This window comes from Vipera berus, assembly GCF_964194415.1.
Source record: "Vipera berus genome assembly, chromosome: 2".
Taxonomy (NCBI): Eukaryota; Metazoa; Chordata; class Lepidosauria; order Squamata; family Viperidae; genus Vipera; species Vipera berus.
The window spans coordinates 230,116,565-230,260,743 of record NC_138203.1 but is presented as its reverse complement, the minus strand read 5'-3'; the positions used below and the strand labels follow the sequence as shown (position 1 = coordinate 230,260,743).

The following is a 144,179-nucleotide window of genomic DNA, read 5'->3' as shown; positions in this document are numbered from 1 at the left end:
TCCCTTATGGATAGAAACTTACTAGTTTGAAACCAAGCAGAAAAAGTTTTAATTACTGCTTTTCTTTCCCCAAGTTACCACTTCTCCCTGAACATTTTTTAAAATGTCCACCAGTTACTGTTTCATAATTTCTCCAGTTATTTGTGTCAAAAGGATTTCAATGGATTAAAACCCGTCACCTCAAGTGACTAGAAAATCATGATACGACATGGGACTTACTTACTTAGCTCAAGGAGAGGAAAATAGTAATGAAAGAAACATCAAATCAAACAACAACAAAAATCCCAAAACTCCTAATCTACAAAATGATAGCTATGGGTGATTTTTTTTCTCTTTTGCATATCACTGGTTTGTTCAAGTGTGTGTGTGTGTGTGTGTGTGTGTGTGCACGCGCGTATGTGTACAGATATATATACATAGAGACATTTTATATACTGTAGAGAGAGATAGAACTCCATAAAATTCTCATGGAGCCCTAGAATTTTCCAGAATGCAGCTCTTTAACAGCTGAAGGGATCCCATTTCTAATGCTATAGACGAGGAAAACTAACAATTACTTGTTAGTTTCTTGAAGAAATTCTCTTTTTGGAGCCATAGGACTGCTGTGGGTCACCATGTTGTAAATATTTACCTGGAATAAAATCCCATTGAACCCATTGGGACTTATTCCTGAAGAGCTATGTGTAAGATCACAGCACGGTGTTCATCCACTGTATCAACAACCTAATTGAGTGTGATAGATATTTTCTTTCCTCCTTTTGCAGTTGAAGACTTTAAGATTTGGTTCTGTACAATACTGAATATAGTATGTCAGTTGATTTTCTTCCTGTTAACTATGGATATATAATCTTTTAAAGAATTATTTTATATATTCCTCAATCTAACAGGTTATTCATACCTTGTTTGCTAGGTTGATAATAAATACAAGTAAATTCCTAAGAACTGCCTTGGAAATAAGTTTCACTAAGTTCGGTCTATGAAATCTACCTCAAAGAATGAGGAATGAACAGGTAGCAAAGAGAATAATTCTAAATAACCCTGTAGTTATAGTTCACTGCCTTTTAAATATGCTGTTCAAAATAACATAAGCAGGAAATCTTAAATAATCGAAACAAAGCTCCTAACAACTGTGTACCATGTTAAGATTTTGTTATCTGCTGATCAATCAGAATTGCTACACATGAGTTCAAAACAAACAGGAAAAGAAAGCCACAATGGGAGGGCTAATTCAAGAACTGGGTTTGGTTTTGTCTGTTGCTATTAGAGCTCCATGTAGGGCACACAATTGGTCTGTTTATTTTCAAGAATGTGCACATGGTAAGTTGGACTAAATTAAATAAAGTGTTTGTATTCCACAATGCAAAGCCATCCCCGCTCTAATTGCCACAATTTTATAAATTTTGGAGTTTTAGTGCATCCTACAGATAGTTCTCATACTAAGGTTTGGGGTTTTTTTTCCATCTGTATGGTTGGTTCACTGAATTGCAAAAGCCTAGAAGAGGAAAAAGATCTGATTAAATGCAATTAAAATCACAATATTTTAGTTCCAAATAGTTTTATGTTAAAAATACTGTAGATACAGGCTATGTCTTTTGTAAATTATATACAGTTCACTGTCACATCGGCAGTAATACACACTTGGCTGTCAAACCATATGCAACAAGTCATCCTTAATGGTACCACGTCTACATGGCGGGATGTAAGCAGTGGGGTATCATAAGGTTCCATCTAAGTCATCAATGACTTAGATGAGGGAATAGAATGGGAACGTATCAAATTTGCAAATTATACTAAGCTGGCAGGAATAGCTGACAGGAATAGATGATAGGATCAAGATACAGATGGATCTTGACAGACTTGAACACTGGGCCCTATCTAACAAAATGAAATTCAATGTGGAGAAAAGTAAAGTCTTACATTTAGGCAAGCAAAACTAAATGTACACATATAGATTGAGTGAAACCAGGCTTAATAACAGTAGCTGTGAGAGGGGGGTGAGGTGTTACCCCTCCCATTGATAGGGCTCGCAACTTAGGCGTCCTCCTGGACTCACGGCTCAATTTTGAAGATCATATACGAACCATGACCAGGGGAGCTTTTGCCCAGGTTCGCCTGGTGCACCAGTTGCGACCCTACCTGGACCGAGATGCCCTACGCACAGTCACTCATGCGCTCGTGACCTCCCGTTTAGACTACTGCAATGCTCTCTACATGGGGCTGCACTTGAGGACCATTCGGAGACTACAACTGGTGCAGAATGCGGCCGCGTGAGTTGTGATGGGGGTCTCCCGATACTCCCATGTAACACCTCTACTCTGTGAGCTGCATTGGCTTCCGGTTGCTCTCCGGGTGAGATTCAAAGTGCTGGTGATGACCTATAAAGCCCTAAATGGCTTGGGTCCGGGATATTTGAGGGAACGCCTGCTGCCAGCATCAAGTTCCCTTCGTCCAGTGCGCTCGCAGGGGGAGGGTCTTCTCAGGGTGCCGCCGGTAAAAGATTGCCAGCGGATAACACCCAGGGAGAGGGCCTTTTCTGTGGGTGCGCCTGCCCTCTGGAACCAGCTGTTCTGAACCAGCCCTCTTCTCGCAACCCCTATTCGAAAAGAAGAGACTGGAAAGCGTCCAAGGCTAAAAGGCTTCTGCCAAGATTTAATTACGCAGTTAACAAAAACACTAGAGCTTGTCTTCTCAAGCGGAAAAGTTGCTTTCAGCAACCAGCCCCTCCCCAAACACTCCTTTTATAGAGAGCTCAGGGCGTGGTCTCCCTGAGCCTCCTCCCGAGGAGTCCTGCAGCCTTTCTTTGTTTGTTCCTGCTTGACTGCCTCCTGCGTCGGGCGTCCTTGAACAGGGCCAGCTGTGGGTCATCTTCCTCCGCACTCTCGGGCTCACGCAGCTGAGAAGAGGTCCCCGGCTGAGGACTCTGCAAAGCCTCCAAACCATCATCAGCCGGTTCGTTTCCCTCCTCCAAACCATCATCAGCCGGTTCGTTTCCCTCCTCCCCCTCAGAGTCATCCGATACATCAGAGCCGGCTGTCGGACCCACAGGCTGGCCCTGAGTCACAACACTATCCCGCACCGCAGGGCCCTTCCCCCGGGTCTGCCGATCCGGATGCGGTCGGGATGGAAACTGTTCGTGAAAAGCAGTCACCAATGCAGGGGCATGAACGGCGGTCGCGTCTTCCCATGTGAAGTCCTCCGGCCCGTACCCTTTCCACTCGATCAGGTACTGGAAGCGACCTTTCAGCCAGCGGGAATCCCTGATGCTGGCGACCTCGTACTCGGGGGTGCTGCCTCCATCACGAGTTCCTGATGGTGGAGGTTCCGCCTGGCGAAGTGGACAGGCCGGTCGTTCGGGGACCAGCAAGGACCGATGGAAGACGGGGTGCACGCGCAGGGAACGTGGCAGAGTTAAACGATAGGCGACCGGGTTGATGACGGCCTCGACTGGGAACGGTCCAAGGTAACGGTGGTCCAGCTTCCTCGCCGGCCGAGTGGATGGCAGGTTCCTGGTGGACAGCCAGACCCGATCCCCCACCGATAGTGGAGGCGTATCCCTTCTCGACCGATCGGCGAACCTCTTGTAGTCGGCCTTGGCCTTCTCCAGCTGCCGTCGCACCAACCGATGGATTGCCTGTAACTCCGCCATGAATTCGTTCGCTGCCGGCTCCGGTGAGTCCACGGGAGAAAGGGGGAAAAACCGGGGGTGATAACCCACGTTGGCCAAGAACGGTGTCATCTGCGTGGAGGTGTGCTGCGAGTTGTTAAAGGCAAACTCGGCTATGGCCAAGTAGTCCACCCAATTGTCCTGCTGCAGGTTAACGTAGCAGCGCAGATACTGCTCTAAGATGCCGATGACCTTCTCGGTACCCCCGTCGGTCTGAGGATGATGCGCGGACGAGAGGCAAACCTTAATGTCCAACGCCCGCATCAACTCCTGCCAGAAGCGGGCTGTAAACTGGGCCCCCCTATCGGAGACGACTCTATCGGGAAGGCCGTGCAGCCGGAACACCTGTTGGATGAACATGCGACTAGTGGCGCGAGCTGACGGTAAGCCGCGACAGGGGATGAAGTGCGCCATCTTGGTCAACATGTCCACCACCACAAACACTGTCGTGAAGCCGGAGGATGGGGGTAGATCCGTCAGAAAGTCCATGGACACAGCCCCCCAGGGTCTCTTGGGCGTTGGCAAAGGCTGCAGTAAACCAGGCGGGGCCCCTGTCGCTGACTTGGCCTGCCTGCATGGGACGCAGGAGGTGACATAAGACTGGACATCGTGTCGGACTCGGGGCCACCAGAAGGTACGGGAGACCAGGTTCAGAGTCTTGAACAGGCCAAAATGCCCCGCAGCCGGGTTATCATGACATTGGCTGAGGACGAGTCCCCTGAGTGGCCCTCCTGGAACATAGAGCCGGTCACGATAATACAGGAGTCCATCCGTGACCGACCAAGGCGAATCTGGCCCCACCTCTTCCTTCCGCTGAGCCACCCACGCCTCCTGCTGCTGCGCCTCCCGGATCCGAGCCCGTATATCCACCGGCTCCCGCACCGCAGCAAAAGACTCGACGGGGATCACTGTCCTGGGCAGAAGCTTGTCTTCCACTCGGGTGTACTCGGGCTTCCTGGACAGAGCATCCGCTCTCTGGTTGTGCCCGCTTGGTATGTACCGCACCCGGAAGTCAAACCTCGCAAAGAAGAGGGACCACCGGATCTGGCGTTGGTTCAAATTCCGAGCGGTCTGCAGGCTTTCCAGATTCTTGTGGTCCGTCCGGACCTCGATCTGATGCCGCGCCCCCTCCAGATGATGCCTCCAAGCCTCGAACGCCGCCTTGATGGCCAGCAGCTCCTTCTCCCAGATGGTATAGTTGCGCTCCGAGGGGTTCAATTTCCGAGAGTGATACGCGCAAGGGAAAAGGGTACCGTTGGGCGTCGCTGCCTGGAGTAACACGGCCCCAATGGCAATGTCGGAGGTGTCCGCCTCCACGACAAACGGCCGTTGCGGGTCAGGATGCTTCAAGATGGGCTCCTTCATGAAGGCGTCCTTCAAAGCTTGGAACGCCTGTTGTTCGGGGGCGTTCCACTGGAACCGAGTCTTCTTCTGCAGGAGCCGGGTGAGGGGGGCTGTCAAGGCAGCAAAGCCAGGGATGAATGTCCGATAGTAGTTGGCAAATCCAAGAAGTCGCTGAACATCCTTCACGCGACGCGGGGGTTGCCAACTCTGCAACGACTCAACTTTACTCGGTTCCATGGCGATGCCCTCAGGAGAAATGCGGTGGCCCAAGAAATCAATGGTCACCTGGTAGAACTGGCACTTCTCCAACTTGGCAAACAGCCGATGTTTCCGGAGGCGCTGCAGGACCTGACGGAGATGCTGATGATGCGCTTCACGCGACGGGGAGTAAATCAGGATGTCGTCCAGGTAAATCACAACAAACTGGTCCAACAGATCCCGAAAGATGTCGTTCATAAAATGCTGAAACACAGCGGGGGCGTTGGTCAGGCCAAACGGCATCACCGTGTACTCGAAATGTCCATAGCGAGTACCAAACGCCGTCTTCCACTCATCACCCGGCCGAACCCTGACGAGGTTGTAAGCTCCACGCAGGTCCAGTTTCGTGAAGATCTTAGCCTCCCGGAGTCGGTCCAAGAGCTCGGGGATGAGGGGCAGCGGGTAGCGGTTACGCACCGTGATGGCATTGAGTTTCCGGTAGTCACAGCAAAGTCGTAACTCGCCCGACTTCTTTTTGACGAAGAGCACGGGCGCAGACACTGGCGAGGACGAGGGCCGGATGAAACCACGAGCCAAGTTCTTTGTCAGGAAGTCCCGCAATGCAGCCAACTCGGGCTCCGACATGGAGTACAAACGCCCCACTGGGAGAGGCGCATCAGGGACTAGGTCAATGGAGCAGTCGTAGGGCCTGTGCGGTGGTAATTGGTCCGCCTCTGACTCACTGAACACGTCAGCAAAGTCGGACAGTTCGGGAGGCAAGGAAACCCCTGGGGAACCCTCCACCTGGCCGGCACAGATATGGCGGGTGTGGTCCACGCACTGCAAACTTGGGAAGGTGACCAAGTTCTGAGACCAATAGATCTGTGGATCATGCGCCCGGAGCCACGCCAGTCCCAAGACCACGGGGAAGTGCAGTTCCGAAGTGACGTAGAACTGAATGGCCTCCACATGGGTACTGATGGCCATACACACGGGTTGCGTGGCGGCTGTAATAGGCCCGGACAGGAGCACTCGACCATCGATGGTCTCCACAAGCATGGGCGGATCCACTGGACACTGGGGAACAGCCCATTTGGCCACAAAGGCCGAATCCATAAAGTTAGTGGTAGCCCCAGAGTCAATTAAGGCATGGACCGGAATCCCCTCTGGCTTGCCAGGAAGGATCAGTCGTGCCTCCAAAATCAAATGCCGTGGAGGTTCACAGGCACCGTCGGAACGGCGTCGCTCGGCGTGGCCGTTGTGGTTCGCCCGATCGTTCACACCGTCTAGATCGGGCTCGGGCCGTTTCCCGACAGCAAAGCAGGGGACTTTCTCAGGGCCGGCTTGGTCACTGACGCCCGCTGACGCTTCTTCGGGCAAGAAGCAGCCAAATGTCCAGGGTCCCCACAGTAAAAACACAACCCCTCCGATCGTCGTCTGTCCATTTCCGTCACCGATAGACGGGACCTGGCGGCACCCAGCTCCATTGGCTCCTCCCTCTGGACTGGGGGCTCACGCACAACAGGGGCGGCAGGGGTCTGTGGGGTGGCACGGCGACTCTTACGCTGCTGCAGCCGGGCATCGATCCGCAGACAAAGATGGATCAGCCCATTCAGGTCTGAGGGAATGTCCACGCGGGCCAGCTCATCCAACATCTCCTCTGACAAGCCATCCTGAAAGGCATCCACGAGCGCAGCCTCATTCCAGGCGGAATCCTGGCTAAGCAGCCGGAAATCGCTGATATAGGCCTGTAGAGGGCGCTGACCCTGCCTCAAAGCTTTCAGGCGTCGGGTGGCAGTCTGCGCCTTAATCGGGTCCTCGTACATGAGGCGCATATGGTCACAAAACCCCCCAAAGTTATCCAACAAAGGGCTAGGCTGTGCCAACAGAGGCGTGCCCCAACGAGCTGCATCTCCCGACAGAAGGCTCAACACGAATCCCACCTTATCTCGGTCAGTGGGGAAATCAGCTGCTCTCACGCTGATATAAAGCTGGCATTGTCCCAGGAAGGCAGGAAACAGTTCTGGTTTACCAGCAAATTTATCCGGCATAGCTATCTGACATTTCCTCCTGGGTGGGGGGGCAGCATGTACCTGAGCCTGCAGTTGTGCCACCTGAGTGGCCAGCAAGGTGAGTTGCTGGTTGAGCTGGGCATTCTCGGCAAGAAGCTGCTCCATCGAAGTAATAAGGGGTGGGTGGCTGAAAGCAAACTGTTCTGAACCAGCCCTCTTCTCGCAACCCCTATTCGAAAAGAAGAGACTGGAAAGCGTCCAAGGCTAAAAGGCTTCTGCCAAGATTTAATTACGCAGTTAACAAAAACACTAGAGCTTGTCTTCTCAAGCGGAAAAGTTGCTTTCAGCAACCAGCCCCTCCCCAAACACTCCTTTTATAGAGAGCTCAGGGCGTGGTCTCCCTGAGCCTCCTCCCGAGGAGTCCTGCAGCCTTTCTTTGTTTGTTCCTGCTTGACTGCCTCCTGCGTCGGGCGTCCTTGAACAGGGCCAGCTGTGGGTCATCTTCCTCCGCACTCTCGGGCTCACGCAGCTGAGAAGAGGTCCCCGGCTGAGGACTCTGCAAAGCCTCCAAACCATCATCAGCCGGTTCGTTTCCCTCCTCCAAACCATCATCAGCCGGTTCGTTTCCCTCCTCCCCCTCAGAGTCATCCGATACATCAGAGCCGGCTGTCGGACCCACAGGCTGGCCCTGAGTCACAACACCAGCTGCCCATGGAGCTCAGGACTGCCCCTGACCTACGCTCATTCCACCGGGACCTGAAGACTTGGCTCTTTGAGCTCTCTGACCCAGGCTGAGAATTTTAACTGGGGTTTTATTTTCAGGGATAATTTAATCTTTTAATTCTCTTTTAACTTTGTATTTTATATTGATGTGATTTTAAAATGCCCTGTAAACTGCCCTGAGTCCTTCGGGAAAGGGCGGTATATAAATCTAATAAATCTAAATCTAAATCTTGGAGTCTTAGAAGACAATCAATTAAATATGAGTCAACAGTGTGCAGTGGCAGCCAAAAAAGCCAATGCAATCCTAAATTGCATTAACATCAATCAAGATCACGTGCATCAATCAAGATAATGTGAGGTACAAATACCACTCTATAAAGCCTTAGTAAGACCACAACTAGACTACCACAACCAGTTTCGGTCACCACATTATAAAAAAGATGTTGAGACTCTGGAAAAAGTGCAGAGAAGAGCAACAAAACTGATTAGGGGACTGGAGGCTAAAACATATGAACAACGGTTACAGGAACAGGGCATGGCTAATCTAGTGAAGAGAAGGACCGGGGAGACATGATAGCAATATTCCAATACTTGAGGGTCTGTCACAGAGAGGAGGGGGACAACCAGTGGTGGGATTTAGCCAGTTCGCACCACTTCGGCAGAACTGGTAGCTAATTTTTTGTTGTCCAGGCCCAGAATGGACTTCCAGAACTAGCATCCATAGAGAGAACCAGTTCTTCACATATTTGAATCCCACCACTGGGGACAACCTATTTTCCAAAGCACTTGAAGGGCAGACAAGGAATAACAGATGGAAACTGGTCAAAGAGAGATTCAACCTAGAAATAAGAATTTTTTTGACAGCGAGAACAATCAACAAATGGAACAGATTGCCTTCAGAAGTTGTGGGAGCTTCATCACTGGAAGCTTTCAAGAAGAGACTGGACTGCCATCTGTCAGAAATGGAGTGGAGTCTCATGTTTGGGCAGGGGGGTTGAACTAGATGACCTACAAGATCCCTTCCAACCCTGTTATTCTATTCTAGAACCATACTGAGGTCTTTTGTCAAACATTCACTCTCCGCAACAGACCACGTATCACCCACTACTTTTCTACTAGCAATTGCATATCCTAAATATTCTCTTTTCATTCCCCCACCTTTGGTAAACATTCGACCAAGGTAGCATATGCTGTCAAAGATAAGATAGCATAGGCTATTCTTGCTACCCAGAGGAAGATGAAAATGTATTTTACCTGTAGGGCTTTTTAATTAATTAAGAAGCTATGCACCTCAGTTGTGAAGGAATTTGAAAGTCTGGAATCATTTCACTGTTCCCAAAGATGCATATCCTGTAATACACCCTCAAATGCTATCCCACACTTCTTCCAGACATGAGAATTACATCAAATATATCTTTTGCAGTCCGGACTCTGGCCTGGTTATAGCCCTGAGACACCATTGATTGCACGTGTCAGTTATCTATAGAGGGCTCAGGATGGGGATAGTGCATCCATCCTGACTTTCCTTGATTTCTCAGTGGTTTTTGATTATGGAAACATTCTGGGCTAGCTCAGATATGGATAGCTCCAACCTTTTGCAAGATATTGAAGACCTGACTGTTTCCCCAAGTATATAGATCAGGTGGGTAGATGAGCTCTGTTGTTATCGGTGTGGGTTTTTGAATAAGTGGGTTATCCAAGATGCTGCAACTTGTATGCAGTCGGTTTTCTGTACTTCAGTCTTTGTAAGCTGCCCAAAGCCATTTGTGAAAAATAGGCAGCTTTATAAATTATGAAATGAAATGGGGAAAAAAAGATTCCTGCAGTTTCGTACTTCCTAACAGCTGGATGGTCAAGTTCATGATGGGGCCAAAAGCAGGTCCACATCTACCATTTTTCCATGTCTACATATGTGTGCGAATACAACCCCTTTGCCAAGCCACCAATTGTTGCAGCTCTCATACCTATTTTATAAATCAGTGGTATAACCCATGTGATGTTTTCACTTCCTGCCACTTGGAAAGAACATTTGTAGGCATATACTTTCTCTAAGGGATGCGGTGGCTCAGTGGGTTAGGACGCTGAGCTTGTCGATCAGAAGGTCAGCAGTTTGGCGGGTCGAATCCCGAGTGCTGTGTAGCAGAGTGAGCGCCTGTTACTCATACCAGCTTCTGCCAACCTAGCAGTTCAAAAGCACGTAAAAATGCAAGTAGAAAAATAGGGACCACTATGGTGGGAAGGTAACAGCGTTCCGTGCGCCTTTGGTGTCTAGTCATGCCGGCCACATGACCACGGAGATGTCCTCAGACAAGCGCTGACTCTTCGGCCTTGAAACGGAGATGAGCACCAGCCCCTAGAGTCGGAAACGACTAGCACGCATGTGCGGGGGAACCTTTACCTTTTTACTTTCTCTAACTTCTAGCAAAGCATTTTTATTTGCAGAAATACATCTACAAAATCACATGCTGTTTGACAAGCTTAATGGAAACTTTGATGCATATCTTTTAATCCTGAAAGGCTGGCAAACCGAGAAAAAAAAAGAATCAGTTGGATTTCTGAAAAGATCTTTATTGCTAGTAGGGTAATGTAACAAAATACTGAGGGCTCCCAAAATAATTCTTCCATGCATTTCATATCTTGTGGAACTAAAGTGTGGTTATTCCAAGTTTCTCTTTCCTGAGTTTCTCCTGCCTTGGACTTTTAAATCTCTTCTTTAACAGCCTTCTTTCCTTCCTTAAATGTCCAACTGCTTCCTCTGTGTTCTCAAGATCTTTTAGGCATTCTATGCCAACATATAAGAAATAGGGATATGGTATTATCATATGTCTTCAAACCGCATCTGGGTCCTAATGGATCTGTCTTCATTGGAAGGATGTATAGGAGGAGTCAATGGACAGAACTTTCTTTATATTGCATAATCCGGATAATATTGTCCTGAGATATAGAGATAGCCATCTCCAAAATGGATTTGGAATTTCACTGAGGACAAATTAAAGACAAGCTGTTTTGGTTATGATCCCCACCCCACCCCACCCCCAAATGTCTTTAAAGGAAATTGCTGTGACTGGCTATTGTTACATGGAATGGTGTTCCCATAAAGATACGGTTGGGTCCCATCCTGTTGGTGCTTAAGAAGGTCTTGAAGATCTGGTTCTTTACCCAGCACTTTGGCTAGGCTGATTGAAGCCCTAATTCATGGGGGTATGTCTCTACTTGTTGCCTGGTTTAGTCAAATTTTGTTCCTTTTGTCTTTATTGTCATATTGTTATTTTTTCTGTGTCTTCCCAGCTGCTGGGAACTGGAAAGTGTACAAATTTAATAATTAAATCAAACTAACAATAGAGCAGCTTTCCCACCCTGGTGTCCTCCACAAATGTTGGACCACAACTCTTAGAAAGCCCAGCCAGCATGGACATTTTGAAGCTTAAAGAAATGTCCTATAAGTTTCTCTGGGAAGGCCTGAAACAAAGAACAAGTTGGTGCTGCCATTTCCTTACTTCATCTACAGGAATAAACTGGATTGGTAATAGAATCTTATTTTACCTTCTGTATCTTCAAAGCATGTAGCATGCCCAGATAAATCTCCCATCAACTCAGCAACATTGCTCTGACATCTCTTCCTCAGACAGCTGTCTCACTCACCTAACGGAGCCCAGTTGACTGGTGGAGGAAGCAGAATGGACTAGACAGAATAATATAGCAAAGCAACTTTTACAACACTGACATCTCCTAGGTTTAGCCAGAATCAACGTTGAAGCAGTGCTGGAAAACAATTTTCTTGACTTGATTTGTGAAACTGTGTGAAGTGGAAACAATGAAGTTGTAATTTTGGAGGAAAAATAAACATGTGAAATGTGGATTGGTCATGGAGCTTATTAACCCATTCCAGCCCTGATTCACTTCTAGGGATCAGCCATAATGGCTAAGCGCTGAAAGGTAGAAAGTTATAGATGCAGTTCAGCTGAAGGGCACAGTAACTGTTTTGCATCCTCTTCCTTTTTATATAATAGTTGTCATTAAAATTTACGAATACCAAGATTAAAAAAAACTAATGTAAACTAAAAATACAAAAAAAAACCTGCAGAGAAAAAAATTAAAAGAAAAATAGTAAAGAAAAAAAGAAAACAGATATGTGAAGAAATGACTTTGCCCTTCATTAAATCAAGTACAATTTCAGTGACTTGTCACCATCTCTGATACTACAACAAAAGATCTCTTCTTCCCATATCTCCTCTATTAGCTATAAATAAATTTTAAAGCCTCATCTTTGCATGGAATGGAACACATCACCCAAACCCAAAGATTCTTTTGTTGGAAAATGGGCATTAAAGTTACTTAATCCTATCCCCTGCTTGCCCCAGGATACCAAATTAAAGCATACACCTTAATTTGGGTGGCTGCCCAACCTCTGCTGAAGGGCATCCAAAGACAGAAAGTTCTAAATAACTGGTTCCACTATTGATTTCTTTATTCACATCTAACTGGAAGCTGCTTTCCTGTCACTTACATCCCTTGTTCCATGTTCTGCCCAGTATAGTGGTGTAAGCTTTCAGACCACAAAGGTCACTTTGTCAGATGAATGGAGCTGGAGGTGGGGCAGTCTTTTTTTCCCACTGAAGGACAGATTCTTCTGAAGTACTTATTCACAGCCACAGTTAATCAAGGATTGGGTTACCTTTTCATATCTTTCAGCTACCCGCTTTCCTCTCCCTTCTCTCCTTTTTCCTCCACCTTACAGGCAACAGGGAAAGCTGATGCTAATCGCATGCACACAGAGAATTTTTGTCCAGGTTGTTTGTCCTTGCAAACTTCTCACCAAATTTGGACGAATTTCTAAGCTCAAAGTTTAGGAATAGAATTGTTTAAGGTGCCACAAGAGCCTTGTTATTTAAAAAGAACATCTTGTGTCTAGGCTGGGCAGCCCACTCTCATCTCAGAAGTTAAGGAGGTCATTCCTGATCAACTGATGGAAAACCAGGAAACTCTTGTAGGCCAGGCTAGAAAATTATACAAAAGAAAAGGAAGCAATGACAAAGCCCTCTTGAACTGAATGCCAGGAAAATTGCATAGATGTGGCCATGTGGTCATCAGAAAAAGATGAATTCAATGGCATTTTCACCTTTAAACTGTAACTAGAACATACATATAGGGACGCGGTGGCTCAGTGGGTTAGGACACTGAGCTTGTCGATCAAATGGTCGGCAGTTTGGCGGGTCGAATCCCGAGTGCCGCGTAACAGAGTGAGTGCCTGTTACTTGTCCCAGCTTCTGCCAACCTAGCAGTTCAAAAGCACGTAAAAAATGCAAGTAAAAAAATAGGGACCACTATGGTGGGAAGGTAACAGTGTTCCGTGCGCCTTTGGCGTCTAGTCATGCCAGCCACGGAGACGTCCTCGGACAAGTGCTGGCTCTTCGGCTTTGAAACGGAGATGAGCACCGGCCCCTAGAGTTGGAAACGACTAGCACACATGTGCGGGGGAACCTTTACCTTTACCTTAGAACATACTATATCCATGATTTTTACTAGCACTGTGTTTTGTATTAGAAAAAGGTGCCACATTGAGGATAGGCTACATATTGCACAGTGTTTCAGACCAGGACTAAGGAAAAAAAGTTCTTTCAATCCTTTCATCCTAATGAAAATTGTTACTACCCGCATCTGTTTACTCAGTTTGTTCTGTTTATTTGTTCATTCGTTGTTTTATTTTGACTGTAATACAGAAGCAAAGAAGATCTTCATAAGGAGGAGGTGGGTCACATGTCAAGTGCCAAAAAGCTGCAAGGAAATACTGCTGCTATCCTTGTCACAGTTCTTCAACTCTCTTGTCTCTGTACTCGCTTTTGCAAGCATCAAGACATGGAGGTTCACAAGCAATTCAAAAGACTGCTACAGTTGCAATCTAATTAAATGCATATTCTTTATAAACCATCTGTTAAAAAAAAGCAGAAAAGGAACCAATAAATTAGTTGCATGTAAAAATAAGTAACTACTAAGAAAATATGTGCAGCTCAGGGTTGAACTATGGGATCCTTGGTATTATCTGAGCTTGGTTGTTTGCTTGCAGGCATTTTATTATTTATTTAAAACATTTATATAGCCACCCCTCTTTCAGCCAACTCTGGGCAACTCCCAATCAAAGATTAAAAATCATATAAAATCATGTTAAAAACTATAAAATAGAACAAATTAAAACACAAGACACTAAAAACAACATTACAAAAACATTACCTGAGTAGGTATCATGATCAGTGCTAGGAGGGAGTGGAATTTGTTCTCTATTTATCTGTAGTATCTTGCTTATATCTGATAAATAATTATCAAATCATTTGACTGAATTTATACCATTGTATTTAGAATAAAGCTGAGTGTTTAGTTTGGGAATTATAAATCACATTAAGAACATGGATGTGTGTGTTTTCTAGGCATATAATTATGATTTTCTAGGCGTTATGATAATGTGATACAGAAAGACTTAGAAAATGTATGAATTCTACATATTACAAATTCTGCCAATATTCTGCCATTAAAGATGTTGTTGTTCAATCTCTGAATTTTCTCTGATAGCTCACGGTAGCAAAGATTTGAGCAGTAGATCTGGAAGACTGGGCAGTTGGCTTATAGTCCCTAGTGCCATTAGAGCATAATGGCTACAAAAATCAATTTATCCATTACAATGAAGACTGGTACCATAATGCAAAATAATGCATTTATTCAATAGAACTTGCCAATACAGCTGAAGGGATTTGCTAATTGTCCTGCATGGAGTGACTGGAATTAACCTCTGTCAGTAAAATTGTACTTTAGATCCCTGTGTATAGGATTTCTAAGTAAGATTTACAGTATAAATTACTACTGATTTAAGATCAAGCCTTTGGGAGACTTTTCTTTTAAAAAAAGAAACTATTTGAGCTAATTTGCTCCCTCCTCCTAAAATGTCATTATAGTCTGTAGTTGCACTGACATAATAGCAAATGGGTTTACTCTGTTTTTTCTTAACAATAATTTTTGCTTGGATGATCTATTCTTGGAAAAGCATCAGTAGAAATATGTCAAGTACATCAGGAAATGCTGCAGGAGGCTTGGCTCTCATTTGCTGCAACTTTATTAATCTGTCATTGAATGACTTGCTAAATCAAGAGAAATGTCACTAATCAAAAATAATGTTCCAGCAAACTGATGGTATTGAGGAAAGGCATCCAAAGTCTCTGTAACTTTTTTCTGTTCCTATAATGAGACATGGAATTAGTTCACGCTTAGTTGAGCTATGCCCAGGAATGTGCAAGAATAGCTGCCAGGCACACCCATTCTCACTGAAATAGCTCCCTCCCTCCCTCCCTCCCCCTCTCTCTCCCTCCCTCCCTCTCTCTCTCTCTCCCCCACCCGTGTGTGTGTGTGTGTGTGTGTGTGTGTGTGTGTGTGTGTGAAAGAGAGAGGGGGGGAGGGAGAGAGGAAGGCAGAGAGAGACACACACATACACATGGGAGGCAACTGACTAGATATGCATCATGATGCAAATACCACAACTTAAAGGTAAAGGTAAAGGTTCCCCTGCACATGCGTGCTAGTCGTTTCCAACTCTAGGGGCCGGTGCTCATCTCCGTTTCAAAGCCGAAGAGCCAGCGCCTGTCCGAGGACGTCTCCGTGGTCATGTGGCCGGCATGACTAGACGCCAAAGGCGCACGGAACGCTGTTACCTTCCCACCGTAGTGGTCCCTATTTTTCTACTTGCATTTTTTACGTGCTTTCGAACTGCTAGGTTGGCAGAAGCTGGGACGAGTAACAGGCGCTCACTCTGTTACGCGGCACTCGGGATTCGACCTGCCAAACTGCTGACCATCTGATCAACAAGCTCAGCGTCCTAATCCACTGAGCCACCGTGTCCCTTAACAACCACAACTTACAGACTTGTATATATTTAAACTTTTTTAAAAGCAGGTATCTAAATTTGATTCTGACTCAAATGGGCCTTTTTCTCCCCCTTTCCCCCTGAAACGGTTGGATTAGTCCATTCACAGCATAGTTCCAGTTCCTCTGATTCTTCATGACAGCCAGGACAATTCTGCACAGTAGCCTTAAGCTGCTTGTCTCCTGTGCTGACACTGATTGGAAATAACACCATCTTAGGAAATTTCGATCTGAGATTTCAAGCTTTGGCAATAACTCTGGCTAGGTATTCTTACTAGACAACTGTTGTCCCACCCTCCCAATTGCTGAGTTTCCTTGCTTTGCAATAGCGGCAAGGCTCGAGCGTATAGTACGATGAGGGTGAAGATTCATTCTCCGAATGGGTTGGTTTCTGAACCTTTTGTTACCAGGCTAGGTAACATCTGACCTAATGTAATATCCCAATAACAAGACCCATCACAAGCCTCGCACTGATGACTCGCACTTGATCCATCACAAAACCCTCACTTGACACACCCACACCTGAAACCCTTATAAACAGACCACTGAACTGACGTTCTCTGAAGATGTTACCTAGCCTGGTAATGAAACGCTCGGAAACCAGCCCACAAGCTCAGGGAACAAACCTTCACCACCACGCCTTTCTTTGTTTTTTTACCGTTTCCATCTGGCCAGGAAAAATAAGTGCCAATAGCTTATCTTTCTTTAAGCAAGCAGAAGGATGTGCAGTTTGTGGGTGCAAACTATTACTATTCATGGATCAATCCATCTGGAAGGGACCTTAGAGACAATCTAGTCGGATTCCTCTGCGCCATTACTTGCAGTCAATGAGCACAATACAGATAGTCCTCAATTTATGACCACAATTGGGACCAGAATTTCTGTCACTAAGAAAGGCAGTTCTTCACTGAGTTTCGAGTTTTTACTATCTTTTTTGCCATGGTTAAGTGACTCTCACAGTCATTAAGCAAATTAGCCCATTAACCTGGCTTGTCAGAAGCCAGATGGGAAGGTCACAAGTGGCAATCATATGACACCGTGCCCCCCCCAGGTTGCTGCAACCATTCTAAACACATGCTGGTTGTCAAGCACCTAAATTTTGATCACGTGACTATGGGGGATGCTGCAAAGGTCCTAATTGAGGACTGTTCATAAATAACATTTTTCAATATCATTATAACTTCAAAGGGTCAAATGAATGGTTGTAAGCCAAGTACTCCCTGTACATGCCCACTGGTGGGTAGAGGGGAAAAAGTCCATGCAATTTCAAGAGAAACCTGACAAACCCTGGTTCATCCCCAGCCCTTTAACTCGGTCCAAAGAGAGACTTCTTCCAGCAAGCCTTCTTTGGACAATTTGAACCAGTCAGAATTGTGAATGGATTCTAATTCAGGGGGACAGGGAAGTACATCCATACTGGGAGAGAAAAAGGGGTGTGTGTTTTCCTCTTTTTTGTTGTCAGAAATTAGTTTGGAGGCTGCTTGCTTCTTATTGTACTCACTTGTGCAACCACTTTTTTCTCACACCAGACACATAGAAAATATAAAAAAACTGACGGCAGAAAAAGACCCAATAATCCATAAAGTCTGCCCTTTGAGTTTTTGTCGGTTGGGTGGTTTTTTTAGTTTATTTATTCATTATTTTTGGTTATTTATTTATTGATTGATTGTTTCTTCTTGTGTTCCTCTCCACTGGTTGCCGCTACCTCTTTTCTTGTCACCGTTTCTCTGCTTTGGGGGCATTTCCAGATCTAAAAAGAAAAAAGAATGAAAGAGTAGAAAAGAAAGCTCTGTAGTTTTAACTGCTTCTAAATAGACCAGCATCAGCTTCCCATCGTCCTGTGCGTGCCCACAGGGAGGGCCTCCTTAGGGTTCCGCCAGTTAGAGATTGCCGGCGGGTGATTCCCAGGGGGAGGGCGTTCTCTGTGAGTGCGCCCGCCCTTTGGAACGAACTGCCGATGGAGCTTCAGACTGCCCCCGACCTTCGCTCGTTTCGCCGGGACTTAAAAACCTGGTTGTTTGAATTGTCTGGCCTGGACTGAGAGATTTTAAATTTTAAATTATTTTAATTAAATCAAATCAAATTAAATTAAATTAATTTTAAAATTTTAATTTTTACTGTTATTATTAATTGTGGGCTTGTACTAATTTAATTTCATTTTATTCTCTTTTTTGTACTGTTTTAACTGCCCTGTGAACCGCCCTGAGTCCTTCGGGAATAGGGCGGTATATAAACTCAACTAATAAATAAATAATAAATAAAACACAGAAGGCCAGCAGATTCATTGCTTCACCTGTGGCCTGATTAAAACGAAACCAGAAGCTTCCAACAGGCCAGGACCAAATGGCCACAGAGGAGGGTGACCAGAGGGGAGGGGTGTGGCCTGCTCCAGCACTGTGAGCCAATGGGAGTGGAGGCATTCCCCACAATGATAGGGGGACAACAGATTGTTGGAAAGTGCTGCTTTTGACGCAAAGGAAGAAAGGCAGGTATTTCCTTTTTTTTAAATAAAAATAATGTCACCCTGTGGCTGATGGAATGGAATGGTCACCACTGCTTTTATGCTGCCAAGTTTATTCCTGAAATCTTATATAATGGAACCATTCAACTGCCCATCTCTAGAGAATAAGCACCATAGTACTAAGTGTTGCTTTTAACAATACAGAAGACAATAATGTCAACTCTTTACATGTGAAGTTATAAAAAGTTATATCAGTACCAAACAACCCCCCCCCAGAGACTATTTAAAGCATAGGATTATTATTATTTTTTCATATTACTCTAGAGTAGAAATGCTTCCTGGAATGTTGTGAATCAGATTCCCAGGAAGGAAGGAGGAACGGTACACTCCTGAGGAGACAATGCAGTTCAGATAGTTTTATGAAATTTCGTCAAGTCTGTCCTGATAGCTGCAGTCAGGGATGTGCTAGACATCAAATTATTTAAAAATAATTTGATACAAAGGAACCTTGTGACCATGGAGCGTGGCCAGGCAAGTGCATAGAGAGAGGGGCTTGGTTGCCTCTGTAGTGGTGAAAGGAGAGAGGATTGCCTTGTTCCATCTTAGCCGAAGGGTATTGGGCAGGAGGAATGTTGGAGGAAGGCTAGAGGGTGAGTGGGTGCATGTGCTGTACCTGGTAGCATTAATTGCTCACATCTAATCTCCAGAGACGCCACAGCAAGGAGACAATGAGAGAAATGGGATGCCTATAAAAACTTCTCTCATGCCTTCTTGATGTTGGTGACTAGACATGCCACAGGTGAATGAGTTGGTGTTATGACCATTATACTATCACAAAAAAATAAAACTGCAGATTACATAGGGAGATAAAAATGGCTTTGCAGAGAAGAGAAGGAGGAAAAGACAGGTGATAGGAGTGCAGTTCTATGCCCAGTTGCTTGGAATGAGGTTGAGGAGAGCTTAAGAGCTTATACCCAGGTAAGCGGATATAAGACCTCAATGAAAAACTCAGACTGAAGAGTCAGGTGAAGCTGGGCACATGCAGGGTCAGGGAGAGTGAAAGGATAATTATAACATCAGAGGAAATAAAAGGAAATAAGATGTGCAACCATATGGGAAATTTTGTAATTTGATGCTCAAGTTAGGGAGTAAAGCAGGGGTCTTCAAACTTGGCCCTTTTATGACTTGTGGACTTCAACACCCAGAATTCCTCAGCCAGGCAGTCCACAAATCATAAAAGGGCCAAGTTTGAAGACTCCTGGAGTAAAGAGTGGAATCTTTGACTTCTTTTCCCAACTATGGTTGCAAAGTTCCTGTTAAAAAGATCTACAAGGTGTTATGTTCAATATCAATGTCTATGCAGTCCGTGTCAGCAGCAGTTAAAAAAAGTCCATGCACAGCCCTGGGACTTATCCTGCTGACACTGACTGTTTAGAGACATTGATATTGAACATAACACCTTGTAGATCTTTTTAACATTTATATTTTATTGTGTTTTATTAATCTAGATGAAATGTTAATATATATTCCAAGACCATGTATGATATAACATACACTAAATCAATAAATTATGATGTATGGCAGGTTCCAAGTTTTCATCATAATCCCACCCTCCGTTTCCTGGTTAATCACTGCCAACACATATTCCAAAGGCACTATCTCTTTTTTAGCCCTGGCCTTTTACTTTCATGACACTCTTTCTTCTCTATGAAGAAGATGCTATTAATATTGCATGGTTGGGTTTATTATTTCTTTTGCTGGAATTGGAAGAATTTCAAATACGTGTCCCCTGAGGCTGATGGAGGGGGTGTGGAAATTATGTTTATTTTACAAAGCCTGCAAGGTGATCAAAAGATTCACACTGAAAATGTCCCATGTATACTGGTCCAGAAGGATCTTAATCATAATCATAATAGTAAAGTTGGAAGGGACCTTGGAGGTCATCTAGTCCAACCCCCTGCTCAGGCAGGAAACCCTATATCATTTCAGACAAATGGCTGTCCAGTACTGAAAGTATCTTGACAGTACCGAAAGCCACTGAGAGATCAAGCAGCACTAGGATGAATGTACCACTCCCTACCCACCAAAAACCATTAACAAGTGGGACCCTTGCTGCCTTCGTGTTGTACCCTGACTGAAACTGGACTGGAACAGGTCCAGATAATCTGTTTCCTCCAAGATTCTCTGTAGATGTTGTTCAACCATCTTTTCCACAGCCTGATGTCTCAGAAGAACATTGGAAACTGGCCAATAAAATATCAAAGTAGGGAAGGGTCTAGTGATGACCTCTTGAGGAGAGAGATTATCACTGCCTCTTTCAAGGCTGGTAGGACCATTCCCCTCTCTCAAAGAGGCTGAAACCTCTGCATAAATCTCCCCTGTGGTCACCACCTGGGCTGCCTTAACAGCCAGGAAGGGCCAGGGCCAAACTAATTTCATCTGGCACAATAGAATCAAACTCAGTCCAGAAAAATATCACAAAACTGTGCCTCAGGCAACTTACTTGGGCTTGTCCTATCAGAGTTCAATTCCAAGCAGATCTGAGCAATATTGTCTGCCAGATAGCATGAATATTTCTCGGTGTGGATCTGAAGATGACCCTGTGGCCTAGCCCAATCAATAGACAGCAGGCCACCCTAAATAGGGTTGCTGGATGGCTATTGCCAGACACAATATCCATACAGATATTGTTTTCCAATCATTCATTCACTGGGAAAGATGTGTTGCAAGATATATACTGTTCAGAGGCAGTTAGGTTTGAAAATGGTTTAATAAAAACATGGCTATTTAACAAGTTGTTGCTTATAAAATACTCATTCCATTCTGGCCTTTTATTCACTGAAGTAAGCTCCAGTTCATTGGTATTTATATTGTAATAATTTATTGGTCTTTAAAGTGTCCTCAGACTCTGCTCTTTGTGATGTTATTTTAGATTAACATGAACATGTCGTAAAACAATTTCCTCTTCATTTGTAGCTCATCAGTGTCTGACCTATTCCATTCCATTCTGTTCTTCTGATACACTTTGCTTTTTGTATTTGTTGGTTTTGATTTTCTTCTTTACTTTTATTGTACACTGCCCAGAGTCACATTGTCTTTGGACAGCTATGCAAAAGCTTTAAATAAATAAATCCATCAGTGCAGAAACACTAAATCAGCACCTGTGTTGTCTTGGCCAGCATTACTTATTTTCACAAAATAATGTTAGTTTCAGAAGAGATTGTTTATTTGCCAGACATGTCCTAAATATTTCAGGGCATCTGTTTTAGAGTTTACAGTTTATGAAAATCTGCATATCCCCCACCTCTGATCTTTCTCCCTCTTTAGAGCACTCGAATCGCTTGAACAACTGAAATCAATCAGATGACTATATCACTGTCTAACATAGGGAAATTTACTTGGAAAGTAATCCTGGAGCAGACTGGATAATTATTCTTATAAAACATGAACCTAATGTAGCATGCAAGACAGATACCCTTGCATAAGATTATTTTGATCACTATGAGATATAGTTTGCAATCTTGTCTCAGACTCAAGCAAGATATTGTATGCATTTCAGGCATTCTGTAGGACCATGGCAGGACCACTGGACAAAGCCATTCCGGAAAATTAGTGGAAGTCTAATGGGACAGGATATGAAGGAATTTAGAGCTGACCTTGGGGAAAATATGAATATGGGTATTTGAAAAAGAGATTAACCAGTTCCAAGATGGAGTGAAGTGGGAGAAAGAAACTCAAAATAACCCTGCCTTGTAATTGTTTAGTTGGAACTAAACGTGGATGGGCTTCAATATTGTGTTATTGCACGTTATTACAATAAAGGGCATTCCTGGAATCTTTGCTATGACTGTTTTTTGACTTGGACTATCTTGAAGGTCTGTCTTGCTTGTCTTCCACTAGAACAGAATTATCCATGGATTATTATAACTTCAGTGCAAAAAGCTATGGTAGATTCAAAATGTCTATTATCAAATAAAGACCAGTTATAATCTCATGCTTCACTTAAAGGTTTATTTAAGTGTTTTATAGAACCTTAGTTGGTTTGTGTGCTATGGTGATGCCATGCCATTATAATAGTCTATTAGTTAGGATTATAAGAACAATAACAGTTACTAAGTAGAACAGATAGACAGAATACTAGCAAAGTGCATCCATAAACACCAACTAGCAATCAGGAACATGATGAAAACTCCTTAATCTCACAACACATGGACAAGGACAATCATCATTTCTGAGCATCTCTGAGCATCCTAGACCAATGTAAATCCAAAAACACTAGGAAATTCCTGAAAGTTTGACATTCAGACAAATCAGCCGTTAATAGACACATTGAGATAGATCACATGGACACAATTCAAAAGAAACAATAAAAAAACTTAGAAGGGAACCAAAAAAGTAGAACACATTCTCTTCAGCATCCTGCAGTCAGATAAGCAGGGATTAACACCAAATGATCCAGCAGTAAACAATACCCAGTAAAGGAATTGCCAAGGAAAAAATTAGGCCCTCATCTACATTGACAGGGCAACCAACTATATATAAACAGAAGGCAGACCTCACATTCACTAGCACTGATGATGTTACCTGACTGGGTGATGAAACATCTGCAACCAACCTCAGAGGACACCAAAGACTTTACAGTTCAACCTTGAGTACATATATTCTCTTCTACTGGAAAAAAGATGATTTCAGATATAAATACAACATTAAAATGCTGATGTGTCCTACTGGGAGTCAACATATGTGTTGTTAAGATCACATTTTTTTCCATTTGTAATATATGGCTGTGAACAAATACTGTAGATAGAAATGGAGAGAAAATGTCTGTAAAGCCAGCATCAACCTATTTACAATGTTTGCTACTTGGGTGGTTTACAATGGCATGATAGACTTTCAGAGCAGCGCCCTTGGGTCCGGTTATAAAAACCCGCAAGACGATGAGAAGAGCTTCATAATGCAAACCCTGCCCCTTTTGAATGCGCACTCCTACAAAATGTCCATGGAGATTCTCAGTCATCCAGGTCATGATTGTCCCAAAGATGCTTTTTCAAACAGCAAGTGAACTTTGTTTTTCCTTGAAGCCCTTTTGCTTCTCATCCAAGAAGCTTCTTCAGTTCTGACTGAATGGTGGAGGATGGAAGGATTTGTATTCCTTGAAGTCATCTAGTCATTAGCACTCTTTCTGAGAGTTGTTGAGGCCATTTGGAGGTTTATCTGTGCCCTCAGGGTCACCTGAATAATACAAATTTATTTATTTTTCATTTTAATTCCATTTATATCCCGCCCTTCTCCGAAGACTCAGGGCGGCTTACAAGCTTAGCAGTAGCCTTCATTCTATGTATATGCCTGCTTATTAGGGCTTTCACACACACCCCAAGCGGCATTATTACAAAGTCAGCTTAATTGCCCCCAACAATCTGGGTCCTCATTTTACCTACCTCGGAAGGATGGAAGGCTGAGTCAACCTTGAGCCTGGTGGGACTCGAACCTGCACTAATTGCAGGCAGCTGGTGTTACTTAAGGAGGCATTAGCCCACTGCTCCACCAAGGAACCTATTTGGAATGCCTTCAGGTGACTCTGAGGGCACAGATAAACCTCCAAGTGGCCTCAACAACTCTCAGAAAGAGTGCTAAGAACCAGATAATTGCAAGGAATATAAATCCTTCCCTCCTCCACCATTCAATCAGAACTGAAGAAACATTTTCAATAAGAAGCGAAACATCTTCAAGAAAAAACAAAATCTAGTTGCCTTTTGAAAAAAAAACAACTTTGGGACATTCCCACAAAAGAGCAAGGGTTTTCGCTATGGTGCCCTGCCCATCATCTTGTTGATTTTGACCACAGCCCTAACTCCCCAGCAGATGCTGCTGTTGAGTAATAGTAATAATGGCTTTGCTAGGGAATCAAACTGGTTAGACTGCTCTGCCTTCTTTAATAGGCACGGCTTGCCATGACACCGGCAATAGTGTCAGCTCTTCCAATGAAAGGGAAAAAATATGATCCAGTCAAAACATTTAAAATCTCAATATTTATTCCGCTTAATAAAGAGAAGGAACATTTTGTGATGCAGCAGACCCAACAAGATGAATGCATTCCTTAATTTCATTCTCAGGAAATGAAACAATTGAATTTCAGCAGGAAAGGCTTGAGTAGGGTACGGTTGTGTACATGTGTGACTGTGGTTTGTTGCAGACTTTTGCACTGGTATTAAAACTAGACTTAGAAGAGTTCCTGTGTTAACAGAGAAGACAATGGGAAATATAGCCACATTCTTAATTAGGGTTCAGGCTTTTCCCTATTATTCAAGACAATTCGCAAGGCTATTACTGATCTCAGCTGCAAACATGAAAAAGAACATTAATTAAAGCTGCGTTTGTATCTGTATCTAAATGTTTGCAAGCTACTCATAGGAGCTGCTTTCTTTACAGCATGCTACAGCATGGATTAGCTGACTGATGGTTAATAATCCAACAACAGTTCCTGTTAGGAGGAAATTAAGGTAATTGCCATTTTGTAGATGGTGTCTGGCAATCTATTCTTTTTTTAATCTAATATTTTGAAGCTAGCATGGTTTGGTATACTGATTTATATTAAAGACAGAAAATTACTTTTGGTTTGCTATCATGCTATTACTGAACTGTTGTAATTATAGATCAAAGTTCTGCTTCAGATCTTTCTCCTCTTCCTTTCCTACTGTGTCATAGCAATAGTGAAATATAATCCAGAGGCTCCTGAAGTGCCACCCCACTTTAAATACTGATCACTTCTGAGTTAATCTGCCAAAATTCATAATACTGTAGGCAATTTTTTCTCATGGTGAAGGAATGCTATGCAGCCCTTGCAGTTGACCCAAAGGGCAAAGTTTCCAGAACATAACAACAACAACAACAACAACAACAACAACAACAACAACAACAACAACAACAATAATAATAATAATAATAATAATAATAATAATAATAATAATAATAATAATAATAATGTAGTTGGAAAGGACCTTTGAGGTCATCTAGTCCAACCCCCTGCTCAGGCAGGAAACCCTGTCTAGTCTCTTCTTAAAAACTTCCAGTGTTGGAGCATTCACAGCTTCTGGAGGCAGGTAGTTCCACTGATTACTTGTTTGACATTCTTGTTCTAAGCTTGCAACATTTCCCCTGGTGTGTGTGTGTGTGTGTGTGTATTACATGAATTGAATTCATTGTAGGAAAGCCCTCTTCATTTTTAGATTGAATGTATTTCCAGGCTGGTCACGATGGTCACCAATCTGCTTAAGTTTCACTGTTCTTGCATCTGGCATTGCTTAAAAGAGAGAAAATGGGGAGAGAGAATGAATCAAACAAAAGGAACCTCAGGCTAACAGCTACTGGTACAACATCACAAAACTCGGGGAACATTCACACTCGTGATTCACAACTTCTGAGGTTCTGAATCAAATTGTTGTTACTGGAATTTTGAATACTGTTTAGTGAAAAATGAAGGTGAAGGAAGAAATTGAAACTGAGTTTAGAAGAGAATATATTTTTTTAAGTCTCTGGGGAAAATTGTGAGGATTTTTTTTCATGAGCAAGAAGACAAAGGCAGAAGAAGAATATGGTTGAGTCTAAATCAGTTGGCTAGAGAATTCTTGGGGGTTGCTTAAAACAGCTAAGGTTGAGGAATAGTGGTCTACATGAACACGAAAGCAATTTTACAGCTGTGCATAAATGTCAATTTTTAAAAGTATTTTAGTGAACAATTGAAGTGGATAAAAATAATCCCACATAGGGCTAAAGCAAGACATTACAAAAACCACTTTCAGTCTATGGACAGATCTGAAGCTTTTAGTGAGAGATTAAAGTACACAAAATGCCACAAACACAACCTGCGGACAAGAAGGTTCCTTAAACCCTGGGAGAGATGAATTTTTTTAAAAAAAATGAGATACGTACAAGAAAGAAGTCCTATCAACAGTTAGAAGAACATGGGACAGCAAAATGGAAACTCAGTGAAGAAAGGCAGTCCATGACTGTAGATCAGATATTTGACATGGGAAAAAGAGGAAGAATATGTAACAGCTACCATGTTGGAAAGAGGCACTGGTGAAAAAAGAATGCATCTGATTTTTCTAATGTCCGATATTTAAATTATACTATACTTGGCATAATTTAATTTAATACTATACTTGGCATTTAGAGGGCAAATACGAACCCTGCAACTGGATTACCTGAAAGTTGCAACACTTGTACAGTGATTGCATGTTGGGAGCATGGGTCCGGATTACCTTAGGGAGCACCTGCTGCCAGCATCAGCTTCCTATTGACCTGTGTGCTCCCACAGGGAGGGCCTCCTTAGGGTTCCGCCGGTTAGAGATTGCCGGCGGGTGATTCCCAGGGGAGGGCGTTCTCTGTGGGCGCGCCCGCCCTTTGGAATGAACTGCCGATGGAACTTCGGGCTGCCACCAACCTTTGCTCATTTCGCCGGGACCTAAAAACCTGGTTGTTTGAACTGTCTGGCCTGGACTGAGGAGTTTTAAATTAAATTAATTTTAAATTTAAATTTTAATTTGTCTTAATCCTGTGGGCTAGTATTAATTTAATTCTATTTTATCTTTCCTTTTTGTATTGTTTAACTTGCCCTGTGAACTGCCCTGAGTCCTTCGGGAATAGGGCGGTATATTAAATAAATAAATAAATAAATAAATAAATAAATAAATAAATAAATAAATAAATAAATAAATAAATAAATAAATAAATAAATATGACACTCATTGGGCCAGGCATTTACTTGGCAGTAGTAAAAAAAAAAAAGTAAAAATGGAGACCATGAGTATGCATAGCACATGTAAAAAAATTTGTGGCTTGGACTTTTGTTCTGCTGCCCACCTGCACCCACGGGGAGACCCTATACTGAGCCCTTCTAATATTAGCATCTTGAAAAAGGAAGGAAGTCAGAAGGAGAAGGTAGAAGGAGGACAATTTAAGAAGGCAGCAATGAGTACCGTATACAAATACTAAGGTCAATGACCTGACACTTAGTACTTTCCTATTTTGTCTTGGCATTAGGTAAGCTGGCAATTAAATGAAATAAGTGTTTTTAGGGGAAAAAAAGAATTCCATTGCCAAGTCATCACTTAGATATATTTTTCCTAAAATTCTACAATAATAAATGTCACTGTGGAATAATATCTTATATGTTAGGCTTAAATTTGTCAGATGGTTTCCCGTCAAATTCCTTTTCTGCACATCCATCCGCAAACTAATCATCTCCTGAAATGAAATTTTAGTATACATGACTGCCTTGCTATTTTACTCCTTTTTATTTATTTATTTTCTAAATCTATTACTGGATTATTTTTGGTGAGACATATGTTGTCATAACATATAATACAGCATCATCCAATGATAACAGTCAAAGATAGCAGAAAATGCAATAAATAAGACTCAAGGAACCTTGTATAATAAAATACACGATCCTTATCTAGTTACAGGAGATACCTGAACTTCTTGGGAAGGTGGATGGAGAAAATGATGAAAGCTATAAATTTGCACTGTCTCTCTCTGGCAGCTGAAAATTCTGCTCCTGTCTACTAATCACCATCCAAAAGGGGCAGAAAGAGGATTTCCCAGAGGCAGTTTAGAGAAAGTTGAGGATCTGCAGCATCCTCTGACATCCTAGAAAAATGTTTAGGATTTTCCAAATTTCAGCATTGGCAGACATTCCTCTACTCTCCCCAGTCTGAGCTTAGTGGCGAACCTTTGACATGTGTGTCAAAGTTGACACGCCATGATGTTTTGGAGGACACAACAGCATTCGCCAACAGACAGCAACTATCCTCCGGGGCTGAGTTAACAAAGAAACTGAACAAGCAAAAGTACAAGAAATATGCGATTCTGCACCACCCAGAGCTTAAAATGGACTCTCACCATCTGTATCAGCCTGTAATTCTGTCATCTTCAGAATTGTGATTGGTGGTGACTTGAAAGAGAGACAACTTACAAAATGCAATAGAAATGCAGCAGCCATACAGTTCAGTTGTTTTCCAACCACTGTACAGAACGGAGGTTTGTGTAGCCAAGCTTATATTCAAGGTGCAAGCCCAGAGGATATCTGTGAGTACAATCTCCAAAATCAGCATTTTGCTTCTCATCCAAGAAGCTTCAGTTCAGTTCTGAACTGAAGAAGCTTCTTGGATGAGAGATGAAAAGTTTTCAAGGAAAAGAACCAAGAAAGTCCAGTTGCCTTTTGGAAAAGAATCTTTGGGACAATGATGATCTGGATGATTGAGAATCTCCTTAGAAATATCAGCATTTGTCTGAAATCAGCTTTTGTGTTTGTTATCAATTAGCAATTAGTTAATCTTGAAAAAGTTTGCAACTAATTGTTGATAAGACAGGTCAAAATGAAATCAATAATTTTGAATTTATGAGGCACTTTGCCCATAAATGAGCAAATGGATTACATGACAAATTAAGTTGTCATGCTTAAGTTATTTGGCAATGCACCTGTGGAGGAAAAAAGTTCTTTTAACATTCATCCTCCACATGTTATAGTTATAGCAAAAACAATAGTCCTTGGCCATATAATCTACACCCTTAACTTAATGAAATTAAATTAATAAACTGTACCAGTTTTTGAAGGCAAATGTGATGCTGTTTGCATATAAGAATCATAGCGTATGTTGAGTAATAGGTAATTCCTCTGAAAATGTCACGAATCATAAAACCTCAGGAGAAATAGATTCTGAAATTGTGGGAACTCTTGGAAAATTACAGCAGTTATAAGTTAAACTTATGAAATGTAAATTATTTATTGGTTTCAATTTGACCTTAGCAGCTGGTTATTACAATAAATAATAATCAAATATTCATTTGAAGTTATTATGTAATTATTACTTACATTAAATATTTCTCCTTTTTCTTGAAATTGATAATTTATAAAAAAAATTCATTCCTTTGATGTTCTAGCTCTGTTATGCAGGAAACTCAAATTAAAAAATTCTGACTGAATGATAAAGGATAAAGGAAGTGTCCAGGGCTTTCATGATGCATGACTGAGAAATATGGCATTAATGACAAATCATTGTGCCTATTGCACAATTATACCGAAGCAGAACTGGAATATATAAAGATATTTTGAAACAAATCATCACTGGCCTTTGGGAAAAAAGTGAAGAGGAAAGAAAGGATTATGGTTTTCAAAAACTACACCATGAAGGTAATTAATAACTTCCTTAAATTCTTAAGAAGCCCTAAAAATTTAATGTTAGCATTACGCATTCCATTGTTCAGCAAGAAAAGACCCTCAGTGAAGATTTTATTAAAGCAACTCTTCTAAAATGTGCACTATTTTGTTTCAAGATATGTAAAATAAATATACTATTATTAAGCATATTACTGATTTATCAGTCAGGAGAAATACCATTAAAAATCTCTGACACACAACATTCCATTTAAAATATTATTAAATAATAATTATCATTAAATAATTGTAAATGTTTTTCAAATGTCTTGACAAAATTACTGATGTCACATCATGAGCTTGGTTAGCCTTCATTGCTAGATTTTCCAATGGTCAGAAAATGAGCAGCTGGAAAAGTAGAAACAGTGTCAATGTGATCCGTTGATATGTCTAAAGTTAAGTCTTTGACCACAGATGTAGGCACCCAATATAGTGTGAAAAATGGGTCGGATTTGTGAGACTATTTATGGAAACTATTGGACACCCAGTTGTGCCAGTTCAATGCATAATCTACCAGGAGGTGTTGTGTGCCAAGGTAGGATTCACAGAACCACATGATGTAATGACAGTTGCAAACAAAAATTTAATAGCTGCTTGACCCCTTCACAAGTAAGAATTTTCTGCAGGAAGTTGAACCAATTTACAGTGGACTGTGGATGCACAACAATGTGAGATGGCTGAGCTGAGGAAAAGTCCTCAAAAATTTGTGGAGTGTTACAAAGAAATTAAGTTATACTGTATGTTGAGAATAAAAATTTGGAACAGCTTTCTCAGCTCAGTGATTATATAGTACATGAGTCAGCCCACTGATGTTTTTTTTACAGACCTCTTGGTTCATATAAATGAATGAAACTTAAAAGTTAAAAGGTTTTGGCAAAAGTACTGGCATTATGTTTGGATACAAAAAGCTTTTGAGACCAAAGATCCAATTTTCAAACAAGATATGGAGACAAGAACGTATATTTTCCTTGACTAAAAAATATTTTAAGAAAGTCAGCTGAGATGTGCAAAACAAAATTGAGCCCTTGCATATAAAGTACCAGCACATTTTAAATTCAATAATTGATTGGTTTTCTGGAAGATTTAATCAATTCAGATGTTTAGAGCAGACAATTAAAACAATTAAGTATCCAGATGTATTAGTCAATATTACTATGGAATTAAATGATTTCCAATGGCTACAAATTGAAGGATTAGAGCTGTGGTTAGTAAGCATCTGGACTTACATGTTGGCTGATCCAAGATCTCAACTTGAGGATATGGAAAGAAATTGCCTGCAGAATGAAGAGCGCCATTACAAACAACAAATTTGAAATGCTTGGAACTGAATACTGGAAACTTTTAGCATCCTTAAAAAAATCTAGCAATGGCTTTACTCACACTTTTTTCCTCTACATGCTTTTGCAAGATTTATTTCCGATGTTAAACAATATTAAAATGGACAAAAGAAACCAGCTGCAAGATGAAGTTAGTGTATGCTTGGTTTTAAGTGCACAAAATACATACCTTCAGTTTTAGTCTTATCTATTAAAACTCAGCAACAAAAGACTTATTAATCGATGTTAATCAAGTCAAATGCAATGTGTTCCATATTTTTTTTTACTTCAGTTCAAAATTACTATTAAAAGTAGGGTAATTTTTAATGCATTATTTTAAGCCCAATTATCAGTGACCATATCATTATTTGTATTGAAGTCACTGGATTTTCTTTTACATATTCTCACTGTATATTTTTGCATATTGTGATTATTCTCCTGTTTGATTAATAATAATAAATAATAAACCTTTATTGTCAAAGTACAACATGTGTACATTGAGATTAGCTGAGCCTCCCCCCATGCTCTCTCCCCCCAACACACAGTGACAACAAACCCTCCATCCTACCACACCATGTGAACCAACTACACCACACACTGGCCTCCCAATATGCTGTATGAAGCTGATTTTAATAATGAAACTGGTTTGATAATGAAACTACTTTTTTCATTATTATTTTACACGTGTCTGAATCTGTTTTTCAGTTTTGTAATTATTTGACATTTCTTTACATAACACATAACACTGTACATGGTTAGATTTTATTTTTATTTTATTTTTTAAATACTATGTAAAGAATTGAAGGGACGCGGTGGCTCAGTGGGTTTAGGACGCTGAGCTTGTCGATCAGAAGGTCGGCAGTTTGGCAGGTCGAATCCCAAGTGCTGCGTAACAGAGTGAGTGCCTGTTACTCGTCCCAACCTAGCAGTTCGAAAGCACGTTAAAAATGCAAGCAGAAAAATAGGGACCACTACGGTGGGAAGGTAACAGCGTTCCGTGTGCCTTTGGCATCTAGTCATGCCAGCCACATGACCACGGAGACGTCCTCAGACAAGCGCTGGCTCTTCAGCTTTGAAACGGAGATGAGCACTGGCCGCTAGAGTTGGAAACGACTAGCACGCATGTGCAGGGGAACCTTTACCTTTACCTTTATGTAAAGAAATGTTTTGTTCGGCTGTGTATATGACACATCTGCTGTTGTGTACATAGTTATGGGAGTGGTTTCCCTTCGGCGGGAAACCTGAGTGCAATCATTGGTTGCTACTTCCCGGCGGGAGATTCTAAGCCGGGGATTGGTTATGTTTGAATGGAGCCTGGTATTTAAGGTAGGGTTCAACGGCTGCTAGCCAGTTGACTCATGTGAGTTCTAATAAACGTTCCTTGTTTGACATCGCTGTCTCCGCTCGTCATTCCGGACTTAACAGTGGCGACGAAGGTGGGATTGACGGCAGAACAGCAAAAGAACCGCGGAAAGCCGACAGAGCGAAAAGCGGGAAAATTTGAATCACAGTCAACCGAGCAGCAAGCAAATTGAACCAACAGAATGGCGCAAGTCGGTTCCCTGAAGGAGTTTGACCCTAACTACCCTGAAGACTGGGAAGAATATGTCGGACAAGTCGAGGGATACATGCTGGTCAACGGGATCACGGAGGACAGGAAGAAGGCGGCAGCGCTACTAACCATCAGCGGCACGCCGGTTTACCGGGTGGCCGTCGGACTGTGCCAACCCCTGCCGGTCTCCAGCGTATCGTACGCCAACCTGTTGGCTAAGCTGAGGGTCCACTTCACCCCTAAACGGTCGGAACTGTTCTGGCGAAGGATATTTGAAAAGCGGAACCAGCGGCCGGGCGAGTCAATACAACAATTTGTGGCGGCAGTCCGAGAAGCAGCCCTGCGCTGTAAATATGACAATCTCGAGATTCGCATCAGGGACCGAGTGGTTTTGGGGCTGCGAGATGAACACTTGCAAAACCGAATCATCTCTAAGCCCACCGGCAACCTCCAAGAAGTCTTAGATGAGCTACTCACGTACGAGTCTACAGGCAGACGCGACCCCCCCTACAACAGCATGGCAGCCTCAGCCGAAATTAACCTGGAGAGCCATGTGGACGGTGGGGAGGTGGACTACCAGTGGGAAGCCGAGATTGCCGAAGTAGCCAGAAGGTTCGGGAAGATGGCGCCGAGACCACAACGAGCCGAAGGCCCAGACCAGAACAGAAGACAACAACCCTCCAGCGCTACAACGACCCCAGCGGGACAACCCAGCCAGACCTCGAGACCCAGAGACCCGGTGCGGAAGCTGCGGCGGGAATCACCAACGATCGACTTGCCAATTCCGAAACGCCAAATGCCGAGGGTGCGGAAAAACGGGCCACATCCAGGCCATCTGCAGAAGCCGACCGCGAGACAACCGCCTCCATGAGCTCGACGCTTGGGCCTCAGGTGAGGTAACCCCCGAACGGAGTGGCGGAGAGACCCATAGGCCTAAGGCACGCACTTCCAACCCGGGGGCTGGGGTGGGGGTCAACCACGTGGGAATCCCTAGACAAAAACACACCCCTAGAATCAACCACATTTTGAGGCCTAAATTAAGAATCGAAGTCCAACTGCAAGGTGTCCCTTGCAAAATGGAAGTGGACTCCGGGGCCTCAGTATCTATAATTTCGAGGGACACCCTTAAATACATAGAAACCAGAAGCGGCAAAAAAATTCCCCTTAAACCCACCAAATTACAATTAGCCGACTTCCAGAAATCACCCATAGAACTAGTGGGAGAGGCGACCCTCAAAGTTAAATATAAGGGGTTTAGTGGAGTATTAACTATTTTAGACACTGAGGGCCAGAGAACTAGCCTTGTAGGCCTTAATTGGTTCTCGGCCCTAGGCATCTGGGTGGGGGGAATTAACACCATTCAGAAGAAAACCCTAAAATCCGTCTGCGATAACTTCGCAGACGTATTCAACGGGTCGTTAGGGAGGTACAAGGGACCCCCCATTAATTTTAATTTAGACCCCGAGGTCAGGCCCATTAGGCTTAAGGCCCGGAGGGTGCCTTTCACCCTCAAACAGAAAATCGAGGCCGAACTAGATAAGCTAGTAGGCCAGGGCGTCTTAGAACCTGTAGAAGGGGGCCTGTGGGAGACACCGATCGTCACACCCCTGAAACCAAACGGGGATGTGAGGATCTGTGCCGACTATAAGGCCACCCTGAACCTCGCAATGAAAAAGCATGCTTACCCGGTCCCGACGGTGAAGCATGTCCTCGCGACGATCCAGGACGGCGCCATTTTCGCCAAGCTCGACTTGGCGCAGGCGTACTTGCAACTTACTGTATCTAAGGAAGCCGCCGAGGCTCAAACGATAGTTACCCACAAGGGGGCGTTCCACGTTCACAGACTTCAGTTCGGGATAGCTGCAGCTCCAGGCATCTTCCAGGAGGTGATGGAGAGAACCTTGAAGGGCATTCCAGGTGTATGCCCTTACTTTGACGATGTCCTCATCGCTGGAAAAACTGAGGACATCCTAGCTGAGAGGCTAGAACAGGTACTGGGAAAATTCAGGGAGGCAGGATTAAAATTAAAAAAGGATAAGTGTTGCATAGGGGTAAAATCAACTGAATTCTTGGGGTTTAGAATTGATGCCCTTGGCATCCACCCTACAGAAGGAAAAATTAGGGCGATTAAACTAGCTCCAGAACCCAAAAACAAGGCGGAACTACAAGCTTTCCTTGGCTTAATTAATTTTTATCACACATTCCTGCCTCACAAAGCAGCTATTGCTGAACCCCTCCATAGACTTTTAGATAGGAAGACCCCCTGGCAGTGGCAACAAAAACACAGGACTAGCTTCCAAACTTTAAAGGACATACTGTCAAGCAATTCTACAGTTACTCATTTTATAGAAAACAAACCTATATTCTTAGCTTGTGATGCTTCCCCTTATGGAGTGGGAGCAGTTATTAGCCACATGGATGAGCAGGGCCAACAGAGGCCTATAGCATACTATTCCAGGACCTTAACAAAGGCGGAACGGAATTATGCACAGATTGACAGGGAAGCATTGGCCATAGTGGCAGGCGTAAAAAAGTTCCACGATTATCTGTATGGTAGGGACTTTACCATTTACACTGACCACAAACCCCTGCTAGGGCTATTTACTACCGATAGACAGACTCCACAAATAATGTCTCCCAGAATGCTAAGGTGGTCAATTTTCCTTTCCGCTTACACATTCTTAATCAAACACAGGCCAGGCAAGGAGATGGAGCACGCTGACGCCCTCAGCAGGTTACCCCTAGAGGATACAGGTACAGACCCCGCACCTGTGGGACAAATCATGTCCCTACAAGAACTCTCCGAGTGCCCCCTAACTGCCAGGGACATTGCAGCTGCTACCAGAAAAGACCCCATACTCAGCAGAATAGCAGCATGGGTACAAGGCGGGTGGCCTAGCAAAAGCCCTGACCCTAAGTTCACACCATATGTTAGAAGGAAGGACGAACTATCATCACATGTTGGATGTATATTGTGGGGCAACAGGGTTGTCATACCAGAGAGGCATAGAAACACAGTAATTGGGGAATTACATGATGGGCACCCTGGAATTGTGCGTATGAAGGCCCTAGCTAGAAGTCACGTATGGTGGCCAGGGTTAGACACAGCCATAGAGGACAAAGTAGCAGGGTGCTACCAGTGTCAGCGTTCTCGACCAGAGCAAGCACACACAACGGTACACAAATGGGAAGAGGCCAGGAACCCGTGGTCTAGGATCCATATTGACTTCGCCGGCCCGTTCCAGGGCCTCACATTCCTTGTAGTAGTGGATAGCTACTCCCAGTGGTTGGAGGTCGTGCCTGTTAAGTCCATGACATCAGCCAAAACCATACAGGTCTTACGGGGACTCTTTGCCACTCATGGGTTACCTGACGTAATTGTTTCTGACAATGGGCCACAATTCACATCTAATGAATTTCAGGACTTCCTCAAGGCCAACTGGATTAGACACGCGACTTCAGCACCCTTCCACCCCTCCTCTAACGGCTTGGCAGAACGGAACGTCAGAACAACCAAGGACGCCCTCAGACGGATAATCCACGGTGACTGGCATCAGAGACTGGCTCAGTTCCTGCTGGCCCAACACACCACACCGTGTGCGGCCACAGGGAAGAGTCCAGCTGAAATGAGGTGGGGCAGGCGATTGATAACGAAATTGGACAGACTACACCCTGACAGACTACCTGCTGAACATGATCCGGTTACCCCAACCAGGTCTCTGAACATTGGGGACATGGTGTGGGCCAGGAATTATGGACAAGGGGACAAATGGGCACAAGGGGTCGTGATTGATAAAACCGGTCCCTTATCTTATTTAATTGAGGGGGAAGGGAATCAGCTGATTAGGAGACACATCGATCAGTTAAGGAAAAGGGCCCCTGAAGGTGTACAAGCCAACAAAGAGAGGGAAAACACTACAACTGACTCTACACCGTCCCCAGCCGAGGGTAACAAACCACCAGGGGGGAAAGGGAGGAGAATACATTTCAGGACAATTGAAGCAACCCCCTAGAATTATAACGCAAGGATAGAAATAGCGCCCCCTGACAGCCCACCAGGGTCATCCAGTCAATCCAATGTACCCCAACAACAGCAATCACAACAACTGCCTAATAGGGAGACATCACCAGGGCCACCCACACACACAACAGGGCCAGAGGTGGTAGTCAACGGCGGAACTGTAGGAACCCCAGCAGTTAGTATGGCCAGCCGATATCCTGTCAGGCAACATAAACCCCCTAGCTACCTGAAGGACTATGTCAAATAGTAAATTTCATCCAGGGGGGAAGGGGTGTTGTGTACATAGTTATGAGAGTGGTTTCCCTTCGGCGGGAAACCTGAGTGCAATCATTGGTTGCTACTTCCTGGCAGGAGATTCTAAGCCGGGGATTGGTTATGTTTCAATGGAGCCTGGTATTTAAGGTAGGGTTCAACGGCTGCTAGCCAGTTGACCCATGTGAGTTCTAATAAACGTTCCTTGTTTGACATCGCTGTCTCCGCTCGTCATTCCGGACTTAACATCTGCAGAGTCAAGTTGGACATTGTCTGAATTTTTGACATACCAAGCACAAAAGGTTTGCCATCACTGGCATAGCAGGACTCTAGATATGGCAGTGACTTTGTACTCCAGGTAATTTAGAGATGCTATGAAAAAGAAGAAAGGAAGAGAGGAAGAGAGGGAGAGAGGGAGAGGAGAGGAGAGGAGGGGAGGGGAGGGGAGAAGAGAGGAGAAGAGAGGAGAAGAGAAGAGAAGAGAGGAGAAGAGAAGAGAAGAGAAGAGAAGAGAAGAGAAGAGAAGAGAAGAGAAGAGAAGAGAAGAGAAGAGAAGAGAAGAGAAGAGAAGAGGAGAGGAGAGGAGAGGAGAAAAAAGTCAATAAAACCAATACTGTAAAGTCTTTTCCTGAAGCTTCAGGATAAGGGTTTTCAACCCCTTCTTTCAAGTTAATGGCTGTGTCTGCATAAAACAATAGCCATAAACCATAGATTAGTGTATACTATGGGTTAGCTCAGGGGTCCCCAACCCCCAGTCCATGGACCAGTACCGAGCTGCGGTATGCCAGCAACCGGTCCACACAAACAAGCAAAGTCCCATCCGCGAGATGCAGGCAGCACACAATACCACATACTCTCTGGTCCACGGAAAAACCTTTCTCCACGGAACCGGTCCCTGGTGCCCAAAAGGTTGGGGACCTTTGGGTTAGCTCATAGGGAAGGATAGCTTCTGAATTGTCTCCCCGTGGTATGTCTACACTGAGATCTGTTGTTAAATCCCAAGAGACTTTATAATCATAAAAGAATCTTCAGCAAACCAAGCTACTTGTTTCTGTAGCTGAATCCAGACAAGACAAGTATGAATTGCATTCTGAGAGAACACATGGCTGCAGGGTTCAGGAGTTGCATCACACTGATGATGATGCCTTGTGGTCTTCCATGTCACATGGCTCTGTCTGTTGCAGCAAGTTGCAACTCCAGTTACAATAATAATGTATTACTGATGGCAAATCAATATAGAATGCTTCAAAGTTCATTTGTATTCTTTCTTAGAACTCAGGTTTTGAAAGAGCAGCAAATGGGAAGATGTGTTGCTGGCATTATTAGTATCAGCCTCAACCCAAATGCTATTTTATTCGGTCCCTTAATCACTGTGAATACATTGGGGCCAGGCTAGAGGTAGTTGCTTTCCACAAGGCAAAATATCTATAATTGCTGGCACAACTGATAAGGTAATGAGGTTTTGAAAGATTACCAAACTCCTCAGTCGAGTGCCTTAATGTCCAATATAAATCAGGCCCTTGCTGAGAAGGCCCAGCCATCCTTAAAGGGGAGAGAATGCACAGCCTCGGGCTTCACTGGGGATTTAGAGGAAGCTGGAAAGGTTGAAGTCTTACATTGAGCTAATTGTCTCTGCTCTTTTTCTTCTTCACCTGGACCCTGGAAACCTCAGCTGCTTTGGAATACAAATTGCTTTCTAAAAATATTTTAGATAATATTCCCATCCACAATGCAGATTGTGTTCTGTATGCTGGCTGGGCTTTTAAGCTATTTCTTTAAAATGTAATATGAATTATATTGCTATATTTCTGCATCTTATTCTGCAGTACTTCCCACATTGTGGGATGGCATTTTGTTTTCCCTTCAAGTACTCAAAAAGGAGAGAAGAGGGAGGAGGGAATAGAATAGAATAGAATAGAATAGAATAGAATAGAATAGAATAGAATAGAATAGAATAGAATAGAATAGAATAGAATAGAATAGAATAGAATAGAATAGAATAGAATAGAATCAGAGTTGGAAGGGACCTTGGAGGCCTTCTAGTCCAACCCCCTGCTTAGGCAGGAAAACCTACACCAGGGGTAGGCAACCTCGGCTCTTTTATGACTCATGGACTTCAACTCCCAGAATTCCTGAGTCAGCATAGCTGACTCAGGAATTCTGGGAGTTGAAGTCCATGAGTCATAAAAGAGCCAAGGTTGCCTACCCCTGCCCTACACCATTTCAGACAAATGGTTGTCCAATCTCTTCTTAAAAACTTCCAGTATTGGAGCATTCACAACTTCTGGAGGCAGGTTGTTCCACTGGTTAATTGTTCTAAGTGTCAGAAAATGTCTTCTTACTTCTAGGTTGCTTCTCTCCTTGATTGGTTTCTATCCATTGCTTCTTGTCCTGCCCTCGGGTGCTTTGGAGAATAGCTTGACTCCCTCTTCTTTGTGGCAGCCCCTGAGATATTGGGACACTGCTATCATGTCACCCCCTAGTCCTTCCGAGAGCCCAGAACCCAGAGCTAGAAGGAAGGAATAAGAATAAAGAGACATAGAAGGATGGGAAAGAGAAAGATGACAAATAAATGCAAGATAAAAGATGGGCACTGCCCTTGACTCCATTCTTATATTGTTTGGGGATGTGCTCCTCTGGGTGACCGTTCCTTAAAGAATGTAACTGAGACTTGTTGTTGTTGTTGTTAGCTGCAAAGTCGTGTCCGACCCATCGCGACCCTATGGACAGCGTTCCTCCAGGCCTTCCTGTCCTCTACCATCTTCTGGAGTCCATTTAAGCTCACGCCTACTGCTTCAGTGACTCCATCCAGCCACCTCATTCTCTGTCGTCCCCTTCTTCTCTTGCCCTCAATCTTTCCCAGCATTAGGCTCTTCTCCAGTGAGTCCTTCCTTCTCATTAGGTGGCCAAAGTATTTGAGTTTTAGCTTTAGGATCTGGCCTTCTAAAGAGCAGTCAGGGTTGATCTCCTCTAGGACTGACCGGTTTGATCGCCTTGCAGTCCAAGGGACTCGCAGAAGTCTTCTTAACTGAGACTTAAGAGTCCTGAAAAGATTTATGCAAGCGATAGGATGGGTGTCCATGGAAGCTTTGAAGAGCCAGGTGCTGGGGAGGGCAAAAAGGCAAATATGATTTTTTTAAAAGAAGAGAAAAGGGAGAGGTTGTATGTGGAAGCACCAAAGCAAAGGACCGGATCGAATGGAACAGAATAGAATATACAATACAAAATGACAGAGTTGAAAGGCCTCAGAAGTCTTCTAGTCCAACTCCTTGCCCAAGCAGGAGACCCTACCATTAAAGTCAAATGGTTGTCTAATCTCTTTTGGGAAACCTCCAGTGATGGAACACCCACAGCTTCTAAAGGCAAGCCTTTCCGCTGATTAACTGTTCTTCCAGTCAGGAAATTTCTCCTTAACTCCATATCCACTGCTGCTAAATTGGGAAAAGAGAAATGTAATAGCAAGAAGCATCATGTACGAAAACAAAATGGAGATTTTATGTTCGGCTTAACTTTATTTCATTTAAATGACAGCAAAATTAGGATTTTTCACATTTATGTTTTCTTTCAATTAACCTAATTGGTGAGATAAGTTGAACTTTGTCCCTATACTTAGTTTTCATCAAAAATCCCCCTTTTCAAAGCTTTACTTTGCATGTTAAAGAAACATTCACTGGTATTCAGGCTGTTCCCCCTGAAAGTCAAGAAGACTTTTCCCCTCTTGGTTCCGGCAATAAGAGGTGGGGAGCGAGAGAATTCACACTGTCCTCCACTTCCTATAGCTAAAATTTCCCCATGCTGCTATTGACATAGAACAGGGGTAGGCAACCTTGGCTCTTTTACGACTCATGGACTTCAACTCCCAGAATTCCTGAGCCAGCCAAGCTGGCTCAGGAATTCTGGGATTTGAAGTCCATGAGTCGTAAAAGAGCCGAGGTTGTCTACCCCTGACATAGAAGAAAAGGTCTCTTGGAGTCAGTGTCCTGATGGTTTCCTAGACTGTCCATGTAGTTTTCTTGGCAACAATAGAAAAATGATTTGCCATTGCTTTCTTCAGGGTTGTTGTGTTTTTCCTCTTCCCAGTTTAGTGTGGGAAGTGCTTCTCCACTTCTGCTGGAGAATTCTGGCAGTTGAAGTCCACATGTCTTGAAGTTGCCAAGGTGGAGAAACTCTTCTCTGGGCCCTCAGGTGACCTCTCATCTGAATTATACCAGGCCTTTCCCCCACTTATCTTTGGAGCTGACAAGGTCAACCATCTGCCAAGATGGCAATCATAGAAATGTGGACAATAATTTTGATCTTTCCATTAACATCGTCTGTAGCTTGGCCTTGATAAGCAATCTGAGGAAGGTCTTTGACCAAAATCTCCTCTGTTTTTTATTCCTCTGGAAACATTCCCTTTACTTCAGGATAATATTTCAACATATTTTCTATTCCCAGGCCTATTTTATCTGCCAATTATCCACTTTATGGCTGTAATTTGGAAACAAGTCCCTTAATATTTCATGTTCTATACAGTGTAATGCTGTCTTGATGCATAATTTGCAGAGAGGGGAAAAAATGGAGTGCTGGAGCAACGTAATATATTTGCTACATTTGGATCTAATCCAGCTGCTGCTAGTGTCAGATGAAGCCTGGCTAAACACCTGTAAAGAGGGCTGCAGGTGTTTTTTTTAAAATAATCATAGGATAATTCCTTTGCATTTGTATTTCTCCACTATTTGGCTACCTGCAGGTAACATGAAATACTAATTTTCAAAAGTATGAAAAGGATGGTTTCCAACTCTGTGGTATAATGCAATGTTTATGGAAAAGAGTACTTGCCTGCTGTGGGACATCAATAGTACCTTATATGATTGAACATGAGCACATTGAACAGACTGTGTTGGGCCATATAAGCATCTGCTTTGAATTGAGACAAAATAGAAGAAGAGTCTTGGTGGAGCAGTGGGCTAATGCCTCCTTAACTAACACCAGCTGCCTGCAATTAGTGCAGGTTCGCATCCCACCAGGCTCAAGGTTGACTCAGCCTTCCATCCTTCCGAGGTAGGTAAAATGAGGACCCAGATTGTTGGGGGCAATTAAGCTGACTTTGTAATAATGCCGCTTGGGGGTGTGTGAAAGCCCTAATAAGCAGGCATATACATAGAATGAAGGCTACTGCTAAGCTTGTAAGCCGCCCTGAGTCTTCGCAGAAGGGCGGGATATAAATGGAATTTTAAAAAAATACTGAATTCATAAATGGAAATTAGCCTAGTTCCTCTTCCCTTGAATTCTTTAATGCTGAGGACCGTCACCTAACTTCTTCTTTTCTTCCATTCAATTGTGTCTGATTCTCAGAGACTGCCTGGACAAATCCCTGTTTCCTTGGTAAGGATTTTCAGAAGTGGTTTGCCTTTTCCTCCTTCTTAGATGAGAGAGAGTGACTGCGCCAAAGGCAGGACTAAAACTCATGGTCTCCTGATTTCTAGTCTGATGTCTTAACCACTACATCAAACTGGCTCTCCAACCAACATTAAAAGTGCTCTAAAACAGGGGTCCCCAATCCCCAGTCTGTGGACCAGTACCGGGCCGCGGCATGCCAGCAACCGGGCCACACAAAAAAGCAAAGCCCCATCCGTGGGATGCAGGCAGAACACAAAATCATGGCCCCTCCGCTCCATGTATCTGGTCTCTGGTGCCTAAATGGTCCTCTGCTCTAAAAGATGAAAAGTCAGAAATGGGTAATAATAGAATTACTTGTCTCAAAGCACTAGATTCTTTCAATGAATATTGTTTCTGTGGCTCCCTAATTTATACTGAAGTGCTGCTTTATTTGAAGCCTGCTGTCATGTCTTCCCCCCAGTCCCATCATCTTTTCTGTGGACCAACCATAGCTAGATGGTTTTACTTCTTCTCTATTACTTGATTTTGAAATCCCTCGCCATCTTCACAGACCTTCTCTAAACATGCTCCAAATTTGCCAATATCCTTCATGAACACAGAGAACTGGACACAATATTCCAAATAGCATCTGACCCAGATAGAGTAGAGTACAATTACTTCCTGTGATCTGGACTTTATATACCCAAACCTAGCACATCGTTTAACTTTCTAACAGCTGCATCACCATGCTGGCTTGTGTTTAACTTGTGAGCTAATTGTGAGTCCTTTTAGAAATAGTGTCATCTAGACCCATATTTATATTTTATGAAGCAAAATATCATCAGAGATGCATCCCTGGCCAGATAGTCTGCATCTTTAAAATGCTTCTGGTGTACTAAGATAGCCACTTTATCAAGGAAAAAGATGTTAGTCTGGTACTATTTGTGACCAATCGATGCTAATAGCTCATTCACTTTCTTGCCCGACATTTTGTAAATCTTTGAAATTCCTTTCAAGGTATATTCTGGTTGCATAATTTGTTCCCAAATCAATCAAGAGAGAGGGATAATATTGGGGGGGGGGTGATTTGAAAAAACTCTTGTTCCATATAAAAATTCTTCTAGTTCTGCTGGCAATTTAGACAACCTTAATATAGGAGTTGCTTATGCCTACCCATCCCCAAGTCATTTTCTTTCCTAAATTGTCTTTTGTACTTGGAGTAATAACAGTCTGAGTTCTTTTCTTCAAGAACAATAGCATATTTTTACTGGATGCAAAGATGGAAATGCACGGAACAAGGTAAAATTACAGGTTAAAGACATGAAACTAAATGTCTGTTCAGCTTAGAATAAAAATTGGAAAGGGGAGCTATAACATACGTTGTGGAAGAGGTGAATAGAGTGAAGTTTTTCTTTATCACAGTTACAGCAGGAAAATAGACATGGGAATATTCTAAACTTATGAAAACAATTACTACACTACACACTGAATTATTAAATGGTGCAAAATTAGGCACCATCAGATATTAGCAATTCACCAGATTGAGGACTATCAAATCTTTCAGTACTGATGGCTGTACACTGTCTCATGAATCACAAGCTGCAAATATTAAATCCCATCTGCTGGGAAGTGGGGCTATAATTCTCCTATCCTGTTTGTGACCCTGCTTGAAACACCAAGCGAGCTACTATGTAACGCAGAATGCTGAAATACAGATACTGGCCTGATCCAGCAGGGTAGTTCTTAGGTTGTTGTGTTGTACTAACCCATCTACAATAGAAAGTCCAGAGGACTTCTGTTAATTGATGCAATAAAAGGTTTGCTGCGGGCAATTCAGTGGCAGTGTTCCCTGTTTTTACTAACAGCCCCTTTGCACTTTGGTTAGTGGAACATTGGTTCAGAAACAGGTCTAAGAATTATTGCTAGGATTTGCTGAAGAGCATCAAATTAGGAATGCCAAACTTCAGATTGGAGATTTTTTATTTTGTATTTTTCTTGTAGAAAAGCATATTATTTAAAGTAGATGTTAACAGATAGTTTTGTTAATGTATAACTCACTAAACAAAATATTGCTTTTTAAAGATATTCACTTTCTCTTATACAGTTTTGCTACTGATAACCACTGATAATCAGAAATTAATTCTTATGTGTTTATAAAGAACCCTCTGCACCTTGTAAATTTTTCTCTTGTAAATACAGGCAACTGGAATATACCAGGCCAGGAAATCTAAGGATATGTGTCAAGGTTCCGACTAACAAATCCAACCAAGGAAACACCTTCGAGGCTTTTCAGGCTCTTAATGCAAAACTTTATTGAGTACACCATATTGGTACAAATGAAAGTAAAACCAACTCTGACAAGACCCACCTAAATCACTATAGTAAAAGCATTTTCCTCCTCCCTCTGGGTCAGATCATGTTGCCCAATCAAGTTGAAAAATATTGTGAGAAAGCCTCTCTAGGTCCGGACAAACGCCTGGCAATTCTCATGGTCTGCTTCCTTAATCTTTGAAGTCTACATTCCAAATCTCTCTCCTTCCCCTGAGCTTGTTGGCAAGTTGAGAAGTCACATCAGCAAGACTGGGCTTCGAGACTTGACAGGATAAGGGCTTTGGGCTGCATGGGTTCAATGGAGTCTATTTTTGTACCCTCCAACCCCAAACCCCTTCTGATTAAATCAAATATTTGCACAAATTACCTGGCCACTTTGAGTAAACAATAAAAGCTATTCTCAAACTTCCTTTCCAATTGAGAGAAAATTGTGTGGTCTTTGCTATTGGTCTTAGTAGTCCAAGGATTCTTAACCTGGGCAGATAGTTGAACTAGAAGATACTCATGGTTCCTTCCAACACTATGATTCTGAGTAATGCTAAATAGGCCACTGGCCACCAGAAAAAAGCCAAGCCTTGTTTTCAAGAAGTAAAGTTGCCTGTGAACTGCTTGCGACTTTAGGTGATTAGATGGACCCAGCTATCCAGCTTGACTAAAACTGAGATTGCAGCCCTAAGTATGTTTCAGAGAGAAATCCAGTAGGACTTAAGTGTGATAAATAAATAAAATTTATTTTATTTAATTTTAATTTATACTATTTAAATTTAGATTTAAATAAATAAAATTTAAAACACCTGGCAGAACATTATATGGCATGTTGCCAATTCCTATATCTTTGCTAATTTTGTTTTATTCCTGATTTCACCAGAAAAAAATGTAGTCTCCACTCCTTCCTTTTTCAGATATCCAGAGTATATTTCATTGGGATGTGGAATCTGTGAGATTCAGTTTGGTGTAGTGGTTGAAGGCACCAAACTGGAACCCAGGAAACTATGAGTTCTAGTCCCAGCTTAGGCACGAAGCCAAATGGGTGATGTTGGGCCAGTCATGCCCTCTCAGCCCTAGGAAGTAGGCAAAGGCAAGCCATTTCTGAAATAGTGCTAAGAAAACTGCAGGAACTAGGCCAGTCAACTCCAGGAATCAACTATTCGTCGCAAAAAGAAATGTCGAATTGTAGCAGGTAGGGGAAATTGTCCCACTACTATGTCTTTGACAGAATGGCTGACAAATAAAAAAAATAAATACATCACACACCCAAAATTAAAAAAATATATATAATTAAAAAATGTGTGGATTGCAGCAAGGAGAGTAAATTGTCCTGTAACTATTTCACTGACAGAAGTCATTGTGTCAATTGGAGGGATTAATTAGAAAGTTATTATTATTTTAGCTAAACGCAAAAAGAATATATCTGAGTGAATAGGGCATGAAATTGATTCCTTTAAATGTTGCTGATTAAACTCTTCCATCTCTTTGTCCTCTATATTTTACTGCAACTTTGATTCCCCCTCCCACTGCTTCAAATATTAAGAGAAAGCGCATTAGTATTCATGGTTTTAGAAAACTGCATAAATCTTTAATATTTACTCTTGATATTTAATAAAGCAGATAAAAGATAATGATTCTGTTTTCTTGCATTTTAGGTGAAATAATGGGGCTAAGCTATCAATAATCAATTACTAGAAGCTTTGCTTCTTTTGAACATTTAATACATGTGCAGTCACTTCCACTTTGAAAATCAGATGGTGAGTTTCGTTCTATCTTTGTCATAGATTTCTAAACTAATGAGCTCATCACAAATTAAAGTAGGTTGGCGCAAGGCAACTTTACTGTTTCCTTGGTGCTCTCTGAGTTTGGTTGCTTTCCGACATTAATTATCCAACCAGGTACAGAGTTGTGGTGACGCAGTGGTTAGAATGCAGTACTGCAGGCTAACTCACTGCTCACTCCAGGAATTTGATTCTGAGAAGCTCAAGGTTGATTCAGCCTTCCATCTTTCTGAGGTCGGTAAAATGAGGACCCAGATTGTTGGGGCTGGGGTGGAGCAATATGCTGACTCTGTAAACTGCTTAGTGAGGGCTATAAAGAACTGTAAAGCAGTATATAAGTCTAAGTACTATTGCTCTTGCTAACATCTTTGGTCCTAGAAAGTAGTGGGGTTTACTTTCTGTTTATATATAATAGTTTTCCTGTCAGTGATTGTTGTTCTGAGTTGGCTATTTCTTGATTAGCGTATTGTTTAGTGCTTGATTGTTTGCCTAGTGTTAATCCCTGCTTATTTGGATATTGATCACTGGGGTGGATGTGTGTTGGTCTTTTTGTTCCCTTTTTAGCTTTTTTTATGGTCTCTTTTGAATGGTGTGTGAATATGGTTTATCTCTACATACCTGTTGATAGCTGATTTTTCCAAGTGCCAGGCTTTCAGGAATTCTCCAGAATTTTTGGATTTAGCTTGATCTATGATGCACACAGCTTCCCACTTGATTCCATGGTTCAGTTTGTCCATGTGTTATGAAATTAAGGAGTTTTCATTGTGCCTTCTGACTGCTAGTTGGTGTACATGAATGTGCTGTGCTACTCTTCTGTCTATCTTATATTAGTGGCTGTTGTAGTATTTCCACTGACAACTTTTTTCTTCTTCTTGGGCTACTGGGCCTTTTGGTTTATATATTTTGTAATCCCAAAGGTACTTTTTCAAGAGGCAACTGGACTTTCTTGTTTTTATTTGAAGATGTTTCGCTTCTCGTCAAAGAAACTTCTTCAGCTCTGACTGGATGGTGGAGAATGGAAGGATTTGTATTCCTTGCAGACAGCTGGTCATGTGCATTCTTTTAGAGAATCATTGAGAATCATATCTGTGTCTTCAAAGTCACCTGAGTGGTGCAAATGGGTTTGGAGCCTTCTTGGAACTGCTGAAAGGACTTTGTTGTAGACTGGAGATAGATGATATTATATCCCTCCCCCTCTATTGAGAAAGGGCTGTTCAATTTAGACATAGATAGGCTTTTTGACCCCTCTTTCAAACCAGCAATCTTCTCTGTCCAAAATGTGGACTTTGCTGTCTTCAAGAGAGTGGCCTTTGTCTTTTAAATGCAAACGGACTGCTGAATCTTGTCCTGATGGGTTTGTTCTCTTATGTTGTGCCATACATTTATGAAGTGGTTGTTTTGTTTCCCCAGTGTACAGATCTGCACGTCTCACTGTATTGTACTGCATATACAGTACCAGATTGCTTAGTTTGTCTCTGGGGTGGACAAGCTTCTGCCTTACTGTATACTTGGGTTTAAAGTGTGCACATATGTTGTATTGGCTGAAGATCCTCCATTTTGCTAGATGTTGTAAAGTCAGTCTGTTTCCTGACTGAAGATCTTTTGGGTTGCTGCTGTGCATTTGTGCTCATCTGAATAATGTTTTTAAACAGTTCTTCTTGTAGGACAGGGTTCCCCAACTCCCAGTCTATGGACCGGTACTGGGCCGTGGCATGCCACCAGCCGGTCTGCACAAACAAGCAAAACCCCATCAATGAGATGCAGGCCACACACAGAACTGGTCCCTGGTGTCCAAAATGTTGGGGAATATGTTGTAGGACAGGGCTTTTCAACCAGTGGTATGGGTACCACCTGTGGTACATTGGCACCTGGCAGGTGGTACGCCATCCTAGAAAAGTGGTACAGGGGAGTGGAATGAGCAGCACTGCACAAGCCTGAGCAAGAGATGGCTGGAGTTGCAGGGCTGTCAGGGCTCAGTGGAAGCACCAGGATCAGCACCAGGCTCCAGCTGGAGCTTGGCGCCGATCCCAGCACTTCTGCTGAGCCCAGAAGAAGCGCCGATCAGCTGGAATGTTGCAGCATCTCCAGGGTCTTGTGATTTACATTCAGATGCTTGGCAACTGATTCATATTTATGATGATCACAGTGTCCCAGGGTCATGTGAAGTGACCAAAACCTGCTGAAACCACCCAGCAGAGTGAGGCGGGAATAAAAACCAAACACCACCCCACCCCACCCCCGCTGCCAATCAACAGAAATGCTCACAACAATGAAAACCTTGGACAGAAGGAAGAGCACTGCTGGGCGGGCAGGCAGGTGTCTTGCTCGGCTGTGCCTTGGGGGGCACTTTTTTCAGTGCCATTGTAACTTCGAACAGTCACTAAGTGAACTGTTGTAAATCGAGGACTACCTGTACTTCATCACTTTTGTCCTTTTTTTTTTGGTCCTCAAGTTTTTTACACCTTGCTAGGCAACTGGTGGTATTCGGATATTGCCATTTCCTAAAAGTGGTACAATGAGTGAAAAAGTTGAAAAGCTCTGTTGTATTTCTATTTTGCAGCCATTTCCTCTGCTGATGAGAATACCCAGGAAGGATAATGTGTTAGCTTCTCCTTCCCTTGTGAATTTTATTCTTTTGAAGATGTTTTTGATTTGTTCATGTGTCTTCTCTAATTGTGAAAAGGTATTGTTGATATACCACATCATACTTTGGTTATACTGTATGTGTGAGAGTGCTATAGTTTTTAGACACTGCATTACAGCTTCTCCTATGAGTACTGAGAGCTGGGATCCCATCAATGTTCATCTAATTTGTTGGTATGTTTGTCTATCAAACTGGGAAACAGATGGTGATGCAGAGTTCAATGAGGTCCACGAGTCAGATATTTCAGTCTTAGTATATCTGATTAGGTCTGGTGTGTTCTATAATATATAACATAGATAGTTATATGCTGTATACATATACTTATTAAAGAAGATGCCACCTCCACCCCATTGTTTATTGGTTCCTCCTTAAATGATTTCTGTTGATTTTAATCTTAATATGTATTGTTTTTTTGTTTAATGCTTTAAATTGTTGTTTTTATGTAGTTGTACACCATCTGAAGTTGCTTGATAGTGAGATGGGTGGCATATAAATTTAATAAATAAATAAATATAAATAGCATAGCTGCTATGGATTCTTTCACTAGTTCTGGGTATATGGATGAAAAGGATGCTGTGATATCAAATGACCACATAATCCCATCTTTTTCTATTATTAAGTCTTTGATTTTCTGCAGGCATGGTAGTGGGCAGTTGATGGAATATTCACTCTGCTCTATGAGATGTTCACACTTTGAAGATAGACTTCACTCTCCATACAGTACTGCCTTCTCATAGGACATGAATAGCTTCCCTTGACAGAATATTTCCCAGTTGCTCAAGTGAACAGGACACCATGTCACTTCACAGCCCTTGTTAATATGGTTTAATATTCAAAAGGTTTCAATGGCAAAACATAGCCCTTTGGACTATTAGAATGCCACCCACTCTGCTTGCTATCCTTCTTTCCCACTCTGGCATGGATATACATGAAGTCCCAGTAAATGATCATTAGAATAACTAGCTGAAAAAGATGAGCTCAGCCAGGTGCAGCTGCATTTTATATAAAGAGATAAATCAAAGACAGACCAGATCCACTTGATCTATTTCAGCCATAGGCAAGAAGTCGCTGATGTTACCCTTCCCCATGGTGTAAGATATACTTCTCAATCATTAGCAAGAAGCTGATCAATATCAAGATACCCCATTATTATAAAATGATTGGCTCTAAAGGAATTAAGAAGTTTCTGACAATTATGGGCTGCCTGTCAACATTATTCTGACTTGTGACAGGCTACATGGTGTAGCTATGGGGGAGCTCAGAAATCAGCTTTGGGGATGCAAAGGAATGTTAGCATAAACACCCCAGTAATTACTTTCCCAGTGTGTGTGGTAATTGCCCTGGTGAGTCTCATGGGAGAAATTCAACTTTTCTGAAAGGAACTTTTGGGAAGTGATTATCACCATGCTTGGTTTTGCTGACACAAATTTGAACTTTCAGTGTTATAGCATAACTTCTCCAACAATTTACAGTTGTTGTATGCAACTAGAAAAACTAGCACAACTCTTGGGTTATTAAAAAGGTGAAACCTCAGGGAAACTTAGGAATCTGTACTATCTTGGCTTCTGGTTTGGAATCAGGTCTGACAAATGTCAGCTAGTTGTTTATGTTAGAAACCTCTGATACCATATGCTAGGAAGGTTGAGAAATCGAATCAGCTCCCAGTCCATCTTGAAGCAGAATGAAACTTTTTTCTTCAGGAAGGAACAGGTGTCCCCCTTTGGGGGAACTGACGAATCTTGAAAAATAAGGTTCTACATTTAGGTAAGAAAACAAACACAGAGGTATAGAATAGGTGGTACCTGGATCAACAGTAGTAACTGCGAGAGAGATCTTGGAGTCCTAGTGGACAATCAAATATGAGCCAGCAGTGTGCTGCAGCTGCCAAAAAAGCCAACACAGTCCTAGGCTGCCTTAACAGAGGGATAGAAACAAGCTCACATGAAGGGTTAGTACCAATTTATAATGCCTTGGTAAGGCCATACTTGGAAAATTACTTCCAGTTTTGGTTGTCACAATATAAAAAAGATATTAAGACTCTAGAAAGAGTGCAGCAAAGAGCAACAAAGATGATCAGGGGACTGGAGACTAAAACATATGAAGAACAGCTGCAGGAATTGGGTATGCCTACTTTATTGAAAAGAAGGACTAGGTATGACATGATAGCAGTGTTCCAATATCCAAGGGGTTGCCACAAGAAGAGGGGGTCAGTCTGTTCTCAATCTATTCTTGAAAGCAGAACAAGAAACTAATCAAGAAGAGAACCAATCTAGAAATAAAGAGAAATTTGCTGACAGAACAATGCTGTCCATTGATGGAGCTCCATCACTGACAGTTTTTAAGAAGAGATTGTCTGAAATGGTAGGATCTCCTTGAGCAGGGGATTGGAGTAAAAGACCTCCAAATTCCCTTCCAACTCTGTTATTTTCTTAAGTCTTCTGAAACACCACCACCCCCCCAAAAAAAAACCAGGGCATTTTTTTGTATTTTGATGTGATTAAAACTTAATGTTTAGCGAACACAGTTTGTCCCTTAAAATTCCCAGAGTAATGAAACAGATTTCAAATAATGTAATAGTGTCACCAGTCATATATTACTATAGCTCTCAGGAGCTAAGCAAATAAAACCTTCATCCTTCTGGCCACTACAAAGTTATTTCTTTCTATGTCAGTATTAGAAAGGGATCAATATTTGAACTTTTCTGCCAGCAAACAAATACAGTATCTGTAGCAGGCTGGCAGCATGTCCCATCTTATTTCAATCATATTGCTGTTAATCCAGCACCAGCCTAAATCCCTAAAACACAACTAATGGGGATGATGGAAGTGTGATTCAATAGATCTAGAGCAGGCGTGTCAAACTTGCAACATCACGTGACGTGTCGCGACGTATCGTGACTTTTTTGCCATTGCCGGCATTAGGGTGGGCACGGTTTTGCTATGATGCATCCGGCCTGCAGGCCAGCAGTTTGAATCCCTGATCTACAGACTGATGGTTGGAGAAGGATGTGAAGATATTGAGCCAACTTTATCTAAAGGAACCCAACAAAAAGCAAGAATGCTTAAGAATAAATGTTACTTGACAATTTTTTTAAAAAAATTCCATTTATATCCCGCCCTTCTCCGAAGACTCAGGGCGGCTTACAAGCTTAGCAGTAGCCTTCATTCTATGTATATGCCTGCTTATTAGGGCTTTCACACACACCCCAAGCGGCATTATTACAAAGTCAGCTTAATTGCCCCCAACAATCTGGGTCCTCATTTTAGCTACCTCGGAAGGATGGAAGGCTGAGTCAACCTTGAGCCTGGTGGGATGCGAACCTGCACTAATTGCAGGCAGCTGGTGTTACTTAAGGAGGCATTAGCCCACTGCTCCACCAAGGCTCAATTAAGAGGAACTACACAATCTAAGTTCAGTTTCGGGGTGAATTCCATGTTTTGAATGAGGAAACGCCAAGCTCCTTGCGTTTCCGCTTGAAGGTATGATTTAAAACTTTTCTGCATCGAGCCTTTGAAAGCTTATAAACATCAGAGCAATGTAAATAAAAATGTGCTACATATAACTATCTGATCTTCTATATGATAGCTTAGGTGTCATGTTTAGATGTTATTGGTAGTTTGTTCCATGCTATTTTTCTCTCTCTACTAAATTCAGAAAAGGGTGAAGATATTCCAGATTTTTTCCTTATCGCAATTCTTGGAAAATTTCAAAAGTACAGAGGAAAAATAAATAAATTTTATCCAGTGATCGTTTAATCCATCATGCTTTGTCTGAATATTTTCCCCTGTCATGACTGCCTAGAAGGAATCTTTCGATGAGAGGATTTGTTCCCCCCCCCAAAATAAGGCTATACAGGGTTAGGTCAGCTATGGAAGAAGATCCTAAGTTAAACTATTCTCCCAAAGAGAACATAGCTAGAAAGAAGATGCTGAGATCTACACCTGTCCTGGAATAATGCAGGAAGCAGCAGAAAATGGAGGAACAAGCTGGAATCAGCGTCTGAAGTTAAGAGAAAAAACAGGATTGCTCTGACAGAATAATTAAGCAACCTGTAAGGAAAATGCCCCACTCAATCGCATTTAAAGTTGTTCTCTGTTCCTCCTTGGGCTGCTTGCAACTGAAATCTTTCCAGTACATGTGGTGAAACTTTTTAATTACCTCCTTGTTATATGTTTATAACAAGACTTATAGACCATTTTGGTACTGCCCTCTTCTAGATTGCTCCTTGGACTCTAGAACTTCTTTTTCAAGAACATGATCAATCAATCAATCAGAATAAAGCTGCAAGGGACTTTGAAGGTCTTCTAGTCCAGGGCTTTTCAACCAGGGGTACAGGTACCACCTGTGATACATTGGCACCTGGCAGGTGGTACGCAACCATCCTATAAAAGTGGTAGTGGGGGAGGGGAATGAGGTGAACTGGTGGCAGCACCGCACAAGCCTGAGCGAGAGATAGCTGGAGCTGCAGGGCTGTCAGGGCTCAGTGGAAGCGCCAGGATCAGCACCACTTTCCAGCTGATTGGTGCTTCTTCGGGGCTGTCAGGGCTCAGTGGAAGCGCCAGGATCAGCACCAGGCTCCAGCTGGAGCTCAGCGCTGATCCTGACATGTCTGCTGAGCCCAGAAGAAGCGCTGATCAGCTGGAATATTGCAGCATCTCCAGGGTCTTGTGATTTACATTCAGATGCTTGGCAACTGATTCATATTTATGATGGTCACAGTGTCCCGGGTCATGTGAAGTGACCAAAACCTGCTGCAACCACCCAGCAGAGTGGCGGGGGGGGGGGGAAATAAAAACCAAACACCCCCCCACCCCCCCGCTGCCAATCCTCAACAGAAATGCTCACAACAAAGAAAACCTCGGACAGGAGGAAGAGCACCGCCAGGCAGGCAGGCAGGTGTCTTGCTCAGCTGTGGCTCGGGGGGCACCTTTTTCAGTGCCATTGTAACTTCAAACAGTCACTAAGCGAACTGTTGTAAGTTGAGGACTACTTGTACTTCATCACTTTTTTTCTTTTTTTTTTTTTGGTCATCAAGTTTTTGACACCTTGCTAGGCGACTGGTGGTACTCGGATGTTGCCATATCCTAAAAGTGGTACAATGGGTGAAAAGGTTGAAAAGCCCTGTTCTAGTCCAACCCCCTGCTCAAGCAGGAAACCCTATACCAGGGGTAGGCAACCTCGGCTCTTTTATGACTCCTGGACTTCAATTCTCAGAATTCCTGAGTCAGCATAGTTGAAGTCCAGGAGTCATAAAAGAGCCGAGGTTGCCTACCCCTGCCCTATACCATTTCAAACAAGTGGCTTCTATTCTCCTCTTAAAAACCTCCAGTGATGAAACACCCACAACTTCTGATGGCAAGCTGTTCCACTGGTTAATTGTCCTCACTGTTAAGAAGTTTCTCCTTAATTCCAGGTTGCTTCTCTCCTTGTTTCTTGTCTTGCCTTCTGTGCTTTGGAAAATAAGTTGACCCCCTCCTCTTTGTGGCAACCTCTCAAACACTGGAATACTGCTATCGTGTCCCCCTAGTCCTTCTTTTCTCTAGACTAGCCAAATCTAAATCCTGCAACCTTCTTCATATGTTTTAGTCTCCAGGCATTTAATCATCTTAGTTAATCATCTTTTTTGTAATGTGGTTACCAAAACTGGATGTGATATTCCAGATGTGGCCTTACTAAGGCTTTATAAAGCGGCATAGATTTTGATTCTATGCTTCTGTTTATACAAGCAAGGATTGCATTAGGTTTTTTGGCTGCTACCACACATTGCTAGCTCATATTACTGCTACGTTTGTAAGCCGTCCTGAGTCTTCGGAGAAGGGCGGGATATAAATGGAATTAAAATAAAATAAATACATAAATATTGAAGTGATCGTCCACTAGGACTCCAAGGTCCTTCTCATAGTTACTGTTTTTGAGCCAGGTTTTCCCTAATCTTACTCGTACATTTGGTTTTTACTGCCTAAATGTAAAACCTTGCTTTCCTCCACATTAAATTTCATGTTTTTTATAGGCCCCATTGTTCAAGACTGCCAAGATCTTTCTGGATCCTTGTGGTACCCCACTGCTTACTTCCCTCCATGTCAATGTAGAACCATTAAGGAGAACTCATTGAGTATGGTTTGTCAGCCAGTTACAAATCCGTCTGGTGGTGATGCTATCTATCCCATATTTTTCTAGCTTACCAAGAAGTAGGTTGTGGTCTACTTTGTCAAATGTTTGCTAAAGTCTAAGTATATTATGTCCACAGCATTTTGCTGTTCTACTAATTTAATCACTTTGTCAAAGAATAAAATAATATTTGTTTAACATGATTTGTTTTTAACAAATTCATGCTGGCTTTTAGTTATAGCTTTTCTAGATTTTTGCAGATCTGTTTTTTGGTTATTATTTTCCAGTATCTTCCCAGGTATTGATGTTAGACTTATTGGTCTGTAGTTTCCTGGATCTGTTTCCCCCCTTCCTTTTTTTTGAAGATGGTAACCACATCAGCTCTTTTCCAATTCTCAGGTAATTCCCCGGTGTTCCAGGATTTTTGAAAGATACGGTACAATGGTTCTGAGATAACATCTGCCAACTCTGGAATATCATCAATTAGGTCCCTGTAATTTATATTCAGGGGACACGGTGGCTCAGTGGGTTAGGACACTGAGCTTGTCGATCAGAAGGTCGGCAGTTTGGCGGGTCGAATCCCGAGTGCCGCATAACAGAGTGAGCGCCTGTTACTCATCCCAGCTTCTGCCAACCTAGCAGTTTGAAAGCACGTAAAAATAGGGACCACTACGGTGGGAAGGTAACAGCGTTCCGTGCGCCTTTGGCATCTAGTCATGCCGACCACATGACCATGGAGACGTCCTCGGACAAGTGCTGGCTCTTCGGCTTTGAAACGGAGATGAGCACCGGCCCCTAGAGTTGGAAACGACTAGCACGCATGTGCGGGGGAACCTTTACCTTAATTTATATTCATCAAGATCAGGTAGGTATTCTCTAACCGTTTACTTGTTTATTGTAATTTTTATTTCTAGTTTGTCTTTTACAGTTACATTTTTGGTAGATTGGGCTATATAGTTTCTTTTTGCATGAAGACTGATGCAAAGAATGAGTTAAGCAGTTCTGCTTTTTATCTGCTGCCTGTTGCTTCCTTGCCATCTTCTCTCTTAAGTGGACCTACTGTTTCCTTGACTTTTTTCTTGTTATTTATATAGTGAACAAAAAAAATATTTTAAATTATCTTTGACTTTTCTTGCAAGTCTTTGTTCATTCTAAGCTTTTCTTTTCCTCACTTCATCTTCGCAGATTCAGTCTATATGTTGGTATTCTACTTTTGTTATGTGTCCCTCTTTCCATTTTTTTACTTGTCCTTTTTGTTTTTCAGTTTATCAGAGAGATCTTTGTGTAACAATGCTGGTTTCTTTTTAGATTTCTTGTTTTTCAATGGTATTGTGCTGGACTGGGCTTTCACAATCCTATTTTTCGAAGTTTCCTGTAAATAACTTCTTGAGTTGTTTTCTCCTTTAGGATTTTCATCACAGAATTTTTATTAGGGTCTCTCTGAGTTTGTTAAAATCAGCTCTTTTAAAGTTGAAGACACTGGCTAGATTATGTTGTATAGTTTGTGTTTGCATTATATTGAATTCCAATATGAAGTGGTCACTCTCACCCAAGTTCCAGCAACTTCAACTCTCTCTATCACTTCTTCTCTATTAGTAAGAATTAGGTCCAGTATAGCTTTTCCTCTAGTTCCCTCCTCCACCTTTTGGATGACAAAGTTGTCAGCCAGGTTGGTTAGCAATCTGTTTGATCTCCCACTTACTGCAGAGTTTGTCTCCCCGTTGATATTTGGGTAGTTAAAGTTTCCCGTTACTACTATGGTATATTTCCTACATACATTTGTTAGTTGTTTAACAAAATGTTCATCTATTTTTTCTGCTTGGTTGGGTGGCCTGTAGTATACACCTATAGCAATGTCATTCTTTTTTCCTTTTATGTTCATCCATTTGAATTCTAGGAGGTTTTCATTCTTGCTTTTGTGGATTTCTCTAGAGATGTAATGATATTTTATTAGGTCCAGCTATACTGGACCTAATTCTTACTAATAGAGAAGAAGTGATAGAGAGAGGTGAAGTTGCTGGAGTAAGTATGAACACCCGACAACACCCTGAGTAAGCAGCTTTTTAATTTGAAAGCAGCTCAGAGTCTGCTGGAGTGGCAGTCATAATAAATTTAATTAATAAACCCCACCTCCATGTATCCCTATATCCAGGGAAACACACACATCACAGTGAGGGGGGGGAGGGGAGAGAGAGAGAGAGAGAGAGAGAGAGAGAGAGAGAGAGAGAGAGAGAGAGAGAGAGAGAAAGAAAGAAAGAGAGAAATACTCCAAGTGAAATACTCCAAGCAGCACTAAATTTCCCCAGTAGCAATAACAGTCTTCTTATTTTCTGCATTGCTAAAGTGCAGTTCTTTCCCACCATAATTCTCTCCATTCCTGTGCTGAATGAGAAAGACCAGCTCCTGGTCCTAATTCTAGGGCTGTCTTTGCCCATCTGCCACCAAACTCTGTGTTGTATTTTAAATGTTTGTTTTATCACTATCAACTCTGTAACATCATGTGATTTCAGTGGAGTTATTCAGACTAGCTTGCTGATTAACAAACTGGGGCAAACTGTAATGAAAAAGCACTTTTCTATAGAGGTCAGCGCAAACAGGATTACTGCTGTTTCAGATATATTTCCATAAAAGTATTTTAGTTCACCAAAGGCATTACCCGTGATAGAATAATGAGGAGATGTTCATGTTTTTCTCTGATCCTTGGATAAAACTCTCCATTGTTCCTGATGTGCCTGGGATTTTTTACTGTAGATTTTTAATTTCTTACTCTTTACAAATGCCTTGTAAATAGCTAGAGACAAAACTCCCATTAATTTCAACGTCATTTTCCCCAGTAACTGTGACAGATAAAAATCCTGCTTGTACAATGATCTATCAAAAAAACAACTTCTTGAAAGGGACCAAGATCAAACCCCACGTCTTGTGCAGTTCACTAATCATACAGCTGCTCCAGTTAATCTTTTGGGATTTGTCAAAGCTATGCAGTTTGCATGAAATAAACTTTGATTTAGCTGTTTCCTGCTAGTTTTTTTTCCCCTCCCTTTGGGCAGCTGACTCAAACTCAGATGATCTCAGAAGTTCTCAATAGTAATAAACTTTAAGGAGGTTTCCCCATTCTAAGGAATCGTGTAGCTATCCTAAGAGATGAACCCAACAGTATCATTTTTCCCCAGAGCCATTTGTATAAGCTGGCTGCTTTTTTGGTTGAGATTTTAGTTGCCTCCATGTTTTTTGGCTTCTCAATTCATTATTTAATAAAAAATGTCACAGAAATTTCAGGACAGGAAGGAGACAAGGAAAATATTGATTGTGTATTTGTTTTTCTATATGCATAGAGAAAAATCCTAACTTCACCCATACATTCCCACCTTCTATATCTTCTGGTCTTAAAGTTGTGAAGTTCCCTGTCACAAAACACCATAAATCCTGATTTAGAGAGAGACAAAGTATCTCCCCTTATTAATTAGTTCTTTTGAGCTAACATTCTAGAATTCATAGTGTTACTATTATTTGCCTGTTGCACCATGTTTTTTTCCTTTGCAAAAGTATCAACTTAATTTTAGATTGCTAAAATGTTCAATCTGTGTCTCAAAATGGACATGTTTAATGTAACTTAGCTAGCTAGCACTGATTTGTGTGGCATAGTGACAAGCCAGCTGCATTCAGATGAAAGAAATATACGGTAGGTTCAGATCCCATCAATTATGAACTATCCATTGAACATGTTAACTGGGAATTATGAGAGTTAAAGTAAATCATGTTTGGAGGGTATCAAATTGAGGAAATACCTATGCTCTTAGGCAAGTTGCTATCATATTGATTTTGTATGTGACTGATATGCCCGGGAGAGTGGATTACATGTCGGTATTATCCTGTCTTTCTTTTGTTTAGCTATTTTTCCTTAAATGATTAGAAGTTCCAAGAGTGCAGTGGTTATGTGGGCTTGATTCATCTCCAGTTTGTTGGCAACTATTACTTCTTATTATTATTTATTCAATCTGTATTCCACCTATCTTTGCATGTATTTACAAATATGCATCTTGAGACACAGCTTAAGCTCTTAAACAGCCAATATTTACTGATCTCACATCAAATATCATTGGAGTATTCAGCAGCTTAGGAAGCTGATATTGGTTTCATATCTCTTTACTTATCTCTCAACAAAAGTACAATCCTGTTACTCTTCTCAAAGAGCAATATTCTGCTCCCTGAAACTAAAGGAAATCCCCAAGTATTGTAATATCTTCCAGCTGGCAGTGAGCTTCCTTAGCTCATGTAGAATCATAATTTGAAAAAGAGTTATCAGCTAGGTCTCCAAAATAAACTAATATAAAGTAAGAAGAGGAAAACAAAAACAAAAAAATCAGAAATATTTCTGAAAAGAAAAAAGATTCAAAGAAATGGCTTCCAATCTCTTTCAAAGCAGCTATAAGTACAATGATAAATTTACCCCTTATTCTAAGATTGCAACATGAGTTTCTTCACTCTATAATCTATTCTGTCTAATCATCAAAACCATAAATCGTGCATTCATTTTTTTTCTGTTTTACACAAGAAGTCCATAAGAGGGTATTGCCATTTTTGGGGGTGGGTGTGTTAAGTCAATTTGGCCATTTCGGTGAGTCCCATCATGTTCACCAACCATTCCTCCATTGTGGATAATGCCAAATCATTCCATCTTAAAAGAAAACCCTCTGGTCTCACTTGTATATTAATCTTTAAAATCCTCTAGCTCAGTGTATGTATTTGTATTTTTTATTTTTTTTTAACACATCTATCAAGCATAAAAAAAATGTTCCTTCTTGCGGTTCACATTTCCCAACATAAATTTGAAGTGCCTTTGTACATTCTATACAATTTCTCTGGTGATATATATTAGTGGTACATCATTTTATTAAAATTATCTTTAATTTAATTTAATTTAATATCTTTACAATATACAATATACAATTTTTTTTCAACTACATATTTTCCCATTGTTCCATGTGTATATTATAACCGAAATTTTAGCCCACTTTATCATACATGATTTTGCTCCTTCTTCTGGTTCAAATTTCACTTAAAAGGTATACATTTTACCAATGTATACATTTGTCATTTATGGACAATTTCAATTTTGAACTCAGTCTTGCAATGTTCAAAACTATAAACTGTTTTGTCTATTTTAAATATTTCTAATAACTGTAACTAAGAATGCTATTGTTAATTATATCCTCCTGCCCCCAGTTCTTCCCTTGATTTTATTTTGTATTGCCCTTGGCAAAATTCTAGTTTCTCGCAATAATGTCGGTTTGCCTATAACTTCTCGCCTATAAAATGCTTCTTGTGCTGAGAACTACAGAGGTTTTTAGGCACAACCTGGCTTTGTATCTATTCCATATTCTGAGTATGGAAAGCCTGGCATAATGATTTTTAAAATCCAAATTAACCTTGACTTTATTGTACCACAAATATGCTTGCCATCCAAATCTCAGGTCATAACCTTCTAACTTCAAGAGTTTTCTATTTCTTGACAGCATCCACTCTTTGTCCAAGCCAAACAGCAAAGTGCAAAATCCAGTTTCAAATCAGGCAGATCCAAATCTCCACTTTCCTTTGCATCTTGTAATACTTAATATTAACTTGTGTTTTTTTTACAGCCAAACAAATGTAGATGTATCCTTCTGCCTCTGTTTAAATGGCACATCAGTTATCAAAACAGGTACTATCTAAAAAAAAATGAGAAAAGGTATTCATTTTTATCACAGAAATTCTCCCCAGCTATGACAATTGTAGTTTCTCCTGTCTTATGTCTTTTTTTTACTTTTATAATCAATGTTTTTGCCATGTGTTTGTATTACCTCAAGATAGCCAATATCAGTAGCCTTCTCCTAGACATTTGTCAGGAAACTCACAGCACACTTATAAACTATTCTTAAGATGATGCCCAAAATGGAAATATAAATGAAAATATAATTGTAAAATTATATGGTACATGTTAATCAAAGTCCAAGAGTGTTTTAAGATTAAAATGCTATTCTAAGCTTCTTAGAGAAAGCCAAGCTTCTTAGAGAAAGCCAAGATACAGATTTATTATGATGTATGGATATTCTTTAGCTGTATAAGTACATCATGATTACTTTTTCAATAGCTAAGTCCACTGTTTGAGATACCTTTTTTGCCCAGAACAAATAGAGAAGTAAATAAAAGGAATTATGGTTATTATTAAGAGAAGAACTCATGCTGAAACTGCATGCAATTTTGCAATGTTTTATTTATATATTTATCATAATATATATAAAAGCAGCTGCTAAGCTTAAATGTGTCAACAAGGATTGCTGTAGATATTCATTGACCATAAGAAGCCATGGTATTGCAAGCCAAGTTAGGAGATTTTCTAGGAAACCAACCAGGAATGGTGGTAATGATGCAATGAGGCAGAAGTAATAGCTGGAAAGAGGAAGAAAAGTGAAAGAAGAAAGTGAGATTGCAGAGAAAAGGCTTAAGATCCATAGCTACAGTGGTGAGAATTGGGAATGGAGTAGATGTTTGGTTGAATGTTGAAGAAGATTCATGGAACACTAGAAAGGAGAACCTAATGAGAGAGTTAGAGATGAAAGTAAGGGCAAGGTGCATGAGTAAATCTTCAGAAATTTGACCTAAGGAGATTATTGGTTATTAAAATAATGCAGTAGTCTGGCATACTAATGGGCAGCCCAATTGTCTAGGTGGCCAAGGAAGATACTGGGATTTGGTAGCCCTCAATCTCCTTGAAGGCCAGCTGAGATAGTGACATCTACCTGGGTTATGGAATTTGGTAGGAGGTAAGTGCCGTAGATGGTCAGCAGAATGGATTATATGTCATAGGAAAGGCTGAGTAATACAAAAGATTCCACCTAACCACACACACACACACACACACACACACACACAAAACCCCAACCTCCAGGAGGATGAGTTGGAATCCAATAGGAGTTGGCTTGGGAGGGACTGTGTGACCGGCTTTGGTGTGTGGTAGGCAATGCTTCCCTGAGTGAAAAGCAGGAAGCATTGATAGGTGGCACCCTTAGAGTGAGAGGACAAGGAGTGATCCACTTAGAAGACCCAAGTAAGTGGGGTTTTCTTGGGAAACTGGCAGTGGAGAAAGAAGAATTATGAAGGGAACTGAAAAGCTGGAAGAGATTAAGAATGAGTTGGAAATTGGTAAAAGTGGGCTGCCAGATATTAGCTTCCACTCAGATTGCCTCAGGGAGAGAATAAATGTATGTTGAGGGTTTAGCGATAGTGGATTAAATCTTATGTTTCCCAATTATGTGGAGAGGATTGGGAATAAGTTCACAACATATTGGTTCTAATGATTCCTGGGAGATATGGCTGGGGGCATTGGTTGAGGCATCAAAGGGGAAGGAGACTATTAACTCATTACTGATCCACACTTTCAACCTTAATGACCCACTCCTAGATCCATGTGGTTGTATTGTTTCTTGACATGGCCTTGTACTGCTGATAATGAATGCAGGTCTATTTAAAACAAGGTCACATTCATCACAATTTGGTTGCAGATGAACAACCAAGCTTGGAGTGCATTACCAATACCTGTTTGGGGAAAGGAGGTGATGAAACCATCTCAGAGATTTACCCCTCCAGTTTTTAATTCTTGATTCCAGAGGTGGGATAAATAGGGATGATCTTCACCTTGTATGTTCCAGGTCCATCGTCCATGACAGGATATGATTGCCTATTAGTTGAGAGCCTGCTTTTATAGCAGCTCCCATCTGCCTAGCAGAACACCTTCCTAAGCTCCTGGATCTCAATACCAGGCTGCTGGTCGAGATCCCCAGCTTATTGTGCTGAGGAGACCTCAATCTTGGGATGGTTCCAAGCAAGCTAATCCATGACAACCATTAGGTCGTCCTACATAATAGTCAACTTGACTGTGTTGCTTTTTGCTCATCACAGGTTGTATTGGTTCTTTTGTATTGTATTACATTGGTTCTTTTGCATTCAGAAGCAACAAACAGACTAATATGAGCACTTAAGGCTTTATTCCAAGGCAGTATAGTCACGTAACATGAGGTAACAATCAAAGAATATTAATACCATTAGCAATTAAAATATTGAAGAATACACTAAGAAAAAGAAAGATCTTACATTTATTTCCAGTCATGGAACCCCAGAGAGATAATGGCAAGCAGACTCCCTAAAAGTCAGCAAACATACTGCACATTATATCTGCACTGAAGCTCCATCTCATGGAGGTTTATGATTAGCTTATACTGTATAAGCTTCAAAATATAAATAAGCACACCTGATTTGCAATTGTCTCATCTCTCTGGATTTTACCAAGGACAAGGAGGACAACTCTCTTATCTTGGAGTGCTTTGCTCTTCTGCCCAAGAGTGAGACCATCAAAGTTCAAGGTTAAGGAGTCTTGCCAAGAATGAGACCATCGAGGTCATAGAGCCTTTGTTTATGCCAAGTGGCAATCAGACCATCTCAGATTTCAAGTATATCTGTTTCTCAAGATTAATTAGATTGAAAATGAAAAAGATAATCCAGCTCTACAAAGGTGCCTCACCAAAGACAGGGTAAAACAACAAATGACACAAGAATGGCCTTTTAGTGAATTAAATAAATGCTTGCTTAGTTCTGAACTTCATACTGAACCATTATAGGAAAATATAAAACCATATAGAATTCTGTAGAACTACATCCCACAAAGGATCTACACCACTGTTTAATTCCTGGTCACCAATTTCCCAGTGGAACCACTAGCACTAGACCAGGGGTAGGCAACCTCGGCTCTTTTATGACTCGTGGACTTCAACTCCCAGAATTCCTGAGCCAGCCAGTATCCTGGTCTCAGTAAGCTGTAGGATCAGCAGTTTTCTGATAAAGTCACTCAGATTTGCTGTAAACCTGGCCATTCATGTGAGATGGTGCTTCAAGTAACATCTTACAATATTATCTGGGATTCTGCTTATAACCTATGAACTTTTCCCCCTGCATATTTTATCCATGCCTTTCTGACTTCTTAAGGTAGAAATGGGTGTGTGGTGAGTTGGGCCTGGGAAACCTTGGATGATTCACTATAAAAGAGGAACCTGGAAGGAAAGAACGCACCCCTTCTGGTCTTTTTCAACATCATTGACCATGGTACCACCTTGAATGCCTGTAAGAACTGTGAGTTAAGGGCACAGTGGTTCCTAAGCAAGTGATACCATTTGGTGGCAGTCAGGGAGGAGATTCTGTACTTTTCCCTCTTTATGAAACCTCTGAGAAAGGCTGTCCATTGCTTTGTAGACTGCAGCAGTACACTCAGTGGTAGATTCCCCTGATGAGAAAATGAGTGGGTGAAGGAGATGAAGATTCATAGGCTATGGTTTGCAGTTGAGGTCCCACACCCTGGAATAATGTACTTCTTGAAACCATCTCTGTTGACTTTGAATACTGAATTGTTACAGAGGGCATTTGGGAAGTGAATATTGTCATCCTGGCACCCACCTGCATTTGACCTTTTTATTCTGATTGTAACTTGTTGCAATGTTTCATATTTTTAGAATATAAATTGCTGAGAGTCACTTTGGCATCTGATGACATAAAACTGCAATGAACGAACAAACAAGCAATGTGCATATAAGCCCTTCATTCAGCGGAAGAAAGCCACTGAATGGCAGGTGGCACTTCTATTACAGGGATAGTAGCAAGCAGAAGACAGAAATTGGTATCTAAATGGTTCAGCAACATGTTTCCAAATATTTAAAACACTGTACTCTATGAACTGTGTATATATACAGAAGCTGAATTCAACTATAAGAAGGCTTTATCTTTATTATTTTTCAGCTATATCTGGAAATGTGCCATGCATATACCACATTTTAGTATAAAATGTTCTATAGGCCATCTCCTCAATCTAGAGAACACAATGTACAAATCAATCTCAAGTAACCATTTCAATCATTGGATTTTAAAAATAGTTTTTGCAAAGTAAACTGACGTAAATAATCAATGTGGTATTTTAGGCATGGATTAAACCTACCCTTTTATCTGAAAACATTTCTTTTAAGCAAAGGTTACAAAAGGGAATGTTTCTGGAATAACATTAGCTGAGGGTATTAGGATGATGAGAACTGTCATCACTTTTGTTGTAACTATTTTAAGTTCAATTTTTTCTTCACAGCCTCCTTGCAAATGTTTATGTTACTTTGCTTGCATACTATAAAAGCTATGCAAACACAATAACTTCTACATATCCTGGGCATAACCTTTTCTGTGATGGGTCCATTAGAGAGGCAACCTAGAGAACACAGAGGGCAGGACAAGAAGCAATGGGTGGAATACCCTAAAGAGAGATTCAACCTAGAACGAAGGAGAAATTTAAATTAATCAAGAAGAGACAACCATTTGTCTGGAATAGTCTATAGCAGGAGTGTCAAACTGCTGGCCCGGAGGCCGCTTGCATCATACAGAGGCCACGCCCACCCCAGCTCCGGCAGTGTACAAAAAGTCACAATACGTCGCAACACATCACATGATGTGGCAAGTTTGACACATGTGGTCTATAGCAGCAAGGCATTGGACTAGAAGACCTCCAAGCTCCCTTTCAACCGTATTATTCTGTTATTCACGCTGGCTGAGGAATTCTGGGTGTTGAAGTCCACAAGTCATAAAAGGGCCAAGTTTGAAGACCCCTGTTCTATGATTTTGAGGGAAATAAGTAACAATATTGTATAGGCAAAGAGGACCAAAATATTCCTTAAGATCTGGGAAGCAAGATAGCATTTGGAAGGCTCCTTTATGACTATAACCAATAGTTATAGTTATTTTTAAGAGATGACCTCATGCTGAAATTGCATGCAATTTTGCCATGTCTTATTTACATATTTATCATAACTGTATGGCTGCCCATCTCACAAGAGTCTTTGAAAATGTGAAGCAGCTCTCACAAGAGATCGATGGGACGTTAAGGTGCTTCCAAGTAAAAAAGGCAGGATGCAGAGATGCAGTCATTATGAAGCTTTATTCATCGATAGGTTATATAAAAAGAGCTATATGGCATGGAAGCATCCATGCTTGTATGATAGAGAATGCATGCAAGAGAGAAAATAGAAAAGAGAAGCAGAACAAAGAAGCAGCCCCTGGGCAGAGGTATTTATGGGGGGTCTCGGCCCCTCCCTAGCCATAAAACTCTCTCGCCAATGGGGCTGCTGCAGGGGAGCAAAGAAGCCTCTTTGCTCCATCTGATGACCTATTTGGGGAACTGCCATGGCTGGCACAAAACATGTAACAATTCCCCTTCTTGCCAGCCAATGACAGGGACCAGTGAATGTGTGTGAGGGGGCGAGCAGGTGTCATCGACATGTATAAAAACGTTCAGAAGACCAAACACAAACGCTTACACAGAAGGTTGTGCCGGTCAATGGGAAGAGGTTTGGTGAACAGATCAGCTATCTGGTCAGCTGTGTTACAGTGCTCAACATGTATGAAACCCTCTTTGGCTAGCTGCCTGACATTTTTATAGCGTATGTCTATGTGGCGAGATCTAGAGCCTACTGCATAAGCCTCCGTGATTGCAATTGCGGCTGTGTTGTCCTCTAGAATTTGGATGGGCAGAGGAGGAGATGCCCAGATGCTGGTTATCAGATCATTGAACCAAGTCAAATCATTGGCCGTGTCTGACAGGCTGGCATATTCAGCCTCGGCCGTGGAGCATGAAACAAATTTTTGCTGCCTAACATGCCAATGTATTGGGCAGCCATTTAGCAATATGAGGAAACCAGAGGTGCTTCGTCTACTTTTGGTGTCGCCAGCCCAGTCTGCGTCTGAGTAAGCAGAGAGCTGGGCCGTCTCCCCCTTCTCTGGTTCCAGCACAAGGAGGGCATCGGTCGTGCCCCTGAGATACCTAAGTACCCTCTTAACAGCAGTCCAGTGGAATTCCTTTGGGTGTTCCACATGCCTGGACAATAGATTTACAGCTAAAGCTATGTCAGGCCTGCTCCAATTGCTGATATATAGCAAGGAGCCAATCACAGATCTGTAAAGCGTATTATCTGTGAACTCAGGACCGTCCTTATAAGTGTGGTTGTAAAAGTCGCTTTGCATTGGGCTATGCGTGGGATTAGATTCTGCCATTTTGCATTTGGCCAATAACTCCTCTATCTTTTCTTTTTGAGATAGAGCGAACCCCCCCTTAGTGGCCAAAATATGCACACCCAAGTACTTATCAACCCGCCCCTAAGATTTCAAAGTGAACTTTTCTTCCAGGGCCTTGGCAAATTCATCACACCCTTCCTTGTCAGGTCCTACGTATAGTAGGTCGTCCACATAAACTAACACCCTTTCTGTGGTACCCTTGGAGTTGCGTGTGAAAACACATTCATCTGCACGGGATGCGGTGAAACCAACTCGTTCTAAACTTTTTCTAAGGCAGTCATACCATAGTTTCCCTGACTGCTTGAGACCATATAACCCTTTGTGGAGTAACCATGTATTTTCCCCTTCTTGCTGGTAGCCAGGAGGGGCCTTCACGTAGATCTGCCGGTCCAAGTTGGCGTGGAGGTAAGCCGTCTGGATGTCGAATTGGAAGACTTCCTCCCCCAGAGCGGCTGCAGTCACGAGGGCGGTCTTGACGCTCTCTGCCCGGACAGTTGGAGAGTATGTCTCCCCATAGTCTTCCATATAGCGTTGGGCGAATCCCTGAGCTACCAAACGGGCCTTATACAGGTAGAGGCCATTGGCAAGTGGTTTTGCCTTGTAAACCCACCTTGTGCCAATGACTTTCCTCTCCTTTGGAGGTTGCTGGGGGGTGAAGACCTTGAGTTGTTTTAAGCTCTGCATTTCCTTCTCCATCGCGAGCTGCCATTTCTCCTGTTCTTCGATGGGCAGCTCCTGGATGTCAGAGAAGGATTTTGGGGTGACCACAACGCTGTTAACAGACGCGATGTGCCCAATGTCAATTCTCTTTGGCGGGATGCCTTTGTTGGACTGCTTTGACCTCCTTACCTTCTGCCACTCACCGCCTTTTTCTTCCGCGGGTTTCTGAGGCGTTGCTGGGGAACTGGACGGCTCATCCTCCCCATCTGAACCAGGTGGGATGACATCTTCGTGTTGTTCCACACTTTCGTCGGTGGCAGGGTATGTGGACGTCTCAGGTGATGTCTTAGTCGGTGTGCCCTTGCTGGGACGGTTGATATATGGGCTCAGATCATTGGAGTGAATCTGGGCCCAATTGGAGTCCTCTTCGAAGGAGGCAGATTGAGAAGTCACAATCCTGCCCCCTTCTCCCAGGAAATGGTAGGCCTTGGAGCCAGGAGCGTAGCCCAAGAACCTCAGTCTCTGGGAGACAGATCTCCCCTTCTTCCGCAGCTGCTTGGGGATGTGAACCCATGCGTAGGACCCAAACACACGTAAATGTCCCAGATTTGGTTTCCTACCATGAACTAGGAAATATGGGGTCTGGTTCACAACACTGCTCCAGGTGCGGTTTAAGGTGTAATTGGCGTATTTTACCGCTTCTGCCCAGTATGATTCTGCGACCCCAGCGTCTGCAATCAGACTACGCATCATAGTTTGTAGGACTCCATTTCTTTTCTCTGCCACGCCATTTTGAGCGGGAGTGAAAGGCGCGGTAAGAAAATGGCGGATGCCCTTACGCTTTACCCAGTCCTGGAATTTTCGGGACATGAACTCAGCCCCGCGGTCGCTCTGCAGTTGTGCGATCTTGGTTTTATACTGGGTCTCTACAAAATTGTAGAGTGATTTTATGGCGTCAAAGGCTTCAGATTTTTCTGTGAGGATATACACGTGGCCGTACCGTGAAAAATCATCAACTGCAGTGAGAAAATACTGACTTTTCCCTAGGGATGGTGTAAAAGGCCCGACCAAATCAACATGTACTAGTTGGTACGGGTATTGGGTCTTACGCAGTGATGTTTTTGGAATGGGCGCAGCCTTCCTCTTTGACCTCTTACAGATTGCACAGTCCAGGAATACCTCACAATCTTTGAGCTGGACTCCCTCAGCAAACTCTCCCATCTTTTTAACTACAGGGAAGCTTGCATGAGCTAATCTTCGGTGTAAGAGATGGGCACACTTATCGTGGAGTGGCTTCCCCACCAACACCCTCTTGGCATTGGTTGCCTTGAGCGGTGCTTCAGGTGACAGCTGAGGTTCGGATTTCTTATCCACACTGCCTTGCTGTGGGGGCTTGGATGCAACCGCTTCAGCCTTGCGCTGGTTAAGCAGCCTTGGGGTTGGTTGTGGGGAAAAATATGGCAAATCATTTATGATGGCAATATTTCCAATGTCCCTCTGGTCCCGGGTGACATGACCTCCCCCTTTGTGAAATAGAACTTCCACCCTGTCATCGTCACATAATTTGATAATGCTTAATAGGTTGTTGGCAATGGAGGGAGCATGTAAAACACCTTCAACTTTTCCAAGCCCGGGTACAGAAACCGTGCCCTCCCCAATAACTAAAGCCTTATCACCATTTGCGACTTTGACAGATGAGTTAATTTTCTTTAACCTTTTAAACCCTTGACTCATATTGGTAATGTGAGAAGAAGCTCCAGAGTCCAGTAACCATAAGTCAGTGGGGCTATCAGCCTTTGTGGTGGGAGCACAAGTAGACACAAAATTGTTAGTACTTTTGGCCCCGCCACGGCCCCTTCCTTGTCCCTTGCCCCTACCTTGATTGGGACCACGCTTGGGGCCTTGTTGAAAATGGGGGCAGTCCTTCTTGAGGTGCCCCTCAGAGCCACAGGTGAAACACTTGAGTAGAGCATTAACCTGCTCTGAGTTGCGGTGTCGTTTGCTGGCTGGCTGGTGACTCTGTTGTATTCTCCCGTATCTCTTCGTCTTCTATCTTCGTCAATGAGTCTGCCCTCGAGATAGGACAGAGGCATCGCTTCATCCCTGCCCCCTTCCAGGGAAATAATAAAATTGTTCCAACTTTTGTCCAGGGAAGCCACGATGACTGCGACCAAGTTCTCTTCAGGTATACGGTAATTTTTGGACATCAGTTGCGCCCTGAGGGATTTTAATTTTCCGAGATGTTCTGCCATGCTGGCCCCAAACCTGAGTCTTGTGTTGTAAAACTCAGTTGTGAGTCTGGTGAGGGAACCAATGCTCTTGCTGTTGAATAAATTGTATAATAACCGCCAAACTGCGCAAGCTGTGAGTCCATCTGGAATGCTTGGGAACAAGTTATCATCCATAGAACCCATCAGAGTAGAAAAAGCCTGTCTATGGAGCCACTCGTCTCGTGATCCCCATGGGAAAGATGGGGGGTTCAGAACCATTTCAAGAGTCCCATCCTTTAATAGACATACCTGCACATTTCTATTCCAACTGTGGTAGTTCTCCCCCCCAATTTTCAGTTTTTCAAAGTTGAGTGGCAACGTGGACACAGGGAGAAACGTTTTGTCTAGTTCCGAGAGCATCTGAGAGGTTTGCATTGAAAAGAAAGGTAAAGGGACCCCTCTAGTGGGCGTTGGTGGTATTTTTCTCTGATTTTTAGATGGCCCCCCTTCAGGGTTAAAAAGCCCGTACTGGGCATGTCCGGAAAACATGTGATCAGGGGGTGGGCGTTGCCCAAGATTGCCGGCCGGCATTTGGATCTGAAAAGACTCTGGAAATCTTTCCTGGAGCCCCCCCGGCCCTGGATTTTCATGAGAAGCCCATCGCTGGTCCTGAAAACCTTGGGGATGGCTAAAGCCGATGCTGGAGGAGGGGGCCAACCCCCCTCGAAGGCCATTTGGTAAGGAGAGAGTCTGGGCGGGGACGAAAGGAAGACTGGGGGCCCCGGAGAGAGGGTCGGGGGCCTTGGAGGGTAATGAGGGAGGTTGGCTACTCCCGATGTTGGAGCTGCAGTCTTATTGCCATCATAGGTCATGAGGGTTTCTGGTGGAGAGAGCCCAGGAGTTTGCATGTTGCTACGGCTGGATGCCAGGGATTGCTGGGCCTCCAGACTTAATTGAGGCCTTTCTTTGTTAGAAAATGTGGGCGCACAGGGGGCTGCCATCTTGTTTCCTGTGCCGGGCCATGCGGTCTCCCTGGGCGCAGCCATCTTGTTTCCTGTTGCCCCAGGAAGCTGTAGGTCACAGTTAGGCAGGGGATTTCGTGCTGAAAGCCCTGGGGTCCCGGGGTTACTCAGGGTAGCGGGCGCCATATTGAGGGGCCTCGTGGTCACTAAGGGGGGGCTTACCCGGCATCCACAGTCCTTCTGCACTGATGTCCTTCGTGGAGAGGCTTGTGGGGTCTCCTGTACTGCAAGGAGTTTTAGAAGCAGTTCCTTGCATTCCTGTGTAGACATTTGATCCACGCATTGCTTGCGTTGGGCCCGGAGTGCTTCTGCTGCATCTGGACAGTCTTGGGCGGACTGTAAAACTTCCAAGCTTCCCTCTGTGGCGTGCAGAAGGAAGCCATCTGTGCTCTCACCTGGAGCGGAGCTTGCTTCAGGGGCTAGGGCTGTTGATCTTGATTGAAGACTCCTGGTCACAATCTGGGATCTCCGGCCATCCATTTCAGTTTCAAATCTAGGTATCTCACTGCTGTCTGCAAGCTTGGAAGCTTTGCCTTAAACCATCCTCTCTGCTACCAACTTGAGAAGCAGCTCTCACAAGAGATCGATGGGACGTTAAGGTGCTTCCAAGTAAAAAAGGCAGGATGCAGAGATGCAGTCATTATGAAGCTTTATTCATCGATAGGTTATATAAAAAGAGCTATATGGCATGGAAGCATCCATGCTTGTATGATAGAGAATGCATGCAAGAGAGAAAATAGAAAAGAGAAGCAGAACAAAGAAGCAGCCCCTGGGCAGAGGTATTTATGGGGGGTCTCGGCCCCTCCCTAGCCATAAAACTCTCTCGCCAATGGGGCTGCTGCAGGGGAGCAAAGAAGCCTCTTTGCTCCATCTGATGACCTATTTGGGGAACTGCCATGGCTGGCACAAAACATGTAACAGAAAATGTGCAGAATTGTAATATATTAAAAATTCACCTTGTAGACATGCAAAACTGTGGCAAGATGGAAAGCAGCATAAGCCTCCATATTTCAGTTTAAAAGCAAGGGCAATAGATTGCCTTTGAGATAAGGTTACAGGATGGTGCCTAAAATTTTGTTCTGGAGAAGCAGCATTTCATGATCATCAAAGCCACTATTTCAACAATTCACATGTACATTTTATTGATATCAATCACTACTTTAATAGCAAATAGAAAATAATTATACATCATGATAGATCTTTCAAAATGACCTTGATCATTACTATTTCTGCAATTCTCTATGGCTTTGTTCAAAATTGCTACCCTTAAACCTAATATTAGGCTGAATTCATTCTCTCTGTCTGTCTCTCTGTCTCTGTCTCTCTCTGTGTGTGTGTGTGTGTGTGTTGGTTAAATACATTTTCCATCTCATTATTTCAATCTGCAATTGTTCAGCTCTGCTCACAGCATTGTTTGCACAGTCCCTAAACCCACCTAATTCTGCTTTAACCTTAGTGGCTGAGCAGCCGAACCTGAATATAAAAATAAACTGCTTCTGTTAAAATGTTAGTAACTTGCCCCCGACCCACAACATTGCCATTAAATCAGTGGTGGGATTCAAATACATGAACAACTGGTTCTTTGTGTGGATGCTGCTTCCAGAGGTCCATTCTGGGCCTGGGTAACAAAAAATTAGCTACCAGTTCTGCTGAAGTGGTGCAAACAGGCTGAATCCCACCACTCCATTAAATCCAATAAGCTTGGGAAGGGATAAGCTGGGCTGGTGAGCAAGATGTCTTCAGTTTCATGGTCTTGTGCACCCTTTCAGCATTCCATCTGAATTTAATATTTTGCACTCTTGAAAGAAAGGGGTTGTTCACATATTAGAATAAGACTTGATAAGAAAATGTATACATTTTTACTATACTAGTAAGTACCAATAGCCTCAGTTTTTCTAGGGAAAACAGTGGATGGTACTTGCCTTTTCCTTGCATAGTGACAATTTATATATAATTTATAATTTAAAGGGAAGAAAAAGCAAGATAAAAATGCAGACGGAAAAAGGAACCAAAAATAAAGAAAACAGAAAGAGAATGGTTTCCAACTTTCTTTGGTACAGATATAGATTAAAAAATACATCAAACTCTTAATTATCAATAGTCCACATTATTTCTACAATCCTGCATAATTCTAATCATCAAATTCCAAAATCACATTTTCATTTCTTTCCGTTTCTCGCAAAAAGTGCAAACGTAGTTTCTAGGTAGAAAATAAAATTTAATCAAAGCTGTCAATTTCACCATTTCTGCCAACCTATCATTTAACCATCCATTCTGCACAGTGGTAGTCTTCATGAAAAATCACCTCCATTAATGCAGTTGTCCACCTAAATGGAGTATGTATGTATTTATTTATTTATTTATTTATTTATTTATTTATTTATTTATTTATTTAGATTTATATACCGCCCTTTCCCGAAGTAGCAAAGACTAGCCACAATATGCATGCGTGAGTAGACCTGTGCATGGGTCTGTGTGCTTGTCATTAGAAATAATGGGAGGGAAATTCAAAAACATGTCTGGCAGTAGAGCTGTCCCTGCCACATTCTTCTAATGCTCCTTAACAATAATGTCATTTGACCAATGTAGTCATAGCTCTTTGATACTGCTAGCTTCTCCATGCTGGTCTGCATGGATCACTGAAAGCCCTGGAAAGTAAAATGCTGGATTTGAACGGAGAGCTGAAGTGGGGCGAGAACATAAGTATTCACACAAGCAGTTTTTTTTAAATGAGCGTTGAACATGAACATATGATGTATGTAAGAACAGGAAAACATGATCAAGCTAGTTAGGAGGGCATGCCTTTATATGTTCAACACTCGTTTTAAAAAACTGCTTGTGTGAATCACATATTCTAAGTCAAAAGTTCTTCTCTTTTCTCTCTTCTTCTCTGAGAAGAAACTTTGATGCAGGCAAACACAACACTTTCTCTTTTTTGATGCTTGCAGCTCATTATTGATTCAGATTCCATTCTGCTGTAGAAACTTGAAGCAGACTGCTTCATCTCATCTATCTATCTATCTATCTATCTATCTATCTATCTATCTATCTGTCTATCTAAAATCTTCCTATGTGTCACAGAGTTGCCTCAGAATGGGATCTCCTGGAGATAAACTGGGATAAAAATAGACCTGCTAATCCAAGGTTTTTAAAAAAAACTGGGAGGTATTTTGTGTTGAGGTAAATACATTTTAGTGAGCAAGTAATAATGGTGGCACCATGGGATTTGAAAGCCAAGTGGGGTCAGAGTTCTACCTGTAAGGTTCTACCAGAGAATAATACTGGGGCTAGACTGAGAGACTCAGAACCACTTTGGAAGAAGACAGTGAAACAAACGTATATATTGTTGCCAAGATAACAACACAAGGCTCATCTACTTACCTAGAGTCAAGCTCAGTTCAAAGGACACTTTTATATTGTGGATCTTTTTGCTATAATATTTACAGTTTGGCTTGATTAAATGCTACTTTTTTCCATAAGAAAGAAATGCATCAACTTATCACTAATGCACTAGCAAACATAGCCATGAGACTGATGGTGTACAGATCTTTTCCCTACCCAATTCTGAAATACTATGATGTTCAATTTATTTATTTAGCAAATTTACATAGCAACCCATCTCACAAATGTGATGCTGGACAGCATACAGTGGAACAAACAGGTTAAAGTATAAAGAAGTATAAACAACCATTAAAAACAGTTAAGCATAAACATAAGTAAGATTGTGGGGAAATGGACCAACATCCTAAACACAACAGGATCCTTCTGCCGTTTTCTGGGAATGGTTTGAACCTGTTGGGTCTGTGGAAGTAGACAGAGTACTTATGACTGTAAGCTTGGCACCCTGCTCTTCAGATATTGGGTGGGATGATATGTGAGTGGTTTTAGTGGTAGTAAAAATAGTAAATAACCACAGCTGGTTCCTACCATACTGGATAATTTTCATCAAGTATCAAACTTACCTTTTTTTAGAGAATCATGGAGAAAATTGTTGTACACCAACTATAGCAGAGTCTGGATGAAGCAGATTATCTAGAGATCTTTCAGTCAGGATGCAGATCTGGACATGGGACAGAAAAAGCACTGGTCACTCTTTTGGATGACCACTGGCAAGAATGGGATGGGGTAGTGTACCCATCCTGGTGGCTCTTCTTAACCTTTCAGTAACTTTCAGTGTCATCAACCATGGTAGCCTTCTGAAGCAGCTTCAGGGTTTGGGAATGAGTGATGGCTCACTTCCTTCCAACGGGGCTGATACCAGTCAATGTTGATTGGAAGAAATAGGGTTTGGTGCTCTCTCCATTCTGTTTAATATCTATATGAATCAACTGGACTACATCATCATCAACATACTGATGATACTCAACTGGACCTCTCTGGCACTGGTGAAGTAAGTGGTGCTTGAAGGCTGTGGAACAAAAGACTTCAAAATTGAACACTGCCAACATCGCCCCCCACTCCAGCCGAGTGGTTTGGATTTTAGGCCTTCCAAGTCTGAGACTGCTACTGAATGGAGTTGCACTGCCCCAAACGTACCTGATGCATAAGCTGGGGGTCCTTCTTAATTCATGACTCCTGCTCAAGGAGCAGGTGGCAGTTGTGACTAGGAGGGCCTTAGCACAACTTCATACTGTTTACCAATTGTGCCTGCTCCTGAATCATAAGGCTCTGCTCACAATTACTCATTTCCTGGTCATATCCTGAATGGACTATAATTTGTTCTACATGGAGCTGCAATATCCAGAAGCTTCAGGTGGTACAAAATGTTATATCTCTGCTCTGTGAGCTACATAATTTGCTTCCAGGTCCATTCAAGGTGTTGTTTATGACCTTTAAAGTCCTACATGGTACAGGGTTAGGTTATCCTCTCCCTAATTATTTCTACCCAGTCCATCAGGGGCAGCAGAAGCACGTGGTAGGTCTCATCTATTAAGGATTTCCATTTGATGGGACCAAGGAGATGTGCATTTTCTGCTGTGGCACCTACCTTCTGGAACAACTTCCCTCTAAGATGAAATTGGCTCCAACTTTTTGGCCTTTTAGAAAGCCCTCAAAATGTGTTTTTTCTTTACGCCCAAGGGTCACCCAGCTGGAGAAAGCCCATCTATTGATAGGCACCACATATGTTAATCCTCTCACTTTCTTGTTTTTACTTAGGTTAATTGTTTAACTGTTTTTAATATTGTTTTAATTGTTGGGTTTAATGTATGTCGCTTAGAGTCACCTTGTGTGAGATGGGCAGCCATAGAAATTTGATTAAAATAAATAAATTTGCTTGTTTATGTATGCTGCAGCCTGAAATAAAAGAATCCTGTGTTATTATTAAATTGGTCCTTATCTTATGGTTTAGCTTTAACCTCATTTTTTCCATCTTATTTTGCTGATCCAATAAGCATATCATGGTATTTTAGTTTTAGAAATGACTTACCTTTTCTGCAGATCAAGCTATGGTAATATAAATAAATAGCCCTGCCTTGCACAGAACAGCTTAGTTTCGTGCAGATGTCTGTCAGTCAGTTGGTGAGATGGCAATAAAAACCACCTGGAGGGGATTAAGTTATCATATCCAAAGCCCAAGATTAATAATGACAAGTTAGGAGTTTACACACTGGACTGACGTACAGTCTGCTAAGCTAAGCAAGATTCAGACTGTTTGACACTTGGATGGGTAACCCCATGGAATTCTAGAATGCTAAGATAGTCTGGGAACATTAAAAAAAACCCATCATGCCTGAAGAAAGCAAACACTTCTATCTTGATAACCAGAAAACTACATGGATGTCTCCATGAATTACAAGAGTCAAATTAACACTCTTAACCTTTCAGTGCTGCCTGAAATCAAACCCATACTTGTGTACCTCAGTGTGCCTGGCTGAGGAATTCTGGGAGTTGAAGTCCACAAGTTGAAGTCCACAAGGGCCAAGTTTGAAGATCCCTGCTCTAGATTTTCCATAAAAAAGGCCAGCTCTAAGAATTAGAGAAAGCCCTACTGAATGAAAGAAAGGCTCACAGGATTGCAGCTTGATTAGAGGTGCTAATTAACAACAAGGCTGAAGGCCATCACTTCTTTGGGATAATGGAGCAACTTTAGAGTTGGTTTCATGACATCTAACAGAAATTACATAATTTATGTAATTTGTATGATGGTTTTTTATTAGATACTATGGCTATATGAGTTGGCATGATTATATAGCATCAACCTTGTGAACTTGTACATAGCGTGTGTTACTTATGTGTATAGGTAGATATATACTTTCTTTTGAGAGCAAGCAACAGAATTTCATTTTTAGTGTGGACCAGTGTGCTCACAGTAAAAAATGACAATAAAGGTTCTTATCTATCTCATCTCACTAGACTGGCATTATTATATAGTCATCTGTAGTAGACGTACTGTACAACATTTGTTCGGTACTAGAATAAAATAATGGTTAATGGTTTATCTACAAAAGCTTTATTCTTACTGCTAGTGTTTGTCCCACCTTGTGAGCTGCACAGTGTCAATCATCCATTCCAGACTTCTTGTAAGTAGGTATGGTCACGCAAACCCAGACAAGGATAATGCAAACCATAGTTCAGTAAGAGTTTATAGATTTATATATTGAGAAAGTAAGTTCTGCTTGTGCATCAAAAATATTCCAGGTGCATTACTGCTTCTGAGTCATTTGACGTTATTAGTCCCCACCACAAAATTAAATACATATATATATATATATATTTGCAGACATGCAAATCAGACATATTTTTAGGTCCACCCTCTAAGGTGTCTCTCTCTCTCCAACAGTGTGAAGCAGTGGTAGAAGAAGACTCAGGTTCAATTCCACTGTCCTGGAAGTAACTTTGAGCTGATCTATTTTGCAGTCTGATCTACCATCGTAAAGCTCTGTTTAGGGGGGAAAAAATGAAAGGAGGGCGCGCTTGTGTGTGAGCTCCCAAAGATCAGGCAAGGTATGAATTATTTAAATAAGGAGCAACGCAAAACATAAATATGTGCTTTTGTAGACAAAAAAAAAACCCTACGTCTGCCTCGGGAGTATTCCGCGGTGTGTGATGATCCCCAGCGGAGCATGCCTTTGTCTCACACGCTCTTATACAACCATAAGTGTTGAAGAAATTACTCATGCATATTCATGTGGCCTAAATGGTCCTGTGCTCCCGTTTTCTCGAAGAAGGGGGGGGGATTACGTCGGACTAAGGCAGGGGTCTTCAAACTTGGCCCTTTTATGACTTGTGGACTTCAACTCCCAGAATTCCTCAGCCAGCAAAGCTGGCTGAGGAATTCTGGGAGTTGAAGTCCACAAGTCATAAAAGGGCCAAGTTTGAAGACCCCTGGACTAAGGAGTGCGGGGCCCTGACGCGACTACTTCTACCGAGAGGAGGCCCCGGGTTGTGCCCTAAGTCGGCGAAAGAAAGGCACTCGTCAGCCTGCGTTTCGACCAGATGGATCGTACAGCCCGCTCCGGTTGCGCCGCGTCGAAGCCCCAGGACGCGGGAATCCGCCTCTTGGGAGATCTTCCTGGGGGGCGGGGGGGAAGGAAGCCGCGACACACCTTTGCATTGGATACGGCGCAGTTAAGGGGCGCATCCGAACGGAGAGACCCGACGGATCCGGCTCGTCGAGTCCCCGACGATCGGTTGAGCAAGAAGGCGCGACGACCTCCCTTTCCTTCGCCCGCGCTCAGCGCTAAAGAGGAAGCGAGGTGTGCCTTGTGTGGCGGGGGAGGGGGGCGGGGGAGGGCGGGATCTCCAGGTGCTCAGCACCGTCCTTTGCTTGCCGCTCGTTAGACGCCGCGGCGGCGGCGGCGGCGGCGGCGGAGGGGACGGCGAGCCAAGTGCCGGCAGTTGTGAAAGGAAACGAAGTGGGCAACGAAGACGACGCTCCTGCCCGCAGAGAGAAGCTCTCCGGAGCGCCGCGATCCCTCGGCCGCAGCGGACAAGCCAGCGGGGAAGACCCCTCCCTCCCCCGGGAAGAGTGCGAGATTTTGCCCGGAGAAGAGGGCCAGGTCGCCCCCTCCCCCTGCGGCTCGGAAGCCCCGAGGGCCCGGGAGCCATGCAAGCCGCCACCGCCTCCATCCTCGACGTGTCGAGAACGGTGGTGACCCGCGAGGAGGGAAGCCAACGGCGGAACGAGTCCGCGGGTGAGAAGGCAGCGGAGGGGGGGGGGCGGGGAGTGGAGGGGCGGCGGTCCAGTGATTGACCGACGAGAGTCACGATGCCGTTTTGAAGGAAATGACCCCTCCGGGTTTGACGTGCGGGACGGGGGCAGGTGGCGGCGGGAAGGGATGCTATATAATCCGTGTTGCATCTGCGAGCGCCCGTTGCTGCTCTGCTCTTTTCCCGCGTGGGGCCAGTGGGTTGTGGAGGTTCTGCCTTCCTTAGTTTAGGCAGCTTCCTGGCTGTGTATTGAAAGATGGGAGAGTGGGCAGACTAACAAGTGCCCGAAACATGTTTGTGGTTGGGAGTGAGGTTTCTTCTGAATTAAAATGCTTAATTGAGTTTAGCTGAACCTTGCCATCACCACCTCTCAGCATCTCAGAGAACCGGTGGGGGTGGGGGTGTCCCTTCAGTTCCCGCAGTAGCCCCTGGAAAGATCGGAGGTCAGGATTGAAGAGGCATTTCCTTAAGAAACTGAAGACCTAATTCGAGTAGCTTAAGCAATGGGACACACACCATCTGTCTGTCTCAATAAAAAGCAGCTTGTTCTAAACAGATCTTGGTTGCCCCTTGATGCTCCAAATGACCTATCAGTTTTTTGATTTGTAGTATATTTGGTAACCTTTCCAACTGTTATTGCATTTGTTTCAACCTTCTGAGAGGCTCCAAGCTTAATGTCATCTGTAGGTTCATGAAGTCACATTCATAGTGAAGTTTAAGGCCTTCTGGCATCAAGCAATACTTAATGGGACACTGCCAGAAGACCCTTGATTTACCATGAGAGAAAAGAGGTGGAATAGAAATAATTAAGGAGAAGTTGCCTGAAACCCATCTTGAGTCCAAGGTTCAGATGTATTCAGGAATCCTACCTAGCCTTATTCCCACAGGAAGAGAGTTCCCTTACTGAAATATATGAACTGGACTTTTCAATATAGACAAATATGGAAAGAATCTGAAATCTACCATGCAATGCAGTTAATGAGCCATTCATGTAATCTGTGAGAACAATGACAGCCGGTGTTGAAGTAAAATTGGTACATTGAGATGGAGATCTGATGTCCATCTACCTGGAACTGAAACCAGTTTCTGAATTATAGGAAGCTTCTATCAGAGCAAAAATATATATTATGCGAAAGACAATTGAATGGTTCACCTAATTTTATTTTTATTTCTCATTGCCCTATTTTTTTATATCACTAGTGTGGTCCTCACCCTTTTCCTGAGTACAGAAGTAAAACTCTTGGGAGACCTAGTAATGGATTTTCAAAATCTTTAATTTATCTAACAAACCCAGCTCAGCTTATATTTGCAGACATTTCATATCCTGAGTTTGTATATCTCTGAATTGAATAGATGCTGGCAAACGCATGTTGCCTTGAGAAGTAATGTCTATATTAGAGGTCCTGTCTTGCACAGAAGAGTGTAACATGGCTTGGGATAACCCTGGACCTGGATTGTACTTTGTGGCATGCTGACCAAAATATGCCTAAACTAAGTGGTACAACTTGTACTCTGCCTAGGTATAGGCAAGTGAAAAATAAAACTAGTAGTACTACTGTACTTACCATTAACAGGGAAAGCTTCATGTATTATCAGTATGGCCAAGGCCAAGTTTATCTTACTAACAATGAATATGTGAACTAACAATGAATTATGTGAATGCATGGATTAATTAAAGCCATGATGGGTGCAATAGAAAGATATCCATGAACAGATCTGGTGGGGACCATGGCATATTGCAACTAATAGTGTATGGAAATAGCAAGCAACATGAATAAATTACCAAAAGAAAAATAAATATGTTGGGTGCCTGTGAAAATAAGAGAAAGGGGAAGGATGTAACAGCTGAATGAAAGTGTTCTGAGTTGATAAACATGAGCAGGGAAGTGGAAGTGGAAGTTTAATTATTAATTAAAGAGCTAAAATTATTTCCAAAAGTATTCATTTCTATCACCTAGGTTATGGGTGCATATAAAAGTATGAATTCATGGTTTGTGATATTTGCATGTCATGTGACATTGAATTGTGATAATGAGTGAAGCGGGGGTGAATTTTGGGGAATGAACGTGATGCAAGGATGTGTTAGATGATATGAATGGATGGATGGGAATGAGATGAAAGAATGCAGAAAAAAATAACTGAGCCATGGATAGGAATACATTCTTGTGTCCAATAAAAAAATATCATACAAGTATATTGAAAAATAGTAAGGCTGAAGGCATAGATAGTATAATTGGAGAAATGTTAAAATATGTATATGGTTGATACATAAAGTGGATGAGAATTTGCTTAAGGTAGGTGTGAAGGTTGCACTTCTATTTGATATTTGGAAGAATGCTATTATTGTTCCCCTGTGCAAAAGGAAATATACAGTAAAAACAAAATTAGTTTAATAAATGTGCCTAGGAAGTGGCTGATCAGAATTCTGATCAGATGGGTATGAGACATAACAGTGAACAATTTTGGGAAGTGGAGTGTGACTTTGTGTTAAGAATGGGACCGGATCTTTTGCTCTTCAGATCATTTAGCTCATTTGGAAATGTATGAATGTGAGAGAAGAAATTTCCAAGTGTTTTTTTGTGTCGAAAAGCCAAATTATTTTCAGCAAATATAGATTGTATGATGCAATGGAGTGTTTCCATTTAGAATAAAAGATTAAATGGCAAAACAAAAAAACCCAGCAAAGTTTCTTCATGCTTACTAAAGAATGAGGAAATGTCCAAACGTTGGTAGAAAAGTACTGGATAGTTTGTGATCAGTTCCAAGAAAGGAATTTTAGAAAAAAAATAATGTATATATGAGCATGCTCCTAGTTCCTTAAAAAGAGATTAAAAAAGTTGAACACTAAAGACGAATATATTTTAATCACATCCTATACTGTTTCATATTTTTTCTCTCTTGTTATTAATTTCATACTTTCAAGTTGGTTGACTTCCTATTTTTATTCCTTTTCTGTGCTTTACATAATCTGACTTATGTGGAAAGAGAATAATGTAAATATATATATATTTATTTCAGGAAACCTACGTAATCACATAAATATATTCACTGTGTTCTAAGTATTCTTTGGTTTGATGGGAGAAAATAAGGCCAAGCCGACAAAATACAAATTTAGTTTTGTTTTTTTACATTTTAAACTATATTTTGCCATCCCCAGTTTTCATAGGGTTCCCAAATGAGCTGTGGAACTGCTGTTAGCCCTTTTTTCCAGATGAAATGTCTTCAGCGATGTCAACTCTGGTTTTGGGAAAAAGAAAAAGAAAAGAGAATCCTCTTCTGAGTGGAGCACATTCATTTGGGCTCCAGATTTATTTTGTTGGAATAAAAAGCAGATGTTTGTCACTTAGTATGTTTACACAAAGACGCAGGAAAACAGAAACCTCTTTTTCATTTGCTAATGTTATCTCAGAGATTAAAAAAATAAAAGGAAACATGCATCCTTTTAAGTAGATTAAATTGTACCTTAACTTCCTTCTTGCTTCTGCACCAACATTTGGCTTCCTTTAGAATTTGTGCCATAAAGAGGGAAGTGATGTCAGTTGGGGTCAAGCAATAAGCTGGCTTCACGCAGGGAGAGGCAGTGTTGGTGAAGACTCTGACTGTGTTCATTAATGCAATGTGCCTGCAGACATGCCGTGCTATGGAAGCTAGGACTCTAGTATATTCTGACAGTCAATAAAAAAGTTCCTTGATACTTGTGGTTGAAATTGTGGTACTGCTTTCTTGAGAAGCCATTTACTGTATTCCCAACAATCTTCTTTATTTCTTGTTTCCTCTGCTAAGATTGTGTATCTAAAACTCCCATCATTGCAAAGGAAGACCTGCAGTTCAGTCTGAGGATGATGGGAATAAGTAGGTTTCCTGCCTTAGGCTTAGGTTGGTCTAGATTTACAGTTGCTATGCCAAACTTATACCATAGTATTGGCATGGCAACTGCAATTCTAGATAGAGCAAGGGGTTGGAGCAGAAAGCCTCTAAGGTCTCTTTCAGATCTCTTCTGATTGATTGATTAAATCAGGGAGCATAGGCTCATGGGGCAATTGATTGGTTAAAAAGAGGGTGAAAATTAAGAAAGTTTTAAGTATTGTATTAAAATTAATTAATTAAAATATATTAAAACTGTTCACTAATATGAAAACAGCAAAGCCACAGCTAGTACTCCAAAAGGCTATATTTAAATTGTTGAAACTTTTGTTTGAAAGCTAAGAATGAGGGTTAATTTCATTTTGGATGCAAGAGATCCTTTTCCTATATAGCATGGCCACTGTGCCCTCAAGAGGGAGTCTTCTACCAATTTTCCCAATCAAATTCATAATGAGAAAAATAGTCTGTCAGATAACCAGGTCGTAAGCCACTTAAAATGTTGGATTGCGTCTGATAAACTGAAAAGGTGGTGAGGGCAACACATATATACATATGCTAGAGTCCCATTGGGTTATCCTCTCAGAGATATTTCTTTACCTAAACAGAGAAACAGAATGACTACAGGAGGGCAAAAAAGCAGTGGCTGTAGGAGCAACTGCTGACTTCCTACTGGCTTCCCCATTGACATTGTTTGTGGGAAACTGGTAGGAAGTGTTGGACATAACAATCATGTCGGGGTGGCAGACTGCGGACCATTCTGCAGTGGCAAATGCAACCATCTGAAGATTCTTGAAATTTTAATTCCACAGGAATAATGGGTCCTGGATTATTTTACACATTCTTTAAATTAGCACATTTGAGGTACCTTGTTTAAAAATTATTGCCTTACGATGCACTTTTTTCAGTGAAGACAATTAAAACAGGAGAAAGAGTATGTAGATAAAACAGTAAAGAATTCCATTCCAGTAGATCTTGTCTGTGGAATAGATTAAAAAGCATTTTTAAATAACCTCCAAAAGACCCACAACTTCTTCGTAACAACTGGGCATGTTCACTGGTCATAGAATGCTAGCAGATGGGGAGGAGAGGAAACTGGATCATGGTGGAACAGAGGATAAATGGTTAGGGAAAAATAGCTTTTCACAATGCAACATTTAATTATGAGTGTCAGTGAACATATACCAACAGTTTTGTTTTGTTTTGTTTGCTTGTTTTTACATATGGCTTCTGTGGCTGGTGACTGAAAAAGTTTAATTCTTTCAATACAATTGCATACGGAAGGTTTATTTTAGGCCATGGGAGTTGGAGAGGTTGGGGGACTTTTTTAAAGGTAGAAGTGGAAGAAGATTGACTTCTAGAATGTTGTTGGTCTCATTCTTATATTTATCATCCATGCAGAGTGTAATGGAATGCATGGATAACCTCAAGGAAAAGGGAGAGGAGGAGATGTTGCCTAGGAAGCCCTCAGACAAGAGAGGCAGAAGCCCGCAGAGGATTAACAGTCAAAGAAAGAAACTGAAGAAGGACCAGCCCAAGTGGATTTAGCACTTAAGAGTGGTGGGCAGGAAGTTTGTACTTTCACGCTTACAAGATTCTATTAGCATAGCTTCACAACAAAATATATTTTGCTCATCTGGTTTCGTTTCCTGTCTGATTCACTTGGGCTAACACCCAGTTGGTCTTCCTACTCTTGCAGTGATTTTACCATCACTCTGGCTACTTTACCTATAGCCCTGCAAGTGATCAAGCAAGTGAACTGTAGGCCCAAACTCCACAAAAAGTTGCTGTAAAGGATATAGGCAAAACAATAATCAGATCCATAGAATGGCATATATAATAGTCTGCTTTATGCCTTGATATGTAGGGGGCAGAGAAAATGGCCTTGAAGGACAGGAGGAGGACCCACCTCCAAGACAAGAGCGTGAGTCCTGGCCAAGAATGTAACACAGAATAACAGACCTTAGAGATCTTCTAGTTCAACCCCATGCTCATATGTCTCAGCAAGTCCCTCCTTAGTTCACAGAAAGATAGAAGGGTGAGCACATTCTGACTTGCAATATTTTGTTACTAAACCTTTATTATAAAAATAGCACTAACCTGCATGGCCTTGGTTTTCTAGTCTGGGCTACTTGAAGGGCTGGCAGGATCTATTCTGTTCTGTCTTTGTTTGAACACCTATTGCCTTTCCTTTAACCAAGTCATACCATTTATCTTGTATCTGTCAGGGTATTTAGAGTAGAATATTTGAAAATTTCTTTAAAAACGGCTACTATTGTCATACATTATATAAGTCTGTGTATCATTTGTCATGGCTTTACTATAAAACTTCCATTGGCTCAGTGCTTACCTGAGTTTGATTTCCTTTAGAAACAAGTGTACATTAGAGTGTGTGAGGCTTTTGGTCATTTTTATATAACTTTGTTTTTAGTTGTACAGTGTAAAGAACATCTTGAAATTCCAATAAAGAAACAAATGTACTGCCCAACATCAGACTTCCCAAAGAAGCAAACATCATTATGAACTTTGTTCTCTTACAATATCCATTCAAACATTTGGCATTTCTTATTTGAAATCAATCAAATATTGTTACAATCTTTGCTGCCTTCCAGAAATATAAAATAGAGAAAGATGAGATCTCCAACCCCAGTATGAATACAGTATGTACCAGAATTCTCCTAAATTAAGAAGCAATAATTTAACAATCAACTCTCATTGAGACATATCATCTAAATATAATCTGTTAATACAGATTCCCCAGAATCTCTGCTTTACTGCTTTTTCATGCTTAGTGAAATAGAAAGGAATCTGCCCAGAGCAATTCAGGAGTGGACCTCATATAAATCTGTCACTAGAGCAATGAATAAGGATACTTACTGCAAACAGTTCAACAGTGACAGAAAAAAGTTGCCAACTTTTGCCTGAGAAAGGAATTAAAGAGGTGGGCACTTGTGGCTGTACTGACAGAAATTTTAGAGGAAACCCTCTACAAATAATTTATGATGAGAATCTGAAAAACCCCTTAGAGAGGGAGCCAGCCTGGGCTCTTAGCCTTCTCTTCCCAAAGGCAACCACACTATCACACTCTGGAAGAAGGCTGAATAAACACGGTACCATTTGGTGACAGTTTAAGGGCTTTCAAGAAGAAAATATGCTCCATTTATTGGTCATAAAACAGGGGTGTCAAACTCAATTTCATTGAGGGCCGCATCAGCATTGTGGTTACCCTTGAGGGGCCGGGTGGGTGGGGCCAGGGTGGGCGTGGCCTACTGGGTGGGTGTGGCTGTATTTCAGCATAGATGACCACCACAAAATTGTACATTGGCTTCCAGCTGGCCTGGGCCGGAGCCAAGGCAGTGAGGGCCGTTCCCTCACTGTTTCCAGGATGGCTTCACGGGCCACATGAAACCACTTCACGGGCCGGATCTGGCCCCCGGGCCTTGTGTTTGACATGTCTGTCATATGGTGTGGATCTTGAGACCCTGTGCTCCATCACTCATGCCCACATCATCTTCCACTTGAATTATTGCAATGCACCCTACATGGGGGTACCATTGAAGAGCATTCAGAAGCTACAATTGGTCCAGAAGGCAGATGGTTTTGGATGGCACATGTAACACCACTGTTGTACAAGCTGAATTGACTGCCGATCTGCTTCCAGGTACGATTCAAGGTGTTGGTTATTGCCTTTAAAGACCTTTACGGCATGGGTCCAGGATTTCTGCAGAATTGTCTTTCCCTAATAGGATTGGCCTGCCCCACTCATGCTGGCTCAAGGGGCCTATTGCATATCTCATCAGTCAAGGAATTGTGGCTGGTAGGATCCAGGTGAAGAGCCTTTTTTGCCATGGCTTTGGAATATCTTGATCTCTCCTACCCCCCTTTTACCCTGCAGGAAAGCCCTTAAAACCTGTCTATGCTGGCTGGCATGGGGTCCTGAAGGAGAAGCTATAGCTGGAGGTGGTTGAAAGACTAATAGTAGAGACATCCCACCTCTCCCCTCCAAACTCCTGTTTTTATCTTGTCTTAATTTTTCTAATTTTAATTCACTTTTATATTTATAATTGTTATTCTATGTCATATATCCTGGTGTAAGCTGCTCAGAGTCGCCTGAACCAAGAGATGGGCAGCAAATATATTTGATAAATAAATAAAATAAAAATAAATTATCAAATGTCTTCATAAGTGGGATGGAAAGAACATTAGGCCTGGGTGACAGCTGGCCAATTCCTCTGTCACAGCCTGATCTGCAATACAAAATGCTGTTGAGAGGATTAGATAAGAGGAAACTCACATATAAGCCACCTAGAGTTTTCAGAAAACAAGCAGGATATAAAATAAATGAAAGCAAAATACTTTTTGCAGCCACTATGGTCCTCTTACACATCAAACTCAGTGTGGCTGTTACTGTCGGCAAATTCTCAAAGCATGAATCAGCCACATCCTTTGGAAGGGTTGACATGGTGGTTGATTCACACACATACACACCCACCCACCCCCACACAGTTATTTTGCTTTGATGATGAGTGCAGTGGAAATAATATCTGAGCATGCAGAAATGTTCAGAGAGTAGCCTTGAAGGAACTATGTATACCTTCCAAAACTGCGGCTGTTTTAATGATTTCAGAAGAGATGCTTTATTTGTACCTCAATTGAATGTTTTGCCCAACTTATCTGTATCTCAGTCTCTTTCTTTAGGTACGAAAATCTACTCACTTGCAGCTTTGCTGTAGGTTTACCTTTGTTTAGGTAATGCCAGAATGTAGAACATAGTAGAAATATTGATTATGTCAGAAAACTGAATTATTTCTCTGATGAATCTATACCATGAACAAGAAGCAACCATAATAGCTGAGTCTGGAAAAATAGAGTTGAATCGAGGAGTGAGACCAGAATGAATACTGTCCCTACATCTTTTTAATTTGTACAGTAAATATAAGTGCTGCAGGATTGGAAGAGTTGATAGCTGGAATCAAACATTAACCATTTAAAAATGCAGACGATGCCATTTTATTAGCTGCAGCTAAAAAAGATGTAGACTATCTCATTACAGAAGGAAACATGAAAAGTTCAAAATCAAGGTTAACCTTAAATATTAGAGACAAATTTCTAGTGTTGCACTATAATGATGTTTTGTTGTATTTAAGAAAAAAGGTAATATGGTTGATGTTGAATAAGTGATAGTTTTGTTTAGAAGATTTATGGATTTGGGATTCAAAGAATGATGGGAAAGAAGGATAGAATTCATAATTCTATGTTTTCTTTTTCTACTTCCTTTTTTTCTTCCTTTTTTATTTTTTTTAAACTTTTATCTGTTAAAAATTGAAAATTTTACATTAATTCTAGGAGGGAAAGCAATGACTTCTTACATAAGATCTGGATCTGTTGAAAGTTGATTCCAAAGAATAAATGAAATAAATAATCCTATGTTTCCCAACATAAAGTTGCCTATTGTTTATTAGCTAATGGGTTGTCTTCAGATGAAATTTCAGAATCAGAATAGAACAGTTCGCCTGGTGCGCCAGTTGCGGCCCTATCTGGACCGGGATGCCCTGTGTACGGTCACTCATGCGCTCGTGACCTCTCGCCTGGACTACTGCAATGCTCTTTACATGGGGCTTCCCTTGAAGACCACTCAGAGGCTCCAACTGGTACAGAATGCGGCCGCGAGAGTTGTCTTGGGAGTTTCCCGGTACTCCCATGTTACACCTTTGCTCCACGAGCTACATTGGTTACCAGTTGTCTTCCGGGTGAGATTCAAGGTTTTGGTTATGATCTTCAAGTCCTTACATGGCATGGGTCCGGGGTACCTCGAGGACCACCTGCTGCCGGCGTCAACTTCCCTCCGCCCTGTGCATTCCCACAGAGAGGGCCTCCTTAGGGTGCCTCGGGTCAGGGAATGTCGACTGGTGGCCCCCAGGGGGAGGGCCTTCTCTGTGGGCGCTCCGGCTCTATGGAACCAACTGCCGGTTGAGCTCCGGATGGCATCGGACCTTCGCTCCTTCCGGCGCAGTCTGAAGATCCATTTATTTGAACTAGCTGGTCTGGCCTGATGGGGGACATTAGGGTTTTTTAATGGGTTTCTTATATTGTTATTGTATTTTTTAACTGGGCACTTGTTTAATTCCCTTTTAATTTTTGTATTTGCTATTTATATATGCCCTGTTCACCGCCCTGAGTCCTTCGGGAGAAGGGCGGTATACAAATTTAATAAAAGTAAAAGTAAAGTAAAAGTAAGAATAGAGTTGTAAGGGACCTTTGAGCTCTTCTAGGCCAACCCCCTGCTCAAGCATGAGACCCTATACGATTTCAGACAAGTGTCTGTCCAGTTTCTTCTTAAAAACCTTCAGTGATGAAGCACCCACAATTTTTTGACGGGAAGCTGTTCCAGTGGTTAATTGTCCTCACTGTTAGGAAGTTTCTCCTTAATTCCAGGTTGCTTCTCTCCTTGATTGGTTTCCACCCATGGTTTCTTGTCCTGCCTTCTGATCCTTCAGAAAATAAGTTGACCCCCTCCTCTTCGTGGCAACCTCTCAAATACTGGAATACTGCTATCATGTCCCCCCGGTCCTTCTTTTCTCTAGACTAGCCAAACCCAAATCCTGCAACTGTTCTTCAAGTTTTAGTCTCCAGGCCTTTAATCATCTTACAGTAGTTGCTCTTCTTTGCACTTTTTCCAAAGTCTCAACATCACATTGTAATGTGGTGACCAAAACTGGATGGGGTATTCCAAGCGTGGCCTCGCTAAGGCTTTATAAAACATCACTAATACTGAACGTGATTTTGATTCTGTGCCTCTGTTTATACAACCAAGGTTTGTGTTACCATTTTTGGCTGCCGCCACACATTGCTGGCTCATACTTAAGTAATCGTCCACTAGGACTCCAAAGTCCCTCTCACAGGTACTGTTTTTGAGCCAGGTTTTGTCTAGTCTGTACTCTAACCTTTGATTTTTCTTGTCTACATGTAAAACCTTGGCCCATTGATCAAGTCTGTCAAGATCTTTTTGGATCCTGAGTGTTGGCTATTCCTGCCAGCTTAGTGTCATCTGCAAATTTGATGAGTTCCTGTTTTATTCCCTCATCTAAGTCATTTATGAAGATAGTGAAGAGTAGTGGGCCTAAGATGGAACTTTGTGGTACCCCACCGCTGAGTTCTCTCCATTTAGATGTAGTACCATTAAGTACCATACTCGTTGAGTATGGTTTGTTAGCCAGTTACAAATCCATCTGATGGTGATGCTATCCCACATTTTTCTAGCTTACCAAGAAGTAAGTTGTAGTCTACTTTGTCAAATACCTTGCTGAAGTCTGAGTATACTATGTCCACAGGATTTCACTGGTCTATTAATTTATTCACTTTGTCAAAAAATGAAATAAGATTGGTTTGGCATGATCTGTTTTTAACAAACCCATCCTGGCTTTTAGTTATAACTTTGTTTCTAGATGTCTGCAGATCTGTTTTTTGATTATCTTATTCAGTATTTTCCCAGGTATTGATGTTAGGCTGATGAGTCTGTAGTTTCCTGGGTCTGTTTTTTTCCCCTTTTTTGAAGATGGAAACCCACATCAGCTCTGTTCAAATCCTCAGGTAATTCTCCAGGATTTTTGAAAGATTCAGTACAATGGTTCTGAGATAACACCTGACAGTTCCTTCAGAACTCTGGGATATCATCCATTAGGTCCCTGTGATTTATATTTGTCAAGATCAGATAGGTGTTCTCTAACCATTTTCTTCCTTATTGTAATTTTTATTTCTAGTCTGTCTTTTACAGTTATGTTTTTGGTAGGTCGGGCTATAGTTGTTTTTTTTGCATGAAGACTGATGTAAAAAATGAGTTAAGCAGTTCTGTTTTCTGTCTGCTGCCTGTTACTTCCTTGCCATCTTCTCTCTTAAGTGGACCTACTGTTTCCTTGACTTTTGTTTGTTATTTATTGTTGAAATAAACTTTTATTATTATTTTTGACTTTTCTTGCAAGTCTTTGTTCATTCTGAGCCTTTGCTTTCCTGACTTTATCTTTGCAGATTTGGGCTATCTACTAATATTTTGCCTTAATTATGTGTCCTCTTTCCATTTTTTGTATTTGTCCTTTTTGTCTTTCAGTTCATCAAAGAGATCTTTGTGCAACCATACTGGTTTCTTCTTGGATTTCTTGTTTTTCTTTTTCAATGATATTTTGCTGGACTGGGTTTTTAATGAGGCTATTTCTGCTGACTGCTGACTGCCAGCAGTTCGATTCTCACCGGTTCAACTTGACCCAGCCTTCCATTCTTCCGAGGTTGGTAAAATGAGGACCCAGATTGTTAGGGGCAATATACTAACTCTGTAAACTGCTTAGAGAGGGCTGAAAAAGCACTGTGAAGTGGTATATATGTCTAAATGCTATTGCTATATTTTTCAGAGTTTTGCATGCTTTTTGAGTTGTTTTCCCATTTAGTATTTTCATCCATGGACTTTTTCTTTAGACTCTCTCTGAATCTGTTAAAATCAGCTCTTTTGAAGTTTAAGACACTGGCTGGATTATGTTCTATTGCTTGTGTTTGCATTATATTGAATCCCAATATGAAATGGTCACTCTCACCCAAAGTTCAACTCCCCCTCTCATTTCTTCTCTATTAGTAAGAATTAGGTCCAGTATAGCTTTTCCTCTAGTTCAGGGGTCAGCAACCTGAAACAGTGAAAGAGCCACTCGGAACCGGTTCCCTCACAAAAGGAAAAACTGGGAGCCGCAAAAAATGTGTGCGCATGGGCGTACATGCGCGCATGTGCAGAACAGGGTTTGACTGAAGAGTGGAGCCAAGGCGAGATATGCACCTACCCTGCATATTTGAATTGATTGGTTGAACTTTTTTAGTCCCACTTTTTTTTTTTTGGACTGCACATGGCAGAGGACTGGGAGCCGCAGGAGATGGCTGAAAGAGCCGCATGCGGCTCCGGAGCCGCGGGTTGCAGACCTGTGCTCTAGTTCCTTCCTCTACCTTTTGGATAATAAAGTTGTCAGCTAGGTTGGTTAGGTATCTGTTTGATCTCCCACTTGCTGCAGAGTTTGTCTCCCCGTTGATATCAGGGTAGTTAAAGACTCCCATTACTACTCTGGTATATTTCCTACATACATTTTTTAATTGTTTAGCAAAACGTTCATCTATTTTTTCCGCCTATAATATATGCCTGTAGCAATGTCATTCTTTTTTCCTTTTATATTGACCATATCGATTCTAGGAAGTTTTCATCCTTGGTTTTGTGGATTTCTGTAGAGATGTAGTAGATCTTTTATATATAATACAGTTCCACCTCTGCTTTTGTTAGGTCTATTTCTTTTGAATAGTTTGTATCCTTCCATCAGTACATTCCAGTTATGAGTTTCAGTAATGGCAACTATATCATACTTACCTTCATGTACTAGTACTTCAAGTTCACCCTGTTCGTTCCCTAAACTTTGACCCTTTATGGGTCTTTGGTATGTTTCTTATATCCTACTTTGTATCTCAGTTTTCCATCCTTTCCATCACTCTCTATTTGTTGTGTTTTTCCTTTTTTTCCTATTTTTCTTTCTCTTTACTTTCTGCCTCCTTATATGATTGGTTATCTAGTGGACCTATGAATGGTCATGAAGAACTTCAGTAACCTTAATATTCTATACACATAAATCCTAATCTAATGAAAGATTCACTGTGAAAAGCTTTTTCCTATTGAGATTTGATTCAAGATGTTACAGGATAACATTTAGAATTTTTATGAGAAAGTTACAGATGCCTTACAAGTGATGATACTTTTCATAGAGCTCTTTTATGGTTGTCAGACATATTGAACATTAACCAGAGATAATATGTCAGCTTGATTATGGGCACACAAGAAATAACATTTTACTATATTGTTCCTTCCAGCAGAAAATATGGTTTGTAGCGAATGTCTCTAGTATACTATTTGGCTGTCTGTTGCTGTGCCATGGTTGGCTGCACATATTTAACAAAAGAGAGGTTATTCATGCATCTGGTGGAGAATAATGATTAGGACTGAACCATAGGTTCTCCTGGTTTGGTTGTTTCTTCATGAGTAGTAGGTTTGTAGTCCACCTCCTGTTTTTCTTCATGATTGCTGGGAGTAGCTAATTCCATTCCAAGCTGCCCAAAATCACTGTTAGTGAGTGGGAGGTGATATGAGTCTTCTAAATAAATAAATTCTCCTCCGTTGTTTCAGTTTCCTTTACTTTTTCTCTCTCTCAGCAATTCCACTCGATCAGGAACCATTTCCTGGCTACCATATGAGACTAAAATATGATATGAGATTACAAATCTGGTCAGGTTTGCTAAGGTGCAAATGACTGTAAAAATATATGAATCTTATTTAGAGTAAGGGAAGTATTTCGTATAGCAATTACCGATGGAATCCCATCCAGCTAGGCATCACAATACCAATTAATCTCACAGTCCTCTGCAGCAACCAATAATTATGATCCAAAGAGGGAGGGAGGACTCCCTTTCATTATATATTAGGACTTTCAGAGAGTTAGAAATCTAGGAAACTTCCTTATATTAAATCAAGACTATTTTATATCTTTATTTCATCCATTTTTGGATCCAGCTGGTAGCAGATTTTCACAATCTCTGGAAGTCTTATCACCACCAGCTGATCCTCTCAACAGGCAACGTTGTTACTGAACCAAAATATTCAGCCTGTGAAGCAGGACCCCAAACACCAAATTACCTTCTCTTCCTACTGGACTAGTGCTAATCATTAAATGATTAATATTAAATCTCCAGGCAGAAAGTTGCAGCAAGGCTTTTTGGGGCTAAGGAACAATTGTGCGAGTGTGCCTTTGAGGTATTGTTGATTCCTTGCAACTGCACGGACTAGTCCTAGCACTGATGGTTTTACCTAGTTTGGATAATGAAATGTCTGCAAGAAAACAGCCAAGCCCAGAGAGAACCAAGGACCCCTCAATTCAACCCAGAGCTCCTGTACCAATATTCTCCTTTATTAGTGCAGTGACTAGTCCCTGCAGTTTTCTTGTCAAGATTTTGGAAGTAGTTTGCCCTTGCCTTCTTCCTAGACTGAAAGAGCATGACTGGCCCAAAGTCACCCAGCTGACTTCATGCCTAAGGTGGTACTAGAAGTCTTTCACTTTCTAGTCTGATGCTTCAGCCACTACACCAAATTGGCTCTCAAAGAGTACTTTAGGCTAATGTTTTTCAGCCTCAGAATGATAGCAGCAGTGGCAGTCCCATTCTTGTTCTGCGTTTAAGTTGTTGAAGATGAGTTCTTTGAAGACTACCTTAAGATTTTCTTAAAACGAGAGGCAGTTTGTAGATGGGTTAAATAAAAAAAAAAGATTGGCTGCTGCATGGAGCAAGGACTACTGTAAAAGAAGGCAAAGAGCCATGGCTAAAAGGAAAACATTTTGCTGAGGTGGTAGAGAATTTGCACGTCCTTTTGGTTACTGATTTCTCAGAGGGCCCATGTCTTTCCCTCACTAATTTCTCATTCTGTTACTTATTTGATGCTGGGACAGTCATAAAACCCAAAAACAAAGGGAAACCTTGCAAAAGGAATCCCTCCTTCCTTTTGCCCCTATTCAAGGCAAGACCTTCGGCACCGAAAAATAGCCAGTTCAATGACACAGTATTAGCTTACCTTACATAATTAGTAGTTACTGAGCAAAATTCAGTAGGATTGGACTAATTCTCTAGTATTCCTAGGACTGTTTTAATAGTGCTATTTGGTGAACAAAAAGCCTTCCCCAGGCAGTGCTGCTTTTGGCCAGCATTGCCTGTTCACAGTCAGCCATTCGCTAGTTCTTTAGGATTAATTGACTGTTCAGCACTCTTTCCCCTTTGAAAGAAACTTTGGCCATTGTTCCTGTTTATTTTTCAAAGGAGGACAAGAATTTTAGTGACATTCTTAGAATAGGGATGAGAATTTCTTACATGAATGTGGTTAGCTTATCTTTCATGACACACTTTCCCTGCCTCAGTGAAATGCCAGCTCCTGATATCCTGAAGACAAGAAGCTTCTGGAGGGGCTTTTTCAGGGCAGGAAGTGGAAAAGATTGCAGAGCAGGATGATGACATTGTCCAGCAGACCTCAGGTACCCCCTCCTCTCTTGTTGGTTGGTTTGTTTTTAACTTTCAGAATCAGGCTGCTAAAATTCTCTGGTAGATTTCTGGAAATTGGTGGTGTAATTGGCTTCTGGTTTCTAGGGGGGAAAATAAATAAAGTATACTTAGATTGCAACCTTAAATGTAGGAGTTCTTCATTTAAAATGGCAAGAAATGGAAATCTTGGAAATGGGGAGGTGGGGTTAGAAATCATACCAAATTCCATTATGTTGTATCACGGCATCACTATTCTGTTCCATAGTGGTCCTTGTTCTTGTTCTTAATGAATTTAAGTAGGGAAAATAAATGCTACCTGTTGTTGAAAAAGCCTAGCTTGCCATGCAATAGAATGATTGTTATAGATAAGGAACAAAAAGAAACAACCAGCACTTGAAGTTTTAAAACAGTGCAAAAGCTTTACCTAAGTTCTTCAGTAATCTTAAAGCATCTTGAGGACAAAGGAGAAAAACAAGATACCTACAGTATACTGCAGAGGAACATGTCTGGAAAACCAGAGAAAGGTTATGGAGCAGTCTTACTGACCATATCAGACTGGCATCTCTCTCTCTCTCTCTCTCTCTCTCTCTCTATCTCTCTTTCCCCCCCCCCCCAGGAAGCTGCTTGAACTCTACTTGAGAGTTAGCAGCTGAACTGAAACTTTAAATTCCTAGGAAGACAACAACATTTTCATCCTGCTTAGTGGTCCTTACACCTTATATTACCGCCTGATGTCAGATCTGGAAACATTTGTTTCCATTCATTTTTCTTTACCAACTACACTAAAACTAGAGATTGCTCAGATTTTCAATATAATCAATAGGCTTGCCATCAGATTTCAACAGAGTTCACGGCGCCGAGTACCCTCCTGCTACTTTCCCCCTACTTAGTATGGAGCTGTGGTGCGCCTAGGTGAGGATAGAGAAGGTTTCCAAAGTTTCTGAACTGAAGCCACATATTTCTTAGGGGGTCCTTTATTATACATGTTACTAGCAAAGCAGCAATGTGTGGAGATGAATTTTAAAATCTGCACAGCTGTTTGATTTCCAGATGTTGGAAATAAATGACAGGAATAGCAATCGCCATGATTCTTTGCCAATGAGTGTGACAGAAACATCTAGATAATTGAAGAAAAAGTTGGAATGGTTTATGGCCTGAGACAGCAGAATGATGTGCTTAGCAGAAAGCCTGTGCCTCATCAGTCAAATTTTAAGGTCTGGACTGAGTATCTGTTCCAGCAATAGTTGCTATTCTTTGTAGCCATCTGCAGATATCTTTATGCTGTAGATGAGTAAATAAACTAAAATTTGCATGAAAAGTCTGCAGAGAATGGGAGAAAATTAGTTTCTGCCTGCAGCTTCTGCTGATTTTATATCACTCATTCTGATCCATGTTGTTCTTGTGCATTGACACAGAAATTCTGTGAGCTCAGTTTCTATGAATGGTTTACAAATTATAACTAATGTATTTTGGTGGAAGACTGAGATCTATTGCCACCACTCAGCTACTCCTACTTAATTCTTATCCAAGGTATTTACTCAAAGATGCGTCCAGTTTTTATAGCAACTAAAAGACGGGTCTTCAAACTTGGCCCTTTTATGACTTGTAAACTTCAGCTCCCAGAATTCCTCAGCCAGGCATGCTGGCTGAGGAATTCTGGGAGTTGAAGTCCCCAAGTCATAAAAGAACCAAGTTTGAAGACCCCTGAACTAAAACTTAGTTGAATGAGTGTGGAGAAAATAGCCCCAAAATTAGGTCTACATTTTTAAAGCAAGAAAGCAATATCCTTGTTTCTTACAAATTTATTTTCAAGCCTATTCTCTTTTAGACTTCCTGTTTGAAGTACAGACATTTCAGACTTCAATAAATACTTCAATCTTCTCTTGATTTACTTTTTCATAGAATGTGGGACAGGATATGGTATTATAAAATTATCCCTGGTGGCAATGGAACAAAAATCAAGAGTGAAGAACATGCTGATCTATGTTAATTACAAAATATAATAAAGATAACAGTTTACACCTTTTCCATGAGTAATTCACGTTTGCAAATGTTGTGCTTATTCCGGCAATTTCCATTGCTGCCTATTTTTAACTAGAAAATAACAGTCAAAATGGAACAATATAACACCTTTAGTTTCTTTTAATTAGATTGTCTCTGTATTTATCTGAGGTGTTTGGAGTCACCATTTGCGGGGCTGGTGCTGAATGTGTTGATATAAGGCTGTCATTGTTGTTTTTGAAGAAGCTATAGTTTTTTTAATCTGGCAAATTCTCAAAATATTGAGAGGACTCAATATCTTACAGATTCACGAGGGAGAGCAATAGTTTATTTAATCAAATCTGGCACTGAAATAAATGAGAAAATGTAGCCCTGGAACAAATCTCCTATTGTAGTTAGAAAGTAACATAAAGGTACAATAAAAAGTGTTATGTACTGGGCTCATTAGTAATACCACGTGGGTTGCTGGAGCAGCAACCCAGACTACAACTCTCCAGCGCTACAATTGGCTATCCCTAGGTGGCAATGGTTGCTTCAAACCTATTGGCTGCCACCTAGGGGCTAGACTATATATTGCGGCTAGTTGCAGCCATTTGTCCAGTTCAGATTCTGCACAAAATAAACTATGAGTTTCACTATACTCAGTTACCTCGTCTTCAGTCCTGCACCAAAGAACCCGCTACTTAACACTGGCGATGAGGATTGGATCCTGCTTCACTGAAAAAAAGAGTTGAAGTCTATGAGGGGAAGGCAGTGCATGCCGGAGGGAAAAGGCATTCCCCCCCCTCTCTCAAGGTCGGCTAGCGAGCTACGCTAGCGACCTCGTGCTCAGTGGACTCATTCCCTGAGCCTGGAAAGCAGGATTCGGAAGGAAACGCAGGAACCAGCAAAGAAAGAATGCCAAAGGTTGGGAAACTTCGAGAATTTGACGTGAAGCACCCGGAGGAATGGCCATCCTATTTGTCCCAGGTAGAAAACTACCTCAGGGCAAATCAGATCATGGAAGAAGGACTGAAGGCTGCAACGCTACTCTGCGTGTGCAGCCCAGCAACCTTTGATTTGGCCAAGAAGCTTTTCGCGCCGACACCGATTAAAGCGTTCTCCTACGCAGACCTCAAAAAGAAGCTAACCGGACATTTCCTGCCCAAGATGTCTGAAATGGCTTGGCGGTTCAAGTTCAACCAGAGAGTGCAGCAACCCGGTGAATCAGCTTCAGAATTCATAGCGGGCCTGAGGCAGGCTGCATGCCTTTGCAAATTTTCAAATTTAGAAGAGCTACTATGAGACCGGCTCGTCTGCGGCCTACGGGACTGAACGCTTCAGCAGAGACTCTTTGCCAGACCAAACTTAACATTTTCAGAAGCACAAGACGAAGTGATGGCCGACGAAGCTGCCAGGGGCGCAGTTCAAACAGTACAGCCCACCAAAACAACAAAGTTTGAAGAAACGATCCACCTTGAGGACGCCAAACGCACTGATGAATATTCCGAGGAAGAAGAGCCCGAAATCAACAGACTCCAAAAGCAACCCAACGCGCAACACCAAAACTGCCAGCAGCGAGAGAACACTTACAAGGCAGTTCTCTTCCCTAGATGTAAGGGGTGCGGTAACCATTTTCGCGCCAATTTCAGATTCCAATCAGCCATGTGCAGAGCTTGCAGAAGGACAGGCCACATCGCAGTGGTTTGCAGAGCCTGCCAGAGAGACCGGCCACCCAAACACCAGTTGGAAGAACCGACTAGGAGAGGTACTGGGGCCCAGGGTCCAGTCAGGGTGGGGTTTTTCAGAAGCCGTAGAAGCGTGTGCGACGCCCCCTCAAACCTAAACTCAGGCTCTTGGTAGAGCTATAAGGAGTTCCATGTAAGATGGAATTGGACTCTGGCTCTGCAGTCTCAATTATTTCTCAAGACACTTTTAACTTCGTGTGTAGGTGCAGTAACAATTGGGCCAAACTAAGGCCCTCAGATATAATCTTAACTGACTTTCAAAATGTTCAAGTTAAAGTTAAGGGAGAAGCCACTTTGATGGTAAAATTTAAGGGTTTTTTTGGGCACCTGGATGTCATTGTAGTAGGGGGCCAGAGAACGAGTGTCATTGGACTTGATTGGTTTGATGCCTTAGGTAATCAGATTACTGGTATAAACCGGACACAAACTGCAAACCTCGCGTCAGTATGTGAGGACTATGCAGATGTTTTTGATTTAGCCCTAGGAACATACACAGGCCCGCCTATCTCATTTAAGCTAGATCCCAATGTAGTTCCAATCAGGGTTAAGCCTCGCAGGGTCCCCTTTGCCTTAAAACATAAAATTGATTCAGAAATCGATAAGCTTGTAGAACAGGGCGTGTTACAGCCTGTTGATGGTGGGGAGTGGGAAACTCCTATAGTCACTCCAACGGGGAAATTCGCATTTGTGCTGACTATAAATGCACTCTAAATAAAGGCCTCAAGCAACACGCTTACCCGGTCCCAATGGTCAACCACATTTTAGCCTCCTTGCAAGGGGGTACTATTTTTTTGCTAAACTTGATTTAGCACAGGCCTATCAGCAATTGCTGGTTGATGAGGCCACAGCTGCCGCTCAGATGATCGTACTCACAGGGGGGCTTTCAAAGTTAAACACTTACAGTTTGGAGTCAGTGTTGCACCAGGCAGTTTCCAGGGAATCATGGAGCGTACACTTAAGGGTATTCAGGGCGTCTGCCTTATTTTGATGATGTTCTTATTGCAGGAGAATCCCCAGAAGTGTTAGCCAGTAGGCTTAGAGCTGTTTTGCAGAGGCTTTGTGAAGCAGGCCTCAAATTAAAAAAGAGCAAGTGTAGTATTGGGGTTCCTTCAACAGAATTCCTGGGTTTCCGAATTGATGCTAACGGCATTCACCCTGCTGATTCTAAAGTGAAGGCCATTAAAATGGCTCCTAGGCCCAAATCCAAAGAAGAGCTACAAGCATTCTTGGGCCTCCTAAATTTCTATCACACATTTCTACCTCATAAGGCCACACTAGCAGAGCCCCTCCACAGGCTTCTAGATAAGAAAGCTCCATGGAAATGGACTAACTTACATGAAAAAAGTTTCCAGGACTTAAAAGCACTATTGTCAGAAAAGTCCACTGTAACTCACTACAAAGAGTCTAAACCAGTATGTCTTGCATGTGATGCATCTCCCTATGGGGTGGGGGCAGTTTTAAGTCACGTAAAAAAATGGAACACAGGTTCCTATAGCATTTTACTCTAGGACATTGTCCTCTGCTGAGCGCAACTATGCTCAGATTGACAAAAGGCCCTAGCCATCATTGCTGGAATAAAAAAATTCCATGACTATTTATATGGCAGGGACTTCACGGTCTATACAGACCACAAACCTCTGTTGGGACTTTTCACAACAGACAAACAAACCCCCCACATACTTTCTCCAAGAATGCTGAGGTGGTCTATTTTTCTATCTGCATACACTTTTAAATTGATTCACAAACCGGGCAAAGAAATGGGCCATGCTGATGGCCTCAGCAGACTACCACTGCCACTAATGGAACCAGATCCGGCTCTGGCTGTTAGAATACTGTCCAAACAGGACATACCTGAATTTCCCCTCCATGCGGGGGACATTGCTGCTGAAACTGCCACAGATAAAACACTCAGTAGAGTATTGTCATGGGTATACCCAGGCTGGTATAGTTCTGAATTTCAGGTTGCATCCAGATAGAGTGGCAGCAGAAGCCTCTTGACCAAAACCCCCGAGGGGGCTGCACATGGGCGATTGGGTTTGGGCCAGGAACTATGGTCATGGGAATCTGTGGGTTCCTGGTCAAATTACTAAAGCATCCAGACCCCTGTCTTATGAAGTGGGGTTGGAGGGAGGGCGAGTTGTCAGACAACACATTGATCAGCTCAGGAAGTGGTTTCCAGAACGGCCACTAAGTGAGGACTGCATCATAAGTCCCTCCCAAGGTCCTCAAACTTGCGGCCAAGCCAGTCCTCACATAGACTCTCAGGACTTTTCCTTCATAGCTGAGGTGGAACCAGAGGGAGAAGTGGGGAGTCCTGGAATGCAACATGGATCCCCTAAAGGAGCAAGCCATCCGAACTTCAGCAACTGCTGCACCTACTCTGCTGATCAGTCTGACTCTGGGGTGGGGCCAGTCAGAGAGCCTCTAATCCCCTTGACTCAGGAGCACAAAGGGACACAAGTCTACCCAGCCCACTGGGTAAGCTGGTAGACCACAAAGTGATTGGAAGTCCGAGACGTTCCACTAGGGCACACAAGCCTCCTTCATATCTTGCTGATTATGTTGTAAAATAAAGAGCTATAATATTGTTGTATTGCTGTTTGCCACTATACTACAGAAACTAGTGCCGTGTTGTAACGGTCTAAGTGTGCTATCCATGAAGCCTATTCATTCAGACGTTGTTTAATAACGTTGTAACCTATATGGGTTTTTTTCCATTACTTTTATTTTAGTGTGTTTTGATAATGAGTCTTGATAATTGCATTGAGACTAACTTGTGTTAATATTGTCTGATCTAAGAGGGGAGGGGTGTTATGTACTGGGCTCATTAGTAATACCACGTGGGTTGCTGGAGCAGCTAACGGCTCTCCAGCAACCCAGACTACAAGTCTCCAGCGCTATAATTGCCTATCCCTAGGCGGCAATGGTTGCTTCAAACCTATTGGTTGCTGCCTAGGGGCTAGACTATATATTGCGGCTAGTTGCAGCCATTTGCCCAGTTCAGATTCTGCACGAAATAAACTATGAGTTTCACTGTACTCAGTTACCTCGTCTTCATTCCTGCGCCAGGGAACCCGCTGCTTAACAAAAAGTCTTTACAAAAATTTTCTGTACTTTGATTCTAAGACAGACTGCAAATCTCTCCTGGAGTCAGACCATGGAGCTCAGGAACTTTCTTAAGCACCCTCCTTCAGGATAGGCTTAAGTTACAGGAGGATATCTTAAGTTACAGGAGGATATCTTGAATTTTAGGAGGATCTTCTGAGTGGTAAGTGCCTTGTGGAAAAGGTACAGATGATTCATGGTCTTGCCAAATGGATGCCATAGAAAGCAGAACCTGTGACAAAATGCTAGGGCTGGGTATGCTTTGGAAATGATTCAGAGGAAGCATTTGAGCTTTGTATGAGAACCATACAGCACTGCTCTGCTGTCGATTTCAAATTGACCAATTTCTTTAAAATAGTCTAAAAAAGGTTGTGGTTATTTTAGGAGTCACATTAACTTTCATTAGTTTACTTCTCCCAGCAAGCATAACTCTTTTCAGACTCCCAGGCTGTAAATTGTAAATAGGTGCCAGAGCATGATTTCAGTTCCTTTTATTTTACACAACAACAGAGTCATAAACTTGGAAGAGACTTTGTAGGTCATTGAAATCAACATGCCTGCTAAGTGCAGAAAACCAAATTAAAGTCTCTGTATCAGGTCTTCCTAAATGCATCCGTTGAAGGGAGTTCACCACCTCATTGGACAATTGATTGCACTGTTGAATTGCTTTTACAATTGAAAATGTATTAAAGGTAAAGGTAAAGGTTCCCCCGCACATGCGTGCTAGTCGTTTCCGACTCTAGGGGGCGGTGCTCATCTCCGTTTCATAGCCGAAGAGCCAGCGCTTGTCCTCGAAAATGTATTACGGTATTCTATATCCTGCATTGTTCAATGAGAGAGTACAGATCTTGACTTGGTTTTGTGTGATACCCTTTTCATGAATTGGAAGGGTGTTATCACTACTCCCCTCCCCAATTTTTTTAGCTAAACGTCCTTAGCTAAAACATTCTTGTTTTAAGACCTATCTACTAGCTCCTCATCACCACATGCTTCTCTGAATCTCTTCTAGCTTGTCCAAATCTTTCTTAAACTGTGGTATCCTAGACAGAACATACTATATGAATAGGGTACTATGTTCAATACAATACAGATCAATACAGATAGGTAATTAAAACAATATATTTTAAACAATGGAGCTTGGTGCATGACAAGTGAAATGGAACACCATGTTTCCTATCCATTGTATGAATTCCTTGTGGTTATTTAGAGCTTAAGCTCTGTGGCAGGTCTTTATTCAACTAGGGAAGCCCTCTATTTGATGCTGTGCTTGAAAAGGGCCCCAAAACCTGAGTTAGTACAAACTACAGCAGCTGAGATGCTGATCAGGCTGATCAGATTATTTTAATACTGAATTATCTTCTCTCAGCTTCCAAACCTCATGTAAAATGCTGTTTTTAGCAATAAAGTGCTTCAGACCTCAAAGCCATTGTCTCTGAAGCAGGGCCTCTTTTCATACATCCCTTGTTATTTGTTTAAAAACGACTGTGCTTTTTCAAGGGTATTCCCCCCTCACCACTAGGGAAACCGCTTAAGCCTATCTTGTTATTTTGGTAGTATCAGATGAGGCTTTTTATTCTCTTAGGCCTCTTACATTTCCCTGTTCAGCTGTCCTATTAGTTTTTTAAGTTGTTCTGATCCCCAAGTTATGTTTCGGCCTACCCTGGGGACTTATTTCTGGAGCTTGCTGCTTTCAAATTTAATTGCTGTTTCCATTCATTGTTTAATTATTTTATTTATATTTTATTTATATTTTAATTATTTTATTTATATCTATGTTTAATGTATTCATAAATATACTTGGTTGTATTTCTAGCAACAAGATGGCTCATACCTTGTAGTCAAAGTGCATAGTGATAACAATAAATACAGCTTCCTACAATATATATTGCTTTCTTTCCTTGAGGGAAACAGAGCCATAAGGAGAGGTGGACTTCCCTAGAACCTCAAATGGTAGCTTGCTGGCAGTTCATCTGTCCCATCCCCTACAAACCTAATCTTGACCTGTTCCCTCAAGGATGAAACAAGTCCTGAAGGTGAGAGATTTCAGCCAGTTTGGCCTAGTGGTTAAATCACCATGCTAGAAAGTGGGAGTCTGTGAGTTCAAGTCCTACCTTGGCCATGAAAGACAGCAGGGTGATTTTGGGCCAGACCAACTCTCTGTCAGACTAACTCACCTCACAGGGTTGTTGTGGGGGAAAAAGAAGGAGGAAGGTGTATTGGATATATTTATCACCTTCAGTTATTTGTAAAAAATAATAAAGTGGTATTATATCTTCGGTTCTTTAGGCATTAAGCAAGTGGAAGTGTTGAAACAGCAAACAAGTTTATTAACTCAGAACAGAAGCAGCCCTAATGGCTGCTGCGCAGCTATTTATACAGTTAGCCTCTAGGCGGCGGTCAATAGGTTCAAAGTAACAGTTTTCCGCCCAAAACCTAATTATCAGCCTGTAGACAGCAAGTCTGGCTTTCAGTAACAGCAAGTTACATAACACAGAAATCTAGGTCAGACATTAAGCAAGTGATCAGACATTAAGCAAGTGATTTAAAACAGTTATGGCCAATACATTACAGGTGGGATACAAATAAAAGCAAACAAACCAGTGTGGGGAGAAATTTTGACATATTCTTTTTCTGCTCTACCAAACTACTTCCCATGCCCTGGGTACCTTTCAGTTTCAGTAATCTCATAACAATTTAGTGTGGCTTCAAAGAGGGCTGTTTTGCAGAGGCTGAAATACAAGATGATCATGTGATCAAAGCCCTGCCATTGCTATCATACCCACGGATGACACTGAATCTAAATCTCCAAAGTACAAAGTACAAGATTTTTTGTGCAGCATTTAATAACTGAAAACAAAACACCTTTCCAGTTCCCATCCTAAGAAATGTTTCACACTGCAGCCCCTCAGATGGCAGTTTTGAGGGGTGGGAGAGTCTCACATTAATTTCTCTCCCATTAGAAGGCAAAGCTATGTATGCCAGCCTGAGGTACCTTTGTGAATGTCAACCCATAAGCTTGCATGTTCCCTTGAGTGTGGGGAAATGCTTGGCCTGCCTTTAGTCCTGAGATAGAAATCAAGACATTCAGTTTTTGTAAGAGAATTAGGAGCAGTGATGGCATTTTGTCCTGCGTCTCAGGCAGAAAATGTCTTCAGCCAGCCTTATATAGATATCTGTGGATCACATTTAAAGAATTCTTGAGAAATAGAAGTTTCTACATTCACCACATTAAAAACAGATCATAGTGGCGGCAATGTGCTTATTTAATTCAAGTTGTTCGTTGCTTCAGACTATAGCTCTATGAATGGCCTTTTAAAAAGTGAAACTTGTTTCTTTTATGTCTGTTTTGTTTCTTCCTCCTAGGTGGGCTAGTAGCTAGAACATTGTTTTATGGAGATGGAAGAATCTCCTCCTTCCTGTTCTGTTCCAGCCTACAACCGGCCCTGTTTGTGTATCAGGGACAACCCCTTTTTCCTTTTTACAGTCAATAGGCTGGAAAAACCCAACCCAAATTTATTTACAGTTCAAACAAAAAAGCAATAGAATAAATGAATCAAAATATCAAACAAGGGTTAAACCCGAAGTAATAAGAACAGACCAGGACTCTCTCAGAATGTCTTCAAATGGTTGCCTTCAGCAACCAGCCCCGCCCACACCTTCCCCTTTTATTATCAGTCCCAAAGTGTGGCTTCTCACTACCTTCTCCTCCTCTCACAGAGTTGCCTCATTGATTTTCTCTGCTCTGCTTTGCTGGATTGCCTTCTGCTTCTAGCGTCTCTGAACAGATTCAGCTGTGACTCATCTAAGTCCGACACCTTGTGCTCACACAGCTGGGCCTCATGAGGAACATGACTGGAGGGGCCAGGCTGAGAATCCTGCAGTGCATCAGAACCTCCCTCCGACACCAAAGGCTCTCCAAACCCCTCCTCCTCCTCAGATTCATTGGACTCAGCTGCTGGGAGCACAGGCTGACACTGAATCACAACACTTCCATCCCAGAAAGCCTGCCTGGGAGCCCTCTGTTCTAGGATTTGGAAGCAGAGGTTGGGAACCAAATCCAGTAGAAAGATGGATTGCTTCACTGGATCTCGTGGGCTAGATAGGGTCATTCAAGCTTCAGAGTGAAACACAGTCTAACAGATCAGGGGATGTTAATGTTAAATTGTTCTCAATACAGGGAGAGGTCAGTCTCTCTGTGACTGAGAAAAATAATTCTTGGAAGAATATACCTTGCAGTTTTTATAGGTTTAAAAGAAACTTTCTTGCAGTACTTAATAATAATAATAAAGTTGGAAGGGACCTTGGAGATCATCTAGTCCAACCCCCTGCTCAGGCAGGAAACCCTATATTGTTTCGGACTCTCAGCATTATTTCTGAATCCTGCTCTTTTTTAACTGCAATGAGCAGATAATAAGATGGATCGTATCTGAGGGTTTTATTTTTTGCTGGTATGAGTCTAGGACAATTACTTTCCATCAGAAACTGAGTCCTGCTCAGCTGAGTATTTTAAGCATTTGGATGGGGAAATTCCAGGAAATGAGGTTGGGAATACTGTGGAAAGAGAAAGGAGCAAGGGCAAGTATGTATGGATGAAATCTGCTGAGAAAGCTGAAGCTTTGAGAAGGTTGGAGCCAGATGTGATCTAGTAGCAGTTCTGGTCCATGATAGCCATGGTACTTTGCAGCTCATCTGCCTGAACAATTTGTAACAGCCTGACTGTGACAATTCTGTCTACCCTTTCTTTCTCTCCTACCCCCTACCATTCTTTATTTTGCTTTGTGCAGTCCCATTGCTGGTACTCTTGCTTATTATCATATCTCTGTCTAATAGTCTTTACCCAAGAAGAAACTCATCTGCAGCTGAAGAAGGAAACCATATAAGCAAATTTGAAAAAACAAACTTTTATGTGCATTCTTTAATATTATCCCCTAATTGTTGTATGCTGTGATCTTCACTGATTATAGAACCTGAAGGCATCAAAGTATGCAAGTTTGTCTCCCAGAAATTAGTTGATCGTGTTGTTTATAGTACAGTCATACAAACTGCCCTTTTCTGTTACGGGAGAGACAATAATTTGGTGGACAACATCCTGCAGGCCTCCAATTAAACTAATTGCTGCCACTTTTGCCAACAGTGCAGTCACTGTTGAGAGCACAGAGCAAGTCAGGTCTCTGCGGTCTTTTTACATACCGGGGTTGAATAACTTTTCTGGTAGGAAATAGGTCATGGGAGGACATTTTTAACTGTATCTTGATTTTAGATGCCCTGTCCTAAAGTCCAGGATGGTGGAGTGCATTCTCTCAACTCTCATCAATTTTATTGATAAGCATTCTTTTCAAATTAAAATAAAAAGAAGAATATGATGGCTTCTTTAAGCCTCAAAATAAGTCAGGCATAATGGAACACTTGTTACATCTCCATCTATCAGTGAAATGAGTTTCCTACAGCCATCTTTCATTTATATGATTCTGGTTGGGAAGATATTATTGCCTCAACTGGAAATTGAACACCACTAAGACTGAAGAGGGTTGAGCCACAAACATTAAAACTTGATCTAGATCAGGGGTCTTCAAACTTGGCCCTTTTACAACTTATGGACTTCAACTCCCAGAATTCCTCAGCCAGCGTGCCTGGCTGAGGAATTCTGGGAGTTGAAGTCCACAAGTCGTAAAAGGGCCAAGTTTGAAGACCCCTGATCTAGATGGTTGTAGAAAAGAAAATATTATTCCAATAAACCCTAAACCAAAGGGAAGTGCCATAATGCTAGAAGATCTTTAAACTCAAGGATTTGGAAACTACATGATAACATTCAAAGCATATTTTTTCCTGATGGTACAACATCTGTCATTGGATCTAATATTTGGTCTTTTTCCTTTCAGTTGCCATGTTTGATTTCCAAAACTCCTGGCAGGATATTGGTCTTCATTTGTAATGTTTCTTAATGAAAGAGAAGCCATAGATAAACTAAACTACAACAATATTCTTTAAATATTAATGCCAGACCACGTGTGCCATATATGTTATTTTTAGAAAACTGGAAACTTTCAAGGGAACATTAGGAAATATTTTCCAATCTGTATTGAACTTCCCTCCATATATTTAATTTGTCAATCAGTACATTTAGGCTTAATATATAACAATATGAAGTGTTAAAATTATTACAAATGAAGGCAAAAATATTATGTTAAATTGTTTTTCATTGAAGTTAGAAATGAACTAATAATTAATTCTGATATGGGAATTCTTGGTCCAATGAAACATACCTCTGAAATATGTAGCTAAGCTTCTAGGTGATGAAGAGGGAGCAACATTGACATTTGAGATTGTCAGGACTTGTCAGCTATGTATTAGGTATCCTATTAGTTTGTTTTGGATAGGAAACAGAGTTTGTACATTTCCTCTCACCTTTGGAACTATAATGCCATCATTTAGCATTTATATAGCATATTTCAAGCCTGTAAAATAATCCCTATATATTAGCCGAATAATCTTTACTTCAGCTCTATAATGTAGCTCAAAGTACCAAGAAGTTACTTATGGAGTTACTTATACAGTAGTTCTTTACTGTTGTTTGCCTGGAAACGGAATCTTGCCAGACTAAAGGAACTATCTGAATAACTATTAGATATTCTCTGTGAATTGCTAGAGAGGGTTCGCCCTCATCCTCTTCCTGCCTTCCAGACATTCCATCTCCACATTTTCTTTGCCCCTCCCCCGGAAACAACCCTTTCTTCCTGCAATTTCATACTACATTCCACCATAGTGTCTTAATGAGCAGCAGACCACTAATCTTTCACCTTTGATAGGCAATGGCTTAGTTTTTTCTCTCTTCTAATCCTTATAGTGAATAATTAACATATCTGAAATTTACTGGTGCTTTTTCCAGGAACAATATTTCTATTTCTGCAAATTCAGCTTTTCTCCCAATATGTTCTGCATATATTATAACTATATTCAGTAGGCCACACTCTTACAGCTTTCAAAAGACCATCAAGACTTTGCTTTTTACCGAGGCACTGGGATAGAGTGAGGATTTCTGGAGTGGGGGATGATTGAGAAACTGGGTTTTATTTTGGTTTTATGGTTTTAAGTTTTAAAATAAATGTATTTTGAGAATTCCCCTTCTTTTCCACTCTTCACCTTATTTAGTTATTTAAAACATTTATATGGCAACCCATGTTTCAACAAAGTCTGGCCAGTTGCCAGTCAATATGTTAGGAAGGTTATCCAAAGTGCCTCTACTTCTGAATTCAACTGGGAAATTCATTCTGTATATGGTTGAAAGTTGAATTGCAAAATCTTGAGCATTCTCTTGCAAGAATGTGAGATAAACACAATTGTTCAATAGTCTTAACATTCTTTACCAATGTTATCTTTTTTGGTAAATTATAATATAAATGGATATTTTCTAGTCTGTTGGCTACTGTTGTGTTTTTCATATCAGTCCACAAAACACATACAGCACTTTAATTGCATTATTTTGGAAGACTTAGAGGTTCTGCTGCTATTTCACCAACTCCTACACTTTTCTGTGCTCAAACTTTTATGTATATACAGGTAGTCTTTGACTTACAACCATTTGCTTAATGACCGTTCGAAGTTTATAACCGCACAGAAAAAAGTGACTTATAACCATTTTTCACACTTATGACTTTTGCAGCATCCCCATGGTTTTGATCAAAATTGGACACTTGGCAACTGGCCCGTATGGTTGCAGTGTCCCAAGATCATGTGATCACCTTTTGCTGCCTTCTAACAAAGTCCATGTGGAAGCCATACTCACTTAATAACTGTGTTACTAACTTAACAACTGCAGTGATTCACTTAACAACTGTGGCAAAGGTTGTAAAATGGGGCAAAATGCACTTAACAACTGTCTTGCTTGGCAATGGAAATTATGGAGTCTATTGTGGTCATAAGTCAAGGAATGCCTGTAATTGATTTGGATTGTTGTTGTTTTATGTAGTTCTCACCATCTCATTCTGATTATATTTTCTTTCATCAGTATGGGTTTGATTCCTTTGCCTTTTATTATACTCATCTGGTTTCCTTTGATTTCTGTAATTTTTTAAAATAAATCTGCTTACACCTCCCATCTAATTGTTATTCTCCAATTCTTTACTTATTTAGACATATAATAAGTGATTTTTTGTTTCTTCTTGCTTATCTCTAAATTCCAGCATTTTGTTGGGGAAATTTTCTTCTGTCTGTGCTGCCTTTTTATTTTCCACCATTCTCCAACTATTTTCACTATCAGCAAACAGCCATTTTGCCTTCTTTTGCTTTTTTGCAATTCTGGATTTTTGTTTTGTTTCATCTTTAAGGATGTCTCAAATTTAGAGTGCTTTTGACACACAATTTATCATTAAGTCTGTTTAAGTTCCTAGCATAACTCTTTCCCACAGTTCTATACCAGATACCAACTCATTTTATCTCAATTGTTTTTTAATCTCATGATAATATTCAGGTCCATTCATGCTAAATATGTTTCTGCCAAAAATGCATGGTGATAAAAAAAACCAACTGCTTTTATTCTTCCCTTTTGAATAGGCCAGTGCAGCCAGATATTTCCCCCACATCTTGGCTCATCACAGATAATCTACGGAAATGGTACCACTCTTGGCTCTGTAATTACATTTCGTTGTTCTGATGAGCATCAGCTGATTGGTCATGGAGTTGTCACATGCATTTGGAAAGAAAATGCTACACAATGGACAGCTGATACTCCTTCGTGCATACGTAAGTGTTTTTCCCCACTCCCCTCTCGCTGCTAAATGATTTGTATAATCTTCAGACTTTCTCTGACATGCAGGTGATGTATACCATTGTAAAAACTGATAATAATGGCTGCAGGATGAAAGAGCAGATTTCGGACTTTGCAGTTCTGTTCATTTTCAGAGATCGCTGACCATTATCAAAGAAAGACTTGATGCTGAATAGAAATGCCACAGGTTTTTTTAAAGATTAAATTTAATTAAAAATAATGTTACCCTTTCATTTGTTTCACTTCTGGTTCTGTAAGTCTTGCTTGATGCTTAATTAATTAATTAATGTCATCCATCTTGCTATCTAAGACACATATGTTTGCTCAAAACATTGCAGCTCAGTTAAATGTTCAGTTTTTAAATTCTAAATGTGTTGATAAAGAGAGGTAGAGTTTTGTTTTTTTAAAAAAAGAAATACACTTATGCTACTGTTTATAATTGCAAAAAAGAAAAAAAGAAAAGTGATTATAGCTTCATGCTAGCAAAGTAAGTCAGACCGCAGTATTTCTAAAATGTCTGTAAGCCTGTGTTCCTGTAAGTTTCCTAGAAAATGGGTGTCAGCATCATAAAAACCACAAAAATCACACAACAGTTCAAAAAACTGCTACTATGTTTCTCATTGAGTTTGGTGGATTATAAGCCATTCAGTCAGTGGGCTGCACCTAACTCCATGAAAGTTGATAAATAAGTGTGTTAGTCTTCCGAATGCTACCACAGCTCTTTCTGCTTTTCCTCCAACATAACCCAGTTAAATCCCTGTTAATCAAGAGCATTAAAATAAATTCTCTTTTTATAATTTTAATTGGATGACAAACAACTAGGTTGAAATTTTCTTCTGCCTCTTTACCTGTGGTTTTCACTTAATTTGACTATTCTAAAGAGGAAAAAGATGTTAAAAATAAAAATTAAAATTAAATATGTTCAGAATATTTCCAGGCTATCCTACAGGACAAGAGCCTTCTCAAGGAAGCTTATAGTAATAAAATCAAAATGCTATAAAGAATGTAATAAAAATATTAATAAAGCCCGCAAACATTCTGCCACAGTATTAAAATTGAACTTGTGTAGAGTTGAAACCAGAACAGAACAATAGAATCCCATTTAGGAAAAGTCTTGAGAAAAATAAATGGGACTTTAGAGCTTTTGCAGAAAAGCTGGGAATGAATCAGCCCCAGGGCAGTGCATTCCGTAGGGCGGTGTGCGGTCCTACTTGCATTAATTGGCTTAACTGCTGTCAACGAAAAGAAGGTAAGAAGGATTTCCATTCCTGAAAATGGAAGCAGATCAACGTGAACGAAGGTGAACTTGATCCCAATCAGTTTTAAGGCTTTAAATATTAAAACCAGCATTTGAGATTGAGCTGGTAGTCATACAACTGGCACACCCTGACACATGTCAGATATTCTGACTGCTTTGCTGCCACCAAAGCTATGCTCTATACTAACTGGAGTTTCAGGACCATCTTCTGAAGCAATCCTCTGAAGTGAAAGCAAAGTGTCTGAGATTCCTCCCTCCTTCCAATGCTCACTTAGCAGTGAATGCGAATTAGCCACAAAGTATGGAGAAAAATCAGATGACTAAGTAACTTGAGATATTAGCAATGGGCTCTCTTCTGGTACATGGGCTATAATAAGAGGGCTCAGCCATACCATATCCTAGCCTTAGGCCTATTCCTCTGATTGTGCATTCCAACCTTACTGTATGTATGCCTTTGATTTCTATCCTACCAGTGGCTTACAAATACAATAAATGTAGAGTGCAAAATAAAAACCGCTTACCGGTTGAGCTTACCGGTTGAGCTCCGGACGGCCCCCGACCTTCGCTCCTTCCGGCGCGATCTTAAAACATTCTTTTTCGAACAAGCTGGCCTGGTCTGACGGGATGGGGTTGGGTTTTTAAAACTAGTTTTTAACTTAATATGTATTGATTTTATGGGCATGATGTTTAATGGTTTTTTAATTTTTGTATTTGATCTTTATTGTGTATTGCCCTGTTCACCGCCCTGAGTCCTTCGGGAGAAGGGCGGTATAGAAATCAAATTATTAAATTAAATTAAATTAAAAATGCAACAGTGATCACACACACACAAAATAATAAAATGCCAATTTCCTAGGCGGCAGCACCCAAAATCTCTCTAGAAGAGCTTCAGTTTTTTTCCAGAAAGCAGCCAGGCTTGGAGCTGGTCTAACATGAAATTTTAGTGCTGCTACTGAGAAACAGTGCCTTTTAGGATCAGACTCCTTGACTTCCTTTAAATGGGAAATGAGCTGCTTCTTTTGATGCAAACACAATGTTAAGCCCAATTTCAGTATGCCGAGCATCAAAGCTTGGGAGGTAAAAAACAACATTTTAAATTGCAGGCCAAACTAAATACACTAATGACTGCTGGCGAGCATCGAGACCACAACATTTGGTACCAACTGAAGTTTCCAGATGATCTTTAAAGGCGGCCCCCATACATAACACACACTGCAGTAGTTTACAAGGGCAACAATCATAGTTACAAGGTCCTCTTATCCAAGGGAAAGCCTGAAGCAATGGTTTGAAGTTAGTACTCCCCCTTTTGTTTATGGCTGAGTTGTGTTGGAGTAATTGCTGTGCCAAGTTCCTCCTGAGGATTTCATTGCTCACTTATAAATAAGAGGCTTTTAAATAGTTTGCTTTGGGATGGTTCCAGATAGAACACTCCTCCTGTTGGTGCCTTTAATGGCAGGGGTGTGAATGTACATCAAGGTGCAGATGTCAGCCTCTAACTGTGTTTGTTTTATTCCAGCCATATCCAAATATGAAACCTTTGGATTTAAAGTTGCTGTGATTTCTTCCATTGTGAGCTGTGCCATTATCCTCCTGATGTCAATGGCTTTTTTAACCTGTTGTCTCATCAAGTGTATTAAGAAAAGTGAAAGAAGACGGGCTCAAAGGTGAGTCATATTTCTGGCTTTAGGCTGTTAATTGAAGTATCAGCCGTGATGCTGTACTGTTTTTCTCTTTGTCTATTAGTAAATGCTCATTTCCTTCTCCTGGTTGCAGATATAAACAGGAAGGTTCTCATCAGTTTGTATGTTCCATATGACAGGATCTGCAATTTTTAAAATAGAATAGAATAGAATAGAATAGAATAGAATAGAATAGAATAGAATAGAATAGAATAGAATAGAATAGAATAGAATAGAATAGAATAGAATAATAGAATAGAATAGAGCTGTTCCACTAAGTTAATTGATCTCACTTTTTAAAAAGTAAAAATACTTTTTAGTGTTACTTTACTTTACTTTTACTTTAACTTTACAACGGTAATTCTATAGGTAGAATCTTGGCTCAGAGCAGGGACCAGCCTGAATAATCTAGTAAGCTCTGTGGCCAAGCGGCACTTGAATCTAGATTTCTCAATCCCAGTCCAGCACTTAAGCATTGGCATTAAGCCATTAAATTGGCAATAGGGTAGAAGAGTCACCAATCATGTATTTCCTCCTTCAAATCTAGGGAATGAAATTATCTTTCCTCTGGGCAAAAGTTGTCTTGATATTGAGACATTTCTCCCTTTTTTAATTTGTCAGCCACCCATAATTGTTCTGCAGTTGGGCAACCCTAGAATGTGCCCAATACATTACATTACATTACACACACACACACACACACACACACACACACACACACACACAAATACATGTTCTCCAACTATGATAAGGTCCTATAATCACTTGTATTTACTGACCTCTTGGCAGAAGTACAAGTTTTCCAAATTTTGATAATCTGATTCAATACTAAGCTGTCCCAGAACAGTTCTGGTCAGTTTAATTTGAGGGACCAAGTTCATAATAACTTTTTGTTCTATTGCTTGCAGGTGGGAAGCTTTTACAAGTCAATTTTAAGGTTCTATGAGTTGCTCAGCCAACTCACAGACCCTTCTCAGATTTCTCGCAAGGCATAATTGCCCAGAAGACACAGATGTTTAGCCACGGGGCCCATGATAATATGTCAAGAGAAATGAAGGGTTATTTAATTGTTCATTTAAGTAGATATGTATGCCTCTTGAATCCATTATTTCCCTAAACCCAATCAGTCTCACACTTCACATTCATACACAAATCCCAGTTCTTCAGTTCAACTTCTACAATGGAATAAAGCCACCATACTATTTCATTGCCATTGTCTTTTACCATCTCCATCAACATTCCCTCATTACTGTTATTGCTCCAATTGAAGGTCAAATTTGCACTGGTGCCAGCTGGTCAACTAGCTCCTGTTCTCTAATCTTTCCATTTTTTTCTACCATATCCAGGGGGCATTTTCATTCAGTTTTGTTCTGCCCAACTTTCTCTCCAATCTTCCTGATTCACTCTCACCTTTGCTTTGAATTCAGTGGCATGTTTCTTCAACATTCATCCTGCATATATATTTCAAACCCAAAACCTCTTCCACCCAAACAGTCCAGCTGAATGCCATCTTGATATCTTCTCTGAACAATTAGGGAATTTGACTTTTCAGGGTTCTTTCCTATGTGAAGAGAATCCACATATATACAACTGACACATACTTCCATTATTCAGAACTTCAGATGATTGTATAGAAGTTGGAATCGGGGGCAATGGGCACAATCTTGCATTTGCAATAAAGATGAAAAGGGGCCCTTCCACTAAATTGGAGAAAAGGGCAGTATTGTCATCGTGCCTTTCTTAGCTTATTTGAGTTATATTGCATAAGGTCAACATCACATAAAAGAGAGAGAATAATGGGGGAGGGGTTCATGAAGGAATGTGAGTTGCAGAGACAGTCAGCCCTCCCAACCTGGTCAGTTAGAAAAGAAAGACTCTCAAATCCATTGTTAATGAAAGTACACTTTAGTAAAGCCAAGTGGTTACAGAGTAGCAAAGCCAGATCTGAAGTTTCAGTCTCAAAGCATCTGATTAACTCTTCCCTTCTCCCCACCTTTCCTTTGGTTATCTTAAACTATCCAATTACATTCAAACAAATAATAACACTCCCTGTCTTGGCGAGCTGGATGATCTCATATTCCATTCCATGACCTTGGAACGGCCAGGGGTTCCCATGGAATGGCATGAAAAGTATTTTCAATTTTCTTCATCCAAACCTCCCCTTTACCTCCCTGCAGGTCCCTCCCCCCATTGCTTATAGCTGACTAGCATCTGGCGAAGCATGGCTGGTGTAGCGGGAAGACAGTCCTGACAGAGACTTGATGTGTTCTGCTATTTCAGATGTTTGACATTAGTCACATTTGCACAGTACACATCTGCTGTGATCTGCTATGGATGGAAACAGTGCCTCTTTTCACAGGGATATGCAGTTCTGGTACCAGCTCAGAAGTGAAGAGCTAGAAAACATGCAAGCAGCTTACTTTGGTTTGAAAGGCAGGAATAACAACAACAACAAAAATATTAAAACCCAGGCGGAATCTGATGGTGGTAGTAATGTGGCATATGACAACCAAGGCTTCTGCAGGTAAGGAAGAGATCAATTGGTATTGTGCTGCATTTCCCGAACAGTTTTTACAGATGACTGGACAATCTACTTATCATGCACATCTCAGCACTCTTGGTCATTTTTGTGCACAGCTCCATCTTGCAGAGTGCCTAAAATGACTATCATTCAAAGCTCTGTTGTGAACAAAAACCATATTGTGAAATGAACCTCTAGATCATTCTCAGTGTTGCTCCTTCAGGCCTTCTCTGCATTCCCTCCTCTAATTTAATATGCACCACTGTAGTTATACTGTGCAGTTTTATTTATGATAATGCTACATAAGCTATAAAAGTTAAACTGCATCTCCAGTCACTGCAGATCAAGAATCAAGCTGCACATTATGCTCAGTGCATGGCATGTTAGTTCATCTTCCACATTTAATTCCATCCTTCCAGGAATGGAAGAAATGGGGAACAACCAACACAGAACATATTTAGCCTCTTTATTTATCTGTGGTAACAGCCAGTTGATGGTTAGTTCTCCTGCAGGGTATGTGATTGTGGACCAAGAAGTTGTTCCATGCATACCAAAGATGAACCATCATGGCATCAAATAGGAATAGGGACCAATTCATCAGATTTATTTGGGTGATGGGGGAGAAAATAATCCAATTTGACATTATCAGCTTTAGTGTTTTTCACTAACACACCCAGGAGTGTGTATCAGCTCCCATCATTCTGTAATAGTACAGAAAACCTATATCTCTCTTATCTTTAATTATACTTTTAAAATGGTAAAATGCTGCAAGATATGTATTAAATGTAAATGTAATGTTTAGCCCTAAACTAAGTCATCTGATTATTTACGTTTGAAAGCCATTGTAGGCTGTTTGTAGGGTATTTGTTATTCAGCTAAGTAAAAAGTCTCACAAATGGTAAAACGATTCCATTTATTTATTTATTTTTTAAAAATCCTAAATATAAATTAAGGAATTACTTCACTGCTGCAATTTTGCTGGGAAACTAAAACCTACTTTATTTATTCTCTAAATAAAGGGAATAATCTTGGTTAAATAGCAATTTAATCAATATTATTCCCTTTATTTATAGAATCCAAATATAATGCAGGTGCAATTTCCCCCCCATTCATATAGGGATGAAAAAGTAACAGGACAAAATTTGCAAGAATTTAGTCTGCAACTATTTTGTGCCACTTTGTCTCTTTGGAAGATAAATCTGTTTAAAACTGCACAATGCTGAGTTGCATTAGCTGCTCCATCTTGTTTCTGATGGGAAAAATTCTTACTGCGGCACCTCCAACCCTTAATTTGTGAAAGTATCACTGGAGTTTTTCGCTGCTAGTGATAGAAAGAAAGCTAAGCGTAAAATGGCTGCTGCGCCTTGCAGTAACTTGCAAAGGTCAGAGCAGATAATATAATAATCTTCTGCTCCTGCTGTATGGCTATCCAAGTCTCCCTAAGAAGCCACTCCTATGCACCCCATTAGTTAGTACTGCCTTGTACTAGATCAGCTGGAAGACTTCCAGCGTTCAATTATTCCTGCTGCAGTTTCCAGTCTACCCACCACTGGGCCAGAAATTGCCCTTGTAGAAGGACAAAGGAATCTCCTTATGGCCTCATTAATACCACTTTAGCTCCATAGGAAACTGTTTTAAACCATCTCACGCTCTTTGTCCATCTAACCCAGCCTTGTCTCTGCTGACCAGCCAACACTGGTCTTTCTTATTCCTATCAATTCAGGCTGCCAGGGATTGGATTTAGGACCTTCCCAAGGGGCAAAGAAACTATTGTTCTACACTTTACCTTTATTATCTGGGTTATAATGTACCTTTCTACACACATTTTAGTAATAATAGATATCTTTATTTTTCTCCATTTTTGCCTGGTAGTGATACCTTGCAAAATTATTGTTACTATAGCTCAAGGCAGTTCTTCAGCTGTCTTTTCAGAATTCCTAGAAGGTCTGAGATATTGATATTTTTTAATTTTCCAAGTATAGGTTTTCCTTGGCTTGCGACCACAACAGAGACCAGAATTTTGATCATAAGTCATAGTGGTTGTTAAGTGGGTCACCATGTGAGCTGACTCGATTTTATGACTGTTTTTAATGATAGCCATTAAGTGACTCACAAGTCATTAAGCAAACCACGCCATTAAGCAAATCCAGAATAATATCCAGTGGGTGAGTTTTTTTGCCACTTTCTGCTGGAAACTGGTTTTAAAAAATCACAAATCACAATCACATGACCACAAGACACCACAACCAGTCCTAAGAGATTAAGGGGAAGCTGGGTGAGTGAGCTGTCTATCACTTTGCTTATTGTATGATTGCTACTTTCTACAACAGATGTCTGATAGCAACAGTGACAAAATGTATCACATCAAAGGAGCACCGTATGTCCATCCTGTGTGCTAGTTGCTTCCTGCTTACTTTAATCTGAAAGTTTTAGGGATGGTGTGATGGTCCCAGGACCATGGGGCCTAATTTTTGAGCCGGTTTGAGCCATGCCATTTAATCAATTAAAAAGGATGGTGTGTGTGTGTGTGTGTTTCAGTAGAATCCCCAAGCTATGATGGGCCTGAGAAATTGACTAAACTCAAGAGAACGAGGAAGAAAGTGGTGCTAAGGTAGAGCCCTTCACTTTAACTTTAGGGTTAGCCTGATTTGTTTTATTAATCAGTCTCATGAGCTGCCCTAAGGATGCTTCTGCCCCATAAACCAAATCAAACAACATGCAATTTCTTTTTTTACTACATCTATTTCAGTAACACTGAAGATCTGAATTTGGCACTCTCTCTATATCAAATGATATATTGCAATTGGTCCACTGGATTATGTGGAAGATGAACCTTGAAGCTGACAAATGAGATGCCAGTTTTGTGTGTCACTTAAGGGATATTGTATAATGAATTAGATAAGAGTCAAATGATCCCAACTCATAAATTGCTGTTAACAGCATGGCAGTAAAGAGGAATGATTGGAGTAAGAGCGATCTCAAAAAGGCCCATCATGGGTAATGTAAGAAATGCAATTGGAAGACAATAAATTAGATGTCATTTTTGCATTTCCTAGATTCCTGTCCTTACATAACAACTGCTATTTTTTAAACACAGTTATGCCTCTCTAAGCTAAGACAATATGCCAAATAGCTAAATTGTCTGGAAACCTGTGCCAAGCTTGTGTCCACCAAGGGCAATTCCTTCTGTTATTATCCTGAAAAGAAAGAAGCTGTCAACTTTAAACATTAACCACTCCTCACATTTATCCTAATTAACAAATAAATGAAAGTTTCTTTTCCACTACTTGAATGATGCCTTTTTACAGCATCCTACAAAGCAGTGGCTTTTTTCCCCAACATGAGGACAAATGCATCAATAGCTTAAATGCTTTGCAATTGAAATCCTGTCTGCTCAGAGCAGAAATATGTTTTTCAGGCCCATAAAAACTTATTACATGGATTATTTCTTCTATGTGCTCTTCCTTCTTTAAGCATTGCTGTAAGAAATGAATTTAAACCCTTTTTCTCAAATACTTGCCCTCCTTTTTAATACTATGTGATTTGGCCACCTTTAGATGTCAATATGTTAAGGATTCCTTAGATTTTGGTGAAGATGTTTAATGAATAGGGGTGCCCTGGAGGCCAGGAACAAACTGAAGTGTTAAGAAGTCCAAGAATGAAATAATAATGAATAATGAAGCAATGCATTTTATTAAAAAACAAAGGAGGCTAATCACTTAACATTCATTCATTCCAGTCAGCAGTGTAAAAGCTAACACAGAGATCTGAAGTAATTAATAATAGGCTATGAAGAATGCAATACATTCGAGAGAGAGGGACAAAGGAGTGAGTTCAGAGAAGGGGGGAATAGGTGACTTTTAGAAGCAATTGACTCTAATGGAACTCTATACATAGTTCAACTATATAGGCAGAAAAACCAAAGTAGAAACTAAACACTTCAGAAGACCTTGTGCCAAAGGTGAGCAGTTCAATGAAAGGCCAAAAGAGTCTGAGCATGCCAGCAAACAAATAAGTCAGTAGCTTTTGAATGCAGATTTAATGGCTCTTGCCATAGTAGAAAGGGCAGGAGGCTTAAAGATGTGATGTTAAAACTGTGTCCACTGCAAAGAAGGCAGAAAGTAAAGAGACAGCATTCATACATGCCCACTAGTTTGTAGGGACATCACTTGTTCAGGGAAAGGTGGTGCAAAGGGAGATTTCTGGGGAGAAAGGAAGAAGTCAAGTCAATCTTTCCTGGAGATGCTGGGCTGGATGAGCTTACTTGCTGGGGTAAGGAGTTACCCAAGAAAGTGGGTGGCATACCTAACAATACAAAGAGCAGGAGTGTGCTGCCTTCCCTGAACTCCTGTTCAGAAATAGCAGGTTTAAAGAGGGGACTGAAACAAAAAGATCATTATCTTCAGAGAAATAACTGGGTGGTAAGGAAGAGTGATAGGAACTATTGTAACAAAGAGAATCAAAATGCAATTGCTGGGTTGTGGTATTGGGTTTGGTTAATGCTCTTCAGGACTGACGTAGATGAAGATAGCCTGATAGAACCTTCTTGCAGGATTATCTGGGATGAGTTTGAGCCTGTCCCTTTTAAGGAATGATGTGCAGTCACTTGTGGTTTGGACTTTGGTTCTTATTAAGGGGTGAAAGCCTCCAGGGAGGTGTTGGGAGCTTAACCAGGATGATAGTGTATGCATCTTCAGGATGGAGGTGGTATTATTGGCCTTGAAGGAGATGATGATGCATCCCCTCTTCAAGAAACCATTGGTCCACCTAGCAGACCTAGATAACTGTCAAATAGTCTCCAACCTTCCCTTTTTGCGTGGGATTCCTGAAATGGTGATTGGTCAATAGAATTGGAGCAAGCAGTGATTGAGAGTCCAGGACAAAAAGGGTTAAAGACACCAATTCTCATTCCCCAACACAGACTTCTTTCCTCATACAAATAACCTCTTTTATCACCATCAAACAGCACCTGTCAGAGAAGGGTGAGACAAATCTTATCAGAGATCTAAAGTGACCTCCTGAAAGAGGATTTTGAAGTTAAACCAAAGGTCACCTGTGGCTCAAGAGCTGCAGGATCTTCACCCTGAAATTTCTTATATTTATGAAACATCATAATATACACAGTGGATGCATCCACCCAAATGTGCAGTAGGTGAGCTACAGATGAGTTTCTGGTATGTGGATTGAAAAATAAATGTTTGATTTTTCTAAATCTATGCATTGCCTCATTTAAAAAGTTAAAGAATTTTGGTGAAGGCTGTTGCTAGTTTATCTAACGGAAATTGTAATAGGAAAATGTCACTGGTTAGGTAATCTAATTGCTGGTTGAACTGCAAAAAGCCGATGGGTTTCATTAAGTATGAGAGACTGTCTTTTGAGGATTGGTTGCACAGCTGCTACATACCAGTAGCAAAGAAAAATATTTTGATTGGTTGGTAGAGCTGCTATTTGGGGTGTTCCAGCCTAAGTATTTGCAGGTTATTTTTAGATGTTGGTATCTCTGAAAGACTGAAATATTATATATTATGGGAATCTTTAAAAAGTTAAACCAGGATACTTTTAGCTGGGGGTTGTAGTGAGGAAAGTGGAGGATTTAAAGAAAAGAAACTGAGCCTTCAGGAAAATTGCCATTAGGAAGGGAAAGAATAAACATTTGACATGAAATGGGTTATTTGTTTGTTTGTTTGTTTGTTTGTTTGTTTGTTTGTTTGTTTGTTTGTTTGTTTTATATACCGCCCTTCTCCCGGAGGACTCAGGGCGGTGTACAGAGCAATAAAGTAAGAATACAATAAAGCAATAAAGTGAGAAAATTTTAAAACCCAAATCCATCAGGCCAGGCCCGCTTGTTGGAATAGATAAGTTTTTAGATCACGCCGGAAGGAGCGAAGGTCGGGGGCCATCTGGATTTCAGCTGGTAAGCGGTTCCAAAGGATTGGCACACCCACCGAGAATGCTCTCCCCCTGGGGGTCACCAGCCGACATTCTCTGACCGGTGGCACCCTGAGGAGGCCCTCTCTGTGGGAGCGCACAGGACGGAGGGATGTTGATGCTGGCAGTAGGTGCTCCCGTAGGTAATCCGGACCCACGCCATGTAGGGCTTTGTATGTCATCACTAGCACCTTGAATTTCACCCGGAAGGCAACTGGAAGCCAGTGCAGCTCACGGAGCAGAGGTGTAATATGGGAGTATCGGGAAGCCCCCAAAAGTGTTCGTGCAGCTGCACTCTGCACCAGCTGAAGCTTCCGAGTGGTTCTCAAGGGCAGCCCCATGTAAAGAGCGTTGCAGTAGTCAAGACGAGAGGTCACAAGTGCATGGGTGACTGTACGCAAGGCATCCAGGTCCAGATAGGGTCGCAGCTGGCACACCAGACGAACCTGGGCGAAGGCCCCTCTAGTCACAGCTCCTATATGATCTTCTAAGGAGAGCTGTGAATCTAAGAGGACACCCAGATTGCGAGCCTTATCTACGGGGGGGGGGGTAATAACTTGCCCCCGATATTAAGAGATGGAATAATCTGAATATCCTGACATGCCGGTATGTACAGCCATTCAGTCTTGTCCGGGTTGAGTTGAAGCCTGTTCCTCCCCATCCATTCCCGGACCGCTTCCAGGCAATGGGACATCACGTCGAGGGCATCACTGATGTGGTTTGGGGTCGAGATGAAAAGCTAGGTGTCGTCAGCATACTGATGATAACCCACTCCAAAACCACGGATGATCTCACCTAGCGGCTTCATATAGATGTTAAACAGGAGAGGTGAGAGGACCGACCCCTGAGGAACTCCATAAATGAGAGGCCTCGGGGTCGATCTCTGGCCACCCGCCAACACCCACTGTGAACGTTCCAGAAGGTAGGAGGAGAACCACTGAAGAACAGTGCCTCCCACTCCCAATCTCCTGAGACGCCGCAGTAAGATACCATGGTCGATGGTATCAAAAGCCGCAGAGAGGTCTAATAGGACCAGGACAGAGGAATGACCCCTGTCCCGAGCCCGCCAGAGATCATTCATCAGAGCGACCAATGCCGTCTCCGTGCTGTGTCCGGGCCTGAAACCCGATTGGTACGGGTCTAGATAATCAGCATCTTCAAGGAACAGAGGAAGCTGATGCGCCACTACGCTCTCAACAACCTTCGCAAGAAAGCGAAGGTTGGAGACCGGGCGTAAGTTGTTTAAAACAGCTGGGTCCAGGGAAGGCTTTTTGAGGAGGGGTCTCACCACCGCTTCTTTCAAGGCTGTGGGGAAACTGCCCTCTTTCAATGAAGCATTTACCACTGCATGGATCCAGCCTCGTGTCCCATCCCGAGCCGCATAAACCAGCCAGGAGGGGCACGGGTCCAATAAGGATGTAGTGGAGCTTAGCTTCCTCATGATCCTTTCTACCTCGTCCAGAGTCACAGGATCGAACTCTTCCCAGATAACATCAACAAGACTGTCCAAGTTCTCATCGTCAGACTCTGCCCAGTTGGAATCCAGACTGGTCCGGATCCGAGCGATTTTGTCCAGCAGATGTTGGCTAAATTCCTCAGCACGACCCTGCAAGGGATCTTCCTTCACCTCTAGATTCAGGAGGGAGCGGGTCACCTTAAACAGGGCGGTCGGGCGATTATCTGCGGACGCGATAAGGGTAGCAAAGTAATTAGACCTTGCCCTCCTTAGCGCCGCGAGATAAGACCTCGTAAAGGACCTTAGTCGCGATCGGTCGGATTTGGATCGGCTGGATCTCCAACAGCTCTCTAGGCCCCGTCTCTGACGTTTCATCTCCCGGAGCTCCGTAGAAAACCATGGAGCCCACTGGGATCTGCAACGGGTCAGGGGCCGCATGGGTACAACTCGGTCGAGTGCTTCTGTGGCTGCCTTTTCCCAGGCTTCCACCATGGCACTGGCCGAGCTATGAGCAAAGGAGGCAGGTGGGGGGCCAAGTGCTGTTTGGAACCGCCCAGGGTCCATTAGCCGCCTGGGGCGGTACCATTTCGTTGGTTCAGTAACCCCACGACGGGGAGTGGCAAAGCGGAAGGTCAGCCGCAGGAGATGATGATCTGTCCATGACAGGGGCGTAACAATTGGAGAGCCCCCACCCAGATCATCTAACCACTGTCCAGATAGGAAAATCAAATCAAGCATGTGTCCTCCTACATGAGTTGGGCCCTGGATTATCTGCGTCAGGTCCATGGCCGTCATGGAAGCCATGAACTCCCGAGCCAACTCAGATGATCTTCCCAGGGATGGTAAGTTGAAGTCACCCAAGATCATAATTTTGGGGAACTCAACCACCAGTCCTGAGAGGATGACAAGAAGCTCGGGCAGGGCTGCTGCTACGCGACTAGGTGAAAGGTACACTAGCAGCAAGCCCAACTGAGCCTTAGGGCCACATCTAAGGAGGAGAGACTCACACCCGGCTATTTGGACAACAGTGGCCTCTCGCGGATACAGGTTCTCCCTCACCGCTACCGCCACTCCCCCGCCTCTTCCCTGAGCCCGAGGCCTGTGTAGCACCCGGAAACCTGGTGGGCAAAGATCTACCAAAGGGACACCACCCTCAGGTCCTAACCAGGTTTCCGTAATGCAGGCCAGATCCGCATGTTCACTCTCAACCAAATCTCGGATGAGAGGAGCTTTATTGACTATGGATCTGGCATTAAGATATACAAGCCTGAGCTCAGGTGGTTGATTATCTTCGCTCCCGGTACCACGGGCCGAAACCAGAGGGTCGGAGTGCATCACCGCTTGAAGATAGCGGGGACGCACTCCCGGATGTTGATGCGGTCCTCTGTTCGGACACCTACTGCCATTCCCTACCGTCGCTGGAATAGGTAATCCCAAACTCCGCTTCGGGGCCCCGAGGGTAGCTAGTCCAAGCTCCCTCTCAGCGTGATCAATCTCAGGCCTGGCCTGAGTAGCGGTTGGTGGACACCTCCCGGTATCTGACCGAAACTCTAAACCCTCCCCTCTCCCTAACCCCACAAAAAATTTAGCTAGAAAATTAACCAGGGGCCTCTTATTAGGCTCGTAACCGAGGCCCCTATCCCTGCCCAGCCATCTCTCAGGGTCCCAACAATTGGGCCCTTCATCAAGAAGCCTATGGGAGCTTACAAATAAAGCAATTCAAGGTGCAAATCTTGACTAGCTGACTTGAAAATAAAACCACTAAATTCAGAGGCTTTTCTATTTCAGTAGACTCATCTAGGGCTTTAACCACCTGTTAAGGTGCTATAGTATATTTTTTTCTGCCACAAATATACCTGAAAAAGGAAGTGCTTCATCAAAAGTGTGAAATTGCGTTAATATATTTACTTTGCAGTAAAGATCTAAAGCATACAAGAAAGTAAAGGTTATAGCTAATCATCAGGCTCCAGTAAACAAAAACTTCAGTCACAATATAGGTATGTTTTGTTAGGGACGCGGTGGCTCAGTGGGTTAGGACGCTGAGCTTGTCGATCGGAAGGTCGGCAGTTTGGCGGGTCGAATCCCGAGTGCCGCGTAACAGAGTGAGCGCCTGTTACTCGTCCCAGCTTCTGCCAACCTAGCAGTTCGAAAGCACGTAAAAATGCAAGTAGAAAAATAGGGACCACTCCGGTGGGAAGGTAACAGCGTTCCGTGCGCCTTTGGCGTCTAGTCATGCCGGCCACATGACCACGGAGACGTCCTCGGACAAGCGCTGGCTCTTCGGCTTTGAAACGGAGATGAGCACCGGCCCCTAGAGTCAGAAACGACTAGCACGCATGTGCGGGGGAACCTTTACCTTTACCTTTATTGATAAAAGCACTGCAAAATCTAGTAACACTGCATATTTGAATAAGTGGCATTTGACATCATAAAATTCACTGTTCTGTTCCTCAGAAAATTAACTGCTTCTGTTATTTCACCTTGTCAGTGAGATATCCACTCTAAACTGTGGGAGTTGAGGTCCCTATATCTTAAAGTTGTCAAGGTTGAACAATATTGATCTAAACTTACAGTGTATTGTAAGTTCTACATTCTACATTCTACATTAGAACGTTCTACATTCAAAGCAAGGGCCCAAATAAAAGGCACTGGCTTTGCTAATTCTAAGATCCTGCTTATACGGTTGTTATACTCTTACAGCTGTTTTCCAAAACAGTCTTTCTTTCCTGCTGTTCATCCCACCCTGGAATCGGTTTATTGTCTCTATATTTGAAAGCTTTATTGTGTCCTATTGACTAAGAGAAATTCTATAACGATCTGCTGAGCAGTCCTTTTGAGCATAATGTAGTTTCGGAATTAGCATATAGAATTGCAGTCATTAACATATTTTTGCTGATTTTTCTGGTCTTTTTAGACACATTTAAATTACTATTCATCACCACATCTTGAGGCATCAGATAGCACAGTTATTCTCTTCCATCCCATCCTCCCTTCTTTTCCCACATCTTCAGTCATTCATTTATTTAACTTATACACTATTCTTGAAGGAATGCAAGTAATAAAAATTTTAAAACAATAAAAGAAAAACAGCAATAGCAACCAATTAACAGCAATATGTTGCAACTAGTTATGCCACATATAAAACAGATACCACAAACAAATCAATGTCCCCCAGGCCTGCTGGAAAGCCAGGAATCTTGGACTTAAAAAAAGTATGTTGATCTAGATACAGGGGCTCATATACAAGGATGTATAAGCAGTTTTACTAATGGGCTTTGGAGCTGGATGCCTGCCAGATCTTATTGGATTTATAGATTTAATTTATCTGTCCCCAATCTGGTGACCTCCAGACTTTTTAAGCACAACTTCCATCATTCCCCTTCAGTGTGAATATCACTAATAATAGACTGTATCTAGGATGCCTATTATTGGGGCTGCTTAGATTTATTATATGGTGATCCTTTAAGATAGGAGAAACTTTTCATTTTAAATATATAGGAATTTTTTTTCCAGATGCTGAAGTCTATCTAGGCAATAACCAGGGCTGAGAACATTAGCCCCTTTTTGCATTTTTATGGATAGTTGGGAAACTGGGCTGGAAATTAATCTCACAGGGAAAGTCCATATTTATTCTGTATTTTTGTGAAACTAAAAACAGTACAAAAATCACACAGTTGAAAATTGTTGGTTTTGTCCCCCAATTTCAGTGGCATAACTGGGAAATAATCTAGTGATTGCAGATGTTAGACTGAAGGGACCAACCCTGCTTTACGAGTTCTATATAGGCTTTAAGGTTTTCATATTTAGGAATGGAGGACACATTAAAAATCTTAATGAAACATGTCCTAATATTATATTCAAGTAGTTGGAATTCTAAACAGAAACATTAATGGGAAAGGTATACAATAAGATATACTACTCTGATGTACCCTCCATTTTCTAATATAAAGGAATTCTTTCTTCTGCCTTTTGTTTTCTGTGCTCTGGCATTTGTTAAGCCTCAATCTTATTTTTGTGAATTAGCAGCTTGGTGTTGTTTTTTTTCCTCTTAATCCTCAATTAACACTTCCTTTTTCAGGTTGTAGGGCAATCACATTTCTGTCATTTGACTATTTAAAAATTCTGTCAGCACCTGTTCCTCTGGACAGGCATAGTCTTGAGGCCATAGAGAGCTCAGGGGAGTGGGAAACATATTTGTTTAAAAGACCAGAAAGTATTAACAGTACTTGATTAGAAGCAGAATGGATCAATATAATGGAGTTTCCCGTGTTTGCATGACTTCAGTATTCAAGTAAGTAGATAGGAGACTTGGGTAAATCATAGAATTGACATATGGCACTTTTATCCCTTCAGTGTTTTGTGTATTGCAGATATGTCAAAAACAAGGCCCAGGGGCTGGATCCGGCCCGCGAAGTGGTTTCATGTGGCTCGTGAAGCCATCCTGGAAACAGTGAGGGAACGGCCCCCACTGCCTTGGCCCTGGCCCAGAGACCCTACTTCTGCCAGAGACCCTCAGATCTGTCCCACTCCTGCCCAGGCCCCTATAGGCACCCTTGATGCGAACGATGTAGAGCTGGCCATACCCACCCAGTAGGCCATATGCACTCTAGCCACGCCCACCCGGTACACCACGCCCACCCTGGCCATACCCACCTGGCCCCTTGAGGGCAACCACAATGCTGATGCGGCCCTCAATGAAATTGAGTTTGACACCCCTGGTGTATTGCTACTATTTTTTTTTATTAAGGGAGTCTGTCCAACTCCAATATGTCGCTGGACATCTTAGAGAGAAAAAACAATAGAGAGAATCTGAAGCATCTAAATAATTACTTCACTATTTTGCATTGTACCAATTGTCAGTGAGAGGAATGTACCGTAGGTTTCAAAACACAAGGAGAATGAAGAAAGGAAATCCTTCTAGGTTCATGTACAACCAGTATGGAATATGACAGTTGAAGGTAACATAGCAAAGATCTATGCCTGTTTCTAAAATGAGCTGAAATCATATACAGGCAGAAGGACTATATAATAGGGAGACCACTTTATTAGGACTTGTTTTAATTACACTTTGTATACCCCCTTGATTTTTTTTGGATATAGAGTAGCATAAAACTATTTTGAATTAAACGATAAATAAATCAATCATATTCAAGTTGTGCATTTGCTCACTTGAGTCTAAGTCATTTCCTTTTGGTTCAGACAACGGAGTCAAACAATATGTAATGCGATGTAATTCTGTTTTCTTTGTATACTATTATGCTGTTGCAAACAATGTGTTCCCTTGTGTATGATTTTCTCATAAAGAATCTATTACTGCCACTAAAATGTATATTTTGGAACAAGAATTTTTGTTCCACTCCCTTTTCAAAGAAATTTATTTGCAAAGCCATTTTTAACATCTGTCAGGAAATATATGACCACACTAATAATGTCTTAACTGTGCAGGCATCTTTTTATTGCCAGAGCTATTAACATTATTATCCCTTCTGGCAAAAAGCAATAATAACAAAAGAAAATTAAGGAGATTTTTTTGAATGCTCTGTATTATTATTATTTTTTCTTTTTTTAAGAAAGAGCAATGCAAAATAAGACCAAAACTACAGACACCAAACAGTCAAAGTATACTACTAATCCTACAAGTGAGCTCTCCATTTAAATATAGTTATTCATATGCATTTGTAGGAATAAAAGGCCCAACCTATTGTCTTATCATGTACCCCTTGCTGAACTGCTTTGATACATTCCCTATAAACTAAATACTTAAGAATTTAAAAGTACAAAGAAGTCATCCTACTGTTGAAATGATAGCACTTATCTAGTGTACTTTCAAATTTACATTCCTCACAGATGCTTCCAAAAACTGGGCTTGACTGCTTGATTGCTGTAAGCTAAATAAAAGGTGAAAATTCAGTGCTGGCTTATTGCAGGATCTAATGCGCCTCAATGTATTCTTCCAAACAATGAATGTGATATAATCAAATGAGCAGTGTTGGTCAGTCCACTTTCTCTAATTTTTGTAGCTAAGAATTAGGTTTAACTATATTTCTCAACACTGATGATTCATGCATTACTTTCTCTTGTTGTTGTTGTTGTTAGCTGCGAAGTCGTGTCCGACCCATCGCGACCCTATGGACAACATTCCTCCAGGCCTTTCTGTCCTCTACCATCTTCTGGAGTCCATTTAAGCTCACGCCTACTGCTTCAGTGACTCCATCCAGCCACCTCATTCTCTGTCGTCCCCTTCTTCTATTGCCCTCGATCTTTCCCAGCATTAGGCTTTTCTCCAGTGAGTCCTTCCTTCTCATTAGGTGGCCAAAGTATTTGAGTTTTAGCTTCAGGATCTGGCCTTCTAAAGAGCAGTCAGGATTGATCTCCTCTAGGACTGACCGGTTTGATCGCCTTGCAGTCCAAGGGACTCGCAGGAGTCTTCTCCAGCACCATAGTTCAAAGGCCTCAATTCTTTGGCGCTCAGCCTTTCTTATGGTCCAACTTTCACTGCCATACATTGCAACTGGGAAGACCATAGCCTTGACTATACGCACTTTTGTTGACAGGGTGATGTCTCTGCTTTTTAGTGTGCTGTCTAGATTTGTCATGGCTTTCCTCCCCAGGAGCAAGCGTCTTTTAATTTCTTGGCTACAGTCCCCATCTGCAGTGATCTTGGAGCCCAGGAAAATAAAATCTCTCACTACCTCCATTTCTTCCCCATCTATTTGCCAGGAATTGAGAGGGCCAGATGCCATGATCTTGGTTTTCTTAATGTTAAGTTTCAACCCAAGTTTTGCACTCTCCTTCTTCACCTGCAACAAGAGGCTCTTTAGTTCTTCTTCACTTTCTGCCATTAGAGTGGTATCATCTGCGTATCTTAGGTTGTTGATATTTCTTCCGGCAATCTTAATTCCAACTTTTGATTCATCTAGCCCTGCCTTTCTCATGATGTGCTCTGCATATAAGTTAAATAGGCAGGGCGACAGTATACAGCCTTGCCGGACTCCTTTCCCAATTTTGAACCAATCAGTGGTTCCATGTCCAGTTCTCACTGTTGCTTCTTGACCCGCATATAGGTTTCTCAAGAGACAAATAAGATGGTCTGGTACTCCCATCTCTTTAAGAACTTGCCACAGTTTGTTATGATCCACACAATCAAAGGCTTTAGCATAGTCAATGAAGCAGAAGTAGATGTTTTTCTGGAACTCCCTAGCTTTCTCCATGATCCAGCGTATGTTGGCAATTTGATCTCTAGTTCCTCTGCCTCTTCGAAATCCTGCCTGTACTTCTGGTAGTTCTCGATCCACATACTGTTGAAGTCTAGCTTGTAGGATTTTAAGCATGACTTTACTAGCATGAGAAATGAGTGCAATGGTGCGATAGTTTGAACATTCTTTGGCACTGCCTTTCTTTGGAATTGGAATGTAAACTGATCTTTTCCAATCCTGTGGCCACTGTTGAGTTTTCCAAATTTGCTGGCAAATTGAGTGTAGCACTTTTACTGCACTATCTTTTAAGATTTTGAATAGCTCAGCTGGAATACTGTCACCTCCACTAGCTTTGTTGTTGCTCAGCTTTTCTAAGGCCCACTTCACTTCACATTCTAGGATGTCTGGCTCGAGGTCAGTGACCACCTCATCGTGATTATCAGGGACATTAAGCTCATTCTTGTATAGTTCTTCTGTGTAATTTTGCCACCTCTTCTTAATCTCTTCTGCCTCTGTTAGGTCCCTGCCATTTTGGTCCTTTATCGTGCCCATTTTTGCATTAAACGTTCCCTTCATCTCTCCAATTTTCTTGAAAAGATCTCTGGTCCTCCCTATTCTATTGTTTTCTTCTATTTCTTTGCACTGTTCATTTAAGAAGGCATTCTTATCTCTTCTAGCTATTCTCTGGAATTCTGCATTCAATTGGGCATATCTATGTTTTTCTCCCTTGCCTTTCGCTTCCCTCCTTTCCTTAGCTATTTGCAAAGCTTCCTCAGACAGCCATTTTGCTTTCTTACATTTCTTTTTCTTTGGGATGGTTTTGGTTGCTACCTGTTGTACAATGTCGCGAACCTCTGTCCATAGTTCTTCAGGCACTCTGTCTATCAGATCTAATTCCTTAAATCTATTTGTCACCTCTACTGTATATTCAACAGGGATATGATTTAATTCATACCTGAGTGGCCTAGTGCTTTTCCCTACTTTCTTCAGTTTAAGCTTAAACTTTGCAAGGAGAAGCTCATGGTCTGAGCCACAATCAGCTCCTGGTCTTGTTTTTACTGACTGTATAGAGCTTCTCCATCTTTGGCTGCAGAGCATATAGTCAATCTGATTTCTGTGATGACCGTCTGGTGATGTCCATGTGTAGAGCCGTCTCTTGGGTTGTTGGAAAAGAGTGTTTGCTATGACCATCGTATTCTCTTGACAAAATTCTATCAGCCTGTGCCCTGCTTCATTTTGTACTCCAAGGCCAAACTTGCCTGTTATTCCGGTTATCTTTTGGCTTCCTACTTTAGCATTCCAATCCCCCATGATGATAAGGACATCATTTTTTGGTGTTAGTTCTATAAGGTGCTGTAGGGCTTCATAGAACCGGTCAATTTCATCCTCTTCAGCACTGGTGGTTGGGGCATAGACTTGGACTACTGTGATATTGAATGGTTTGCCTTGGATTCGAACTGAGATCATTCTGTCATTTTGAGGATTGTATCCCAGTATTGCTTTTCCTACTCTTTTATTGACTATGAAGGCTACTCCATTTCTTCTGAGGGATTCTTGCCCGCAGTAGTATACCTGGTGGTCATCTGAATTAAATTCACCCATTCCTGTCCATTTTAGTTCGCTGATACCTAAGATGATACCTACTTTAGTTCGCTGATACCTACTTTCTCTACTAAGATTAAATTATCCCCATTATGATTATTTTGCCACTTCTGACAAAATCCTACCAATGTCAGAGCCGCTCCTTCCAGTTTCACACAATCTGTGACCACGTTGCCACCTGCGAGAGAATAATGAAGTTTTCAGGAAAATAGTTATAAAAATAAAGCCAAAGTGAGTTGAAATATACATAAAATGTACCAACCCCAGAAATCTGCTCAATATGATCAAATTCCTATTAGAGTCTTCTATTCCAGGTAACATAGACAGCCATTTTGGTCAAGTGCAGGGGTAGGCAACCTCGGCTCTTTTATGATTCATGGACTTCAACTCCCAGAATTCCTGAGTCAGCTGACTCAGGAATTCTGGGAGTTGAAGTCCATGAGTCATAAAGAGCCGAGGTTGCCTACCCCTGGTCTAGTGGTTAAGCCACCAGGTTAGAAACTAGATGAGTCCTAGTCTCACTTTAGGCATAAAAGCCAGCTGAGTGATTTTGGGCCAGTCACGCTCTCTCAACATGGATCATCTCATAGGGTTGTTGTGGTGGGAAAATTAAAGGAAGGAGCATTAGGCTTGTTTGTTACCTTGAATTATTTACACAAATAATAAAGTTGGGAGAAAATAATCTATATTTAATCTAATCGTTAATACTCTTTTAACATCTATCATGAGTACCTGGTGATCCAGAACCACCAATGTGAGTGTAATTATCTAAGTTTACAGCAAAAAAATAATAAAAAAAATCACTCTTAATATAGTGGGCCCCAATAATAATTTGATCATTATTGAATTGATCAAATTATTAGCATTCTGATAGAAATGATTTGTTCAGGAGATTTCCTTGGAATTCTGTAAAAGTGAGATGTGGGAAATCTTCAGTAATTGTTGCCAATAAAAACATTGTGATTGATGTTTTAATAGCATTGCTAGGGATAACTGATTTTCCCCAGTCCCCACTCTGTTCACAATTGTGGTTTATTCTTATAATAATCAAACTGAGACAAGATAATTTGATTTAGACAAATGGAGTTTTATTGAGATTTTAAGGTACAGATTTTAATGACATTTACTCAATGTCTACCAGGGCTTTAAGCCTAACATGTAATTATTTCAATAATTTCTTTTGTTTTACCCTGGCAAAAGTATTACCTGCTGTTTCTTTGACATAAAACTTCAAAGAACTTTCTAGGGAAGTTGGCAACCTAATGCTGATCTAGGAGTTCTAGGAGTTGAAGTCCACACCTCTGAAAGTTGCCAAGTTGGAAAAACAACGTTCTAATACAGTCAGTTACAGAAAGATAGAAGATTCAGTGGCTGGAAACACCAAAGGCTTTTAAAATAATTTGTGACCGAGGGAACTTTCTGTTTGAATTACTATTGCCTTCTGCCAGACCTTAAAATTGAAAATGATCTTCTATGCCTTCCAGAAGCTAGGAATCAGAAACAAATGTAGCTGACAATCTCACCTTTCCCTTCAAATTATATTGTACATTCCTTTCCTCCCTCGTTGCCCTTTCAGTTTCACTTTTGACTTTTATTATTTTGTGAAAATCCAGCACTCTATCCAGTGTCATTAATCCATTAATAAAATGTCAGACACACAAGGTATCCAGTGAATTATTTCCTGTAATTGCTCTTGCATAGCTTCAGCTCTCCCCAAGACCATTGCAAAAGTGGTGTTTGAATGTCAGAAACAATAAATTAATACAATTCCAAGGTATCCAAGTGAAGGAAGTACCATAAAGAAGGCTGTGTAGATGTGGATTATGAAAAAGTTTCTTTCCAGTAAAAGTCAGTGTGAAGCCTGCAAAGCTGGTGTACAGTGCAGTTGAGAATAGACTTCCCAGTTGCTGTCATAACCCCAAGATCCTGGGGACATTAAATGGGAAATGGCAGAACTCCCACGTGGGAACATCGGCGTGCTACGGGAGGTATGGGGCTATTGCAGAGGGGTGGGGGAGGCTGTGGGAAGGCTGCACTGCAAGCCGTGTGCGAGTACAGACTAAGCGTTCGATGCCCAGCAAACCAACGTGCAAATCAGCGAGATAACTTGGCAGGCCCAGCACAGGCCATGCATGAATCTAGGGAAGTTGAGGGAGAGTTTGGAAAGCCCAGTGGATGCTCCACATTAGTTGGGGAAACCCTGAGCCAGCAGAGGTTGCACACCGATGGGAGGGTGCTATAGGTGGAAATGACTTATCAGAGCAACTTCTGACCTGGCTTTCCCATTGACTTTGTTGTGAGAAGCCAGCAGAGGAGGTCACAAATGGTGATCGGAGATGTCATACTTGCAAGCTAGGCATCAGAGGACCCAGATTGCGATCATGTGACCCTGGGAGGAGGGCTACAATGGCCAGAATTTTAGAGACTAGTGACACATTCATTTTTTTAGCACTGCCATAACTTTGAACAGTCACTGAACAAATGAGCATAAGTCCAGGACTACCTGTAGTTTTCTCCAGAAACATGAGTGCTGAGTTCGATAATCCATGCTAATTTTCCAAACTTCCTAGAATTTCCTCTGTCCCCAGACACATATAGCAGAACATTTGGCTTCCTTGTTTATTCGGCAGTGAAATTTTTTCTCATCATTTCCAAGACCCAAATTATCTTAATGAAAAAATGAATAATTAAGTCTTCTGGTTTCATCCAGGAATACAGTTAACAAGCTTATTATATATATAATTGCTTTCCCTACAAAAATCTTTATTGGCACAAATCAAGGCATGTTTCATTATTAAACTGGTTAATATTTTTAAAATTGTCAAACATGTCTTGGCTTTATGCCATTTCAGGGAATAAAGTTTGTGGTTTTAAGTACTTCTACATGCACATAACTGCAGTTGATTGCATTTTTCTAAATACTTTTTTTTTGTCAAACAGTACACATCTGGAGTTTAGACTGGTTTTACGTAAATTAATGTAACTATTGTTGGATAGTTTTGTAACTATTCAAGTTACAAAAATATTAACTTGTATTTTACATTCTTACCTGTCTTACTTTTAATTTCAGATGCCAGGCAAAATTGCAATACTGTAGCTAAATTAAACTAAAGCTATTGTTTTTTCTAAATAAATGAAAAGAATGCCTCTTCTTTGTTTTCCAGCTTCAAAGAAGACTGGATTAGAGACATGACAGAAACTCGCTGTTCTGGGGAGTGCGACTTACAAAATAAATCAGCTAAAATCAGTAATGCACTTGATAAACAGTTCGTCCCTGGACATAATGTTGGCGTACAGAGCATCCATACAGTACATGCAGTAGATGTCTATGGGCAGGATAAGAATATCCTTGGAAAACTGCATAATCACTTACCTGGATAAACAGCCTCAACTCTTAAAAGTTGTCCTGGACCAAGGGAAATTTTGAATATACACGCTTACTGAATGTGCCTTAAAAACAACATCAAATAAATGTCTGGACTGTCCCTTATGTATCTGTTGCAGTAAAAGTCTGACTATAGCTATAATTTAGCAAACCCCCCAAAATACAGAAAACTAAATTCAGTTTCACAAAAAAGCAAAATGAAATGCATTTTTGATATTAGGGCCGTGCATGCTTAAAAAATGATTAGGAAGAAATGCTAAGCTTGTAAGCCGCCCTGAGTCTTTGGAGAAGGGCGGGATATAAATGGAATTTTTTAAAAAAAATTACCTGGATTTGCACAAATACAGCACCTCCTTTCATTAAAGAAGCACAACTTACTCCATAAAAACTTCAGTAAAAGGTGCTGCTGCTTTAATGAATGGGAGATGCTATCCTGTGTTCCAAAGCACTTTGGAATTATTTTCTTTGATGTGTGTGGGCACCTACAATTTCATATCAAGTTACCATTTCTACACTTTGCTTAAAAATTAAAAAGGGATCACATCAAGAAAGGAATTGTATATTGTTTTAATATGTGCTTCAATGTTGGCTCTTAACAGTTTGTACCTTTTCTGCATGTGAAAATTCTGAAGATAGTGAGGATAAATTCAGAACTGCAAATTTAGTTTAACTGCTCTTTTTATAGATCTATCAAAAAGAAACAAAATATATTTTTGCAAATTAAGAAGGAATCAAAATAAATAAACATATATTTTAATGAGAAATTTGTCAAGCAAACATGTTGCTTCAGTGTCCAGATTGCATTATAATCTTCCATTTCAGGTCCTTTATCACGTGTCCTGACTCTCTGAGTTGTGGTGGTGCAGAGGTTAGAATGCAGTATGGCAGGCTAATTTTGCCAACTGCCAGCAGTTCAATCCTGACCGGCTCAAGGTTTACTTAGCCTTCCATCCTTCTGAGGTCGGTAAAATGAGGACCCAGATTCTTGAGGACAAAATGCTAACTCTGTAAACCACTTAAAGAGGGCTATAAAGCACTATAAAGTGGCATATGTCTAAGTCCTATTGCTATTGTTAGGAGAACTTACTACTTTTCCATTTAGTGAATATCACAGCAGCTAATGTAAAAATAAAGTAAAACCCTTTTGAAAAGAAAAATCTAAGTTCAGTTGCATCAACCTAATTTCAAAGCAAATAAGTGGGGGGGAAAGCTGTTATATCAATCAAATGAAACTGAAATTACCCACTGGTAATTTTTTTAATAAAAAAAATTCATAGGGTGCCTAAAAGGGATAAAATTAAGGTTATGTGAAAAAGAGAGAATGGCTTATTTTTAATAGCCACACAATTATCCTTTGAAGCATAGCTTCTGGTGATTATCTTAATAGAGGGGCTGGTTTGTTCTTTGTTGTTGTTAGCTGCAAAGTCATGTTTCATCCATTGCAACCCCATGGATAATGTTCCTCCACGCCTTCCTGTCCTCTACCATCTTCTGGAGTCCATTTAAGCTCACACCTACTGCTTCAGTGACTCCATCCAGCCACCTCATTCTCTGTCGTCCCTTTCTTCTATTGCCCTCAATCTTTCCCAGCATTAGGCTCTTCTCCAGTGACTCCTTCCTTCTCATTAGGTGGCCAAAGTATTTGAGTTTTAGCTTCAGGATCTGGCCTTCTAAAGAGCAGTCAGGGTTGATCTCCTCTAGGACTGACCGGTTTGATCTCCTTGCAGTCCAAGGGACTCGCAGGAGTCTTCTCCAGCACCATAGTTCAAAGGCCTCAATTCTTTGGTGCTCAGCCTTTTTTATGGTCCAACTGTCACTGCCATACATTGCAACTGGGAAGACCATAGCCTTGACTATATGCACTTTTGTTGACAGGGTGATGTCTCTGCTTTTTAGTGTGCTGTCTAGATTTGCCATGGCTTTCCTCCCCAGGAGCAAGCGTCTTTTAATTTCTTGGCTAGAGTCCCCATCTGCAGTGATCTTGGAGCCCAGGAAAATAAAACCTGTCACTTATACCTGTTCTTACAGGTATAAAAATGAAGATTGCCAGAGAATAACAATCCTAAGATACCACCCTTTGATTCTTAAAAGTATTCAGTGATAATGAATTCTAACCAGTCTGGATAGTTCACCAATAAAAACAAAACAAAAAATGCAATAATGTACAATACAAAGAATAAAATATGGCAAGGATGACCCCCCCCCCAAAAAAAAAGAGGAAAGGAAAAGAAAATCCACACAATCCGGTGGGGTGGGGTGGGGGGCTTTCACTATTTATTTATTAAAATTTTATCCTGTTTTTATTACTTTATAAGTAACTCAAGGTGGTGAAAACACCTAATACTCTTCCCTCCTCCTATTTTCCCCCACAACAGCAACCCTGTGAGATGGTGTCGGGTGAGAGAGAGTGACTTGCTTAAAATCACCCAGCCAGCTTCATGTGGGACTTGAACTCACAGTCTTCTAGTTTCTAAGCCAGCACCTTGACCGCTACATGAAAATGACTCTCACTAATCCTAATGCTAACTCATCCTCATGAAAGCCCTGGAGAAAAGGTTCTATTACAGGTGTTGTCCAAAGTCTCAGGGTTTTTAGACTGTTCCATGGAACCCTAAGATTCTTCAAGAGATTGGATTAGTTTGATGAGAGTCTAAGGACCAAATGAAAAAAAATGAAAAAAAAAAATCATTTAGAATCATAGCATTACAGGGCTGGAAGAACTTTGGATGCCTTCTAGTCCATTCCCTACCCAAGGCTAGAATTCTTAATACCATCCAGACAAATGATTGCCCAATTTTTTTTTCTTGAAAACCTCCAGTGATGGAGCACCCATAACTCTGAAGGAAAACTATTGCATTGATTGTTCTCACTGTCAGAAAACTCCTCCTTATTTCCAGGTTGAATCTCCCTCTGAGGAGCTTCCACCCATTGCTTCTATTCCTGCCCTCCAGGTGATATGGAAAATAAATCAATGCCCTCCTCCATGTGACAGCTCTTCAAGTATTAGGACACTGCTATCATGTCTCTCCTGAGCCTTCTTTTCATTAGGCTAAATGTACCCAATTCTCTTAACCATTTATAGTATGATTTAGCCTCCAGACCCCCTTATCATTTTTGTTGCTTTCCTCTGTACTCTTTCTATAGCCTCAGCAACTTTTTTGTAGCTTGTGTTAATTTACATATTATTTTGCAAATATTCTGGCAGCCTAATCATAAGAAAAAAGCATACCCTAAATGTAGTAATAGAAGGTACAAGCATAAAACAAGTATCAAAGTTCAAATATCTAGGAACCATTTTCAACAAAGACATATAATGGACGAAGAGATTCACATATGATGCAATAAGGCAAGCCAAGAATTGGGAAAGCTTGCTCTACTCCTACAACATAAGGCTGTACCAATCAGCACAAAGAAGCATCTCAAAAAAGGCATACTCATCTCCACCCTATGTTACCAGTGCTGAACATGGACATTTACAACACAACATAAACAAAAGTTAGCCACCATTCGGAAATGAGGTGTTTGAGGAAAGCTGCTGGAGTGACCAGAAGAAATAAAATCAGAAGTGAGACCATAAGAGAAAGAACCATAAGAGAAGAGCAACAAAGATGATCAGGGAACTGGAGGCTAAAGCATATAAGGAACGGTTGCTGGAATTGGGTATGCGTAGTTTAACGAAGAGAAGGGTGAGGGGTGACATGATAGCAGTGTTCCAATATCTCAGGGGCTGCCACAAAGAAGAGGGAGTCAAGCTATTCTCCAAAGCACCTGAAAGGAGGACAAGAAGCAACGGATGGAAAATAGTCAAGGAGAGAAGCAACCTAGAACTAAGGAGAAACTTCCTGACAGTTAGAACAATTAACCAGTGGAACAACCTGCCTCCAGAGGTGGTGAATGCTCCAACACTGGAAGTTATTAAGAAGAGATTGGACAACCATTTGTCTGAAACGGCATAGGGTTTCCTGCCTGAGCAGCGGGTTGGACTAGATGACCTCCAAGGTTCCTTCCAACTCTGTTATTCTATTCTATTCCAATTGGCACAGAACCAATCCTAATCTACACACCAAAACAGCAAATAAAAGTGGTTTGCTCATCTGGAGAGGACATTGTGGGATTCTACATCGAACAAGCCATATACAAAAAACAAGAGGAGAAGATTAAATATCACAAAGCGGACCCAGAAGAAGATGGAGAGACAATATCAAAGACACACTACAGCAGCATTAAATAACAATGGTTGAGGCTACCAGAAGAGCAAGAGCCAGAACTTTGTTTCTCCATTGACACCTGAAAGGGCAAAAGAGGAAGTAAAGAAGTCATAACTAGTAACTTTAAAAAAAAAAGTTTTACTGAACTTAAACACATCAGTTTTCTGCACTAAAGAAAGTGTTGCAATTGTTATAACCATCTTGCGAATGTTGTGCCTCCGAGTCAGGATCAATTCCTAATGACTGCCTGGACATGTCCCTGTAGTTTTCTTAGCAAGATTTCAAAAGCAGTTTGCTCTTACTTTCTTCCTAGGGCTGAGAGAAAGTGACTGGCTCAAAGTCTTCCAGATGGCTTACTACCTAAGGTGGGACTAGAGTCCATGGTCTCCTAGTTTCTAGCCTGGTATCTTAACCATTACAACAAACATATTGTTGACAAGGGATGATAAAAATGAAGAGAGATTACAAAACAATAGGATTTCTGTGTTCTTGAGAAAATCTGAAACTCTTTTGTTGCCTAGCTACTCCCCTCTGCATCTTTTATACATAGCGGAGAAAACAGAAAGAGGCCAGCATGTAAAAAGTAGCACACTAGCAATAGAGTGAAGACAGATAAGGCTTTAGGAAGTGGCGGCTCGGGCTTCATAATGGGTTTTGTTGTTCAGCGTGTGGTCCTGAAAAGAGCAATAAACAAAAAAGAGCACTTTCAGATAGAGAATAGTCTCTTATCTCCATTAGAGACAGAAATGCACGAAAACAAGTAACACAGCATATTCCTCTTAAACCTTTTTTTAAAAAAAATCCAAAATAGAAATAACACCAACAATAAACAGAAACAACACAAAAATACAAAGCCTTGGGAAAGAAGTAGGTTTACAAAAGGAATGTTATTAAAAACACTAGGATTTGTTTAAGCAATTTGGTCCTGCAAACTACAAGGTGCTTTATAAAGAAATTGCACTCAGAATTTGGGGATGATCATCTTCTGTTTCTCCTGTAAGAATCTTTTGTTTATGATAATGATATCCCTGGAGCTTTAATTATTGCTCATGTAAGAAATTATGTATCATTTTAAAAATTCATGAGAAAAATGAAAGAAGATGAGTAAACCCAGCAAACGTATAAACTAACACATTTAGAGAATTATAGTCTTCCCATTTTTGTCAGTTAATGAATTGGAGCAGGCTGTCTTGTAGATTTATTTAATGTGCAAAATAGCATGCAGTTCTAGCCATATGGTTCTTCCAGTTCTTCCTTTAATTATATAGCGATAACAATAGTCAATAGGGACGTGGTGGCTCAGTGGGTTAGGACGCTGAGCTTGTTGATCAGAAGGTCGGCAGTTTGGCGGGTCGAATTCCGAGTGCCGCGTAGCAGAGTGAGCGCCTGTTACTCGTCCCAGCTTCTGCCAACCTAGCAGTTCGAAAGCACGTAAAAATGCAAGTAGAAAAATAGGGACCACTACAGTGGGAAGGTAACAGCATTCCGTGCGCCTTTGGCGTCTAGTCAGACCACGGAGACATCCTCGGACAAGCGCTGGCTCTTTGGCTTTGAAACGGAGATGAGCACCGGCCCCTAGAGTTGGAAACGACTAGCGCACATGTGCAGGGGAACCATTACCTTTACCTAACAATAGTCGATAATGTTCTGTGCATTTTCAATACTTCCACTGCCCCAGCTTCTACTCAACCTGTTTTAAAGGACGCATCTTGTTCGCGTGACATAACAATATCATGAGAGAGACAGGAAATGATTACAAGTAACAGTATTATTAGGAGCCTCCTGTTTTTATCAAGCTCACCTAGACAATTTTAGGACCGAAACTAAACAACACATTACTTAGTAAAACTCTGAAGGGGATGTTTATTGCAAACTGATGGTCAATACTCCCAATGTCACTAATAAGAATTCATTGAACATAGCACAAAAACCTACAAGTCTTAAGACTGTCATGTAATCTCACACTCTGAAGATAGCAAGCTGAGTTCCTAAAGTTTGGAATGGCACTGTCAATTATTCCCACACTCTGAAGAAAGCAAGCTGAGTTCCCAAATGCACTAACTCAGTATTTTCCTTCTAGGCTAGTCATAGCAACTTAGGTCATTGAATACAGTAGTCAGGGCTTTTTTTCTCATAGAATGCTCAGAACGGCGTTCCGGAACCTTTTTTTTTTTTTTGCAAAAACAAAAAAATAAAAACAAACAACACAGCTCCCTTATTGGTTTTCCTAAGCCTATTGCAGGGCTAGCAATCTTGGCTCTTTTTTATGACTCATGGACTTCAACTCCCAGAAATCCTGAGCCAGCCATGCTGAGGGGAAAGGGAGAGGTTTCCAAGCTGAGCCATGCTGGCTCAGGAATTCTGGGAGTTGAAGTCCATGAGCCATACAAGAGCCTGCACTAGAGGAGGACATTAAAATTATTTACAGGATTACTTCTTTAGGAACTAAACTTTTAGAATCTAAAACAGCTAATTCAGAAAAGCCAACAGGAAAGAACCTCACATTTTTCATCTGCTTCTGTCTTTTGGAAGGTAAAATTAGATAACAAAATAATCTATTTCTTATGTTAACATCTCTGCAATGAAATCAAAAGTAACAGGAAAGAAATGAGAAACATTTTTCTCAATGTAATATGTCTAATTTAGCTGATTCTAGAAAAAAATAGTATCTTTTGTACACTATTGAAAACTATTTTGAATCTAAACAATTCTTAAGAATGAAATATTCTTAATTTGGACTTTACTTTTACTGTTTGGACTGTTGTGTGTTTTGAAAAATAGATTATTTAGAATCTAGTTATGTTGCACTTCAGTCTTTAAATAATTAACCTAGTATATACGGTACATAACAATATATGATGTTTTCCCTGGTGAGCTTAACATCAATAACAACATTTATTAAAAAGGCTAAAATAATTTCTGGGGGTATTATCTGTATAGTAAAATTTTGGACAAGCAGTGATCATGTTACATATGTGCATAAGCGTAGTCAGTAGCATATGCCTTTTTAAAAATATCAAACATGCTAAGAAACAAAAATAAGTCCAAAATATCTGTATTACATCCAGAAATGCCAACTTTGCAACCAATATTTCTCATCCATAACTTTGGCACCCTAAGGATACCTGCATACATGCAAATGTTTCTCTGGGATTAGTAACGAAACAGGGATTGCTTTTTCCTTCCAGTAACATATACCTAAAACCAGTTTATTGCATTTGGCAATTGTACTAAAAAAAATCTCACTCATTTACCGTATACTGTATACTTGAGTATAAGCCGAATTTTTCAGCCCACTTTTTGGGCTGAAAAATTCCACTTCGGCTTATACTCCAGTCAACAAAAAAACTTACCGAGGACTTGTGCGCGGCCGAGGCTTTGGTGCTTCCGGGATCGCGCGCACCTCTCCCAAGCCACCGCCGTCCGCAGACCTGCCGAAGTTTGGGGAGGTTTGGGGAGGTGCGCGCGCACCTCCCCAAACCTCCCCAAACGTCGGCAGGTCTCCGGACCTCCGTGCCCTGCCTGCCTGCTTCTTTCCGCTGCGGAAAGAAGCAGGCAGGCAGGGCGCGGAGGTCTGCTTCTTTCCGCAGCGGAAAGAAGCAGGCAGGCAGGGCGCGGAGGTCTGCTTCTTTCCGCTGCGGAAAGAAGCAGGCAGGCAGGGCGCGGAGGTCTGCTTCTTTCCGCAGCGGAAAGAAGCAGGCAAGCAGGGCGCGGAGGTCTGCTTCTTTCCGCAGCGGAAAGAAGCAGGCAGGCAGGGTGCGGAGGTCTGCTTCTTTCCGCAGCGGAAAGAAGCAGGCAGGCAGGGCACGGAGGTCCGGAGACCTGCCGACGTTTGGGCAGGTTTGGGGAGGTGCGCGCGCACCTCCCCAAACCTCCCCAAACTTCGGCAGGTCTCCGGATGGCGGCGGCTTGGGAGAGGTGCGCGCGATCCTGGAAGCACCGAAGCAAGTCCTCGGTAAGCTCCGGGCGGTCACTTGCTTCGCGTCTCCTGAGGGAAGGGGGGGCGACTGGAGCGGGCGTGTTTCCTCGCCTGCTGGGCGCCGCGATTTGCCCGGGGAACGCGCGGGCCCCGAATGGCAGCGTGGAGCGAGGAAGCGGACAGCCAGGGCTTCCCCGAGAGCCGCGGCCACACAGGGTATTCCTGTGTATTCAGGCTTGCAAAATGGCGGATCGAGCCTCTGCTGGCGGCAGAGGCTTGCAGAGCGCGGATCCAGCCTCCGCCGGCTGCGGAGGCTTGCAGAACGGCGGATCGGCTTATACTCGAGTCAACAACTTTTTCCAGTTTTTGGGGGTGAAATTGGGGGTCTCGGCTTATACTCGAGTCGGCTTATACTCAAGTAT

At 41.6% G+C, this 144,179-nt stretch overlaps 1 protein-coding gene across 1 annotated transcript; it reads left to right on the top strand.

Annotated features, from left to right (window-relative positions):
• Window positions 1–78,686: 78,686 nt before the first annotated feature.
• Window positions 78,687–136,700, top strand: SUSD3 (sushi domain containing 3). Its single transcript, XM_081315528.1, has 5 exons — window positions 78,687–79,038; window positions 110,392–110,580; window positions 113,380–113,527; window positions 115,902–116,066; window positions 135,410–136,700. The coding sequence occupies exons 1-5, from the start codon at window positions 78,951–78,953 to the stop codon at window positions 135,624–135,626; spliced, it is 807 nt and encodes a 268-aa protein (XP_081171654.1). The 5' UTR covers window positions 78,687–78,950; the 3' UTR covers window positions 135,627–136,700.
• Window positions 136,701–144,179: the final 7,479 nt, after the last annotated feature.

Excerpts from the sequence above, each read along its gene's own strand:
- SUSD3 (XM_081315528.1), top strand. The coding sequence starts at position 78,951 with ATGCAAGCCGCCACCGCCTCCATCCTCGACGTGTCGAGAACGGTGGTG. Across the intron at positions 79,039-110,391 it reads ACGGCGGAACGAGTCCGCGG|GCCAGTGCAGCCAGATATTT; the intron begins GTGAGAAGGCAG and ends CCTTTTGAATAG. Across the intron at positions 116,067-135,409 it reads GACAACCAAGGCTTCTGCAG|CTTCAAAGAAGACTGGATTA; the intron begins GTAAGGAAGAGA and ends TTTGTTTTCCAG.